The 144,179-nt window shown below is 42.3% G+C and overlaps 2 protein-coding genes and 1 long non-coding RNA gene across 5 annotated transcripts; 2 read left to right on the forward strand and 1 right to left on the reverse strand.

Annotated features, from left to right (window-relative positions):
- Nucleotides 1-9,466: 9,466 nt before the first annotated feature.
- On the forward strand, nt 9,467-36,078 carry LOC311102676 (uncharacterized protein). 2 transcript variants are annotated; one of them, XM_084144038.1, is made up of 16 exons: nt 9,467-9,562; nt 9,984-10,140; nt 13,959-14,104; nt 14,308-14,401; nt 15,302-15,347; nt 15,437-15,479; nt 15,576-17,096; nt 19,039-19,100; nt 19,421-19,525; nt 19,980-20,152; nt 21,238-21,343; nt 30,664-30,825; nt 31,454-31,532; nt 32,443-32,542; nt 35,131-35,336; nt 35,551-36,078. In XM_084144038.1, the coding sequence occupies exons 2-16, from the start codon at nt 10,010-10,012 to the stop codon at nt 35,688-35,690; spliced, it is 3,114 nt and encodes a 1,037-aa protein (XP_084000164.1). In that variant the 5' UTR covers nt 9,467-9,562; nt 9,984-10,009; the 3' UTR covers nt 35,691-36,078. The 2 variants fall into 2 exon arrangements, with proteins under 2 accessions (XP_084000164.1, XP_084000163.1); XM_084144037.1 differs by lacking the exon at nt 9,467-9,562 and adding an exon at nt 9,779-9,837 and having other exon boundaries at nt 9,943-10,140.
- Nucleotides 36,079-41,212: 5,134 nt separating this feature from the next.
- On the reverse strand, nt 41,213-84,659 carry mocs1 (molybdenum cofactor synthesis 1). 2 transcript variants are annotated; one of them, XM_084144614.1, is made up of 4 exons: nt 84,273-84,659; nt 73,869-74,019; nt 54,472-54,645; nt 41,213-45,080 (listed from the first exon to the last, which is right to left on the reverse strand). In XM_084144614.1, exons 1-4 carry the CDS (start codon nt 84,489-84,491, stop codon nt 43,942-43,944), a joined length of 1,683 nt encoding a protein of 560 aa, XP_084000740.1. In that variant the 5' UTR covers nt 84,492-84,659; the 3' UTR covers nt 41,213-43,941. The 2 variants fall into 2 exon arrangements, with proteins under 2 accessions (XP_084000740.1, XP_084000741.1); XM_084144615.1 differs by having other exon boundaries at nt 73,884-74,019; nt 84,273-84,658.
- Nucleotides 84,660-97,586: 12,927 nt separating this feature from the next.
- LOC311103081 lies at nt 97,587-99,976 on the forward strand. Its single transcript, XR_014610059.1, has 3 exons — nt 97,587-97,661; nt 99,632-99,696; nt 99,912-99,976. It is a non-coding gene; the product is annotated as an uncharacterized lncRNA (long non-coding RNA).
- Nucleotides 99,977-144,179: the final 44,203 nt, after the last annotated feature.

A 144,179-nucleotide genomic window follows, 5' to 3' on the forward strand; every position in this document is an offset into this window, starting at 1 on the left:
TCCACTTCTGCAATCAATGAGTCCAACTCAAAACAATTCAGTTGAGTCATTATCAGGAGCTCTTTGATCAATTTACCAGAAAGTGCATTCAATCAAAGTAGTTGAGACAACTACATATTACGAGCAATGCAAGTAAAACTCTTCAAACTAGCTGCTATAATCTGCAGAATCAGTGTGACAAAGGAAAAATGGAAAGGAGTGTCGAAACAAACAGAAAGTGGTGTGACAGGGCAGGGATGACACACACAAAATACACTTTTCACCCATATGACAGTAATTTTGCGATATTGCTTGTATAGTCCAGTTTGATTTAGATACATGCTCAGGTCTGGTTGTCCTATATACAGCAGATTGCATGAATCTTCCCAGTACCCACAGCCTCCAGTGCCTAGAACAGAACACACCAGGTGATCCAATGTCTCATTCATTCTATTTTAGTTGTCTTCCATCTCTTTCCACTAATCATTCATTAATTATGAAAATATCTATTGTGCATCCTCTAGCTTGGTCACATATCTGTTTGTACTGTCTTAACAAATCCTATGGTCAGGAGTTGACAAGACAGCCAAACACAGATCTGGGACCAGGCTATACATCCGCAGGATCAGCAGCAGAGATAATGTAAGATAATTAATATTCCTCCACAACAGTGTTGGGCTGACAGCTGCTAGTGAAACATTGGTGTGTAGAGATGTTACCTTTGCCTATAGACTGAGGGTCCGGGACCATTGCCAGAAGGACAGTTCTGTCTGCTCTGCCTCTCTTCTACTGGGAGAAAAACACGCTCGGTATGGAAAATAATTCACTGCGACACTTAAATCTACATCATATTGCTGATACGTTTAATGGCTGACATGATTTTTCTGAAAAGAGGACACCACTTTACCAATAATCGGTTCGGTTATGTCTGGGTTCCGGAGGTACTCATACACGGTAAAGGATGGGATGTGGGCTATACCAACGGCAAAGAAAGGGGGAAGAAGAGTGTTGTCAGGGAGATTTTTGTGGCCAGTAGAACTAGACGGTGAGATGAAACATATCAACGTCTGGAGTCAGAATAACTCCCCTCCTTTACGAGAGAGAGAGAGAGAGAGAGAGAGAGAGAGAGAGAGAGAGAGAGAGAGAGAGAGAGAGAGAGATCATCTGCGGAGTCACTCTTCTTATGGTTTATAAACAAATACACAATGTAACTCTCAAAGACGATCGTGCAAAGATGGTGGACAACATCACTAGTACCTGTTCCGAAGAGCTCTCCTAGCATCTTCTTGGGTTTCTAGTGAGGCACATGTAACTTGTAGTGTGACACAACCACACAAAGCACATTACAATTCTGCAGAGGATACACACACACTCAATGGGCCTCAGAGTGCATAAGATAGTTATTTCCAGATGTAAAGTAAACCTGTTGAATAACCCAGGCAGCCACTGTTCCACTATTACAACATTACAAAGAGAACCAGGCATGTCCACAGTACCGGAGCAGGACCTATACCTGGGGTTAAGTACTGAAGGACAATGTAGTGAAGAATAAATTGTTGCTACGGTGTGGTGTGAGGGACAGAATGCATCCTCACTTGGCAGCGAAGTCAGCAGATCCCGCTCTGGCCATTGGCTGTGGTAACAACTAGAGCATTACTTGCTGTAGCTACAGTAGTAACAGCTGTAGAAGTTGTAGCTACAGTCTCCTCCTCAGCATCTGTAGGTGTGACAGATCGATAGACTGTCACCGTAGGAACAGCCTCAGCAACAGCCTTGGCGACGGTAGTCGTGGTAACGTCTTTGGTAACCTTTGCCCTGTCTGAGAAAGGAACTGAAGAAGACCTAGACAGAGAACATCAGAGAGAGTTCCGGAGTCCCTGACTGGCACAACTCCAAAAAGAGAGGATGAGGGGACATTGAGTACACGTGGTCAAACACCAATCACAGCAGGAGAAGGAGAGGAATATAGAGAAAACTATAGAGAGAGGAACATAAGTCCTGCAACTTTTTAGTCCATTTTGGGACTATAATTGATGTATATTACTACTACCGATGCCACATAGGCCGTTTTCAACTGGAAAAGTTTCTTTATTTACTCTAAGTCTCAATCAGCTAGTCAGGTAAGGTAGCTTAGTGGGTAAGAGCGTTGTGCCAGTAACCGAAAGGTCGCTGGTTCTAATCCCCGAGCCGACTAGGTGAAAAATGTGCCCTTAAGCAAGGCACTTAACCCTAATTGCTCCTGTAAGTCGCTCTGGATAAGAGCGTCTGCTAAATGACGTAAATGTAGGTAGTGTATACGTCCAGAGCCACATACCCTGACCCAGCTCACAAGAGCTCGTCTGGTTTTGGTCTCTTCAGATAGAGTTAAAACCTAAAGCATTTTTCATGTCTCATAGTCCTTTCAGTGGCCACGTAAACGGTTGAACAGACACAGTTTATTAGGTACACCACCCCGTTAATGAAAATGGTTCGCTCCTACAGACAGTGAGTCATGTGTCAAGCTGACAGGCATCAAGGCATTCAGCAAATGTTCGATTGAACTAGTGACCTAAGCGACTTTAAGCGTGGTTCCAGTATCTCAGAAATGGCCGGCCTCCTGGGCTTTTCAGCACGACAGTGTCTAGGCTTTACCAAGAATGGTGAGACAAACAAAAAACATCCAGTCAGCGGCAGTCCTGTGTGCGAAAACAGCTCGTTTATGAGAGGTCGAAGGAGAATGGCAAGAATCTTGCAAGCTAACAGGTGGACCACAAACAGGCAAATAACGTTGTGGTGTGCAGAAGGCCATCTAGGAACGCAAAACTTGTCGGTCCTTGTCACGGATGGGCTATTGCAGCAGACGACCACACCGGGTCCACTCCTATCAGCTAAAAATATGAAGAAGCGGCTCCAGTGGCTATGTGATCACCAACACTGGACAATTGAGGAGTGGAAAACATTGCCTTGTCTGACGAATCCCGGTTCCTGTTGTGTCATGCTGATGGCAGAGTCAGGATTTGGGTTAAGCAGCATGAGTCAATGGCCGCAGCCTGCATGGTGTCAACGGTACAGGTTGGTGGGGGTGTAATGGTGTGGGGAATGTTTTCCTGGCACACGTTAGGTCCCTTGATACCAATTGAGCAATGTTTCCATGCCCCGAAGAATTCAGGCTGTTCTGGAGATAAAGGGGGGTGCGACCCTGTACTTGGGGGAATTGGAGGGAGCATGCCTAAGATCACACAGGATACCAGATAAGACAGGAGAGTTACACCAGAAATGACACTTTCATAATATCCTTAACATCACAGGATTAAAATCTACCATAGCACAGAGATGACTCAAATCCAAAGGAGTATCTATCTACCGCTCTAATAATGTGGAAGTTGTGTAAATTGAGATCGTCTAGCATGAACAGCTAATAAATAAAACATATAGCTGGCTAGCTAGCTCTCATATTGTTTACAATGGATAGCATTAAGCCTAGCATCAAGGCCACAGTGATTATTGCAACTTTGCCCAGCGCATTCAAGTAAAACTTTCAACGTGTTAGCGTAACGTTTTCTACAGACAATTCATGCAAACACAGCCACTGAAATGTCTTCGCATCGATTAACTAGCAGAGCATCCAATCAAATAAAACGTACGTCCAAAGTCCAGTCACACTGTATCTCTTCAGGAAAGAACAAATATGCGCCATTTTAAAACCCTGCAGCTGCCAAAAGTGTAGTACCGGCACATCCCGTGGCGCTATTGAGTGACTGGCAGCTCCCGCTGCACCTGCAAACCAACCTGCTAACCAGACAGCCAGCCAGGCCTTACTGTTTTTATGACTACTACCTATGCCTCATAAGCCATTTTCAACCAGATATTTGCTTTTTTTGGTTCAGTTCCTCTTTAAGCTTACACGTTGTTTTAGCAATGCATCGTTTATATAAACGGCCGAAGATGTCATATGCGTTTCCCAAAAGACCTCGTAGCGAGAACATTCACTTAATGTGTCGTTGGAGCATGTGCCGATACTGATAGGATCGGAAGAAAGTCAGCACTGCTCACGGATCAGCCTTCTCCATTTAAATCTTACCTTTAATATTATAATTATTCCACAATACTGATGACTGATCAGCTCCTAGAGAGATACAGTAGTATTACCTATAGGGCTGGAAAGATTGAGTCAGCTTATTGTAATGCTAACCCTATAATAATGCATTAAATCACAGATTTGGCACATTATTGCACATCATGAAATATATTGCGCAAAAGATTAAAGACCTTAGCCTCGGGTGTGAGGGATGAGGTGGGTTTCATACAGCGTTAATCTTTTATTTTAATGGTGGAATTAGTTAGCATAGCATCTAATGTTGCTTGCTAGGTCTGTGCATGTATTATGAATGTACCTGATATTTTGTTGATACAAAATTATTTGTCAAATTATTTATTCTGCCTAATGCTTGAGCATATAATAAGTTAATTAATTTTATTATTTTTTATGACAGCCTACAATTAGCAAAATATAATTGATTGAACATGAAATTGATTGAAATATATATGCCTATGTAGCAGGGTTGGGGTCAGTTCTGTTTCAATTCCAGTCAAATCAGAAAGTAAACCATATTCCAATTCCAAATGTTCCTAATTGAAAAGCACTAAAGAGAATTGGAATTGGAATTAAATTGTCCTTCCTGAATTGACTGGAATTGAAATGGAATTGACCCCAACCCTGCTATGTAGCCTAGGACTATGCTGTATTTATATTTTTATGCATTCATCTCCGTTTTAATTTGAATCATCTTTTTATGGTTATTTTGTCTGTAACAATTGCAAAGAGATTGATAACTTTGTATTTGTAGTCAACTTCATTCTGAAGTTATTGCCTGTCACAGAGACAGATAAACATGTTGATTCTATGTTTAGCAGAGATCTTGTGAATGAAGTGACCCAGAAGGGGAAAACAAGCATCTAACGATGCACTTGGCAGTTCTACTAGTGGTGTGAGGCAGTCGGTACATAACGGGCATTTCAAGTGCAATTTTAGTAAGAATGCTTTTGGGAAACAGCTTGGAGATTTAACAATGCTTGTTTGAAGGTTCTAACATTAATATTTTAGTCATTTAGCAGACGCTCTCATCCAGAGCGACTTACAGTTAGTGAGTGCATACATTTTTCATACTGGCCCCCCATGGGAATCGAACCCACAACCCTGGCGTTGCAAGCGCCATGCTCTACCAACTGAGCTACACGGGACTAACGATGAACTTAGCCTTATAGCATCAAAAAAGGGTTCCGCTATCTTTACGAGCCTAATATGTACTACCACATACAGACATTCATACAGTTGAAGTCGGAAGATTACATACACCTTAGCCAAATACATTTAAACTCAGTTGTTCACAATTCCTGACATTTAATCCTAGTGAAAATTCCCTGTTTTAGGTCAGTTAGGATCACCACTTTATTTTAAGAATGTGAAATGTCAGAATAATAGTAGAGAAATGATTTATTTCAGCTTTTATTTCGTTCAAGTGGGTCAGAAGTTTACATACACTCAATTAGTATTTGGTAGCATTAACAAGCTTCCCACAATTAGTTGGGTGAATTTTGGGTCATTCCTCCTGACAGAGCTGGTGTAACTGAGTCAGGTTTGTAGGCCTCTTTGCTCGCACATGCTTTTTCAGTTCTGCCCACAAATATTCTATAGGATTGAGGTCAGGGCATTGTGATGGCCACTCCAATACCTTGACTTTGTTGTCCTTAAGCCATTTTGCCACAACTTTGGAAGTATGCTTGGGGTCATAGTCCATTTGCGACCAAGCTTTAACTTCCTGACTGATGTCTTGAGGTGTTGTTTCAATATATCCACATAATTTCCTTTCCTCATGATGCCATCTATCTTGTGAAGTGCACGAGTCCCTCCTGCAGCAAAGCACCTCCACAGCATGATGCTGCCACCCCCGTGCTTCACGGTTGTGATGGTGTTCATAGGCTTGTAAGCCTTCCCCTTTTTCCTCCAAACATAACGATGGTCATTATGGCCAAACAGTTCTATTTTTGTTTAATCAGACCAGAGGACATTTCTTCAAAAAATACAATCTTTGTCCCCATGTGCAGTTGCAAACCATAGTTTATACTTGCATACTATTTTTGTAAAGATGAACGTGGTACCTTCAGGTGTTTGGAAATTGCTCCCAAGAATGAACCAGACTTGTCGAGGTCTACCATTTTTTTTTCTGAGGTCTTGGCTGATTTCTTTTGATTTTCCCATGATGTCAAACAAAGAGGCACTGAGTTTGAAGGTAGGCCATGAAATACATCCACAGGTACACCTCCAATTGACTCAAAGGATGTCAATTAGCCTATCAGAAGCTTCTAAAGCCATGACATCATTTTCTGGAATTTTCCAAGCTGTTTAAAGGCACAGTCAACTTACTGTATGTAAACTTCTGACCCACTGGAATTGCGATACAGTGAATTATAAGTGAAATAATTTGTCTGTAAACAATTGTTGGAAAAATTACTTGTGTCATGCACAACGTAAATGTCCTAACCGATTTGCCAAAACTATAGTTTGTAAACAAGAAATGTGTGGAGTGGTTGAAAAACTAGTTTTAATGACTCCAACCTAAGTGTATGTAAATTTCAGACTTCAACTGTACAAACTTACATACACTACCAGTCAAAAGTTTGGACACACCTACTCATTCAAGGGTTTTTATTTATTTGTACTATTTTTTACATTGTAGAATAATAGTGAAGAAATCAAAACGATGAAATAACACATATGGAATCATGTAGTAAAGAAAAAAGTGTTAAACAAATCAAACTAGTGTCACGGTTTCGGCCGAGACTGCTCCTCCTCCAGGTTCGGGCAGGCTTCGGCGTTCGCCGTCCCCGGAGTACTAGCTGCCACCGTTGAATGTTTCGTGGTGTGATCGCTTTGGTCTGTCTTGTACACCTGTGTCTGTTTGTGTTCTGATTACGTGTCCTATAAGTTCCCTGTTTTGTATAGGTTAGATTGTGTGTTGTTGTCTGCCTGTATTTCGGAGCTGCGTGTTGACGCTCTGTTTGTTTGTTTAGTGTTTACGCATGGTTTACGTATTCACTCGCCTCTGTTTGTTTTCGAGGCCGCGTATTGTATTTTTGCACTTTTGACTAGTAAAGTCTGTTGGACGAAGCCTCTGTGTCCTGCGCCTGACTCCTCCACCACATCCACATCGGTTCATCTGACAACTAGATTTTATATTTGAGATTCTTCAAATAACCACCCTTTGCCTCGATGACGTCTTTGCACACTCTTGGCATTCTCTCAACCAGCTTCACCTGGAATGCTTTTCCAACAGTCTTGAAGGAGTTCCTACATATGCTGAGCACTTGTTGGCTACCTTTCCTTCACTCTGCCGTCCGACTCATCCCAAACCATCTCAATTGGGATGAGGTCAGGGAATTGTGGAAGCCAGGTCATCTGATGCAGCACTCATCACTCTCCTTCTTGGTAAAATAGCCCTTACACAGCCTGGAGGTGTGTTGGGTCATTGTCCTGTTAAAAAACAAATGATAGTCCCACTAAGCCCAAACCAGATGGGATGGCGTTTCGCTGCAGAATGCTGTGGTAGCCATGCCAGTTAAATCACAGACAGTGTCACCAGCAAAGCACCCCCACACCATAACACCTCCTCCCCCATACTTTACGGTGGGAACTACATATGCAGAGATCATCCGTTCTCCCACACCACGTCTCACAAAGACACAGCGGTTGGAACCAAAAATCTCAAATTTACACCGCTCTAATGTCCATTGCTCGTGTTTCCTGGCCCAAGCAGGTCTCTTCTTATTATTGTTGTCCTTCAGTAGTGGTTTCTTTGCAGCAATTCGACCATGAAGGCCTGATTCACACAGTACCCTCTGAACAGTTGATGTTGAGATGTGTCTGTTACTTGAACTCTGTGAAGCATTTATTTGGGCTGCAATTTCTGAGGCTGGTAACTCTAATGAACTTATCCTCTGCAGCAGAGGTAACTCTGGGTCTTCCATTCCTGTGTCGGTCCTCATGAGAGCCAGTTTCATCATAGCGCTTGATTAATTTTGCGACTGCACTTGAAGAAACGTTCAAAGTCCTTTCAACGTCCTTGAAATTGTCCGTATTGACTGACCTTCATGTCTTAAAGTAATGATGGACTGTCGTTTCTCTTTGCTTATTTGAGCTGTTCTTGCCATAATATGGACTTGGTCTTTTACCAAATAGGGCTATCTTCTGTATTCCTTGTCACAGCACAACTTATTGGCTCAAACGCATTTAGAAGGAAATCAATTCCACAAATTAACTTTTAAGAAGGGACAGCTTTTAATTGAAATGCATTCCAGGTGAAGCTGGTTGAGAGAACGCCAAGAGTGTACAAAGCTGTCATCAAGGCAAAGGGTGGCTATTTGAAGAATCTCAAATATAAAATATATTTTGATTTGTCTATCACTTTTTTGGTTACTATATGATTCCATATGTGTTATTTCATAGTTTTGATGTGTTCACTATTATTCTACCATGTAGAAAATAGTAAAATTAAAGAAACCCCTGGAATGAGTAGGTGTGTCCAAACTTTTGACTAGTACTGTACAGCCATACATACATACATACATACATACATACATACATACATACATACATACATGTATCATTGTGTCTCAATGTCTAATTGCTAGATAAGAAAATAAGAAAATACAATTTATTGTCTTGAAACCATCTAGGCCTATATATACACTGAGTGTACAAAACAGTCGGAACACCTTCTTTATATTGATTTGCACCCCCTTTTGCCCTCAGAACAGCCTCAATTCGTCAGGCCATGGACTACAAGGTGTTGAAAGCATTGGCCCACGTTAACTCCAACGCTTCCCACAGTTGTGTCAAGTTGGCTGGATGTCCTTTGGGTGGTGGACCATTCTTGAAACACACAGGAAACTGTTGATCATAAAAAAGCCAGCAGCTTTGCAGTTTTTGAAACACTCAAACTGGTGCGCTTGGCACGTACTACAACAGTCCGTTCAAAGGCACTTAAATCTTTTGTCTTGCCCTTTCACCCTCTGAATGACACACCTACACGATCCATGTCTCAGTTGTCTCAAGGCTTAAACATCCTTCTTTAACCTGTCTCCTCCTCTTTATCTACACTGATTGAAATGGATTTCACAGGTGACATCAATAAGGGATCATAGCTTTCACCTGGATTCACCTGGTCAGTCTATGGCATGGAAAGAGCAGGTGTTCTTAACGTTTGTATTCTCAGTGTATGGGATGATCATAAATAAATAATTTGTTCCACCTTCTTAGAAAAAGTCAATATATCAAGTTTCAGTATGTGAGGGTGTGTCAGAACACATGACTTGCATGTTTCCACAAGAATGAGGTGTGTCTGTCTGTACACAATTCCATTCTGCCTTGAGGTTGGGTTTTCATAAAGCAATGACAATGATTTACCCAAGCATTAAGGTGTTCACTCTGCAACAAGGCTAATCCTTTCTCAGTGTTAATGGAGAGGTTTGCTGAAATAGTTCATTAGTGAAGCCTTGATACAGAGTTGCCCATAGCTTTCATTCTGCTGGGAAACAGACTGGATAAGTAATTCATTTTCTACTTCTCCTTAGATTCTAAAATCTTGACATTATTGACAAAACATCTGTGCCCATAGTGCCCACAGCATTTTCCCCTGGACAATGGCGTTGCACTGTAAATCATTAACGGCACTCTTATTGACAAAGGACCTTTCACTGTTTACATAATTACATCATTCATTGCCAGTTCAGTCAAACATTTTGGTATATGTGTTGGAACTCAGCGGCTGCGTGCCCCCTCAATGGATTAGCTGTTTTACATTGAGATCATTTTTTGGACATGTAATGAATATATGGCATACTTTAACCTTTCATCAGTCAATGTGTTTTTCCTCTTTCCTCAAACTAGGTTAACCGGTTTGGCACCCTTTTTATTTACGTTCACAGGTGTGTGAAGACGGAAAACTAAACTTATTTTTCTCCTCAAGTGTTAAACTGACATAAACTTCATGTCATGATGAAGTCCACAAAGGATTCATTGGAGTTTCTGGACCTGAGTCATCTGTCCACAGATGAGGAATTGGCAATCCGACAGGTGCTTCAGCGAGTTGACGACCTCAGGAAGCGAGAGACTGGACGCATACGGTAATTAATTTATGGCCTTGGTGGCAGTAAATATCTTGATGTTGTTGGGTCGAATACATTCTGAGAATGAACATTCCCTATTTAATGGTAGTTAATGTTGTGCTTGTACAACAAATTGTACAATTTGCAATGACATCGCATGAGCTTTAGACATATGCTACATGACCAAAAGTATGTGGACACCTGCTTGTCGAACATCTCATTCCAAAATCATGGGCATTAATATGGAGTTGGTCCCCCCTTTGCGGTTATAACAACCTCCACTCTTCTGGAAGGCTTTCCACTGGAACATTGTTGCGGGGACTTACTTCCATTCAGCCGCAAGAGCATTAGTGAGATCGTACACTGATGTTGGGCGATTAGGCCTTGCTCGCAGTCGGCGTTCCAATTAATACCAAAGATGTTCAATGTGGTTGAAGTCAGGGCTCTGTACAGGCCAGTCAAGTTCTTCCACACCGATCTCGACAAACCATTTCTGTATGGACCTCGCTTTGTGCACGGGGGAATTGTCATGCTGACACAGGAAAGGGCTTTCGCTAAACTGTTGCCACAAAGTTGGAAGCACAGAATGGTCTAGAATGTCATTGTATGCTGTAGTGTTAAGATTTCCCTTCACTGGAACTAAGGGGCCTTGCCCGAACCATGAAAAACAGCGTCAGACTGCCAGATGTTGAAGCGTGATTCATCACTCCAGAGAACGTTTTTCCACTGCTCCAGAGTCCAATGGCGGCGAGCTTTACACCACTCCAGTCGACGCTTGCATTGCGCATGTGGATCTTAGGATGCTCGTCCATGGAAACCCATTTAAGGAAGCTCCCGACGAACAGTTCTTGTGTTGATGTTGCTTCCAGAGAAAGTTTGGAACTTGGTAGTGAGTGTTGCAATTGAGGACAGATGATTTTTGCGCAGCACGCGCTTCAGCACTCGGCCGTCCCGTTCTGTCAGCTTGTGTGGCCTACCACTTCGTGGCGGAGCCGTTGTTGCTCCTAGACGTTTCCACTTCACAATAACAGCACTTACAGTTGACCGGGGCAGCTCTAGCAGGGCAGAAATTTGACGAACTGACTTGTTGGAAAGGTGGCATCCTATGACGGTGCCACGTTGAAAGTCACTCAGCTCTTCAGTACGAGCCATTCTACTACCAATGTTTGTCTATGGAGATTGCATGGCTGTGTGTTCAGTTTTATACACCTGTCAGCAACGGGTGTGGCTGAAATAGCCGAATCCACTAATTTGAAGGGGTGTCCACATACTTTTTTATATACAGTGCATTGGGAAAGTATTCATACCACTTGACTTTTTCCACATTTTGTTACATTACAGCCTTATTCTAAAATGTATTACATAATTTTTTTCCCTCCTCAATCTACACACAATACCCCATGATGACAAAGAAAAAACAGTTTAGACATTTTTGCAAATGTTTTAAAAATAAAAAAAACTGAAATATCACATTTACATAAGTATTCAGACCCTTTACTCAGTACTTTGTTGAAGCACCTTTCGCAGCAATTACAGCCTCGAGTCTTCTTGTGTATGACGCTACAAGCATGGCACACCTGTATTTGGGGAGTTTCTCCCATTCTTCTCTGCAGATCCTCTCAAGATCAGTCAGGTTGGATGGAGAGCGTCGCTGCACAGCTATTTCATGGTCTCTCCGGAGATGTTAGATCGGGTTCAAGTCCAGGCTCTGGCTTGGCCACTCAAGGACATTCAGAGACTTGTCCTGAAGCCACTCCTGTGTTGTGTGCTTAGGGTCGTTATCCTGTTGGAAGGTGAACCTTCGCCCCAGTCTGAGGTCCTGAGCGCTCTGGAGCAGGTTTTCAGCAAGGATCTCTCTGTACTTTGCTCCGTTCATCTTTCCCTCGATCCTGACTTGTCTCCCCATCCCTGCCAATGAAAAACATCCCCACAGCATGATGCTGCCACCACCATGCTTCACCGTAGGGATAGTGGCAGGTTTCCTCCAGACGTGGCGCTTGGCATTCAGGCCAAAGGGTTCAATCTTGGTTTCATCAAACCAGAGAATCTTGTTCCTTTAGGTGCCTTTTGGCAAACTCCAAGCGGGCTGTCATGTGGCTTCCGTCTGGCCACTCTACAATAAAGGCCTGATTTAGTGGAGTGTTGCAGAGATGGTTGTCCTTCTGGAAGGTTCTCGCATCTCCAAAGAGTAACTCTGACAGAGTGACCATCAGGTTCTTGTTCACCTCCCTGACCAAGACCCTTCTCCACCAAATGCTCAGTTTGGCCGGGTGGCCAGCTCTAGGAAGAGTCTTGATGGTTCCAAACTTCATCCAGTTAAGAATGATGGAGGCCACTGTGTTCTTGGGGACCTTCAATGCTGCAGATATTTTTTGGTACCCTTCGCAAAATCTGTGCCTCGACACAATGCTGTCTCGGAGCTCTAAGGACAATTCCTTCGACCTCATGGCTTGGTTTTTGTGCTGACATGCACTGTCAACTGTGGGACCTTATACAGACAGGTGTTTGCCTTTCCAAATCATGTTCAAACAATTGAATTTACCACAGGTGGACAGCAATCAAGTTGTAGAAACATCTCAAGGATGATCAATGGAAACAGGATGCACCTGAGCTCAATTTCGAGTCTCATAGCAAAGGGTCTGAATACTTATGTAAATAAAGTATTTCTGTTTATTTATTTTGTTTAATTTGCAAAGATTTCTAAAAAGCTGTTTTTGCTTTGTCATTATGGGGTATTGATGAGTTTTTTTTAAAATATATATATATAAATAAGGCTGTAACGTAACAAAATGTGTAAAAAGTCAAGGTGTCTGAATACTTTCCGAATGCACTTTATAGTGTATCTCAATGCAGTTAAATACATTTGTGGAATTATACGCAACATATAAAGTGTTGGTCCCATGTTTCATGTGCTGAAATTAAAAGTCCCAGAAATGTTCCATACTCACACATTTGTTTACCTCCCTGTTACTGAGCATTTATCCTTTGCCAATATAATATATCCACCTGACAGGTGTGGCATATCAAGAAGCTGATTAAACAGCATGATCATTACACAGCATGATCATTGTGCTGAGGACAAGAAAAGGCGAGTTTTGTCACACAACACAATGCCACAGATGTCTCAAGTTTTGAGGGAGTGTGCAATTGGCATGCTGACTGCAGGAATGTCCACCAGAGTTGTTGCCAGAGCCTTTAATGTTAATTTATCTACCATAAGCCGCCTCCAACGTCATTTTAGAGAATTTGGCAGTACGTCCAACCGGCCTCACAACCGCAGACCATGTGTAACCCGCCAGCCCAGGACCTCCACATCCGGCTTCCTCACCTGCGAAATCATCTGAGACCAGCCACCCAGACAGCTGATGAAACCGAGGAGTATTTCTGTCTGTACTGAAGCCCTTTCGTGGGGAAAAACTCATTCTGATTGGCTGGGCCTGGCTCCCAACTGGGTGGGCCTATTCCCTCCCAGGCCCACCCATGGCTGCGCCCTGACCAGTCATGTGAAATCCATAGATTAGGACCTAATTTCTTTCTTTCAATTGACTGATTTCCTTATATGAACTGTAACTCAGTAAAATGGTTAATTGTTGCATGTTGTGTTTTATATTTTTGTTCAGTATAGATTACTTGAAATTAGTTCTCTTCATCTGTTATATTTAGCCCTTCAGACCAAATTTAAGAAGTGGTTTGAACATATAAAACATCTACAGAAGATTTACAATGCAGTATATTCATGTTAGGAGAGACCAACATTTTAGTTGGAATAGTTTACTAAAATAATCAGGCTTTTCATTTACCACTTTTCCATCTGCATTATTCTCTATTGGTGCCAGTCGTCTGCAAATCTCCATTCCTGACCCTAAAAAGCTCAAAGTCATGACCGGGGAGTGGTTCGAAGAGCTCCGGACTCGTCGCTATGGACGACAGTCGGATGTGACAGAAGTTCTCAGGTCTTCAATGAGGAGGAAGAAGACAACAGGTATAGATTTTGTACTGATTACCATTAATCAGTTAAATGATTACTCTCAATCAATTAAAGATTAATGAAAATGTTCTATATTCTGACTTCATCCCCATTGTCAGTCATCTTCCACAAGGATAAATACTGTAGTTACATTATTCATACAGACGGATGGGCTGACCGAAGATAAATATTCTGAGTGATCATTGTCTGCTTCTTAGCCTTTAGGACTAGTCCTTTCAGCGATGTCGGACAAAGAGAAAACAAAGGAGGAGAAAAGGAGAATAAGGATCCTCAAACCAAGACGTCTGAGTTGTAAGATTATTCTAAGAGTAGCCTTCAATAGATTTCTCACACATGGAATACAAACACACTTTGCAGAGGCTTAAGCATTGAACAGTGAATTGCTATCTCCTAATAGAAGAGAAAAGTGTAATGAGAGCAAACTCTTTTCCTTGCGATAAAAGCTTCCGAAGACTTCTGTGTTGGTATTACATAATTATGCTTCATGGCCTGGTTTTTCTATGCCAGAGAATAACTTTTACTGTTGCAAGGTGTTTTCAAATCAAATCAAATCCAATTGTATTTGTCACGTGCCGAAAGCAACAGGTGTAGACCTTACCGTGAAATGCTTACTTACAAGCCCTTAACCAACAATGAAGTTCAAGAAATAGAGTTAAGAAAATATTTTCTAAATAAACTAAAGTAAAAAATAAAATAAAAAGTAACACAATAAAATAACAATAACGAGGCTATATACAGGGGGTACCGGTACCGAGTCAATGTGCGGGGGTACAGGTTAGTCGAGGTAATTTGTACATGTAGGTAGGGGTAAAGTGACTATGCATAGATAATAAACAGCGAGTAGCTGTCCGGATGGCCATTAGATTTTTTAAAACTCTAAATTATTAGTTTTAGCATAGAAAGCAAGGAATTACTGTATCGGTGCACGGAACTCTATTACTGTATTGATGCATGCAACTCACTAATTCGAACACTTGACTTATCAACAATTGCATGAAGCTTTTGATGCTATTGAAGAAATACCTATTTTTCATTCATGCATTTTAATTTAGAAAAAGATACACTTTTTTTTAAAGAGTTCTGCATCTTTCATTCTTGCACTGACATATGAAGTACTGTATATGCACATTAAGTACTTATTTTCTTATTGTTTGAGTACAAATCCTTTCAATCTCTCTTTTCCATTCATAGCCAGACACCGGACACAAGTTTCCTAAACCCAGCTTTTCGTGAAAAGGTTTGTTTTATTGCATTATTATTTGAGGCAAAACTTTCTTTCACTTTAACCAAAGAGTTGATACATAATACCGCAATTGTGATCCTCAGGCTAACCAGGAACTTAACAATGAGGAAAGCACTGTGGATATTGGTGAGTATGAAACATTTAGCAGCTGTGGAAGGATCCACCTAACCCTATCCTGACAGGCCAAGCGTAAACTAAACCTGAACTGATCCTTTATTACAGACAACACCGTTGTTGATGTTCCTGAATGGAAACATCCACTCTACAGATCTCATGAGGGGCCTGCTAGTGAGGAAAAATGTACCAACCCATTTACATCTCCAAACCAAGAGATGCCATACTTTAGCACAACTGACACTGTCCACCAATCACCAGACAGGAAACCTGGACCAGAAAAGAAGACAGAATCTGCTCATATTGCCAATACCCTTCTTGAGTCTCAGCTCGGTCCTACCAACGAATTTAGTCCCGACCCTCAAACCAAACCAACAACCAAATCCCTGGACACTATTGCGGATCAGAAGTCTAGCAGAAAGCTGGTGTTTCCCCCTGAAATATACGATGAACCAGAGAAGAACAGCTCTGTTATGTATGTAGACCCCTATGTATGGACACAACCAGAGTTGAAAAGTAGCCTCATAGAGGCCGAGCCAAAAGACGTAGAGATGGCCATAGGAACGACTAAAACAATAGTGATATTGCCTAGTGTTGACACACATAATAGGTCAGAGGATAGCACCAGTGGTTTTGATGTTGAACATTCAGGGCATGAGTCTCTCACTACTCCATCTTTTGAGATCTGGGCACAGAGCAGCCGCATAAGGCCAAAGCCAAAAGAGGTTAACTTTACCTCTGGAAAGACAAATACCACAGAGACTCCACCTAGTGGTGACAGTCTGACCCGATCAGAAGATAACTTCAACAACAGGAGACCTGATGATGAAGTTTCAGAACATGAGGAGCCTCCTAGCATGCCATCTTCAGAGGTCAAGTATCAGAAGGTGCAATTTCAGCTTGAATATGAAGATATGTTGGGGCTGGAATCTGTTAGGCTAAACCAAGATGTTTCAACAGAGAGCCAAGAACTTCTAACAGACCAAAACCACAGTGAACCGCTATCATTTGAGGACACAAACTCTCTTCAGAGAAATTACCCTTTGCCTACCATTGAGGCATTCAAATGTATAGAGAAACCTCAGTACTTGCTCCAAGAGGGACCTCAGGATATACTCACCATAGACAAACATGTTCCTTTGGATGAATCATCTGTCATAAAAGAGGCCAGACCCAAGAAGGACCTAGTTTCTTCAGAAGAATATCCTCCATTTGCTGTTCATTTTCTAGATGAAGTCATCATTTCTAGCAATCTCCATACATCAAAGGAGGACACTGGTGAGGACAAAGTGAAGTTTAGAAATGATTATCTCTCAGAGACTGAAATGGTTGGGGGCATGAAACATGTAACAAAGATGGACCATAGGGTTTCTCCAAGAGATTTTGATGAAGAAAAGAAACAAGAACAGATTAATTTCCCAGAACAGATGGATGTAAAGAAGTCTACTGAATCACTAAGTAAAGCAGCAGATGGAGATGAGGTAGAGATATTTAAGGAAAGGGATACTTTAGAGTCCAAGCTGTCTCCAAATAGAGACTTTCAAAAAGTGAATCAGAAGACTGGAAAATCTCTAATTCCCACAATAGTGGTCAATTCCTCTGAATCCCCAGTGACAGATGACACTGAAGGTAAGGGGTCTCGCTATTTTGCAGTTTAAACTTTAACATGGAGCTCTCTATTATTTTTCAGTTTCACATGCCACAACATCTTGCAATGCCATTGTTAGCTGAACTAACAAGACTAAATTAAATCCTGATCTCGTGATTTCAAATCCTTTGCCTTCACAAATGTTTGTGCTTGCTATTGAAAGTAAACTCTAAGTGACTAAAATGTTAGAGAGGAGGTTCAGAATGAAAGTACTTTACAGTGTTTTCCTCGTATGCAACACAGCTTCAAGCTATGACATTTGAGGAGTATCATTACACACCTTTGTAGCCCTTCGGTAAGTATTCAGACCCCTTCCTTTTCCCCACATTTTGTTACGTTACAGCCTTATTCTAAAATTGACTAAATAAAACAATTTCCTCATCAATCTACACACAATACCCCATAATGACAAAGCGAAAACAGGTTTTGGAAATGTTTGCAAATGTATTAAAAATAAAAACAGAAATACCTTATTTACATAAGTATTCAGACCCATTGCTTTGAGACTTGAAATTGAGGTCATGTGCATCCCGTTTCCATTGATCATCCTTGAGATGTTTCTACAACTTGATTGGAGTTCACCTGTGGTAAATTCAATTGATTGGACATTATTTGGAAAGGCACACACCTGTCTGTATAAGGTCCCACAGTTGACAGTGCATGTCAGAGCAAAAACCAAGCCATGAGGTCGAAGGAATTGTCCGTAGAGCTCCGAGACAGGATTGTTTCGAGGCACAGATCTTGGGAAGGGTACCAAAAAATTTCTGCAGCATTGAAGGTCCCCCAGAACACAGTGGCCTCCATCATTCTTAACTGGAAGAAGTTTGGAACCACCAAGACTATTCCTAGAGCTGGCCGCCCGGCCAAACTGAGCAATCGGGGGAGAAGGGCCTTGGACAGGGAGGTCACCAAGAACACGATGGTCACTCTGACAGATCTCCAGAGTTCCTCTTTGGAGATGGGAGAACCTTCCAGAAGGACAACCATCTCTCTAGCACTCCACCAATCAGGCCTTTATGGTAGAGTGGCCAGACGGAATCCACTCCTCAGTAAAAGGCACATGAGAGCCCTCTTGGAGTTTGCCAAGAGGAACAGGCGTCACGTCTGGAGCGTCCCGTCTGGAGGAAACCTGGCACAACATCCCTACGTTGAAGCATGGTGGTGGCAGCATCATGCTGTGGGGATGTTTTTCAGCGGCAGAGACTGGGAGACTTATCAGGATCGAGGGAAAGATGAACGGAGCAAAGTACAGAGAGATCCTTGATGAAAACCTGCTCCAGAGCGCTCAGGACCTCAGACTGGGGCGAAGGTTCACCTTCCAGCAGGACAATGACCCTAAACACACAGCCAAGACAATACAGGAGTGGCTTGGTGACAAGTCTCTGAATGTCCTTGAGTGGCCCAGCCAGAGCCTGACTTGAACCCGATCAAACATCTCTCGAGAGACCTGAAAATAGCTGTGCAGTGATGCTCCCCATCCAACCTCACAGAGCTTGAGAGGATCTGCAGAGAAGAATCTGAGAAACTCCCCAAATACAGGTGTGCCAATCTTGTAGCGTCATACCCAAGAAGACTCGAGGCTGTAATCACTGCCAAAGGTGCTTCAACAAAGTACTGAGTAAATGGTCTGAATGCTTATGTAAATGTGATATTTCAGTTTTTTATTTGTAATAAATGTGCAAACATTTCTATAACTCTTTTGCTTTGTCATTATGGGGTATTTAATCAATGTTAGAATAAGGCTGTAACGTAACAAAATGTGGAAAAGGTCATGTGGTCTGAATATTTTCGAATGCGCTGTATCTGACACTTAGCATGTTTTCAATCAAGGAAGTTCACATGGCAATTTTGGAAGCATGGATATCACACCAAATGACAAAAGGTTGTTTTTGTCTTATGTGGGTTTTTTTCACTCTGGTTTAGAACAATCATCTGTGTCTCAGGAACCCCCTTCAGTGGTTGTTTCACCTGTGGACACCTGGGAGGTTAGATGTTAAAATACATTTCCAACAAAACAGATTAATAAATGCATTCTTAAACGGTTTATGCACATATTCTGAATAATGGCTTTCACTTGTGGGAGTTTAGTAGTCTTGATATAAACAACCAGAAAGATGGATGTTTTCACTCTTTAAAAGATGTACACGCACACACACTAACTGATGCCTTTCATTCATGGGAGGTAAGTTGTCTAAATACATAGAATGTTGCACTCTTGAAAGAATATGAACACATATATGCCCACACTGGCTGATGGCTTTCATATGTCTTCCTTGGCTTCTACTCTAACTCTAACCCTCTTCAGGATGAGGGTCTGGACTCAGACGATGACCACAGCTCTGTCTCCAGCTATGGGTCTGACTTCTCTGCTAGAAGAGGTTATGACTCCAATGCTTTGGACCTCACTGGGGTAGGACCGTTTTATGGACAGTTACCATAAAGCTACCATTTACAACAACATACTGTAGTTGCTTTGGAAGATATGGCTTGAATAGCAAGATATTTGCTGTCCCGGGAAATATATATATTTGTATTAATCTTTCTTTTTCCTTTCTCTGAACATCAAAGGTGTTATTTGTGCAAAAATACAATCATACTGTATGACATTTCAAATACTTGACACAGCTCTTGAGTTTGCAGTTCATAATTGCATCACATTTTAAATTAATGCAATGATTACTTAAAACCCATAAAAATGATTTATTTAGGCCGCCTTTTCCCCAAAAAGTTGTGAAATACTGATAGTGAGGCATAATATGGTTGTGTTTGGTAATCCTTCCATTTCCAAAATGACGCCTACAGAGTTTGCTTTGTCTCTAAATGAGTACCTTTGAAAATATCCCTCTCCTGTCCTCTTTTGTCAGCGCACTGGCAGTCTTCTGAGTGTGTACAGTGAGGCGGGGGACTTTGGGAGTGTGACTGTCCAGGGGGCAGTGGAGTTCTCGCTGAGGTACAGAAATGCAGAGGAGCTGATTGTCACAGTGGAGCAGTGTCAGGACCTGGCCTACGCCAACCCTCGCAAGCAGCGCACTAACCCGTAAGCTCAACACACCACGCACGCGTGCAAACACACACACACACACCAATTCAGACCAATATTATAGTAGTTAAATCAGGTGTTAAAGATGCACTATGCAGAAATCGCTCCGCCATTTCCTAGTTGATAAAATTCTAATTGTTCGCCTAATTTCAGTTTATGTGACAAAACAAGCAAGTATAGTGTATAATTATTGTACCATCTAATCCGCTGTGAAATATATTTTCCATAACCCAATATATTGTATTTTCAGCTGTTTGAAGCTGGTGTACAAAACCTCAAGTAAAAGACACAAAAACGAGAAATGGTGCACATGGAACAAATCTACCGCTTCTTAGACTTGCTTTCAATGAGAATTACAGATCTATAACTCACATTTTTACGTGAATTTGGATGGGTCGCCTAAAAATATTTAATTGGGCTTTCCAGAACCTACACCAGGTTTTTTAAATTATTTTTTTAATGAGCCCAATAATAAGTATTTAGTAGAGTATTGGATCAGCTTATTTTAAATATTAAGGTGTTAGAATGGGTAAGGTCCTTTAAGCTATGGTCATTACCGTGTAGAATACCAGATGACTTGTCTCCCATGGCATCAATACTATAAGTAGTTCACTATTTTACAACTTGATGTTAGATGGTTCCTCACCCTGAAAGTAGTCTATGGGCCAGGATAAACTGTAATCCATGGTTTTTTTAAACAGCCGCTACAAACTTCAGCTAACTTTAGCCACTACAACCTAACAATCAATGGAAGTGATGTGGGCATGTGAGCCTGTTATTATTTTTTTTAAATAGCCAAATCACCTTTAAGTAACATCAAACCAAATATGGAGTTGATTTTGAATTGATTTCAGGTGATTTTGACGTTATTTTTTAAAAACATGCTCACATGCCCCCATCACATCCATTGATTGTTAGCTTGTTGTGGCTGAAGTTTGTAGTGGCTGTTTTAAAGAAAACTGAACTGTGGAGTACAGTTTATTTTAGCCGATAGACTAATTTCAGGGTGAGGAACCATCTAACATGAAAATGTAAAATAGTGAACTACTCCTTTAACAGCATAACTCCTATCTCCTGTGCAGATATGTGAAGACCTACCTCCACCCTGACAAATCCCGCCATAGCAAGAAGAAGACATCCATCAAGAAACACACCATTAACCCAGTGTTTGGTGGAGAGACACTGAAAGTAGGTTTTACCATGTTGTGAGACTGATATCCACATTTGTGATGCCACACTTTTACTTTGCTACCTCGTCACAAGTTAGAAGGATATTTTTGTTTTAAATGTCTGATGTCATTGGAAAGCAAACACTCAGGATTTTTCGGTAAGACCAGACTGAACAGATACAAATGCTGATGTAACATTTTAGATACTGTTGACAGGAGTTGAAGCCAGAAAAAATCCCATGACTGAAATTTACGTTGATCTCAGACTGATTGACTTGGGCCTAGTTAACCTCCCATTTAATGAAAAATAGCCATGACCATTATGTTTTTAGGGGAAGAACATATTATATTGCAAGTTTGACCATTTCAAGTCCCCTTTTCTATTTTAAATGTAAAATAATTAATCTATCATGCTTTTACAGTAACAGTGCTTTCTGTATATTTTATTAATGACTCTTGCATGAACATGTACTTGGCAAAGGTATGCATCTCTTGGCCTATGCTTAAGTCTTTGTTTATTTTCCATTCAAATACAATTACTTTATTTACAACCAAATCTGAGTTTCCCACCCAAAGTGTGCAACTGGCACAATGGTGTGGGCTTGGGAGACTGGAATACGCTTGCTCATTTGGTGCAGAACCAGATGTTATGCGTGTGTACAGTGATATGGCCCTCCTGTAGCTCAGTTGGTAGAGCATGGCACTTGCAACACCAGGGTTGTGGGTTCGATTCCCACGGGTGGCCAGTATGAAAAATGTATGCGCTCACTAACTGTAAGTCGCTCTGGATAAGAGTGTCTGCTAAATGACTAAAATGTAAAAAGAATATGAGAATATCCCCCATAGTTAGGGTCCTGCATTTCTTTTCTACCCCACATTTCGATCATACCACCTCAAGGGGCCAATATAGCACCTTCTCACGTTATGTGTGAATTAATTGTCACGCGTGCATACCATAATCATCTGGTATTATCAAATTAGTCCAAAATAAGTTCCATTATTAAGTTAATTCACTTCAAATTAAATGTCTGCTGACACTCACAGCTCGGTTGTCATCAGCAGCCTATGCTTTAATACACCAACATATAAGGCTCAGGACATTATCAACATAAATATTTAATTACTTATTCATTGTGTGTTTTAGAAAACAATAATTGCTAGGGAAGAATAACTTTTTTTTGTTTCGTTTGACTCTACTTGTTCAAGTCCGACTTCTTTCTAAATGAGTTGGGTAGCACATCTAGCCAGGTTTTTAATCACTAAAATACTGTTTAACTAAATGTTTCACCATGACCCTTCATCTAGTCCTCTAAGTAGGGGTAATAACATTGTAAAACAACAAAACAAAAAAACACTACTCTATACTTGACCTTTGTGCTAGAGTCAAATGGTATTCTGTGAAGGAAAGGTCTAACCATGAATCTCACAATGATATAAGTATGTTTTCCCTGTGATGTTCAGAGGCAGAGTGACAGTGATCTGAAGTTTGGCTAACAATGAGATATAAAAGTAATTTAATGCAATCATTTGATTGATTTTATAACTTTGGTACATGTATCAAACATTTGGCTCTAAAATGTAACAGTTGGATCTATCAACTCAGCAAAAATAATAATAGGACATCCTCAGCTAATGGAAATACATTTTGATGTACTTACTGTACTTACTGTACAGGGACAAATTGACACAGAATATCATCAGTGTATAGCCTTTAGGAATGTAAGGGTAGGACTCAGCAACTTTTATACCCGTTGAGATGCTGTGTGCGAGCAGCGTCTTCGAGCATCACTTTGTCCCGTGCATTAATAAATACGTGACAATAGACTAAACTTAATCCATTAATTTGTCTTCTATTATTTCACAGGCAAATTAACACAAAATATAGCATACAGTGCTTGGTGGTTGAAAAAGTAGCCAAAACAGTTGCTTAAATCATTCATTCAAAACATATTTTATTTTGCATCGTGTGTGTATTGGTCCAGTTCTGCATTACATTGTTTGATGAAACCATCCCACTGGGCACATATTGGTTGAATCAACAATGTTTCCATGCCATTTCAATTAAATTACGTTTAACCAACAAGGAATAGATGTTGAATTGACGTCTGTGCCCAGTGGGAGGCCAGGGATAGAAGATAACGGCAGGGTGCTTTTGGGGTGTTCACATGCTATCGGTTATCAGAAGTTTGGAGTTCCGACTGAGAAGTTTCACTTGAACCACCCCCCAAATCATAATTAGAAGTGGGAAACTCAGAGAAAATGTTGTTACCTGAATTTCCGAGTTGTGACGTTTTACCTTTTCAACCAAAAGATGATGACAAATCCAATGTAAGCTACAGTGAGGGAAAAAAAGTATTTGATCCCCTGCTGATTTTGTACGTTTTCCCACCGAAAAAGAAATGATCAGTCTATAATTGTAATGGTAGGTTTATTTGAACTGTGAGAGACAGAATAACAACAACAAAATACAGAAAAACGCATGTCAAAAATATTATAAATTGATTTGTATTTTAATGAGGGAAATAAGTATTTTACCCCCTCTCAATCAGAAAGATTTCTGGCTCCCAGGTGTCTTTTATACAGGGAATGAGCTGTGATTACCTGTATAAAAGACACCTGTCCACAGAAGCAATCAATCAATCAAATTCCAAACTCTCCACCATGGCCAAGACCAAAGAGTTCTCCAAGGATGTCAGGGACAAGATTGTAGACCTACACAAGCCTGGAATGGGCTACAAGACCATCGCCAAACAGCTTGGTGAGAAGGTGACAACAGTTGGTGCGATTATTCGCAAATGGAAGAAATACAAAATAACTGTCAATCTCCCTCGGCCTGGGGCTCCATGCAAGATCTCACCTCGTGGAGTTGCATTGATCATGAGAACGGTGAGGAATCAGCCCAGAACTACACAGGAGGATCTTGTCAATGATCTCAAGGCAGCTGGGACCATAGTCACCAAGAAAACAATTGGTAACACACTATGCTGTGAAGGACTGAAATCCTGCTGCGCCCGTAAGGTCCCCCTGCTCAAGAAAGCACATATACAGAACCGTCTGAAGTTTGCCAATGAACATCTGAATGATTCAGAGGAGACCTGGGTGAAAGTGTTGTGGTCAGATGAGACCAAAATTGAGCTCTTTGGCATCAACTCAACTCGCCGTGTTTGGAGGAGGAGGAATGCTGCCTATGACCCCAAGAACACCATCCCCACCGTCAAACATGGAGGTGGAAACATTATGCTTTGGGGGTGTTTTTCTGCTAAGGGGACAGGACAACTTCACCGCATCAAAGGGACGATGGACGGGGCCATGTACCATCAAATCTTGGGTGAGAACCTCCTTCCCTCAGCCAGGGCATTGAAATTGGGTCGTGGATGGGTATTCCAGCATGACAATGACCTAAAACACACGGCCAAGGCAACAAAGGAGTGGCTCAAGAAGAAGCACATTAAGGTCCTGGAGTGGCCTAGCCAGTCTCCAGACCTTAATCCCATAGAAATCTGTGGAGGGAGCTGAAGGTTCGAGTTGCCAAATGTCAGCCTCGAAACCTTAATGACTTGGAGAAGATCTTTAAAGAGTAGTGGAACAAAATCCCTCCTGAGATGTGTGCAAACCTGGTGGCCAACTACAAGAAACGTCTGACCTCTGTGATTGCCAACAAGGGTTTTGCCACCAAGTACTAAGTCATGTTTTGCAGAGGGGTCAAATACTTATTTCCCTCATTCAAATGCAAATCAATTCATAAAATTTTTGACATGCTTTTTTTCTGAATTTTGTTGTTGTTATTCTGTCTCTCACTGTTCAAATAAACCTACCATTAAAATTATAGACTGATCATGTCTTTGTCAGTGGGCAAACGTACAAAATCAGCATGGGATCAAATACTTTTTTCCCTCACTGTATATCTACAACACAAAATGTAAAGTACCACCATATAACAACATTACAATGTACATTTGTGAGCATATGCATGTGTCTGTACCGTATGCATGTGTGTGTGTGTGTGTGTGTGTGTGTCTCTTCACAGTCCCTGCTGTTCCATGAGGTAGATTTTGATCTGTTTTTTAAAATCTGGTTCTACTGCTTGCATCAGTTACCTGATGTGGAATAGAGTTGTGGTCCTCTGTAGCTCAATTGGTAGAGCATGGCGCTTGTAACGCCAGGGTAGTGGGTTCGATCCCCAGGACCACCCATACGTAAAAATGTATGCACACATGACTGTAAGTCGCTTTGGATAAAAGCGTCTGCTAAATGGCATATTATTATTATTATTATTATTATTATTATTATTATTATTATTTATAGAGTTCCATGTAGTCATGGCTCTATGTAGTACTGTGCGCCTCCCATAGTCTGTTCTGGACTTGGGGATTATGAAGAGACCTCTGGTGGCATGTCTTGTGGGATATGCATGGGTGTCCGAGCTGTGTGCTAGTGACAGCTCAGTGCATTCAGCTTGTCAACACCTCTTACAAAAACAAGTAGTGGTGAAGTCAATCTCTCTTCCACTTTGAGCCATGAGATATTGACATAAAGATCATTCATGTTAGCTCCCCATGTGCATTTAAGGGCCAGCCGTGCTGCCCTGTTCTGAGCCAATTGTTATTTTCCTAAGTGCCTCTTTGTGGCACCTGAACACATGACTGAACAGTAGTCCAGGTGACAAAACCAATGCCTGTAGGACCTGCCTTGTTGATAGTGTTGTTAAGAAGGCAGAGCAGCCCTTTATTATGGACATACTTCCCCCCATCTAGGTACTGTTGTAATATGTTTTGACCATGACAGTTTACAATCCAGGGTTACTCCAAGCCATTTAGTCACCTCAACTTGCTCAATTTCCACACAATGTACCACAAGATTCAGGGTTTAGTGAATGATTTGTCCCAAATTAGCTTTTTAAATAGTTAAGACTAACTTATTCCTTGCCACCCATTCTGAAATGAACTGCAGCTCTTTGTTAAATGTTGCAGTAATTTCAGTGGCTGTAGTAGCTGACGTGTATAGTGTTGAGTCATCCGTTTACATAGACACACTGGCTTTACACAAAGGCATGTTGTTAATAAAGATTGAAAAAAGTAAGGGGCCTAGACAGCTGCCCTGGGGAATTCCTGATTCTACCTGGATTATGTTGGAGAGGCATCCATTAAAGAACCCACGCTGTGTTCTGTTAGACAGGTAACTCTTTATCCACAACATAGCAGGGGGTGTAAAGCCATAACACATACGTTTTACCAGCAGCAGACCACCCTCTGTAGCACCTTGCGGTCGAATGCAGAGCAGTTGCCATACCAGGCGGTGATGCAACTAGTCAGGATGCTCTCAATGGTGCAGCTGTAGAATTTTTTAGGATCTGAGGACCCATGCCAAATCTTTGATCTATCAGTCTCCTGATAGGGTATAGGCGTTGTCGTGCCCTCTTCACGACTGTCTTGGTTTGTTTGGACCATGATAGCTCCACTACAACCCCGTCGATGAGAATGAGGGTGTGCTCGGCTCTCCTTTTCCTGTTGTTTGCGATCATCTCTTTGTCTTTATCACGTTGAGGGAGAGGTTGTTGTCCTGTTACCACACTGCCAGGTCTCTGACCTCCTCCCTATAGGCTGTCTCATCATTGTCGGTGATCAGGCCTACCACCATTGAGTCGGAAAACTTAATGATGGTGTTGGAGTTGTGTTTGGCCATGCAGTCGTGGGTGAACAGGGAGTACAGGAGGGGACTAAGCACACGCTCCTGAGGGGCCACCGTGTTAAGGATCAGCGTGACAGATGTGTTGTTGCCTACCCTTACCACCTGGGGGCGGCCCGTCAGGAAGTCCAGGATCCAGTTGCAGAGGGAGGTGTTTGGTCCCAGGGTCCTTAGCTTAGTGATGAGCTTTGAGGGCACAATGGTGTTGAATGCTGAAATGTAGTCAATGAACAGCATTCTCACGTAGGTGTTCCTATGTCCAGGTGGGAAAGGGCAGTGTGGCGCGCAATACAGATTGTGTCATCTGTGGATCTGTTGGGGCGGTATGCGAATTGGAGTGGGTCTAGGGTTTCTGGGATGATGGTGTTAATGTGAGCCATGACCAGCCATTCAAAGCACTTCATGGCTACAGATGTGAGTGCTACGGGTCGGTAGTCATTTAGGCAGGTCAACTTGGTGTTCTTGGGCACAGGGACTATAATGGTCTGCTTGAAACATGTAGGTATTACAGACTCGGTCAGGGACAGGTTGAAAATGTCACTGAAGATTCTTGACAGTTGGTCAACGCATGCTCTGAGCACACGTCCTGGTAACCGTCTGGCCCTGCGGCCTTGTGAATGTTGACCTGTTTAAAGGTCTTACTCACATTGGCTATGGAGAGCGTGATCACGCAGTCGTCCAGAACAGCTGGTGCTCTCATGCATGCTTCAGTGTTGCTTGCCTCGAAACGCTCATAGAAGTCATTTAGCTTGTCTGGTAGGCTCGTGTCACTGGACAGCTCACAGCTGGACTTCCCTTTGTCGTCCGTAATAATTTGCAAGCCCTGTCACAACCGACGAGCGTAAATCTTAGTCCTGTATTGATGCTTTGCCTGTTTGATTTATCGTCGGAGTGCATAGGGGGATTTCTTATAAGCATCCGGGTTAGAGTCCTGCTCCTTGAAAGCGGCAGCTCTACCTTTTAGCTCAGTGCGAATGTTGCCTGTAATCCATGGCTTCTGGTTGGGGTATGTACGTACAGTCACTGTGGGGACGACGTCATCGATGCACTTATTGATGAAGCGGTGACTGATGTGGTATACTCCTCAATGCCATCGGATGAATCCCAGAACATATTTCAGTCTGTGCTAGCAAAACGGTCCTGTAGATTAGCATCTGCATCATCTGACCACTTCCGTATTGAGCGAGTCACTGGTGCTTCCTGCTTTAGTTTTTGCTTGTAAGCAGGAATCAGGAGGATATAATTATGGTCAGATTTGCCAAATGGAGGGCGAGGGAAAGCTTTGTACGTGTCTCTGTGTGTGGAGTAAACATGGTCCAGAGTTATTTTTTCCTTTGGTTGCACATGTGACATGCTGGTAGAAATGAGGTAAAACGGATGTAAGTTTTCCTGCATTAAAGTCCCCGGCGAGTAGGAGTGCCGCCTCTGGATAAGCATTTTCTTGTTTTCTTATGGCCTTATACAGCTCATTGAGTGTGGTCTTAGTGCCAGCATCGTTTTGTGGTGGTAAATAGACAGCCACGAAAAACATAGATTAAAACTCTCTTGGTAAATAGTGTTGTGTACAGCTTGTCATGAGATACTCTACCTCAGGCGAGCAAAACCTTGAGACTTCTTTAATATCAGATTTCACGCACCAGCTGTTATTGACAAATAGACACAGACCACCACCCCTTGTCTTACCAGAGCTAGCTGTTCTGTCTTGCCGACGCACGGAAAGCCCAGCCAACTGTATATTATCCATGTTGTTCAACCACGACTCGGTGAAACATAATATATTACAGTTTCTAATGTCCCGTTGGTAGGATAGTCTCGAACAGAGCTCATCCATTTTATTCTCAAATGATTGCATGTTGGCCAATAGGACAGATGGTAGAGGTGGGTTACCCACTCGCCGATGAATTCTCACAAGGCACGAGAATCTGCGTCCCCTGTATCCACAACTCATCTACATGCGAATGACGGGGATTTGGGCCTGGTCCGGTGTCAGCAGTAAATCCTTTGCGTCCGACTCACACAACCAGTTCACATACCAGAAAGGGTTTTAAATAATCAACAGCCTCTGCATATTTTGGCTCATGGCCACTTTTTTAACCAACAGAGATGCTAAGAGAGCATGATGCCATAAGTGAAGATCTTACATAAATAGCCACTCCTCCCCCCTTTTTTGGCTATCACATCTGAAAATGTTGAAGTCCGCAATAGCAATGTCCTTATCCATAATCAAATTATTCAGCCAGGTCTCTGAGATAACCAGAACGTCAATAGCTAATCAAAACCACTAGATGGAAGTAGATTACTTTAATATAGTGTGACCAGTGTATTCCTATCATTGCTGTTGCCATCTAGTGGGATTGATTCGGTATTGACACCTGTTTGGTCACCGACACTAACCAGGTTTCCATCCAATGCTTTTGTGCGAGTAAAGTACTGTACATATCGGATAAAAGATGTCATGACAGTTCTGATGGAAACAGGACATTTGTCTGTAAACTTTCCCAATGTCAACAAAGCAAAATACGCTGGGATCTTTTGTGTCTGTAAAATTAATTATGCAAGAAATGTCGGTGGAAACGCTTTTATGCGCAAATATTTATATAGTAACCATCATATCTAAATAAAATTGGAATCACTCTATAACATGTTGTGTCGTCCTCCCACCACGACTAGTTGGGAAAACATGCTGTTTATCAGGCTTCAGATTAAGTAAGTTATGATGAACTTCATAGGGTGGTGAAAGTGCAAGGTGATGAGCTCAATTGATGCTCCTTTCCAATACATACAGAGGGTCTTATTCTGGTGACATGATCATCGATGCTTGGCTGCTGATTGACAAATAGAAATAATCTTGCTCTTTTGTCCATAACAATCTCATCATGTAGGCTGGCCGACCCGCACTCTATTTGCAAGCTGTTGGCTAGAGTGCACTTGCCAATACTAGAGTGGGTACACTCGCCATATAACACAATTTTTTTGGTGAGAAAACCGTCAGTAGAGTTAAAAATTCGATAGAAACCCATTTAACTTGCATTTTTTATTTGGTACATTTCACCGCAAAAAGTATTCACATGAAAATCTGTAGCCAATTGGATGGAAACCTAGCTAGTAACAGATCATTTTTATTGTACTCTAATGCTGCATTCATAACTAGTGGGAAACTCTGAAAATACTACTTGTAAACTGGGAGCAACGAGTTTTGTGCATTTACATGCTTTGAGCTAATTGAGAACGCAGATTGGCTAATGGCAAACAAGCTGCGTCAACCATAAACTAAAAGCACAGCTATTAGGCTCGTGAACAAATTATAGTGTTCAAAAACCATGCAATAGATTGATTTTGATAATGTTTGTTGTTGCATTTAAGTGCCGAAAATGCTGTTACCAAGTTTATTTCCTTAGTAGTTGAGTTCATCATGTGCTAGAAGTCGGATCTCAGGGATGACGAGTTTCCCACTAGTAATTACGAGTTGGACGGGCGTTCAAGTTGATTTTTTCCCTATCATATCCTCGTATTTACGAATTTACAAGATGTTATGAATGCATCTTATCCTCTTAACACTGGAACTCTCCCCTAAAAAGCAAACATGATTAACAATTAACAATATTTTCTTTCATTTTTTTGTGTAATACTGTTTTTTTGTATTCCCCTTGCCAGTACAAGATGAAGATGGATGATCTGAAAGGCAGGACACTGAACCTTTCTGTGTGGCACAATGACTCCAGAGGAAGAAATGTCTTTCTGGGGCAGGTAGACATTGACCTGAAGACCTGGGACTGGGGGCATGAGACCCTTACCTGGTACAACCTACAGCCCAAGGTAAATAGCATTTACTGTATACAAGTTGTGGAAATTATCCAGAAAGAAACACCACAAGGTAGCTTGGTACATTGCCTACCAGGCGTTGAAGTCAATCCCATTTTTAATGCCATCTTTTCAGGTGGATTTTAAATTAAATGAATGACAAAATGCACCATTATTTTCAAAGATGATTATTTTCAGTTAAATCTCAATTCACTTTCTGAATTGCTTGAACAGCCTGCTTAGTTGACCCAACACTGACTTGAGCAGATCTTTGGTAAGGAGGAGTTTCTTGGAAATAAACCACAACACAAATATTATTGCAGATCATGTGTTAAAACCCAGCTGGACACAACCTCTCCCTCCCTTCCCAACATCGGCCCTGATATAGAGATGAAATGCTATGTGCAATAAGAGATGAGCTCATACTTTATTGATCCCCAAGGATAGATTAGTTTGTCGACCTGACACACCCACAATACAAACATAAAATTGTCACAAAACATTAAGAACAACTATTTGATATAATGTATGTTTTGGAAATGCTTTGGAAACAAAAAGCAGTAAAAGCAACACTCCTTTAAAACTTTTGCAAATTATAAATGCCTGTGTGTTGAGTCATCAAGCCACTTGTTTTTATTTGCAGAATCGTGGCGTTCAGGAGTCTCCTGAATATCATGGACTGTTGACAGTAGCACTGAAATATATTCCCCCTGGCTCAACAGGTACTAATATGATATGCCTGTCTCTTTTGTACATGCGATAGTATTATGTTATGATAGAAATATAGTGACAACTAATACATGTTAAACTCACTTTACTGACTCAAAACATAATATATATATTACCTACCTCCGAGGGGCAGGTAGCCTAAACACGCATAGGCAAAGATTTTCAGATTGCAGGAATAAGTTGATGAGTGACAGTGAGGGCTTTGCATAGGCGCTTTGTTGCGTTTTGTTTGCATGTGCGCTTTGTTGCGTTTTATTTGCGGGACTAGAAAAAAATACAGAGGATGGGGAGAGAGATTTTTAATTAGGTTGAGAATAATTTATTAACTTTTTCAATGCTAAGGATTCTATAGGCCTAGTTATCATGTTTCACATTGGATTTATTAGCTACAAAAAGGTAAGAGGTGTTTTGAATTCTGGTGCCACTCTGCACACAAGCTTGTTAGCTTGCTAGCTCAAAGGACATTCAAAGTTCCTCCATAGAAGCTGCTCCTCCTAGGTGTAATTCTGTGGACCTAATTCATATAATGCATTTCATAACACAATGCCCAGCACTTCAAGCGTCCTCCTCAACCCTCTCTTGCTCTCTCCCCACCTGCAAAAATGTAGTCGCATCTTGCACCATAGGATACACATCAATAAATGTTGATTTCACAGGTTAAAAAATAAACAGAAAGGAACAACATAAACCAGTACTTTTTTGGGGTTCAAACCGGTCGAAACAGTGGAACGAAACAAAAAAAAGTGTTTCTGTTCAGAACAAACCGATTGAAAATACTTTAGGTTCCAACCACTGAAAAATACTAGATTAGTCAATAGTCATGTAGTGCATATTGAAAGACGTGGGACACTGAATTAGCTCTCTGATCATCAATATTGGATATTGTGCCTCCTCTTACTGCAGGTGGTGCCAGGCTTAACTCAGGGGAGGTCCATGTGTGGCTGAAGGAGGCCAGAGAGCTGCGTAAGCTAAAGCCTCAGGGTGTCGACTCCTTTGTGAAGTGGTGAGCAGAAGACAGGTTTAATAGAATGACCTTTGAGGCATAACATCCCGAATGTCAGCTTGTGTGCGTTTGTGTTTGTTTGTGTGGCTCTTCATATTTTGTCTCAATTCATACTTTAAATGTAATTTAAAATGTATTTAACCTTTATTTTGACAGGGAGACATGCTGAGACCAATGGCTCTTTTGCAGATTAGCCCTGTAATTACAAAAATATACACATCAATACAATGTGAAAAGCAATAGAGATACAAAACACAATCATAGAAAACAAATACATTCTTCAGGAAAATGTTTCTCAATCAGCCGTCTGAATTGTCCTAGAGGCACCAAATCATCACATTTTAGAGAGTTTTGGAGATTATTCCACATGTAAGGTGCAAAAAAACTAAAATCTGATTGACCTAATAGTAGAAAGCAGATCATTCAATCGACATTCCTACCGGTCCTAGACTATGGCGACATCATCCATATGAATGCAGCTGCCACTTCACTAAAGCCATTAGATGCGGTTAACCATAGTGCACTACGTTTTATTATGGGTGACAGGTTTAGTACACATCACTGCATTCTCTACCAGAAAGTAGGCTGGCCCTCTTTGATGTCACGTAGCTCCATACATTGCTAACTTTTTATTTATAAAGCTATTTTTCAAAAACTCCCACTGTACTCAACATCATTGTTAATCTTTAGACGTACAGTGGGGAAAAAAATTATTTAGTCAGACACCAATTGTGCAAGTTCTCCCACTTAAAAAGATGAGAGGCCTGTAATTTTCATCATAGGTACACGTCAACTATGACAGACAAATTGAGGAAAAAAACTCCAGAAAATCACATTGTAGGATTTTTAATGAATTTATTTGCAAATTATGGTGGAAAATAAGTATTTTGTCAATAACAAAAGTTTCTCAATACTTTATTATTTACCCTTTGTTGGCAATGCCACAGGTCAAACGTTTTCTGTAAGTCTTTCACAAGGTTTTCACACACTGTTGCTAGTATTTTGGCCCATTCCTCCATGCAGATCTCCTCTAGAGCAGTGATGTTTTGGGGCTGTCGCTGGGCAACACAGACTTTCAACTCCCTCCAAAGATTTTCTTTGGGGTTGAGATCTGGAGACTGGCTAGGCCAGTCCAGGACCTTGAAATGCTTCTTACGAAGCCACTCCGGGCGGTGTGTTTGGGATCATTGTCATGCTGAAAGACCCAGCCACGTTAAATCTTCAATGCCCTTGCTGATGGAAGGAGGAATTCACTCAAAATCTTACGATACATGGCCCCATTCATTCTTTCCTTTACACGGATCAGTCGTCCTGGTCCCTTTGCAGAAAAACAGCCCCAAAGCATTATGTTTCCACCCCCATGCTTCACAGTAGGTATAGTGTTCTTTGGATGCAACTCAGCATTCTTTGTCCTCCAAACACGACGAGTTGAGTTTTTACCAAAAAGTCATATTTTGGTTTCATCTGACCATATGACATTCTCCCAATCCTCTTCTGGATCATCTAAATGCACTCTAGCAAACTTCAGACGGGCCTGGACATGTACTGGCTTAAGCAGGGGGACACGTCTGGCACTGCAGGATTTGAGTCCCTGGCGGCGTAGTGTGTTACTGATGGTAGGCTTTGTTACTTTGGTCCCAGCTCTCTGCAGGTCATTCACTAGGTCCCCCCGTGTGGTTCTGGGATTTTTGCTCACCGTTCTTGTGATCATTTTGACCCCACGGGGTGAGATCTTGCGTGGAGCCCCAGATCGAGGGAGATTATCAGTGGTCTTGTATGTCTTCCATTTCCTAATAATTGCTCCCACAGTTGATTACTTCAAACCAAGCTGCTTACCTATTGCAGATTCAGTCTTCCCAGCCTGGTGCAGGTCTACAATTTTGTTTCTGGTGTCCTTTGACAGCTCTTTGGTCTTGGCCATAGTGGAGTTTGGAGTGTGACTGTTTGAGGTTGTGGACAGGTGTCTTTTATACTGATAACAAGTTCAAACAGGTGCCATTAATACAGGTAACGAGTGGAGGACAGAGGAGCCTCTTAAAGTAGAAGTTACAGGTCTGTGAGAGCCAGAAATCTTGCTTGTTTGTAGGTGACCAAATACTTATTTTCCACCATAATTTGCAAATAAATTCATAAAAAATCCTACAATGTGATTTTCTGGAAAAAAAATGCTCAATTTGTCTGTCATAGTTGACATGTACCTATGATGAAAATTACAGGCCTCTCTCATCTTTTTAAGTGGGAGAACTTGCACAATTGGTGGCTGACTAAATACTTTTTTCCCCCACTGTATGAGGGATGGCTAACCCTGGAAATTCCTTCGTTCCCTACAGTTAGTAAGCGAGAGTCATTTTTTTCTCAGCTTCTTAACGAACTCATCAATATGTTCTTCTTTTTATGATATCTTATCTATCCAGATGCACAGATATTTGCAAGCAGGGACACGTTCAAGTGGGCACCATTCAAAGAACATATGCTTAAGTCATTAGCGTCATTTTTATGCGCTATAGAAAACAACACATACTTAGTTTATAATATATAAAAAAACTTGTTTAAGGTCAATAAAGGTTTGATAGCATTTTCTCTGTCAGTTACATGTTGCCTGACACAAGCAAGAAGAGTCGTCAGAAGACGCGGGTGGTGAAGAAGAGCCAAGAGCCTGTGTATAACCACGCCATGGTGTACGACGGATTCCGTGCCGGCGAGGTCAGAGAGGCTTGCTGCGAGCTGACTGTGTGGGACCACAACAAACTCTCCAATCAGTTCCTGGGAGGGGTACGCCTCAGTCTGGGCACAGGTGATTGTTAAACACCATTTTGTCATGATGTGTGCTTTACTCATGCTTGACAAATGTCTGTGATAGTAGTTTTGGCAATTAGTTATAAAATGTAATCAATTTCCTTGGCTGCAGCACTGAACACATAGTTAAAAACTGAAAACATAAAGAATGAGATGCTACCTTAGTTCATCCTTGTTTTCATGCAATGCCTTACTTTTCTGTTTGATTCCAGGACAAAGCTATGGCAAAAAGGTGGACTGGATGGAATCTGTCAATGAGGAAATTCAACTTTGGGAAAAGATGCTATCAAGTCCAGATGGTTGGGTGGAGGGTGAGATCCCTCTTCGTTCTTCTATGACCCCCAGGAAATAGAGTGAATCAGTGCGGGAGCGCAGTGGTATTGCTGCAGTCTAACATGCACATATTTCCATGAGCGACACTTTCCAACTTTCTCCCCTCTTCAACTGTACCCCATAATTTGAAATTCTAACGTTTCTGAATAAAGGAAAACAAATATATAAGGAGGATGAGGTTCGATAAAATGTAATTACTGCTCAGAACCTTTTTCTTGTGATAGAGATTTTTTCTTGGGGTGTAAAGTGTAAAATTAATCAAATTATAAAGAATTAGAATTGCAATGCATGATTTTTCTGTGTATTTTTTAGTCACCAATGCTTTACTTATATCTTGTCATTTCCCAGGGAGTTTGTCTGTATTAAAATTGTCTAAGTACAAAAATAAAGTTATGTTTGTAAAATGGTCACAAGCTTTATTTGTACTGCGTAATACATTATGGTTAAAATCTAGTGCTGACTGACCTAATGTGGGACAAGGACAGAATTGTGCTGAGCTTACACAGAACATTGTGAAACAGAATCTGGGACTAGGATGAATATTTTTGGATGACAGAAAGGATAAAATATCAACTGGATAACAAAGCACAATACCACAAGGATGACGCAAGTGAAGTTTAGTCTAGTGCTGTAGGTTGGTTATCTTTGAATGCAGCAGGTAATCATTATTAAAGTAATTACTTAATGTATTGAGTTTATTTACCAATTCTGGTGTCCATTTGACTAATGGTTTATGTTAAGCACTTAACGCCAAGGTAGTGGTTTCGATCCCCGGGGCCACCAATACACAAAAATGTATGCACGCATGACTGTAAGTCGCTTTGGATAAAAGCGTCTGCTAAATGGCATATTATTATTTATATTATTAACGACCCTTTATGTGCAATCAGTTAAAGCATTACCATGTTTCTCTCACAATACCACAAGGATGACGCAAGTGAAGTTTAGTCTAGTGCTGTAGGTTGGTTATCTTTGAATGCAGCAGGTAATCATTATTAAAGTAATTACTTAATGTATTGAGTTAATTTACCAATTCTGGTGTCCATTTGACTAATGGTTTATGTTAAGATTTGATAAATATTTTCAGCGTTAGTGTATTGGTATATGGCAGTCATCTTTGATTCTTGAACTTTATTTTGTGAATCTGTTTGTGTAAATGAGTTAAATCTCAGTTGGTACACTCAACATTGGCATTCCAAAATACTTCAAAACACATTCACAGGACTTCCGGTTTCTAATTTTCCCAAATAATATATCCACTTTTCACAATGATCAGACCACATAATAGGGCAACATTATGTGATTATACAGATCTATACTAATCATGATATTTCACATTGTTCGTCTGCATAATTTCAATCTAACATGATCAATATGATCGATAGTTATTGCTCTAGTGTCATCTGGTGCCAATGACATACAGTGCATTCGGAAAGTATTCAGACCCCTAAGACTTTATCCACATTTTGCTACGTTACAGCCTTATTCTAAAATGGTTTGGGATGGCAGGTAGCTTAGTGGGTAAGAGCGTTGTGCCAGTAACCGAAAGGTCGCTGGTTCTTATCCCCGAGCCGACTAGGTAAAAAATCTGTCGATGTGCCCTTGAGCAAGGCACTTAACCCTAATTGCTCCTGTAAGTTGCTCTGGATAAGAGCGTCTGCTAAATTACGTAAATGTTTAAATAGTTTATTTTGCTCATCAATCTAAACACAATACCCCATTATGACAAAGCAAAAACATGTTTTTAGAGATTTGAGCAAATGTATTAAAAATAAAAAACTGAAATAGACATTTACATAAGTATTCATAACCTTTACTCAGTACTTTGTTGAAGCACATTTGGCAGCGATTACAGCCTCGAGTCTTCTTGGGTATGATGCTACATGCTTGGCACACCTGTATTTGGGGAGTTTCTCCATTCTCCTCTGCAGATCTTCTCAAGCTCTGTCAGGTTGGATGGGGAGTGTCGCTGCACAGCAATTTTCAGGTCTCTCCAGAGATGTTCGATTGGGTTCAAGTCCGGGCTCTGGCTGGGCCACTCAAGGACATTCAGAGACTTGTCCCGAAGCCACTCCTTTGTCTTGGCTGTGTGCTTAGGGTCGTTGTCCTGTTGGAAGGTGAACCTTCGCCCCAGTCTGAGGTCCTGAGTGCTCTGGAGCAGGTTTTCATCAAGGATCTCTCTGTACTTTGCTCCGTTCATCTTTCCCTAGATCCTGACTAGTCTCCCAGTCCCTGCCGCTGAAAGACATCCCCACAACATGATGCTGCCACCACCATACTTCACCGTAGGGATGGTGCCGGGTTACCTCCAGACGTGACACTTGGCATTCAGGCCAGAGTTCAATCTTGATTTAATCAGACCAGAGAATCTTGTTTCTCATGGTCTGAGTCCTTTAGGTGCCTTTTACTGAGGAGTGGCTTCCGTCTGGCCACTCTACCATAAAGGCCTGATTGGCGGAGTGATGCAGTAAAATAATATATGTATATTATGCATTTTATGTGTTGTGTTGTTTCCTGTTTGGACCCCAGGAAGAGTAGCCACTGCCTCGGCAGCAGCTAATTGGGGATCCTAATAAATACCAAATACTAAATATAGCACATATTCTCAAAATGCATGATGCCACTTTGGAACCAGGAATTAAAAGGTATTGTCATTAAATGCTGGAGGTAATGTCGGGTTGTTCCAAATAGGGGTGCTTGGCAATATGGGTTCTTCCATTTCATGAATTAATGTACGTTTTCCCAAATAGGAATTGAATTGAAAATCATTGATTTGTCTGTATTTTTTCGTTAAAGCCTCGCCCCCAAAATAGTGAATATATTTTAATTACATTTATGGCTTCAATACTCCTCCAAGCACAAGCATAGTCTGCTGCCCATTGCTTAAGAGAACGCTGTTTTGTGGCCCAGTAATACATTTTCATATGAGGTAGTTGAACACCTCCAGCTTTATAAGTGTAAAACATTAAAACTTGACTCTTGAGATCTTTACATTCCAAATAAAATTGGAGAGTAGGGCATTTATTTTCTTAAATACATTGGATGGAATTGAAACTGGTAAGGCTTGGAATAAATACATCAACCTTGGTAATATATTAATTTTGATTATGTTGACCTTACCTAACATAGAAATAGGGAGAGTTCTCCATCTCTGAACATCAGATACAATCTTATCTAGTAAATGAGAGATTTTATAGGCCTCCTCTAAATTGCATGATACCAATACACCCAGGTATTTCATATGTGTCTTTGTCCATTTCCACTGAAATCATAATTAGAAATGTTCTCCCAATTCTCTTTGGATCCTGATACAGCACCATGTGTCCAACAGTTGCAAAATAAATTACAGAGAATGTTTTGGTTCAGATAAATACAGTAAAATGTAATCTGCATACAATGATAGCACATGTTGTTCTCCGCCAATATCTATTCCCCGGATTGAGCCATGGGGTCTGGTTATTGATGCTAGGGATTCCGTGGCTAAAGCAAACAAATAACTGGACAGAGGGCATCCCTGTTTTGTCTCTTTTGATAACTTAAATGGATCAGACATTTTTCATTTGTTCTTATAGCTGCTTTGGGGGATTTATACAATAGCTCAATCCAGGAAATAAATACCAGACCAAAACCTTTTTTTTTTTTAAGACTGCCACCAAATATGGCCAAATATGCCCATTGATTTTATAATCCACATTCAAAAGTGATGTTGGGTGGAAGGATACAAATAACAATGGATCTTTCTTTTTAAGTAGGGTGATTGTAGCCAAACATAGGGAAGTTCAATTTTCTCCAGAACTGCTGTGAGCATAAAAAACATAGCAATTTGGGACGAAAGTGTCTGTAAAATTCCACTGGGAATCCATTATTACCAGGAGATCTAGGGAAATGTTTCTATCCATATGAATTTTCTCTGGTTCACTTATAAATTGGTCAATTGACCATATATAGGAAATTGTCTATCTTTCTTTGAACTTTTGTTTTCGGATTGTGTACAGTTTGTGAGAAAATGTTTTAAAGACTGAGTTAATTTCAGAAGAATCCATTGTTATGCTACCATCTGGAGTTTTAATGCTGTGGATGGTACGTTCCTCCTCCTCTTTCTTAATTTGCTAAGCAAGCATTTTCCCTGCACTTTCATCTTGCTCAACATATTGTAGCCTGGATTTCAGGACAGCAATCTCTGCAGAGCGGGTGTTTATGTTATATTCAAGCTTCAGTGTTCAAGTGTTGAAGGGTGTCAACATTTCTATATAAGCTGTGTTTTCTTTCTAAATCGTGTTTTTCCTGTTCTAATTCTTTATTGTCTTCTTTTTCTTATGTGACGGGTAAGACAGTATACAACCTCTCATATACTGTATACTTTAAGAGCTTCCCTGACAACAGTTAGGCATACTTCATTATCTACATTCATTTCCAAAAACATGTCTACCTGTGTGCTGAGATATGAGGTAAACTCCTTATCTCCAAGTAATATTGTGTTGAATTGCCATGTCTTTGTTATTGGCATAGGAGGTTTAAGTTTAAATGTGAAGGACAATGGGCTATGGTCTGTAATTATTCTAGGAAGGTACATTAAGAAACACAGTCAAATAAAGAAAAGTTTACAATAAAGTCCATTCTTGAATAGAAGTTGTGGACATGAGAGTAATAGGAGTGTTATCTTTCAGTTGGGTGTTTATATCTCCAAAGTTCACATAGACCCATCTCTTCGATGTTCGGATTTAATACCTTACATGCTGACTAGACCGGGCACGCACGTGCATGTTGATTTTGTCCATCCACACCAGAAGCGATCAGGACACGTAAGTTGAAATATCAAAACGAACTCTGAACCAACTATATTAATTTGGGGACAGGTCGAAACGCATGAAACATGCATGGCAATTTAGCTAGCTAGCTTGCTGTTGCTAGCTAATTTGTTCTGGGATATAAACATTGGGTTGTTATTTTACCTGAAATGCACAATGTCCTCTACTCTGACAATTAATCCACATATAAAAGGGTAAACCAAGTTAGTTTCTAGTGATCTCTCCTCCTTCAGTCTTCTTCTTTGGATTTTATGTGGCGGTTGGCAACCAATTTTAAGGTACATTCCCACCACCAACTGGACTGGAGTGTGGACCTCAGTTAATCTTTCAATCCCCCATGTGGGCATATAGTATGCTCCTAAAACCTAATGAGGAGATGGGAGAGGTGGGACTTGCAGCATGTCAAAGCATCAAAAATAGAACCTTGTTACCACGAGCGAGCAGTTCGGATGAAATGATTGAATAACATGTATGTGTAAATTTATTTTGCAACACTCAGCATGTTAGAAAGAGGATATAGTTTAGTTGATGACTCGTCTAAAGTTGTATCCCGCACACAGTTAAAATCCCCCCCGCCCCCCATATACAGTGGGGGAAAAAAGTATTTAGTCAGCCATCAATTGTGCAAGTTATCCCACTTAAAAAGATGAGAGAGGCCTGTAATTTTCATCATAGGTACACGTCAACTATGACAGACAAATTGAGAAAAGAAATCCAGAAAATCACATTGTAGGATTTTTAATGAATTTATTTGCAAATTATGGTGGAAAACAAGTATTTGGTCAATAACAAAAGTTTCTCAATACTTTGTTATATACCCTTTGTTGGCAAGTATAAAGTCATTAATTAACTTTTGGTCGTCTTCATTTGGGCAATAGCAATTCAGTAGAGTGACTTTTTCTTGTGCCAGGTTTCCTTTTACCATTATAAAATGTCAATTTCGGTCTGTAGTCATTTCTGTAGACAAAGGGACATTTCACCCTGGCTCTGCCACGGCATATAGTCATTACTATATTAACACCATCACATTTTTGTCATCATCAACATTTTCAAAAACAGAAGCTAGAACATGCACATTTTCATTTCACTGGTAGAATCGGGAAGTTTCGACTTCCTGTGTATTCGTCTGCTCACAGGGAACCACAAAGTCCAGCATTCTTAGAGAATGCAGATACCACCAGCTAGGTAGCGTACCCACACACTTGGTTGATGGTGTTATTTACTTCGAACGACCAACACAGTAATCTCAGAACTTCTCTAGGCATAAAAAAACAACAACAAAAAAACTTGTTTTTCACTAAGGTTTGTCATCATGCCTACATGGTGTTCTGTCTGGCTGTGCTAATTACAAACATGCGCAAAAATGAGTTATCTTTCATCGTTCTGAAAAAGAAAAGGAGAGCTGCACACTCTAGGAGCTCAGATGCAATAATTTAATAACCGAATAACCAACGTTTCGACAGACAAGCTGTCTTCATCAGGGTATAGTGACAAACACTGCGGGTCACAAATTGATGTAGTGTCAAAGGACACACACAGGTGTCTGTAATCATGGCCGGGTGTGGCCTGATATCATTGGTAAATTCACAGATAAACAGAACAGGTTGAGAACAGGTTGGAACAGGTTGAGAGCTTCAAGTTCCTTGGTGTCCACATCACCAACAAACTATTATGGTCCAAACACACCAAGACAGTCGTGAAGAGGGCACGAAAAAGCCTATTCCCCCTTAGGAGACTGAAAAGATTTGGCATGGGTCCTCAGATCCTCAAAAAGATCTACAGCTGCACCATCGAGAGCATCCTGACTGGTTGCATCACCACCTGGTACGGCAACTGCTCGGCCTCCGACCGCAAGGCACTACAGAGGGTAGCGCATAGGGCCCAGTACATCACTGGGGCCAAGCTTCCTGCCACCCAGGACCTCTATACCAGGCGGTGTCAGAGGAAGGCCCTAAAAATTGTCAAAGACTCCAGCCACCGTAGTCATAGACTGTTCTCTCTGCTACCGCACGGCAAGCGGTACCAGAGCGCCAAGTCTAGGTCCAAAAGGCTTCTTAACAGCTTCTACCCCCAAGCCATAAGACTCCTGAACAGCTAATCATGGCTACCCGGACTATTTGCATTGTCCCCGTCACCCCACCCCCTCTTTTACGCTGCTGCTACTATGTTTATTATCTATGCATAGTCACTTTAACTCTATCCACATGTATATATTACCTCAATTAACTCGACTAACCGGTGCGGGTACCCCCTGTATATAGCCTCCCTACTGTAATTTTATTTTACTGCTGCTCTTTAATTATTTGCTATTTTTATTTTTTACTTATCACTTTTTTTCTTTCTTAAAACTGCATTGTTTGTTAAGGGCTTGTAAGTAAGCATTACACTGTAAGGTCTACACCTGTTGTATTCGGCGCATGTGGCAAATACAATTTTATCTCTGAAGAGACCTGGAAATAGCTGTGCATAAACGCTCCCCATCCAACCTGACAGAGCTTGAGAGGATCTGCAGAGAAGAATGGGAGAAACTCCACAAATACAGGTGTGCCTAGCTTGTAGCATCATACCCAAGAAGACTTGAGGCTATAATCGATGCCAAAGTTGCTTCAACAAAGTACTGAGTAAAGTGTCTGAATACTTATGTAAATGTGATATTTCCGTTTAGTATTTTTAATAAATTAGGAAACATTTCTAAAAATCTGTTTCTGCTTTGCCATAATGGGATATTGTGTGTAGATTTAATCAATTTCAGATGATGGCTGTAACCTAACAAAATTTGGAAAAAAGTCAAGGGGTCTGAATACTTTTTGAAGGCACTGTATTTACCATGTACTTACCTGATATTGTTGTCATTTCCACCTGGTATTCACTAACAAACTAGTTATTTCTGGTACAACTAATACAGTACAATTCATATTGGATCAGTTGTTACTTGGTCATTATTACGTAATTACCATTTTAACACTATTTCTTAGTACATACAAGGGGTCTCATTTATAAAGTTAGCTAAGTTTTGTACTACATTTCAGCACACAATCATCAAAAAATGTAAGGATTGACAATTTATCAAATGTATAAGCATTGTTAAAGGTGTGGGAATCACACAAACATGTTTCATTAATAAATCACAATTTTATACAAAATCCAAATGAATCACTTTTTCACATCAAGTTCGAGGTTAATTAATCAATGTCATGGATTTCAACGTACGCACAATTCCCAATCTAAATCTGTGGGTAAGAACATTTCATAAATGAAGCCCCAGATAAAAAACACACTATAAAGCAAAAGCAAAGCTGCAATTTCACATTTCCTACAATTGATATGTTAAGGGAGAGTGTGCACCTGATATTTAACAGATGTACAATACAGATAGCCAGAGTAAGCATTTCTGATCATACCCCTGTTATCTGGTAAATGGAAGAACCAATACTATCAGCAAGTCCGGGCAGGGGTTAGAGGTCACGGTTCACGGTGGAAGTCCCTCTTCCCGCCTGTCTTGCTGACCAGCTTGACGTCCTTGATGGTGATGTCGTGACTCACCGCCTTGCACATGTCGTAAAGCGTCAAAGCCGCCACCGTGACCGCCGTCAGTGCCTCCATCTCCACGCCGGTGCGGCCCGTGGTGCGGGCAGTCGCCATGACAATGGCTGCAAGTCGGCTGGCGTCGAGGTCGAAGGTGACGGAGATGTGGTCTAAGGGCAGCGGGTGGCAGAGCGGGATGAGGGCGCTGGTCTGCTTGGCAGCCATGATTCCCGCTAGCTGCGCTACAGCTAGCGCGTCGCCCTTAGCTAACTGGTTGTCCCGGAGCAGGCAGAAGGTGGTGAGGCCCAGATGTACGGTAGCTATGGCTGTGGCACTTCGCCGTGTGGGAGACTTGCTGCCCACATCCACCATGGAGGCCCGGCCTTGGGCGTCTGTGTGTGTCAGTTGGGCGGTGGTGGGGTTGTCTGGCTTAGGGTAGTGAGAGGAATTTGTGTCCGCCCCCAAGTGCTCCTGTGTGGGTTGTTTGAGTTTGGCTTGGGGGTCATCTCTGGAGGTTTGTCTGTGGCATGTCCTTTTGCTATGCTGGCCTAGGAGGGGCCCTGTTTTAGTGCTTCTCAGTAGTGTGCAAAGGGAAGGAATCCCGGAGGTCTTTGTAGAGGCATTCTTTATTAAGTTTGGACCCCTGGTAAGTGTGTACCTGAGGCAGTCTGTGTCATTGTGACTCAATGCATTTGTGCGCATGTTAGAATCAGTAGCCTTGGTTTGATAACTGGGGGTTGCCAGTAAGTCATCGATCCCATATTTGCTGAGGGGGGCTACACTAGAGGCAGTGGCACCCCCGTAAAGGCTTATTTTGACAATATGGGACCACTGAGGGATCCTTCCACACTGGTGGGTTCCCGAGCAGCTGACATCAGGCTGCACTGTTGAAACAGTGTAGCCTGAAAGGCACGATACATCCTTACTGGGTTGGGCAACCCCGCTTCTGGAGTGGTACTGTTGGAGGGCCATAGCTGAGGTGAGGACTGAAGGATGTGGGATATAGGAGAGGGGGGGAGAGGACCCCTGGCTGATTCTGGACTTGGGCAGCGACAGAGGCCTTTGAGGTGTGGTGCCTGAGAGACAGGGAGGAAATGAAGATGAAGGTTTAGGAAGGCAACTCTAAAATACAGTCAAACAGCATTGTAATATGGTAATGCATTGTCATTATTATAATTCAATCAGTGTTAGTGATTTTATTTGAAAAGTTACCACTTTATTTAGAGGTCAAAAAGTCCTCTATCCAAGCAGAGGATCAATGTTTCCCATTTTGCATGCCAGAAGAATACGATGTAGCTGAAAACACTACTCATAGAGATGCACATCTCAATGTCCACTTCTTTGACAACATGGGCAGCGCCATTGAGGGCTTTCACCATTTTTAAGTAGTCAATTGGGTGGGACATGCTAATGAGTTAAGTAAGGATAACAGAATTCTATCCAGGTCAGCAGGATGGTTTAGCCAATTAATTATACTCCTGAACATTCCATAACTGCAGGTGGCAGTAAATCACCTACCTTGGCTTTATACCTTTTCAGACATTACACACTCCAGCACAATAGGTTGTGGTATGCAGCTTTTTAGTTAATTTACAAACTTCCAATTTACTCATAGAAGTAAAATAAATGATATTAGTGCTCTAGTACATTTTTATGGGTTCACTTTATCAAATTCAAATCAAAATGGACTGAGGGTACGAGATTAGGAGAGAGAAGGACAAAGACTGGGAGGGAAAGCGAGTGTGTGAATGTTATCTACAACCACACCACCCACTGATGAGGATCATGGTTCTGGAGATATTTTTTAAAGGAAGGAGAGATGAGTCAGGGGATGTCCAACAGAGAGAGAGAAAATGAAAGAGGTAACAATTTCATCTTGTTTGAAATCTAAAAGTGTGCGATCAAAACGTAACGTTATGACTATCTACTGTTCCCTGAAGGAGGGAAACGAGGTATAGGTGTTGTACCTATTTTCCCTCCTCCAGGGAACAGTAGTTATAGTCATAACATTACATTCACTTTCAGTCAGTCAACTTCGGTACAACATAATATGGGGGAATAAAATCACACCCCAAGCCGATCCCAACGGATATTAAATGAAACGGCCCACGGCAGACTACCCAGACTTGACCCCGACAAATGCTGGAGTCCGGGAATTGTGCACATGGCATGCTGCCTAGTGGCTTTCCCCTGTCCCAGTCATAAACACATTGTGGGCTACACTGGGAGCAGTGACATCCAAGCGATAAAACCTCAGAAAGCTACTCAGTGTCCACATCACTAATGAATTAACATGGTCCACACACACCAACACAACCATGAAGAAAGCATGACAACACCTCTTCTCCCTCAAGAGATTGAAGAGATTTGGCATGGGCCCTCAGATCCTCAACAAGTTTTACAGCTGCACCATTTAGAGCATCTCGACTGGCTGCATCACCACTTAGCATGGCAACTGCTTGGCAAGGTGCTAGAGGGTGGTGCGGACGACCCAGTATATCACTGGGGACAATCTCCCTGCCATCCAGGACCTCTAACAGGTGGTGTCAGAGGAAGGCCTGGAAAATTGTAAAAGACCCCAGCCACACAAGACTGTTCAGTCTGCTACCGCATGGCAAGCGGTACTGGAGCGCCAAGTCTGGGACCAAAAGTATCCTGAGCAGCTTCTACCCCCAAGCCATAAGACTGCTGAACAGTTAATTAAATGGCTACCCGGACTATTTGCATATACCCTTTTTTGCACTGAATCTCTTGCAATGGACTCTACCCACACACTCACACATCCAGTGCATTCGGAAAGTATTCAGAGCCCTTGACATTTTCAAATTTTGCTACAGCCTTATTATAAAATGGATGAAGTTATTTTTTTCCCCCTCATCAATCTACACACAGTACCCCATAATGACAAAGCGATAAACAGGTTTAAAAATTTTATTTCATAAAATAAAATAATAAATACCTTATTTACATAAGTATTCAGACACTTTGCTATGAGACTTGAAATTGAGCTCAGGTGAATCCTGTTTCTGTTGATCATCCTTGAGATGTTTCTACAACTTAATTGGAGTCCACCTGTGGTAAATTCAATTGATTGGACATGATTTGGAAAGGCACACACCTGTCTATATAAGGTCCCCCAGTTCACAGAGCAAAAACCAAGCCATGAGGTCGAAGGAATCGGGGGAGAAGGCCCTTGGTCAGGGAGGTGACCAAGAACCCTATGGGTCACTCCGACAGAGCTCAAGAGTTCCTCTGTGGAGATGGGAGAACCTTCCAGAAGGACAACCATCTATGCAGCACTCCACCAATCAGGCCTTTATGGTAGAGTGGCCAGACGGAAGCCACTCCTCAGGAAAAAGGCACACGACAGACTGCTTGGAGCCAAAAGGATCCTAAAGGACTCTCAGATCATGAGAAACAAGATTCTCTGGTCTGATGAAACCAAGACTGAGCTCTTTGGCCTGAATCCCAAGCGTCACGTCTGGAGGAAACCTGGCACAATCCCTACGGTGAAGCATGGTGGTGGGGATGTTTTTCAGCGGCAGGGACTGGGAGACTAGTCAGGATCGAGGGAAAGATGAATGGAGCAAAGTACAGATAGATCATTGATGAAAACCTGCTCCAGAGCGCTCAGGACCTCAGACTGTGGTGAGGTTCACCTTCCAAGTGGACAACGACCCTAAGCACACAGCCAAGACAACGCAGGAGTGTCTTCGGGACAAGTCTCTGAATGTCCTTGAGTTGCCTAGCCAGAGCCCGGACTTGAACATCTCTCGAGAGACCTGAAAATAACTGTGCAGTGACGCTCCCCATCCAACCTGTCAGAGCTTGAGAGGATCTGCCGAGAATGGGAGAAACTCCCTAAATACAGGTGTGCCAAGTTTGTAGCATCATACCAAAGAACACTCAAGGCTGTACTCGCTGCAAAAGGTGCTTCAACAAAGTACTGAGTAAAGGGTCTGAATTCAGGTTCCTGGATACTTTCACAGGATTATAAAACTGCATTGAGACAATGACTTATCAATGACCCAAGTACAGCTCATTAAATCCCTACCATTGTATCACTGAGTTGTCATAATGCTTCAGCAAATGTACATTATCCTAGGGACATTGGAAGACACAATGTAAATAACCTAATTTATGTCCCTCTTACTGCCCGGAATACCTCTGCTGATCCTACAGCTATTAAATGCAGTAATCATATGTCTCTGAACCAGAGTAATAACGTTAGCACTGAGGTGGTGTGCCCTAGTAGGAAGTCCACTGTGTGCAGCTCATCCTGCACTAATAGAAATAACCCAAGTATGTATACCTCTGCTAAGCTCCCAGTAAAGCAAGAAAAATAACCAAGCAAAATAACCAAGCATCCCAGATGATAAAAATAGCAGACGTTAACATATGTAGCTTAAGAAACAAGGTTCATGAAATCAATAATTTGCTAGTAACAAATGACATTGATATTCTGACAATATCTTAAACCAACTTAGATAATACCTTTGATGATACAGTAGTAGCAATACAAGGTTATAACATTTACAGAAAAGACAGAAATGCCAACAGGGGTGGTGTTGAGGTCTATATTCAGAACCACATTCCTGTAAAGTTTATAGAGGATCTCATGTTAAATACTGTTGAAGTAATAGGGCTACAGGTTCACCTGCCTCACCTAAAGCCCATTCTGGTGGGAAGCTGCTATAGACCACCAAGTGCTAACAGTCAGTATCTGGATAACATGTGTGAAATGCTTGATAATGTATGTGATATCAATAGAGAGGTATACTTCCTGGGTGATTTAAATATTGACTTTATTTCATTAGGCTGCCCACTCAAGAGAAAGCTTCAAACTGTAACTAGTGCCTGCAACATGGTTCGGGTTATCATTCAACCTACCAGGGTAGTTACAAACAGTACAGGAATGAAATCAATCAACATGTATTGATCATATCTTTAGTCATGCTGCAGAAATGTATTTGAAAGCAGTATCCAAATCCATCAGATGTAGTGATCACAATATAGGAGCCATATCTAGGAAAACCAAAGGCTAGGCCTAATATGGTGTATAAGAGGTCATACAATACGTTTTGTAGTGATTCCTATGTTGTTGATGGGAATAATATTTGTTGGTCTGTGGTGCGTAATAACGAGCAACAATACGCTGCACTTGACACATTTATGAAATTGCTTATCAAAGTTACTAGTAAGCATGCACCCATTAAGAAAATGACTGTAAAAACAGTTAAATCCCTGTGGATTGATGAGGAATTGAAAAATGGTATGGTTGAGAGGGATGAGGCAAAAGAGATGGCAAATAGATCTGGCTGTACAACTGATTAGCAAACGAACTGCAAATTGAGAAATCATGTGACTAAAATTAATAAAAAGAAGAAGAAACTACACTATGAAACAAAGATAAATGACAAAGAATGATAGTAAAAAGCTTTGGAGCATCTTAAATGAAATATTGGGCAAAAAGGAAAACTCTGCTCCATCATTCATTGAATCAGATGGCTCATTCATCACAAAACCCACTGCTATTGCCAGCTACTTTAATATTTTTTTCATTGGCAAGATTAGCAAACTTAGGCATGACATGCCAGCAACAAACACTGACACTACACATCCAAGTATGTCTGACCAAATTATTAAAGCCAAGCATTGTAATTTTGAATTCCGTAAAGTAAGCGTGGATGAGGTAAAAAAAATATTGTTGTCTATCAACAATGACAAGCCACCCCGGGGGTCTGACAATGCAGATGGAAAATTACTGAGGATAATAGCGGACGATATTGCCACTCCTAATTGCCATATCTTCAATTTAAGCCTACTAGAAAGTGTGTGCCCTCAGGCCTGAAGGGAAGCATAAGTTATTCCCCTACATAAGAATAGTAAAGCCCCCTTAACTGGCTAAAAACAGCCTGTTACCAACCCTTAGTAAACTTTTGGAAAAAACTATTTGGCCAGATACAATGCTATTTTACAGTAAACAAATTGACAACAGACTTTCAGCACGCTTATAGGGAAGGATATTCAACAAGCACAGCACTTACACAAATGATTGATGATTGGCTGAGTGAAATTGATGATAAAAATATTGTGGGGGCTGTTTTGTTAGACTTCAGTGCGGCTTTTGACATTATTGATCATAGTCTGTTGCTGGAAAAACGTATGTGTTATGGCTTTACACCCCCTGCTATATTGTGAATAAAGAGCTACCTGTCTAACAGAACACAGAGGGTGTTCTTTAATGGAAGCCTCTCCAACAAAATCCAGGTAGAATCAGGAATTCCCCAGGGCAGCTGTGTAGGCCCCTTACTTTTTTCAATCTTTACCAATGACATGCCACTGGCTTTGAGTAAAGCCAGTGTGTCTATGTATGCGGATGACTCAACACTATACACGTCAGCTACCACAGCGACTGAAATGACTGCTACACTTAACAAAGAGCTGCAGTTAGTTTCAAAATGGGTGGCAAGGAATAAGTTAGTCCTAAATATGTCTAAAACGTTCACTAAACCCTAAACCTCAACTAAATCTTGTAATGAATAATGTGGAAATTGAGCAAGTAGAGGAGACTAAACTGCTTGGTGTAACCCTGGATTGTAAACTGTCATGGTCAAAACATATTGATACAACAGTAGCTAGGATGGGGAGAAGTCTGTCTGCACTGTACAGTGAGTGAAAAAAGTATTTGATCCCCTGCTGATTTTGTACGTTTGCCCACTTACAAAGAAATTATCAGTCTATAATTTTAATGGTATGTTTATTTGAACAGTGAGAGACAGAATAACAACAAAAAAATCCAGAAAAACGCATGTCAAAAATGTTATAAATTGATTTGCATTTTAATGAGGGAAATAAGTATTTGACCCCCTTTCAATCAGAAAGATTTCTGTCTCCAAGGTGTCTTTTATACAGGTAATGAGCTGAGATTAGGAGCACACTCTTAAAGGGAGTGCTCCTAATCTCAGTTTGATACCTGTAGAAAAGACACCTGTCCACAGAAGCAATCAATCAATCAGATTCCAAACTCTCCACCGTGGCCAAGACCAAAGAGCTCTCCAAGGATGTCAGGGACAAGATTGTAGACCTACACAAGGCTGGAATGGGCTACAAGACCATCGCCAAGCAGCTTGGTGAGAAGGTGTCAACAGTTGGTGCGATTATTCGCAAATGGAAGAAACACAAAATAACTGTCAATCTCCCTCGGCCTGGGGCTCCATGCAAGATCTCACCTCGTGGAATTGCAATGATCATGAGAACGGTGACGAATCAGCCCAGAACTACACGGGAGAATCTTGTCAATGATCTCAAGGCAGCTGCGACCATAGTCTCCAAGAAAACAATTGGTAACACACTACGCCGTGAAGGACTGAAATCCTGCAGCGCCCACAAGGTCCCCCTGCTAAAGAAAGCACATATACAGGCCGGTCTGATGTTTGCCAATGAACATCTGAATGATTCAGAGGAGAACTGGGTGAAAGTGCTGTGGTCAGATGAGACCAAAATCGAGCTATTTGGCATCAACTCAACTCGCTGTGTTTGGAGGAGGAGGAATGCTGCCTATGACCCCAAGAACACCATCCCCACCGTCAAACATGGAGGTGGAAACATTATGCTTTGGGGGTGTTTTTCTGCTAAGGGGACAGGACAACTTCACCGCATCAAAGGGACGATGGACAGGGGCATGTACGGTCAAATCTTGGGTGAGAACATCCTTCCCTCAGTCAAGGCATTGAAAATGGGTCGTGGATGGGTATTCCAGCATTACAATGACCCAAAACACACGGCCAAGGCAACAAAGGAGTGGCTCAAGAAGAAGCACATTAAGGTCCTGGAGTGGCCTAGCCAGTCTCCAGACCTTAATCCCATAGAAAATCTGTGGAGGGAGCTGAAGGTTCGAGTTGCCAAACGTCAGCCTCGAAACCTTAATGACTTGGACAAGATCTGCAAAGAGGAGTGGGACAAAATCCCTCTTGAGATGTGTGCAAACCTGGTGGCCAACTACAAGAAACGTCTGACCTCTGTGATTGCCAACAAAGGTTTTGCCACCAAGTACTAAGTCATGTTTTGCAGAGGGGTCAAATACTTATTTCCCTCATTAAAATGCAAATCAATGAATAACATTTTTGACATGCGTTTTTCTGGATTTTGTTATTCTGTCTCTCACTGTTCAAATAAACCTACCATTCAAATTATAGACTGATCATGTCTTTGTCAGTGGGCAAACGTACAAAATCAGCAGGGGATCAAATACTTTTTTCCCTCACTGTATAAATTGACAATTTTTGGATTGCGTAAACAAGAAAAGTAATTGTGTGATGACGGGGATGCATGGTTGTGTTCCAAACAAAACAACTACAAGGGTATTTGCTTTAGTTCCTCAATGGCACAGCTAGGAGTGCTCAAAAAAGCACCTTATAGTTGAAGACTCTTCTTTGAGTCATAAAAGTACATTGAAATTACTTAGGAACTGTAAAAAATAAGTAAAGAGCTGAGAGATAACAAAGTTAGTCTTAAAAATAACTGTGAGGAATGATGTTGATGAGTGAATTACAAGTGATAATGGTGTCTCTGAGTGTGGCCACTTGGAGACACCAGTTAGTCCTCTCACTGAAACCACTGTAATGGTTTTGTCTTATGTTGCACCTACCCCACATTTGAGGAATATTGTTATGTTACTGAATGCATCCAGAGTATTTTCAGATTTTGTTATCAACAAATGTGGCAAAAAGTACAGTAAATGTAAAATGTACATATAATCAACAGTGTTTGGATTCAGCCTTGTGTCAGGTGAACTGTTGTGTCCTCACCTTTGGGCTAATAATTTCCCCATAATTTCCAAACTGTTCCCTTTCAATTGCTACCATGGTTATGCACATGCATATGCAATGTAAACTACTAAGGTCAGCGCTACCAGAGATGTCTCTTCCTGTGTTGATTCAGACAACCCCTCAGAGGGAATGTGAAGGCTAGATAGTCTCCATTCCATGGATTCACATTGGAAGGGCCGTCGCTTCTACCTACTAGCTCTATGTTACACATTTTAATTGGTGTCAAACAGAGGAGGATTCAAGTGAAAGGGCACATTTGGCCCGAAAGCCTCAGTTTTATCCAAGTTGTGTTTTGAAAGGAAATTTTGAAAGGCACTGACTACAAAGGGAGGGCTTTTACTGACTTGCAGTAGGAGGTTTTTGCTCTTCGAAATAGGAACCTAATCAACATCAATAAATAGTATTTTGGATTTCAAGTTGCGGAAAGCTTCTACAGTACACTGATGGTGCATGAACATATTTGGGTGACGTAGTAAAATCGTACAATTCAATCCAATTATGTCACAAACATTTCTGTTATACAGATGGTTAAAACATTTATTGGGACTAATTAAATAATGCAAGTGCTGTTATTATGACTCATGAGTCATTTGATCAGGATGTTAAATATTTTGTGTATTACTTGAGGGTTAGACAAATCTTTTATGCATGTTGGCTTTTAGGCTCATTGTGTCTTACATGAGGTGAATAAGGCTAATCCGTTTAATACAGCTCAAAATGTGCATGAAATATTTAATGTTATTTTGTTGTGGACTTTCTTTAATATCTTATCAATAAACCCTACATTGTCCATGGCAAATGTGTTTTGTGTCCCTCACCTCATACTTGATCAATATAAGTATGCGTAGCGCTAATAGTAATTTCACAAAAAGGATTCCAATTCAAGAAAGCTTAAATGAAAGCCAGTCCACAAAAGTAAATCAACTCTATCCCAACACTGAACTTGATGTTGAGTTTTGAATACAGTTGTCAATTACAACAACATACATTTACCTCATCTGGAGATTGAGACATACAGGTAGAACAACTCTCCCACATTATCTATGTCCCCCAGGACAATGATACCAATCAGCCCAACAGGTGAAAGCCCAGTGTACTGTAAGAGGTTTGGCTACGACTTCCTTTTTCTGTGTGCTCTCCTTCTTAAGGCTGTCTAGACCATCTGTCCCTTCCTCCCAGGCAAATACACCACGCCACGCCCACGGACGTTAGTTTCTTCTCTGCAATGAGTCTGGATCGGAGTACCTCCCTGATGATTGGATCGGAGTACCTCTAGACCGCCTGATTGGTCCCAGAAACCAATGGGATGGTCCGGAGCCAAGAAACACGTGGGTAAAGCGCTGTTTAAAAAATGTGTCATTGGCTTTGATACTCTGATTGATTTGAGATTATCCAAACGCTGATTACTTTGCTTTGTACAACACCCCTTATTTTTATGTCACCACAAACGACTAAAATGGTCTCAGACGGAAGTATTATGTAGCGAACGATAGAGCAGCGGAAGAATTCATGTAATTCAGTTTGAGTCGTCAGGCAACTGCATACATGACCAAAGCTAAGCTGTGTACGATTACCGGCAGCTACTATTTATGTAACCCACAGGTCCAACGTTTCCTAACCCACAGGTTCTACCTACCATTCCGCCGGACGATGAACTCAAACTTGGCCGGCACCAGGGAGTCCAGGCTGATGTTGAGCAGGTCCAAACCGACCTCCTTTAGTTCGGGCTGCAGCCTCGCCAGGTTCATACCATTGGTTGTCACAGCGATGGTCTTCAGGCCCTCCAACTTCCTCAGCTCCGCTGGACAGACTGACATAGACAGACAGACAATAGACAAAGTGTTACTACACCGTGACAAACAGCATACAATTCCTGGTTGAATTGAACTCTGCTGACTACAAAGTAAGTGTGTGTGAATGGCACAGCATGCATCTCACAAGACAGGCTTTGGGGGTCATTTGCAAGATCATTAACCACAAAGCCCATTTGTGGTTTTTGGATCCACTACGGAGACTTTAGACAATCCAGGATAAAGTTTCTAGGATCAGCTTCCCCTCCCCCTAGCCTTACCATAAACATTAGTGGGGAAATGCAAAACTGACCCTAGATCAGCACCTACAGGCAACTTCACCCTACACCACTTCAGACACCCTGGGATGACGCAGTAGGCATGAGTGGTCACATCACGGTGCCAATTGGAAAGGTCACACGTCTGATCAGCACATGACCACACTGGTCAGAGGGGCCAGCTCTACCCTGCCCCAACAGGAACCATCCAGAGAGGCCAGCTCGACCCTACAGCACCAGGCCCCATCCAGAGGCCAGCTCGACCCTACAGAACCAGGCCCAATCCAGAGGCCAGCTCGACCCTACAGCACCAGGCCCCATCCAGAGGCCAGCTCGACCCTACAGCACCAGGCCCCATCTAGAGAGGCCAGCTCCACCCTGCACCATCGGACCCCTTCCAGAGTGATAGCACCCCCCCACCCCACTACCTCCCATGCTAACAGGACAGCAAGACAGCTACGCAGAAGTGGCACGAAGAATAGGACACCCTGTTGCAGCCGAGCTAAACCAGATAAGGCATCTGCTGAACATAATTTGCTAAAGAATCCATTAATTCCTCCTTTGTTATTGTCAGAAATAGAATTATTAAGCCTCCCGAGTGTAGCAGCGGACTAAGGCACTGCATCGCAGTGCTAGAGGCGTCACTACAGATCCGTCAGCCGGCCTGCGACCGGGAGACCCATGAGGTGGTGCACAATTGGACCAGCGTCGTCCGGGTTAGGGGAGGGTTTGGCCGGCTGGGATGTCCTTGTCAACATCGCGCTCTAGCAACTTGTGGCGGCCGGGCGCATGCACGCTGACTTCAGGTCGCCAGCTGTACGGTGTTTCCTCCGACACATTGGTGCGGCTGGCTTCCGGGTTAAGCGAGCAGTGTGTCAAGAAGCATCCCATCTGGTTTGCGCTTAGTGGGACTATCATTTGTTTTTCAACAGGACAATGACCCAACACACCTCCAGGCTGTTTAATGGCTATTTGACCAAGAAGGAGAGTGATGGAGTGCAGCATCAGATGACCTGGCTTCCACAATCACCCGATCTCAACCCAATTGAGATGGTTTGGGAAGAGTTGGACCGCGGAGTGAAGGAAAAGCAGCCAACAAGTGCTCAGCATAAGTGGGACCTCCTTCAAGACTGTTGGAAAAGCATTCCAGGTGAAGCTGGTTGAGAGAATGCCAAGAGTGTGCAAAGCTGTCATCTACAATGTAGAAAATAGTAAAAATAAAGGAAAACCCTTGAATGAGTAGGTGTGTCCGAACTTTTGACTGGTAGTAAACACAGGACTGATGGTTGCTGATAATGGGCCTCTGTACGCTTATGTAGATATTCCATTAGAAATCAGCCGTTTCCAGCTACAATAGCCATTTACAACATTAACAATGTCTACACTGTATTTCTGATCAATTTGATGTTATTTTAAATGGACAAAAAAAATTGCTTTTCTTTCGAAAACAAGGACATTTCTAAGGACCCCAAACCTTTGAACGATAGTGGTTATTTTGATTTGTTTAACACTTTTTTGGTTACTACATGATTCCATATGTGTTATTTCATAGTTTTGATGTCTTCACTATTATTATACAATGTAAAAAAATAGTACAAATAAAGAAAAACCCTTGAATGAGTAGGTGTGTCCAAACTTTTGACTGGTACTGTATATAAACAAGATAAATTAGATAAAAAAACAATGGGAAAAGACTTTGGAACATATTATGGGCAGAAAACCCAATTCATCTCCACCGTTCATTGATGTTGATGGGTCATTTATAACAGAACCTTTTGATATAGCCAATCATTTCAAAGACTATTTCACCTGTAAAGTGGGCAAACTGAGAAGTGAAATGACAACATTGAACAGTGAACCATTATTTTTGTGTATTGAAGATCTAATGAAAGAGAGGCTAAAATAAACAGATAATAAGATGATAGTTGGAGCTGTATTGTTAGATTTCAGTGCAGCCTTTGATGCTATTGATCATAATTTGTTATTGAAATAAACTCTTGTTATGGCTTTACATCACATGGTTGGAGAGTTACTTATCCAATAGAACTCCAAAAGTATTATTCAATGGAAGCTTCTCTAACATCAGATATGTACAGTGCGGTATCCCTCAGGGCAGTTGCCTTGGGTGGTTACTCTTCTCTATTTTTACAAATGATTTTCCACGTGTCTTACAAGAAGCTAAAATGACTATGTATGCTGATGATTGCACACTCTACACATCAGCATATACAGCAAGTGTGCTCACAGACTCTTAGCAAGGAGTTATACAGTTAAAATACATCTAACATCAAAAGCATTGTATTTGGTTCAAAGCATTCTCTTAGACCTAAACCTCAACTGGAGTAGTGCATAAAGGTTGTGACCATTGAACAAGTTGAAGAAGCTGAACTCCTTGGAGCAACATTAGATGGTCAGTTATCACGGTCAAGTCATATTGATAAAGTTGTTGTGAAGATGGGGAGAGGTATATCTGTTATAAAAATTATGTTTTGCGTTTTTTACACAAAGATCAACTGTACTAGTTGTTCAGGCTTTGAGTTTGTCAAATATTGATTACTGTCCGGTAATATGGTCAGATGCAGTAAAGAAAGACCTAGCAAAGCTGCAGCTGGCGCAAAGCAGCACGCCTTTCCCTTAACTGCACACACAGAACTAGCATCACCAACATGCATGATAGTCTTTCATGGTTGAGAGTTGAGGTGAAAATGACTACTTCTCTTCTAGTCTTTTTAAGAAACATTTGTGTTGGAAATGCCTAACCACTTTGCATTCACTTCAAAACAGACATACATACCCCACCAGACACGCCACTATAGGTTTCTTCATGGTACCCAAAACAAAAACTATTTGAATGCGGCGCTCAGTTATGTATAGAGCCATGTAATTGTGGAATGCTCTGCTGCTAGAGGTTACTCAGACAAAAAGCAAGTTCAACTTTAAAAAACAGATTTAAAAGAAATAGATTGTATCACTGCGCCTCTCCTCTTTCTAAATATAAAATGTAACTGTACTGTATATAAGAATAGGAATATGTATATACACTGCTCAAAAAAATAAAGGGAACACTAAAATAACACATCCTAGATCTGAATGAATGAAATAATCTTATGAAATACTTTTTTCTTTACATAGTTGAATGTGCTGACAACAAAATCACACAAAAATGATCAATGGAAATCAAATCTATCAATCCATGGAGGTCTGGATTTGGAGTCACCCTCAAAATTAAAGTGGAAAACCACACTACAGGCTGATCCAACTTTGATGTAATGTCCTTAAAACAAGTCAAAATGAGGCTCAGTAGTGTGTGTGGCCTCCACGTGCCTGTATGGCCTCTCTACAACGCCTGGGCATGCTCCTGATGAGTTGAGGGATGGTCTCCTGAGCCAACTCCTGGACAGTCTGTGGTGCAACGTGGCGTTGGTGGATGGAGCGAGACATGATGTCCCAGATGTGCTCAATTGGATTCCGGTCTGGGGAACGGGCGGGCCAGTCCATAGCATCAATGCCTTCCTCTTGCAGGAACTGCTGACACACTCCAGCCACATGAGGTCTAGCATTATCTTGCATTAGGAGGAACCCAGGGCCAACCGCACCAGCATATGGTCTCACAAGGGGTCTGAGGATCTCATCTCGGTACCTAATGGCAGTCAGGCTACCTCTGGCGAGCACATGGAGGGCTGTGCGGTCCCCCAAAGAAATGCCACCCCACACCATGACTGACCCACCGCCAAACCGGTCATGCTGGAGGATGTTGCAGGCAGCAGAACATTCTCCACGGCGTCTCCAGACTCTGTCACGTCTGTCACATGTGATCAGTGTGAACCTGCTTTAATCTGTGAAGAGCACAGGGCGCCAGTGGCGAATTTGCCAATCTTGGAGTTCTCTGGCAAATGCCAAACGTCCTGCACGGTGTTGGGCTGTAAGCACAACCCCCACCTGTGGACGTCGGGCCCTCATACCACCCTCATGGAATCTGTTTCTGACCGTTTGAGCAGACACATGCACATTTGTGGCCTGCTGGAGGTCATTTTGCAGGGCTCTGGCAGTGCTCCTCCTGCTCCTCCTTGCACAAAGGCGGAGGTAGCAGTCCTGCTGCTGGGTTGTTGCCCTCCTACGGCCTCCTCCACGTCTCCTGATGTACTGGCCTGTCTCCTGGTAGCGCCTCCATGCTCTGGACACTACGCTGACAGACACAGCAAACCTTCTTGCCACAGCTCGCATTGATGTGCCATCCTGGATGAGCTGCACTACCTGAGCCACTTGTGTGGATTGTAGACTCCGTCTCATGCTACCACTAGAGTGAAAGCACCGCCAGCATTCAAAAGTGACCAAAACATCAGCCAGGAAGCATAGGAACTAGGAACTGAGAAGTGGTCTGTGGTCACCACCTGCAGAACCACTCCTTTATTGGGGGTGTCTTGCTAATTGCCTATAATTTCCACCTGTTGTCTATTCCATTTGCACAACAGCATGTGAAATGTATTGTCAATCAGTGTTGCTTCCTAAGTGGACAGTTTGATTTCACAGAAGTGTGATTGACTTGTAGTTACATTGTGTTGTTTAAGTGTTCCCTTTATTTTTTTGAGCAGTGTATGAAGTGTGTAAATAGTATTTTTGTTGTCCCTTGCTGTCTTTACTATACATAGATAAACATCTTTTAAATTTTAAATTTAATGTAATATCTTATGTTGTTCTTGTCTATTACTGTTCTGTACTTTGTCATGTATTTGTACATTTTATGTGGACCCCAGGATGAGTAGCTGCTGCATGTGCAGTAGCTAATGGGTATCCTCATAAACTAAACTGGTGAGCTGTGTCTACATGGACGCCATCCCAACCAGAACACTTAGAAATAGAAGGAATAGAACCGATGTCCCCTTTCAAGTCAATGATGTTAGAATGGGTGGACTGGTAGCCATTTTGATTGTATCTATGCCAGGAAGTAAAATAAGGAAGTATATGTGCTGTGGTTTGTTGAGTCAACTGAACAGACACGACAAAAAATACATTCCATTGGTTGAGTTAGCATCATCTGAATGAACATTCTAAATGACCATGGCAATCCAGCATCAGTTGATAGAACATTCCAAATTACAATGGAAATTATTGCATCACAATACCAGGCAGCCATTGCGAGTGTACCCATGAGTTTACCAGTCAAATTGACATGGTTAGAGCTTCCAAGACGTTCTATTCATTCCATTTCTATGCCAGAACATCCAGTTTAGACTAAATTAATTTAACTTTCTCGCCATCAGGTGGTTCAGCTTTGGTTGTGCAATTTCCCCTTTCGCCACACTCAGACCTTTTGCTATGAGACTCCGGTGCATCCTGTTTCCATTGATCATCCTTGAGATTATTCAACAACTTGATTGGAGTCCACCTGTGGTAAATTCAATTGATTGGACATGATTTGGCAAGGCACACACCTGTCTATATAAAGGTCCCACAGTTGACAGTGCATGTCAGAGCAAAAACCAAACCATGAGGTCGAAGGAATTGTCCGTAGAGCTCCGAGACAGGATTGTGTCGAGGCACAAATCTGGGGAAGGGTACCAAAACATTTCTGCAGCATTGAAGGTCCCCAAGAACACAGAGGCCTCCATCATTCTTAAATGGAAGAAGTTTGGAACCAGCAAGACTCTTCCTAGAGCTGGCCACCTGGCCAAACTGAGCAATCGGGGGAGAAGGGCCTTGGTCAGGGAGGTGACCAAGAACCTGATGGTCACTCTGACAGAGCTCCAGAGTTCCTCTGTGGAGATGGGAGAACCTTCCAGAAGGACAACCATGTCTGCAGCACTACACCAATCAGTCATTTATGGTAGAGTGGCCAGACGGAAGCCACTCCTCAGTAAAAGGCACATGACAGCCCACTTCAAGTTTGCCAAAAGGCACATAAAGGCTCTCAGACCATGAAAAAACAGATTCTCTGGTCTGATGAAACCAAGATTGAACTCTTTGGCCTGAATGCCAAGCGTCACGTCTGGAGGAAACCTGGCTCCATCCCTACAGAGAAGCACGGTGGTGGCAGCATCATGCTGTGGGGATGTTTTTCAGCAGCAGGGACTGGGAGACTAGTCAGGATCAAAGAGAAGATGAACGGAGCAAAGTACAGTGAGATCCTTGATGAAAACCTGCTCCAGAGCGCTCAGGACCTCAGACTGGGGCGAACGTACACCTTCCAACAGGACAACAACCCTAAGCACACAACCAAGACAACACAGGAGTGGTTTCGGGACAAGTCTCTGAATGTCCTTGAGTGGCCCAGCCAGAGCCTGGACTTGAACATGATCGAACATCTCTGGAGAGACCTTAAAATAGCAGTGCAGCGACACTCCCCATCCAACCTGACAGAGCTTGAGAGGATCTGCAGAGAAGAATAGGAGAAGCTCCCCATATACAGGTGTGCCAAGCTTATAGCGTCATACCCAAGAAGACTCAAGGCTGTAATCGCTGCCAAAGGTGCTTCAACAAAGTACTGAGTAAAGGGTCTGAATACTTATGTAAATGTGATCTAAAAAAAATAATGATGATATAAATGTACAAAAAATAATAAAAGTTTTTGCTTTGTCATTATGTGTGTACATTGATGAGGGAAAAAAACGATTTAATCTATTTTAGAATAAGGCTGTAACGTAACAAAATGTGGAAAAAGTCAAGGGGTCTGAATACTTTCCGAAGGCACTGTACTTCAGATGCACTGTACTAACCCCACAAACCTCCAATACCTATGTGGTTATATTGGCATCTACAATCTAGCAGCTCTAACAACTCAACTCAAAATGAGCAACCATTGGTGAAATTCTAATTTGGGGTACACAGGCATGCTTTGAATTATTGTGTAAATCCTGTATTAACATGAATGGGAATGTTGGATGATGAGTTTCTAAAGATTATGCCCAATGTGAACATCTCAATGGAGTGATGATGGGTCGGTAACAGCAATGGTAGGATATCACATCACATGCTACAACACACAGTCATGGCGTAGTGAATCCATTCCCCCTCACACATGCTGCATTAAGTTGAAGCATGCGTGTAGAGGGAGACAGTCGTGAGCCTCGTCTCTGCAAAGCACTTACAAGCCACTCTCGCCAGTAAGGGGAATTGCCTTATGAATCATAGATAACTGAAGTTAATACAAAATCTCAGATTTTGGGATGTGACAAATGGGGAAAAAATTATAATGTTTAAACTGCTTTTTTTTTTAACGGTTTTTCATTAAAACGATAAGAAGAATTCCAACAAATCTACAGGAATTCACAATGCAGCTGCACTGCTGCCAGCAACAGTTTGGGTCTCACTGTGCATCCCTTTCAGGTGGTTAAGCATTGCACCTGTAATACCATTGCTGTACCTCAATTCCACCTCGCAAAGTTAGCATTTCTTTCTCATTTAACTTCTCAAAGTATTGCCATACAGGACTTCGCTTGCTTTTCTCTAGCATTTTTCCAACTGTTAACGACGATGACATAGTGGTGGAGAGTCCTCGACTCCTTGCATGTCGAATCCCAGTGTCGACTCCTATTTCTGAGTGTCATGATTCAATTCCATTAGGAATCCGCTTCTAAGATGCAGTATTTTTTAGAACGGAGGACTGACTGATTAGTTGCCGTTCTTCCAAAAAGTAGAGGGGGGGGGGGGTGAGCATGTTTTTCGTTTGGGGATTTTCAGATCACTGCAGAGCCCAATGTCACTAGATCTGCTTTAAGAAACAATCTGTGCAAAGCTATTTGTTCCTCTCTGACTGCACTGTTATTTAAGTCATTCCCCCTAGTGTTGTACAATATACCGGTACCACAGTAATATCACGGTACCAAAACGTCATGATACTTATGACACCAACATTTTTTGAATACCGTAATACCGTTTCATACGATACTACCAAATGTCAGCCCTACCGATCTAAATATCCTTCTGGCGCCTGTTACAAAATGTTTATTAATTCAGTTGAATTTAAGCAACAGCCAGTCTCTTGTATGCACAGGTCCAATAACATCCACTTCACTTTCATGCGCATATCACGTGTGGCAGCTGTAAATCAGCCAGCCACATCCCCTACCAGCCCTCACTCACCTGCTGCTCTCTATCCGGTCTTCATGCACATTTATTCATCAATTAAAATATAATTTAGCAGTTATGGCGAGCGGGGATGCAGACCCTGATGAGTCTGTTGTTAGATTTGTACATTTGTTACATTGAGCAGCGTGCAGAGCGAGGTACTTCGTGGCACTGGTGGAAGATCAGACCTCACCACCATTTGACTAATGTTGGGGGCCCGTCTGAAGACTACACGCGGGGGTCCTTTAAACGTATTTTCCAGTTGTGGATCAGTGCTCATGAAGTAGATAAAGGGCCTCATTGCCAAAATCCTGAAGTATCCCTTTAATAAAAAAGTATCTGACACATTGGAAAATCTGTTTTTCTACCCAAATAAATGGATGCATTAGTTTTAGCCCTCCGGGGTCACCGGGTGGGCAGAGTTTGCACATTTGAGACCAAAAGTTAAATCTCTGCCGACCCGGGGCACTGGGGGAGCCAAAATGAATCCACCCCATAATAATAATAAAAATATATAAAGTGGGGGAAAAAAGTATTTAGTCAGCCACCAATTGTGCAAGTTCTCCCACTTAAAAAGATGAGAGGCCTGTAATTTTCATCATAGGTACACGTCAACTATGACAGACAAATTGAGAAAAGAAAATCCAGAAAATCACATTGTAGGATTTTTTATGAATTTATTTGCAAATTATGGTGGAAAATAAGTATTTGGTCACCTACAAACAAGCAAGATCTCTGGCTCTCACAGACCTGTAACTTCTTATTTAAGAGGCTCCTCTGTCCTCCACTCGTTACCTGTATTAATGGCACCTGTTTGAACTTGTTATCAGTATAAAAGACACCTGTCCACAACCTCAAACAGTCACACTCCAAACTCCACTATGGCCAAGACCAAAGAGCTGTCAAAGGACACCAGAAACAAAATTGTAGCCCTGCACCAGGCTGGGAAGACTGAATCTGCAATAGGTAAGCAGCTTGGTTTGAAGAAATAAACTGTGGGAGCAATTATTAGGAAATGGAAGACATATAAGACCACTGATAATCTCCCTCGATCTGGGGCTCCACACAAGATCTCACCCCGTGGGGTCAAAATGATCACAAGAACGGTGAGCAAAAATCCCAGAACCACACGGGGGGACCTAGTGAATGACCTGCAGAGAGCTGGGACCAAAGTAACAAAGCCTACCATCAGTAACACACTACGCCGCCAGGGACTCAAATCCTGCATTGCCAGACGTGTCCCCCTGCTTAAGCCAGTACATGTCCAGGCCCGTCTGAAGTTTGCTAGAGTGCATATGGATGATCCAGAAGAGGATTGGGAGAATGTCATATGGTCAGATGAAACCAAAATATAACTCTTTGGTAAAAACTCAACTTGTCGTGTTTGGAGGACAAAGAATGCTGAGTTGCATCCAAAGAACACCATACCTACTGTGAAGCATGGGGGTGGAAACATCATGCTTTGGGGCTGTTTTTCTGCAAAGGGACCAGGACGACTGATCCGTGTAAAGGAAAGAATGAATGGGGCCATGTATCGTGAGATTTTGAGTGAAAACCTCCTTCCATCAGCAAGGGCATTGAAGATGAAACGTGGCTGGGTCTTTCAGCATGACAATGATCCCAAACACACCGCCCGGGCAACGAAGGAGTGGCTTCGTAAGAAGCATTTCAAGGTCCTGGAGTGGCCTAGCCAGTCTCCAGATCTCAACCCCATAGAAAATCTTTGGAGGGAGTTGAAAGTCCGTGTTGCCCAGCGACAGCCCCAAAACATCACTGCTCTAGAGGAGATCTGCATGGAGGAATGGGCCAAAAATACCAGCAACAGTGTATGAAAACCTTGTGAAGACTTACAGAAAACGTTTGACCTGTGTCATTGCCAACAAAGGGTATATAACAAAGTATTGAGAAACGTTTGTTATTGATCAAATACTTATTTTCCACCATAATTTGCAAATAAATTCATTAAAAATCCTACAATGTGATTTTCTGGAATTCTTTTCCTCATTTTGTCTGTCATAGTTGACGTGTACCTATGATGAAAATTACAGGCCTCTCTAAAAATTTTAAGTGGGAGAACTTGCACAATTGGTGGCTGACTAAATACTTTTTTTCCCCACTGTATATATGATTTGACAGTATGAATGTTGTTATGACATTTAATCTACCATGCTATCACACCTGACAAAGGGACGTTGCTGTCCAGTGGTGTTATGTCAGTACACCACCTCTGTCATGACACCGGTCATCTAAGCCGAGCGGTCAAGAATGGACATGACACCTAATGACAGGTGAATTTAACGCAGGAAAACGGAAACCAATTTTACTTCATTTCTACCAGCATGTCACCTTTGCAAATAGAGGGACACAAACTCTAGATCACCTTTACTACACACACAGAGACGCATACAAAGCTGTCCCCTGCCCTCCATTTGGAAAATCGGATCATAAATCTATCCTCCGGATTCCTGCTTACAAGCAAAAACTAAAACAGGAAGTACCAGTGACACATTCACAAGGCCATAGGGCCAGACTGATTACCATGACGCATACTCAGAGCATGCTAGCAAGTGTCTTCACTGACATTATCAAACTCTCTCTGACCCAGTCTGTAATACCTATATATTTCAAGCAAACCACTATAGTCCCTGTGCCTAACATGCTGAGCACACCGCTAGCGTCGCGTGCGCGAGCATTGCAAAATAAATGTACTCATACATATTATTCAATCATTGCGCATCAACGAGCGTCTGCGTAGCCAGGTGCTAAAATAGAACTTGGTTCTATTTGTGACGCTTGACGCACTGCAAGTCCCGCCTCTCCCATCTCCTCATTGGTTTTTAGGAGCATATACCCACGTGGGTGATTGAAAGATGATTGAGGTCCACATTACAGTCCAGTTGGTGGACATTGTGACCACTGGTGGAGAACCAGAGCCTTACACCCATCAACACCTTCCCTATAGGAGTGATTGAGTTCAACAGAGAGAAGAACAAAGACAAACAAGTAAATGCATTCATGAATTCTTCTCTGAATAGTCGGTGGTTGGGGTGCTAAGTATTCTGATTACTGTGAGCGTAGTTTCCAAATGTATATACGATATGTTTGACTCTCTTTGTCCCTTTCTCCCTCCTTATCTACCCCTCCCTTTCCTTTGATAACCAACCAGTCATGCTGTTGTTAGTGCGCTAAGGCCCTTTTCTCAGGTATTAAGCGTGTATGTATTCTGTGTTATTATTTAGTTAAACATTTTTTTTTAAACTAATTTGTGTAGTGCTGAATCGTAAGTAAAGCCAGGGTTCTTGCGGATCAAAGGAGTATGCGACGTTCAGAATGAGACTGATATGAGGTAATGATTAATAAGTGACTGTTATCGATATATAACATATAGATCTGTTAGAGTTAAATTCGGGAGATGGTAGCTCTATAAACAACTTATTCTGTGGTCCCCCAAATTCCTAATGAGTTAATTGTTACATGAATTGTAACAATGAAACATAGTTGATTCGATAAATAACAGTCATCACATGAATGAAAGTCACATCACGACAATTGCCATAAATGTTTTTCGACCTATCCCCAAATGAATATAGTTGGTTCAGAGTTCGTTTTGATATTTCAACCTGCGTGTCCTGATCGCGTCTGGTGTGGGTGGACAAAATCAACATGCGCGCGAGCGGTCTGGTCAGCATGTAAGAACACCAAGGTAACCTGTCTAAATGACTACTGCCCCGTAGCCATGAAATGCATTGAAAAGCTGGTCATGGCTCATATCAACACCATTATCCTAGAGCCCCTAGACCCACTCCAATTCGCATACCGCCCCAACAGATTCACAGATGACACAATCTCTATTGCACACCACACTGCCTTTTCCCACCTGGACAAAAGGAACACCAACGTGAGAATGCTGTTCATTGACTATAGCTCAGCATTCAATACCATAGTGCTCTCAAAGCTCATCACTAAGCTAAAGACCCTGGGACTGAACACCTCCCTCTGCAACTGGATCCTGGATTTCCTGACGGGCCACCCCAACGTGGTGAGTGAAGGCAACAACACATCCACCATGCTGACGCTCAACACGGGGGGCCCCTCAGGGATGCGTGCTCAGTCCCCTCCTGTACACCCACGACTGCGTGGCCGCGCACGACTCCAATACCATCATTAAGTTTGTCGACGACCCGACGGTGGTAGGCCTGATCACTGACGATGATGAGACAGCCTATAGGGCAGAGGTCAGAGGCCTGGCAGTGTGGTGCCAATTAGTGGATTCGGCTATGTCAGCCACACCCGTTGCTGCCAGGTGTATAAAATTGAGCACACAGCCATGCAATCTCCATAGACAAACAGTAGAATGTCCTTACTGAAAAGCTAAGTGACTTTCAACGTGGCACCATCATAGGATGCCACCTTTCCAACAAGTCAGTTTGTCAAATTTCTGCCCTGCTAGAGCTGCCCTGGTTAACTGTAAGTGCTGTTATTGTGAAGTGGAAATGTTTAGGAGCAACAACATCTCAGCAGCGAAGTGGTAGGCCACACAAGCTCACAGAACGGGACCGCTGAGTGCTGAAGCGTGTAAACATTGTCTGTCCTCTGTTGCAACACTCACTACTGAGTTCCAAACTGCCTCTGGAAGTAACGTCAGCACAATAACTGTTCGTCAGGAGCTTCACAAAATGGGTATCTATGGCCGAGCAGTCACACACAAGTCTAAGATCACCATGTGCAATGCAAAGCGTAGGCTGGAGTGGTGTAAATCTTGCTGCCTTCGGTAAATCACGCAGATAATAATAATAATAATAATAATAATAAATAATAATATGCCATTTAGCAGACGCTTTTATCCAAAGCGACTTACAGTCATGCGTGCATATTTTTTTTTGTGTATGGGTGGTCCCGGGGATCGAACCCACTACCTTGGCGTTACAAGCGCCGTGCTCTACCAGCTGAGCTACAGAGGACCACAGATGCCAGGAGAACACTACCTGCCCCAATGCATATTGTCAATTGTAAAGTTTGGTGGAGGAGGAATAATGGTCTGGGGCTGTTTTTCATGGTTCAGGCTAGGCCCCTTAGTTCCAGTGAAGGGAAATCCTAACGCTACAGCATTAAATGACATTCTAGACAATTCTGTGCTTCCAACTTTGTGGCAACAGTTTGGGGAAGGCCCTTTCCTGTTTCAGCATGACAATGCCCCCGTGCACAAAGAGAGGTCCATACAGAAACGGTTTGTCGAGATCGGTGTCGAAGAACTTGACTGGCCTGCACAGAGCCCTGACCTCAACCCCATCGAACACCTCTGGGATGAATTGGAACGCCGACTGCAAGCCAGGCCTAATTGCCCAACATTAGTGCCCGACTTCACTAATGCTCGTGGCTGAATGGAAGCAAGTCCCCGCAGCAATGTTCCATAATCTAGTGGAAAGCCTTCCCAGAAGAGTGGAGCAGCAAAGGGGGGACCAACTCCATATTAATGCCCATGATTTTGGAATGAGATGTTCGACAAGCACTTTTGGTCATGTAGTGTATCATGGTCCAAACACACCAACACAGTCATGAAGAGGGCACGACAATGCCTCTTCCCCCTCAGGAGGCTGAAAAGATTTAGCATGGGCTCTCAGATCCTCAAAAGGTTCTACAGCTGCACCATTGAGAGCATCTTGACTGGCTACATCACCGGTTGGTATGGCAAATGCTCTGCATCCGACCACAAGGCGCTACAGAGGATAGTGTGTGCGGCCCAGTACATCACTGCGGATGAACTCCCTGCCATCCAGGACCTCAATATCAGGCGGTGTCAGATGAAGGCCCTAAAAATTGTCAAAGTCTCCAGCCACCCAAGACTGTTCTCTCAGCTACTGCACGGCAAGTGGTACCAGAGCGCCAAGTCTGGGACCAAAAGGCAAAGCTTCTAACCCCAAGCCATAAAACTGCTGAACAGTTAATCAAATGGCTACAAGAACAATTTATAATGACCCACTTTAATATTTATTTATTTATCTATCTTAAATTGTTTTGTACTGACTCCTTTGCACTGGCTCTATGCACACTCACTAGACTCTACCCACACACATACTACATATGCTCACACACACACACACACACACACACACACACACACACACACACACACACGTATATTGACGCCACACACACTTCACATACGCTGCTGCCACTCTATTATATGTGACTAGTTTCAGGAAACTAGGCGTATGTCTCGCGTCACTACTTCAAAGGAGTGGCATTTGAACATAATTATATATTTTTTTATCAAAATGCATTTTTGGACATAAATGCCTTCTGGAACATGTGAATTTTCGTGTGCCTTAATAATAAACTTGTATGTCATCTGAAAATACGAATGAAATTGTTAAAAATACAAGCCTAGTTGGTTTAGCCACGGAAAAAATACAGGAACCTTCCCGCTGGCCATGATTGGCTGAGATAATGGATGGGCTGGACATGCCGAGAGATGAGTTCGGATTGGTCCACCATGTAGCACGCTTCTGTCTATAACATGAGCTGCTCAGTATGTGTCCGTAATCCTTTCTAAGACGGCTTTTTTGAAAGATATCATGAAGAACTGCAAAAGTGTTGCTCTCCATTTTCTGGAGGACCGAGTTTTGAAATCAGTGGAATGCCCGGTGGAAGCAGAGTATGGTAGCTAAGTAGATGGAGAGAATTCTGGTGTTTGATTGCAAATATGCGGAGGGAGTTGACAAGAGAACACAGAAGGCTGTTGTATAAAACACCTGTCTTTGGATTACATCTTCAAAACTAAGGGCAACCATGGCATCTGTGACAGAGGGAGAAGCGTTCATCCATGTATATGGGTAAGAGAGACTAGCTAGCTACATTTTCAGATATTATACGTTTCTAATTTGGTCAGAAATAATGTTGGCTGGCTCGCTAGCTAACGTTGTGTATGATCTGTGTAATAATTGTATTCCTATCTCAGAGCCATTTGCATTGCTAGTTATATCCTAATGTTAGCTAGCTAGCTAACATTGAACCTAGTTGGTTAGTTACCTGTAGATTCATGCAGGGTAGTAACATTATGAGTTGGGATTATGGTTAATTGTTTAGCTAGCTAGCTACAAACAAAAGACTCCACTATGCAAGTAAGCATTTCACTGTACAGTTTACACCTTCTGTATCCTGTGCCTGTGACTAATAAACTTTGGTTTGATATAGTGTGTGTTTACCAGAGATGGTAATGTGAAGAACAAGTCAAATTAGGATATAATGTTAGGCCAACGAGTGTTTAAGTTAAAAAATTCTCAGGTAGAATGCCCTGCTTTTATTTTGTCTCACAACCGTAAGCTATTTTCATGTAATTAGCTCGCCATTAACTTATAAATAATGATGTTGTTGTGAGTTTATTTTCCTGTAAAGACGTTGTCAGCTGTATGATATGGTCATTATTTGAACTGGCTAGCCAGCTAACTTAACAAGCTAGAAACTAACCAAAACATTGTTTAGAAAGTTGCTTTTAGTTGCCTGGTTTGCTAGATTGACATACTGTATACTAAATTAATTTATAAACGGATGGGTTTATTGGTGTTAAAATACACCAGTTATGCTATTCTGGACCACCAGGCTGCTGATGTCATGCAGCCTGTAATTTTTGTGTTTATACTTTTTCATAACAACAACGACAATTTTGATGTCTGACGACAATAGAATGTTCATGATGTCACTGCGACAACTGTATACAGACATGTCGATAGACGTAGTATAAACCAGCCTTTAGTCTTAATCTTTGGTTGTTTACTACACTACCGTACTCTCTGTTTAGCCTCACGTGAATCCTTAAAGAGATGGGTGGGGCTAAGGCTTAAGAGGGTGTGAACGATGCTGAATGAGAGTAGACAAAGAAGAGCTCTCCAGTAGGTGTACCAAAACATTCAAGGGCCATTTTCTCAAAAGTGGGGTTACAAGTTTATCAACTTTTAAAGCAGAATTACTTTCCCATTGTTCCTCAACTGTAGTGTATGATATACAATTTTCTAGCTCGGAGTCTCTACTTTTACCCAATGTAAAAAAACAAAATTTAAAAATTTGCTACATAAGACCGAATCGAGCCGGTCGGTCACATATTCCAAGTGCAAAGGAAAACTCATACTGCCACTACCTCACAGTGCAACCAATTTCAAACATATCCCTACACCTTAGCCCTTAGCCTAGGCACTTGCATAGATCTGAAAGGATACAGTGGATAGGTCAACCTAGGCCAGGGATGGGCAACTGGCGGCCCGTTCCCTTTTGAAGGCCCTCGGATGAATTTCCACAAAATGTCACCAAAAAAATACAAGTAATTTGGAACTCAGTCGGGGTCTCAACTTACTGTTGCGAGATAGAATAGTAGACTATACAAGGTGCAATTTCAAAATGTGGTTGTGCGTAGGGCTGTTGTGGTGACCGTATTACCGCCACACCGGCGGTCACAAGTCATGAAGGCAGTCAAATTCCATGTGACCGTTTAGTCTCTGTAATTAGGCTTCTCCAAGCTCTGTTGCTGCTGATGGTCATTAGTAGCCTACCAAACTTGCAAACTGCCTGGTACTCAGCACTCATGTCCCTCTAATCACTCTGACATCAATGGAAATGTATTTGAAAATCTAATCAAACACTTAATGAGAGCCCATGAGGTCACGTTGCACAACATTTCAATAGGCTATGCAATTGTGCGAGAAAACAAGTACTAAAAAGAGGAGGATCAGCTTTCTATAGGCTAGGCCTACTATATTTATTTCTCAACTTTCCTAATATTAAGCACATTGCTTATATTTACAACAGGAGTATAGCCTACCTTGCTGGCATGAAAATAAACCAGAGGGAAAAGAGTCCTCCATTCGCTATTTAAGTATTTTTTCCCGCTGCCCCTGTTTCGATACAGGTGCATGATAATGGTCCATTTTAAATCAAAACAAATTTCACACATATATTATTTAGTATATGTAAAGACAAGATTAAATCAAGAATAGTCTGATTGGTGACAATATTAGCGTATCACTTGTGAATTATATATTATCACTTGCGAATCATGCCCAGCATAAGAAACAATGCTTTTTTTTGCGACTTTTTCTAATCGTAGTCGCACACCTCATGTAGCCTAGCACATAGGCCTATATGTTTTAATAAGATTTGTATCACACCTAAAGTAGCCAAATAACTTCTGAAATTAAGCACATTAATCCGCTTTACAAGGGGTGTGGAGCCTAACTGGCATACATAAGCAGCGAGTGACTTTCAAGTTTGGGGAAGATAATTCTCACCATAAAGATGCACCTCTATAATAAAAGCATTACATGCATAACTGCATTTACGGTCACCTTTAATAATGGTGTTTTCCACTAATGGAACATTTGCGCTTATAGCCTACTACCATGTGCGCATTGCTGCGCTTATGATGTGAAGAAATAGCCTAATAGTTTATCAACATTTTAAGCTAAACATTCTGATCTGTTGCATCAACCACATTGCGTAACAAATGTTTTTTTGATGCTAGTGGTTGTATTAATTTGGGATCTATCGCATCCCACAACTGTCCCAGACTATGTTTGGAATATTTATTTATCGCACAGAATAGAATACGTCAACCTTTGTACTATGGGGGATAGTAGATTGACATAGGCTAGTGCTTTTGCTGTTCGTCAGGCCTACTCAAGTTGTTGGCTGACGAAAAGTAAATGTGAGCAGTTCTTTCAATATCTTCAATATGCACCTGGGAATTGGATAAGGATGCGCGCAGTTGCGTCCCCGATGTGTCTTCACTTGTAGCCTGTGAGAAAGACCCGATCACGTGATAGAGCGCGCAGCACTTGGGGAGAAGGGCACAATGGCCACAAAAGGCATGGATTTTTTTTTTTTTTTTTTAAATTGTGAATGAGTGACTGATGTGTGTACAGCCTACACAAAAAACAAAGCAGAGCTCATGCCTTTCAAGCTACTTTAAAAAAAAATCATCATTAGAGTTGCATCATGCAGCCTTACCATGAATTAAAAATCAAAACATGTAGAACAAGTTACATTAATAACTCTAAATTAAGCATATAGGAATACCTATTTCTTTGTTAACCGCTCAACACAGAATAGCCGCATGTGCGCACTCTCTCAAATTGTTTGGAGAAAATATCCTTAATATTTTATTCAGCTTTGTTCAATTGTATTCTTCATACCATAAAATAATGCCACGGAATTCTAAGCAAATCTTGTCTGCTAAATTAACTAGTGTAGCCCACATCCATTTGGCATAGCCAGATCAGGACCTAACATAAGTACAACTCAGAGTATGCTATTCTGTTCTTCCAAAATAGACTACATTTTCTTCATATCATGCTTCTTTAGACCTGTCTAAAATAAATAATGGATTTATTGTGAAGGTGTAAGCTATATTACATGGATTTCTTAGACTTTTTTAAATGAAGATGTTCCTAAGGTCAGCATCAGTGGCTTGTAGGCTATGTGTGGAAGCCAGGAGATGCTAAATGTGTTTATGTGTTTACAGTCAATTACCGTGAGAACGACAGTTATTTGCTTGACAATCACCGGCTGACAAAATTTGGTGACCGCCACAGCCCTAGTTGTGCTTCAGCAGAGCAATTGCGGCACCTCACGATGAGTTCAGATTTTTTGTGTCCCCCACCCCTATCAAATATGCCCATCCCTGACCTAGGCTATTGGAAGGCAAGACAGAGCTATTAGGCTAGCATTTTGTTTATCTGATCCTTTCAGGGGGTAAGGGGTGAATTTCAAACGCAGGACAGTTTTCATGAATGAAAGACCAAATTTAATGTGACAGAGAGATGAATCACCCACTATTGTCGAGAAATTGAATAATTTCAGTAAAACAGTTTTTCTATATTGTTCAAAAAACAATTATGTTGCCTTAAAGCCACCTTCGTCATGCTTACAGCGAAGATTGAATTTCTCCGTCACGGAGAAGTGCAGGTAGCACTTCCTTCGGCCAAAGTCTTCTGTTAGGAAGGCAGCAAAGGGTAGAACGTCCTTGTTTAACCTTCGCCTCCAGCCCCCTGGGACAGCCACCTCCTGGACAATAACAACAAAAGAAACCCTGAGCAAGCGCTTATTTAGCCAGCATTTTCTGTGCTTCATGTCCAAATCATCTTAAAGTAGGCTCACGTTATTGAGCTAGGCAATCCATTTTCAAAACCTTAGGATGATTTGGGCATGAAACACAAAAAATGCTAATATCAAGGCTATTGACTAGAAGTTTTGGGCCACAAATGCTAAAAAATTCAGCATTTGGAGACAGTGGCCAGGTAAACAAAACCAAAACATGGTTGCATTGTGACCGCGTACAGGGTAAGGAAACCAATATGTAATTTTGTAATTTGGGTGAACTATCACTTTACTCAGTTCTGTTTATTTTACCTTTAGTAAACCTGGCAGGTCAATTAAAAGCAACATCTTATTTACAATGACAACCTGTCAAGTTGATGATAGTATTTTTTTAATAGGGGAGAAAATAAGCGAAAATGCAGAGGTGTGTATGGAACAACAGGGTCAAGGCACTCTGGTAGACTTAGGTAAAATATATACAGTGGGGAGAACAAGTACCTTGATAAGAATTGGTCAGCAAGACATATCTCAACATTATAACATTGTCTCATCATATGGTCTTTATATGGTGTCCCTTCCATGAATTAATTGATGGTATTCTAAGAGAAAGGCCCTTGTATATACAGTGGGGAGAACAAGTATTTGATACACTGCCGATTTTGCAGGTTTTCCTACATACAAAGCATGTAGAGGTCTGTAATTTTTGTCATAGGTACACTTCAACTGTGAGAGACAGAATCTAAAACTAAAATCCAGAAAATCACATTGTATGATTTTTAAGTAATTAATTTGCATTTTATTGCATGACATAAGTATTTGATCACCTACCAACCAGTAAGAATTCCGGCTCTCACAGACCTGTTAGTTTTTCTTTAAGAAGCCCTCCTGTTCTCCACTCATTACCTGTATTAACTGCACCTGTTTGAACTCGTTATCTGTATAAAAGACACCTGTCCACACACCCAATCAAACAGACTCCAACCTCTCCACAATGGCCAAGACCAGAGAGCTGTGTAAGGACATCAGGGATAAAATTGTAGACCTGCACAAGGCTGGGATGGGCTACAGGACAATAGGCAAGCAGCTTGGTGAGAAGGCAACAACTGTTGGCGCAATTATTAGAAAATGGAAGAAGTTTAAGATGACGGTCAATCACCCTCAGTCTGGGGCTCCATGCAAGATCTCACCTTGTGGGGCATCAATGATCATGAGGAAGGTGAGGGATCAGCCCAGAACTACACAGCAGGACCTGGTCAATGACCTGAAGAGAGCTGGGACCACAGTCTCAAAGAAAACCATTAGTAACACACTACGCCGTCATGGATTAAAATCCTGCAGCGCACGCAAAGTCCCCTTGCTCAAGCCAGCGCATGTCCAGGCCCGTCTGAAGTTTGCCAATGACCATCTGGATGATCCAGAGGAGGAATGGGAGAAGGTCATGTGGTCTGATGAGACAAAAATAGAGCTTTTTGGTCTAATCTCCACTCACCATGTTTGGAGGAAGAAGAAGGATGAGTACAACCCCAAGAATACCATCCCAACCGTGAAGCATGGAGGTGGAAACATCATTCTTTGGGGATGCTTTTCTGCAAAGGGGACAGGACGACTGCACCGTATTGAGGGGAGGATGGATGGGGCCATGTATCGCGAGATCTTGGCCAACAACCTCCTTCCCTCAGTAAGAGCATTGAAGATGGGTCGTGGCTGGGTCTTCCAGCATGACAACGACCCGAAACACACAGCCAGGGCAACTAAGGAGTGGCTCCGTAAGAAGCATCTCAAGGTCCTGGAGTGGCCTAGCCAGTCTCCAGACCTGAACCCAATAGAAAATCTTTGGAGGGAGCTGAATGTCCGTATTGCCCAGCGACAGCCCCGAAACCTGAAGGATCTGGAGAAGGTCTGTATGGAGTAGTGGGCCAAAATCCCTGCTGCAGTGTGTGCAAACCTGGTCAACACCTACAGGAAACATACGATCTCTGTAACTGCAAACATAGGTTCTGTACCAAATGTGGTCCTCTGTAGCTCAGCTGGTAGAGCACGGCGCTTGTAACGCCAAGGTAGTGGGTTCGATCCCCGGGACCACCCATACACAAAAATGTATGCACGCATGACTGTAAGTCGCTTTGGATAAAAGCGTCTGCTAAATGGCATATTATTATTATTATTATAAATATTAAGTTCTGCTTTTCTGAGGTATCAAATACTTATGTCATGCAATAAAATGCAAATTAATTACTTAAAAATCATACAATGTGATTTTCTGGATTTTTGTTTTAGATTCCGTCTCTCACAGTTCAAGTGTACCTATGATAAAAATGACAGACCTCTACATGCTTTGTAAGTAGGAAAACCTGCAAAATCGGCAGTGTATCAAATACTTGTTCTCCCCACTGTATATATATATATATATATATATATAGATTTTTCTTACCTGATTATTATTATTTTTTTTACGTTGGTTAAAAGTAGAGACTCAGAGCTAGAAACTGCAGTTGAGGAACAATGGGAAAGTAATTATGCTTTGAAAGTTGATCAACTTGTAACCCCACTTTTGAGAAAATGGCCCTTGAATGTTTTGGTACACTTACTGGAGAGCTCTTCTTTGTCTACACGCATTCAGCATCATTCACACCCTCTTAAGACTTAGCCCCACCCATCTCTTTAAGGATTTACGTGAGGCCATGTGCTAAATAGAGTGAGTAGTTTAGTAAACAACCCAAGATTTCAAGACTAAAAGTGGTAAAAGTAGTAGCCTACAACAAGGAAAAACTCCAGGTAAAAATAAACTTTATCTAGTCCTTAGCCTATATCCTAATCTTACTTTGGAACAGGTCATGTTGTTCTTCACATTACCGTCTCTGATAAACACACACACACTATATCAAATAAAAGCTATGTTTATTTGTCACATGCACAGGATATAGAAGATGTAAACGGTACAGTGAAATGGTTACTTGTAGCAATATCAAAAACAGAAAGGGTCCAGTTAAAAATATGACGCTTACCCGACACACTTGTTTAAATTGATGGGTCATGTGAAATACATGCTATAACCACATCCCAGACAACTAAGTGGATGGGTCACTATTGTCTAGAAACATACAAATGTTCATGACATACAATAGATGTCCGTAATCACCCCCAGACACATCTAGCTAACTTGATGGGTCATGTAATTATCTGGCGAAGTGGAGTCTTTTGTTTAGACATCTAGCTAGCTAAACAATGAACCAGCATAATCCCAAATCACACAACTACCAATACAAACATTGTCATAGCTGTAGTATGAATCTGCAGGTAGCAAAAGCTAACAAACTAGGTTCAATGTTAGCTTGCTAACATTAGGCTATAACTAGCAATGCAAATGGTTCAGTTTCAAACAATATTACTACACAGATCATACACGAAATTTCAGCTAGCGAGCCAGCAAGCTAACGTTCGCTAGTTAGCTAACAGTACACTTTAAATTGTAATGAAAACGATTTTCACACAAAATTTGAAACGTATAATATCTGAAAATGTAGCTAGACTCCAACCCGTATACAGTACAGTCGGAAAAAGTATTCAGACCCCTTGACTTTTTCGACATTTTGTTACGTTACAGACATATTCTAAAATTGATTAAATACGTTATTTTCCCTCAATCTACACACAATACCAAATAATGACAAAGCACAGAAATACCACATTTACATAAGTATTCAGACCCTTTACTCAGTACTTTGTTGAAGCGCCTTTGGCAACGATTACAGCCTTGAATCTTCTTGGGTATGACGCTACAAGCTTGGCACACCTGTATTTGTGGAGTTTCTCCCATTCTTCTCTGCAGATCCTCAAGCTCTGTCAGGTTGGATGGGGAGCGTCGCTGCACAGTCATTTTCAGGTCTCTCCAGAGATGTTCAATAGGGTTCAAGTCCAGGCTCTGGCTGGGCCACTAAAGGACACTCAGAGACTTGTCCTGAAGCCACTCCTGCGTTGTATTGGCTGTGTGCTTAGGGTCGTCGTCCTGTTGGAAGGTGAACCTTCGCCCCAGTCTCAGGTCCTGAGCGCTCTGGAGCAGGTTTTCATCAAGGATCTCTTTGTACTTTGCTCAATTCATTTTCCACCAGGTTTCCTCCAGACATGACGCTCGGAGTTCAATCTTGGTTTAATCAGACCAGAGAATCTTGATTCTCATGGTCTGAGAGTCCTTACCTGCCTTTTGGCAAACTCAAAGCGGGTTGTCATGTGCCTTTTACTGAGGAGAGGCTTCCGTCTGACCACGCTACCATAAAGGACTGATTGGTGGAGTGCCGCAGAGATGGTTGTCCTTCTGGAAGGTTCTCCCATCTCCACAGAGGAACTCTGGAGCTCCGTCAGTGACCATTGGGTTCTTGGTCACCTCCCTGACCAAGGCCCTTCTCCCACGATTGCGCAGTTTGGCCGGGCGGCCAGCTCTAGGAAGAGTCTTGGTGGTTCCAAACTTCTTCCATTTTAGAATGATGGAGGCCACTGTGCTCTTGGGGACCTTCAATGCTGCAGATATTTTTTTTGGTACCTTTCCCCGGATCTGTGCCTCAACACAATCTTCTCTCAGCGCTCTACGGACAAATCCTTCGACCTCATGGCTTGGTTTTTCCTCTGACATGCATTGTCAACTGTGGGGCCTTATATAGACAGGTGTGTGCCTTTCCAAATCATGTCCAATCAATTGAATTAACCAAGGTGGACTCCAATCAAGTTGTAGAAACATCTCCAGGATGATCAATGGAAACAGGATACACCAGAGCTCAATTTCCAGTCTCATAGCAAAGGGTCTGAATGCTTATGTAAATAATTTTTTTATAAATTTGCAAACATTTCTAAAAACCTGTTTCCACTTTGTCATTATGCGGTATTGTGTGTAGATTGATGAGGGAATTAATTAATTTAATCAATTTGAGAATAAGGCTAACATAAAAAAAAGTTGGAAAAAGTCAAAGGGTCTGAATTATTTTCGAATGCACTGTATCCTGAGGACGCATTTATTGTACCTGGGGATTTTAACAAAGCAAATTTGAGGAAAACGCTACTGAAGTTTTATCAACACATTGCCTGTAGTACTTGCGCATAAAAAACTCTCTACCATTGTTACTCCCCCTTCTGGAAAGGCTACAAGGCCCTCCCCCGCCCTCCCTTCGGCAAATCAGATCATGATCACCCTGCTCCTCCCTTCCTATAGGCCGAAACTCAAACAGGAAGTACCTGTGCTAAGGTCTACACAACGCTGGTCTGACCAATTGGAATCCATGCTTTAAGATTGTTTTGATCACGCGGACTGCGACATGATCTGCCTTTGAGAATAACATTGATGTATACACGGACACGGTGAATGAGTTAATCAGGAAGTGTAGAGGGGATGTTGTTCTCACATTGACTTAAAACCTACCCAAACCAAAAACCGTGGATAGATGGCAGCATTCGCGCAAATCTGAAACCGCGAACCACCGCATTTAACCACGGCAAGGTGACTGGGAATATGGTAGAATACAAACAGTGTAGTTATTCCCTCCGTAAGGCAATCAAACACACAAAACGTCAGTTCAGAGACAAAGTGGAGTTGCAATTCAACGGCTCAGACACGAGATGTATGTGGCAGGGTCTACAGACAATCACGGATTACAAAGGGAAAACCAGCCACGTTGCGGACACTGACGTCTTGCTCCCGGACAAGCTAAACACCTTCTTCGCCCGCTTTGAGGATAACACAGTGCCACCGACGCGGCCCGCTCCCAAGGACTGTGGGCTCTTGTTCTCCGTGGCCGACATGATTAAGACATTTAAGCGTGTTAACCCTGGCAAGGCTGCCGGCCCAGATGGCATCCCTAGCCATGTCCTCAGAGCATGCGCAGACCAGCTGGCTGGAGTTTTTAAGGACATATTCAATCTCTGTATTTTTGTCAATGCCATACCGACATTGTTCATCCTAATATTTATGTATTTCTTAATTCCATACTTTAACTTTTAGATTTGTGTGTATTGTTGTGAATTGATAGATACTACTGCACTGTTGGAGCTAGGAACACAAGAAGTTCACTACCCCTGCAATAACATCTTCTAAATATGTGTATGTGACCAATAACATTTGATTGGACCTGAATCGTGAGAACTGCAGTGGCCGAAACAAAAACAGGTTTGTGCTCTGGTATTGTGCCTGGCAGACCAAGCACAAGCTCCACCACAGTCTGGACCATCCCCTCCTGATCACAAGCCACACCAAGTTTGCAGCCGACTGGTGCGTCGGCCTCAGCAAGCAGAGGTTCAGAAAGACCAGAGTGAACACTTTGTCAAAGATTGCTAGTGTGGTGAAGGACAGCACTGTGACAGGGGTCAACATCCCACAGCTGGTTGGACTGGAGGATGGTATGGTGCTAGTGGAAAGCTATGGCTGGCATCAACACCTGACTCCTTACTTCAGGCTGCTGCCACAGATCAAGCAATACCAGCACTTCAGTTGAATATCCATTTCATTGCATTGTATGAGGTTATTCTTATTATCTAAACTTGGGAGGTCAATTGATGTTATGCAAGGTTGTAATGTCTTCTTTTTTTGTATATTGTCCTGTTTTACAGCTTCGATGCTCTGGAGCCTGGTGTAGTTATCGCCAAGGAGACTTTTGGACTCAGTCGGGACCAGGTTTCAGCTGCTGCGCAACGCTGACGTCCTTCCTCCCATAGATGGTCTGCCTGTACAAGTACCACCTGGACTGGACACAACTAGACAAAGTTATATGTTTGAGAAGATCAGGGAGTTTTGCGACGAAGACGCCATGGACATCACATGGCCTACACCAAAGTCATGAGCAGGACAGAAACAAGCTCTCCAAAAATAGATTATCTTGTACATGCGTGGTGCGGACGGACCAGTTGATCACTTGGGGCAAGTTCCCAGTCATCCGGACTATCTTTTTTTTATCCTGCTGTTCAGCCACTTTATCCCTTATTGTATGCATATAACTACCTTGTCTATCATCAGTATCACTGATATCGTTATGGATATTGTTCTTGTGCATACTGTATATTATTTTGTTCTTTCTTTAATGGCATTGACACTTTTTGTTATTTTTAGATTTTATTTGATATAGTGTGTGTTTACCAGAGATGGTAATGTGAAGAATAACATGACCTGCACCAAAATCAGATTAGGATATAGACCAAGGACTAGATAGTGTATTTTTACCTGGAGTTTTTCCTTATTGTAGGCTAATACTTTTACTCTTGAAATCTATGGTTGTTTACTACACCCTCTTAAGCATCGTTCACACCCTCTCTTGTGGTCCTCTGTGGCTCAGCTGGTAGAGCACGGCGCTTGTAACGCCAAGGTAGTGGGTTCGATCCCCGGGACCACCCATACACCAAAAAAAATGTATGCACGCATGACTGTAAGTCGCTTTGGATAAAAGCGTCTGCTAAATGGCATATTATTATTTTATTATTACACTACTCATGCTGTTTAGCACATGGCCTCACGTGAATCCTTAAAGAGATGGGTGGGGCTAAGGCTTAATAATAATAATAATATAATATGCCATTTAGCAGACGCTTTTATCCAAAGCGACTTACAGTCATGCGTGCATAATAATTTTTTTGTGTATGGGTGGTCCCGGGGATCGAACCCAATACCTTGGCGTTACAAGCACCGTGCTCTACCAGCTGAGCTACAGAGGACCACAAGAGAGGGTGTAAACGATGCTTAAGAGGGTGTGAACGATGCTGAATGGGTGTAGACAAAGAAGAGCTATCCAGTAGGTGTACCAAAACATTCAAGGGCCATTTTCTCAAAAGTGGGGTTACAAATTGATCAACTTTCAAAGCATAATTATTTTCCCATTGTTCCTCAACTGCAGTTTATGATATACCAGTTTCTAGCTCTAAGTCTATACTTTTATCCAATTTAAAAAACACAATTTTAAATGTTGCAACATAAGACCGAATCGAGGCAGTGAGTCACATATAACTTTTGGTAAACAGAATTGCTTGGGGTAGTGACAGATTGACATATGTGACGCTAGCCACAATAGCAATTAGCCACAATAGTGGAATATGCGGTTTGCCTTCAAGCTAAAAGTCCCTAATTGAAAGTGATGCAAATGTAACAGTAAGAAATATAGCCTGTTTTATTTGTGAAGTTAACCAACATTTGTTTCATAAGCATTGAATTCATGTTCTTGAGTACATGTTTGAATATGTAATAGTTTCAATTATTCGTATTGATAGGTTTCATTCATGGTCACTTGACGGCATCGTGTGGTTGGTTGACGGTATTGCACCCTGGCTGCTGTTTTATATTTGTGCACCATTTTCCTACTGATGGAATTAATGGTTGGTAGGACATGTTTCTCCACTCCTTTCCCAGTAAAAGGCACTTTCTTTTGATATAATTACATTCCAAATTGTCACAGAGTATGTATGAACTAACATACAATGTAATGACATGTAGTTTGTCATAATGTGAAGTGTATTTTGGTTGTTTTAACCAAGTTTCCATGCTAACTTGTTAGCTATGCTAGCTCTCGTCCTGTTACCCATTTACACTGTTAGCTAGCTTGTTTTCAACATGTGCGCGCGCCCCATCCAAACCTAGAAGGGTCAACATTATTTTGTATTTATTTGTAATCCTTTTATGTTGTAGGAGAGTGAGAGAAGCAATAAGTAAACTAACACTGCGGTGTATGTTATTGTCTGCCCAGGTATGTGAATGAATGTGTTGTCTATGGGGTATTTGTTCTATGTAATTGTTATTGTAAATTTGTATTTAAGAATTTTATATGGAGATCATATGCATTAAGAAAAAATACTATACGATCAAAACAATAATAATATAACAGACTGTTTCATGCTGATGGAATTAATGGGGGTGAGAGAAGCCATAAGTGAACTAACACTGCGGTGTATTATTGTCTGTCCCATGGGGCGGCGCACAATTGGCCCAGTGTCGTCCAGGGTAGGGGAGGGAATGGCCAGCAGAGATGTAGCTCAGTTGGTAGAGCATGGCGTTTGCAACGCCAGGGTTGTGGGTTCGATTCCCACGGGGGGCCAGTATGAAAAAAAATGTATGCACTCACTAACTGTAAGTCGCTCTGGATAAGAGCGTCTGCTAAATGACTAAAATGTCAAATGTAAATGTATATGGTCCAGTACCATCGTGTCCATGGTTACCTCGGAAAGCAGTTAGAACCGGAAGGTTACACAAACACATACAAATAGTGGAATCAAGCCATATTTGGACTAGATAATGCTAAACCAGGTTGGAATGTTGTTACATAATTTTGAATTCAATTAAATAATTAGACAAACAGAAAAACGGTTTAAATCCCACTGTGGATCTATTAGACAGCATAATTGTATGGTTACAATTGCATGCTTATATGCACTATACAGCCTTACCTCTGGATTGTGCACCCATGAAATGGGGTATCGGCCTACTGAGTGACACCCACAGAACATAACTATGTAGAGTTTACAGAAATATTAACATCTTAACTCTTATTGCTGAACTTTGACTGTTGGAAATCACCTTCCCAGTCAGTCTATTGTGCATGTTGGACATTCATATTGCACTGTACAGCCTAACCTATGGCCATGAAATGGGGTATCAGCCTACTCAGTGTCAACTTTTGAGAATGTTGTGCTGTGGGTGTCACTGAGTATGCTGATACCTATGGATTGTGCACCCATGAAACTGGGTAAGGCTGCACCGTTCGAATGCCCCCAATGCAACTAAACCTTCTAATACAGGGTTTTCCAAACTCAGTCCTGGGGCCCCCCCTGGGTGCACGTTTTGGTTCTTGCCCTAGCACTACACAGCTGACTGAAATAACTCATCAAGCTTAGAATATTTTAATCAGCTGTGTAGTGCTAGGTGAAAAACATGCCCTGGGGGGTAGGACCGAGTTTAGGAAACCCTGGTCTAATACATCCACAGTGGGATTTAAGTTTTTTTGTAAAATTAAATAATTATTGTATTTAATTATGTAACAACATTCCAAACTTTTTTTTTAGCATTATCTAGCAATCCAAATATGGAATGATTCCACTATTTGTATGCATTTGCGTCACATAGGTCGAAGTTTGAAGGGAAACCGCTAATCGTTATTGTGGCTAGCTCACATAGGTGTACGTTTGACAGCTAGCTAGCAAGAACGTGCGTTATAATAACCTATGTAGTGTTTGAAATTATAGGTATAGCCTTTCTTTCTTACCTGTGTCGTCCCAGTTTTCGTTACGGGGAAAGCTGCACTTGAGTGTGCAAGAGATACGAGTTCAAGTTCACTTTCCTCTTGCCTATCACTAGAATACCACCGCAGCATTTTGGCTGTTGAGCTTGGCGCAAATAGTTTCGTGTGCTGCGTTGACAGGGCCTTGACAACGTAAGGTCTGCCCAGTACAAGGCGGCTGCACTTGCTGCCATGAAAAGCCATCGCATAAATTAAATGTAGCTGTTGAAATCGATGTTTATTGTCCTAAAAGTGTAAAAGGAAGACACTTCGCAGCCAAGTGAAATCGGAGGATCGCATTACGTCTTCAGAGTTACTGTAGCCATATTCTCGGGGGAGTGGGCAGCTTCAGCCAATCATCTGAAACTGCGATTTTGTTGCCCTCTGGTAAGTGTAGTTTTATCATAGACATGCGTTTTACCTTTCGATTTCTAATTAAAGTAGACAGGTTTCCTTCCATTGACCCAGGTTTATTCGACAAAAGTAAAGTCGCAAAAAACAACAACATTGCGAGATGTGTAGGTAATGGAAACGGCAACTATAGGAGAAATGTTCTAAAGATATACAAAATGTTTATCCATTCAACAGAGGTGGATTTTTATTTTGTCTGACTTTCTTTACTGCAACAAATGATGATGGAAACTGTGTTTTTCGAATAAATTATGATTGTCGAATAAAGGTATTCATGGCATGTTACGTCATCACGTAGCCTAACTATAATGCTAGTTCATAACCAAGTGGGCAGTGTTGCCAACTCCTCAGTAAGGAAAGTAGCTATTGGCTGTCCTAAAGGTTGCTAGAAGTCGCTAGATGACCTCATCACCTAATTTCCATAATTGGCCATGTGCATGTCATTGTGATGGACACTGTAGGAGAGAGGAATACCGTCGTGGGAGAGACAAAAAGTGAGTAAAAAACACCCTAAATATGTTTAGAACTACAAATGAACTTTCTTCTGTCTATTCTTTTTTTTTTTTTTTATGTCACAATTCCAACCCTCCTCCTTTATCCGGGCTTGGGACTGGCAAAAGTGACCCAAAAGAGACACTCTGGCGGAGTTACTTCGTTTATTTTTCTTTTTTTATTTAATTTTTCTTAAGTTTGGTTTGGTTTTTAACCTTATGGTCCACTTAGGAGCCTACAACAACTCACAGTAAAACATGAACATTTTTAACCATAACATTTTAACAATTTTTTTGTATACAATCTACATTAACAATCTAAATGGACCAAAAAGAGACAATAGAAAAAACTGCCAATGGCGATGTGAGAAAATGATGGTAACTAGTCTGGCCCTAATTCAGGTTAATTGTTTGTTTTTTCCAGACCCCCCTTCCCCCCGTGGGAATCGAACCCACAACCCTGGTGTTGCAAGCGCCATGCTCTACCAACTGAGCTACCGGAGGCCTTGGCATTTGGGTGTGGCAAGGACAACACAGACACAGCAGCCATGGTAAGTTCTTGAAACGGGTTGATATCAGCTGCGTCCCTGAACTTCCAAATCTCACTCCAGAAGCCCAGTGTGTTTTTTTGTCTCATTCCATTTACTAAGATGGATGACACGCCATTGCTGGACAATCTTGTTTATCTCTGAAGGGGAGTAGCCAAGGAGCTTGGCAATTTTTTCTATTTCTCCAGGGCTCTTATTGTGCTTTAGAGTTTCTTCCACATTGAAAACTGACATGTACTGCAATGCTTCGATGTTGTCCGGCAGTCTCACTCTCAACTCATTAGTGAGGGAGATGGTGAAGGCTACACATCGCTTTTGGACATTGTTTTCATCCTCAGGCGCAAGATGGAGCTCAGCTGCCTTTGACTCAAAAAGGTAACCAAGGTACGGTTTGGGACTGATGTATCCATCTATTGGCCCTTTGAGTACATCAACATTTGCCAGTGGATTCAGCACCCTGCTGCTTACAGACTTGATCAGGCTAACCAAGCTGTCAAGTAGCTTAAGAGGATCTACTTGCTCTCCCTCAAAAGCCTTGATGGCCAACTCTACCTCACCCAGCACTGACTTCAAAAAAGTCAGATACAATATGTTTTGAGGATCACTGTACATGGACTATAAAACCTCAGCCATGTAGCAGTGTTCACTGGACTTGGTGACTGCGAAATGCAGCCTAAGCTCCTCCCACTGGTCCAAAATGCGTGAAACCGCGGGTTCAATGGAGAGCCAACGTGTGGCACACACCTTGGTTATCTGTAAAGGTTTCACCCCACAGTTGATGGTCTCATATATGGCCTTGTAGGCCTCCCTGCGCTTTGGAGACACTGAAAACCAGTTATAAGTCTCTCGTACCAAGTACTCCACACTACGGGGGATGGTGTCATTGGAAGCATGACTTACAGCAAGCTGCAGAGAGTGGCACACACAGCTAATAAGAACCCGATCTTTGAGGCCATACTCCTCCTTCAGCACTTTATGGGCCCCATTGTTAATCCCCGTCATAACAGAGGCATTGTCAGTCCCTATCCCCAGGAGTTTCTCTGTTTTAAGACAACACTTCTTGAGGAAAGCCACAACAGCACAGGCTATAGATTTGGCATCTCCTCTCTCCAACTCAACCAGCGCCAGAAATGTTGATACAATTGTCTGCTTGGTGTCACTAAAGTACCTTATCACAACCCCCAGGTAATTATAAACACTTACATCCGTGGACTCATCGAGGAGGAGGCTGAAACGCTGGTCACCCACATCTGTTATGACGGGGATTAACAATGGGGCCCACGGCGGCAGGTAGCTTAGTGGGTAAGAGCGTTGTGCCAGTAACCGAAAGGTCGCTGGTTCTAATCCCCGAGCCGACTAGGTGAAAAATCTGTCGATGTGCCCTTGAGCAAGGCACTTAACCCTAATTGCTCCTGTAAGTCGCTCTGGATAAGAGCGTCTGCTAAATGACGTAAATGTAAAATGTAAATGTAAATCTGCGACCAACCTTTTCAGAAAGTATGGTGCTAGAACACCATTAATCATTTCTGTGCACTTTGTCCTGTGCATTGAAGTGGGTAGCAGCAGTGGAGTCTGAGAAAGCAGCTCTACATGCTTCTCCAATGTGATCACATGCCAGCATGGAACAGTGTTCAGCGATAGCTAATGCCATGGTGGCATCAGCCTTTTTTGCAGGGTCAATTTTTTTAACCATAATGGCAGCTTGTTTTGGGTGGAACTGTTATAAGGCTTTGCCTTTTGAGTATGTTTTTGAGTTGTCATGTGTTTTTTTACATCACTAAGTTTGGCGTAGAAATCAGCCTTACAATACAGGCAGTATGCCCGTGTATCATCTCCAATAAACGGCTTCAACCAGCCTTTGAATTCAGGGTTTGATTCCCACTCCTTTCTGTATTTTTGAGTGTACAGTTTAGACTGAGACATGATGAGCTAGCCAGCTAGATGTTTAGCTTATGTCACAGAGAGGCACACACACAGTGGACGAGGTGAGTAAGTGACTGAGGCTGTGTGAGTCAAATGCAGTGATTTATTTTTGTGAAGTGATTTATTTTAGACAAAGAACATTTTACATTTACATTCCTCCCTGAATGTAAGCCAGGGCGGGATCATCCAGCGGCGGCTTCCCGCATGCGCGATTCATTTGCAGTTTGGACGTGGAGGGGTGAACATCTCTTGCTCTGACTGCAGCTGGGAGGGACTGCTGCGCGAGGACTGGGCCGCCTGTGAGTGCTTTGGGACGGGGCTGGGGGCCCACGGCAGCACCCGCTGCTCGTTGAGAAGAGTAAGAACGATATGTGCTTTCACGTCAGAGTCTCCAAAAGTCTCCAATAACACCAGAAAAAGTCGCTAGATTTGTCGCTAGTCGATTTTTTGAAAATGTGTCGCTAGAGGAGTCTGAATACTCGCTAAATATAGCGACTAAGTCGCTAAGTTGGCAACACTGCAAGTGGGAGGTGTCCTAAATACCAGATGGATGCCTTCACGTGCTTTGAACTCCTTGAGAAACGACCATTGGCTAATGACCAACAAACTGTGTAAACCATAAACTAAAGTAAAGCTATCATGCTTGTAGACAAATTATAGTAATAAAAAACCACATGAATATATTGCTTTTCATGAATAATGTTTTGTTGTTGCATTTAACTGCCGAAAATGCTGTTATCGAGGTAATTTCCTTAGTAGGTGATGTCAGAGGTCAGCATGTATGAGAAGTGGGAGCTCATGCTGTGTTCACCTGCTATCGGAGTTATCGGAAGTTCTGACTGGGAAGTTTCACTTGAACGACCCTCCAAGTCAGAATTACAAGTGAGAAACTCTGAGAAAATGTTGTTGCCCGAGTTGTCGAGTAGTGACGTTTCACCCCTGACCTTTACCTTTTCAACCAAAAGATGATAACAAATCCGTTTTTTGACACTACAATTGGCTACGGTTAATGTTGCAAATTTGACCATATTGTCAATGTTAAGCAAGTTAGCTAACTTTATTACAAGCAACCTCACTAGCTAAAATCGTATTGTTTGAAGAATTGTTCTGACCAAAAAGCACATGAATGAAACAGTCGTATTTCTGACGTCACAACTAGTAAATAGGAAGCTCAGACGAGCACGTGAACGCAGCCTCAAGCTCCACTCCACCTTTAATTCTAAATGCATACTGCTTACTAAATCTATTTTTCAACTATACAAATAATGTTTCATTGCAGGACAAGGATTGTCTTGACTTTCAAGAACGCCTTAATTGCTTTGCCTTGCTTTCTGGTTGGCTGGATGCAAGTTTCACAATCCAATTATTTCAGATTAGCATAAATGGATAATGGAAAAATAGTTTTTTTATATGTGTGATGTCATTACATCCAGCTGTTTTTATCGACACGACAGTTCAGTGGAAACGCACCGTAGCAGGCAATTGTCACATCTATTTTCTATGCAAACTTTCTAAATGTCGACAAGAAATCACTGGACAAGTTATTGGAAACATAGCTAGTGACATTGGCGTTAATGGGCTTCTATAGAAGAACATAAAAGTAATTACAAACAGCCTGAAGTCTGATTAAGAGCAATTGTGTAATTCATGGGTAGCCTACATGGAAATGACAAGAGGAGCCTATAGCCTTCAAAAACAATTTGAGACAATAATTGACTGTGAATTGAAAGCATTTGGGACGGGACGTGAAAAACCGGTCTACCCCAAGAGAGCCACAATTTGTGATCTGAAAACTCATAACCTTGGAATCTGGTCTAAAGTACTCTATACAGTTGTCAACATCAACAAACCACTCCACTCTCAGGATCTTTCTAAGAAATTGAGTATTCATTTACACAAGAACATTGTACTCTTTAGTCAGTTAATGACATTGCTCAAAATGTCTGCAGGTGGAGATAATCTAACAATGGTGCAGGAAAAATGTAACTGATGCGCTAAACAAATGTTTTTTAATGCACTATGTGACAACAAGCCCTAACAAACAAGGGAAGGCAATAACTCTTGTTCTATCATACAGCTACTGTTCAGGGCTACATGTTTTGCTGAGTCATTCTGTAGCTTCAGTGATATAAAATAAGGATACAAGGGGTAAGCACAGGGCAGGGAAAACACCCGTTGGTGACATACTGCTATAAGTTTTGGGTTTGGACCTCCATGGGGGGAATGGGTCTGTTAAAGAAGCTGTAAAAAAAACAATCACCACCACCTACTATATCCCAGTAAGTACCTTGAGCCACCTCTCTCCGCATCAACTGTCATTCAAAGTCAGCTGACCAATCAGAGGGTTTTGTATTTGATTTGACAATTTAAAATACCTAAAGATGTTTCACCAGGCAACATATAGAAAACATTGCTAAGGATACTATACACAAAAAAGTTAGAAGGCTTGTTTCCATTGTGGTCCTCTTGTAGCCTATTATATAACCAATAATCACATTTAACGATGACCCGTGCTGACGTTTGTGTCACTTAAATCTCCATTAAACAACTCGAGAAATGCTATGCAAAGAGACACACCAAGTGGGTGAAGTAGGGACACTAAAGCATTAATTACTCACAATCCTCCATATGCTAACCTCACTGTGGTTACAAATGCAAAATAATCTATTGTGTTTCACATGCTGTAAACTTTGTCGACTTCTTCCATGTTATAATGTAAAATTGTCCTCAGTTCATCCGATAAGGTTTTCCTCCACCTATAGATGTATATTTTTTACTTATTGGCCTAATTTATCTGTGGCAAAGACCCTACAGGCGTAAAGAATACACAGCTATAGAATCTGCTACAAACTAGCCTCAGGATGTTGACAATGATTCATGAATGCAGACCGATGACGCTGCTAAAGGAGTTGTACTGTGAGTTTGGAGTTCAACTGTATATGGTGAAATTCTTCTCACCAATACACTACCACTCACTTGCTACAGCTAATGGCAAATTTCCACATGAGACTTACCCTGTTGTTTTACCAAAAAGGCTCAGACTTTTGTGTTTCCACCTCCACGGCCCGGCTCCTGTGTCTCACAGTGGACCTGCTCTGACTTGGGACCAAGGCCAGGCCACTGGTAATTTACATAGCAATGGATAACTGTGAACATGAGTTAACACCTTCCACGGTTAACATCTAACAAAGCAACTGTCTTGATGATGCAGAGGTTGTTGATTCTGCTCGCCCCAAGTCTTTAGTGTCACACTCCTGATGGAAACACAGTTCCAGAAAAATAACACTAGAGTGTCTCAAGTCTCAAGTTGAGGTAACACAACCAAATATGTATTCCTCTCACGCCTTAATTTCAATACTTTCTATTCATATAAATAATTAAAATATGTAAGGGGAATGTAAATTATGTTCTCGAAAAAGAACATGAGGTTAAAATGTAGGGTACGTGCTCAAATGCACATAGAGGAGCAGCCCACACAAAGTATACATCCCAAAGTATACAGCACAAAACAAAGTATACATCCCTTTATTGGCTAGGACTCATCTTCAGTGGAGATCCACAGACCAATTAAATAGGAACTGTTATTATTTGATTCTTACACATGATCTATTGTTGAAGCATTGGCAATAGGTGTGTCAGTAATACTGCCCCTCTATCTTCTGTGAGAATGATGTCATCTAGTGGAAACATCTGGTATTGCATACAACATGGTCAGGTTTTCAGTGTAGTAGATTGCAATTATCAAATAAAATAAAATAAAATTTTATTGGCCACATGCGCCGAATACAACAAGTGCAGACATTACAGTGAAATGCTTACTTACAGCCCTTAACCAACAGTGCATTTATTTTAAATAAAAAAGTAAAATAAAACAACAACAAAAAAGTGTTGAGAAAAAAAGAGCAGAAGTAAAATAAAATAACAGTAGGGAGGCTATATATACAGGGGGGTGCCAGTGCAGAGTCACTGTGCGGGGGCACCGGCTAGTTGAGGTAGTTGAAGTAATATGTACATGTGGGTAGAGTTAAAGTGACTATGCATAAATAATTAACAGAGTAGCAGCAGCGTAAAAAGATGGGGTGGGGGGTGGGGGGGCAGTGCAAATAGTCCGGGTAGCCATGATTAGCTGTTCAGGAGTCTTATGGCTTGGGGATAGAAGCTGTTGAGAAGTCTTTTGGACCTAGACTTGGCACTCGGGTACCGCTTGCCGTGCGGTAGCAGAGAGAACAGTCTATGACTAGGGTGGCTGGAGTCTTTGACAATTTTGAGGGCCTTCCTCTGACACCGCCTGGTATAGAGGTCCTGGATGGCAGGAAGCTTGGCCCCAGTGATGTACTGGGCCGTACGCACTACCCTCTGTAGTGCCTTGCGGTCGGAGGCCAAGCAGTTGCCATACATATTAGTCTGGCTGACACCAAACTCCTAGTCTTCCTGACTTCATAGTCTGGAAAGGCTCTTTGATGTTGTCAGCATGATGTGTCGATAATGAAGGGGGCTGTGCTTTTAATGGTTGATTAGCCTCTGTGTCTTTCTCACTCAAACACCCACATTTACAGCCACACACAGCATCTGAGTGCCGCCCCCTTCCATTACAACTGTTGGATTTTCAAATTCAAACAAAGAGAGGTTGCAACCTGCCAGAAAAAAAATACGTTTGAGAGAACCAATCAAAGCTCGATCAAGTTCTGGGTGAATATTGCACCAACAAACTGAATCTTGTCCGGACTGTACACACATTTTAATGCCAAAGACACACCAGAATGGCTTTCTAAGAGGTGATGAGTGTTCCTGAGGGGTCCATTCTCAGTCCTGACTTAAATCTGCTTCACTCCACATGGAAGGACCGACAATTGATAGATGTCCATGTTGTGGCCGATTATTCTGATTGCCAAGAACATATTTTCCGTAAGTAGGCCTCGGCTAGACTCCTTTTTTTAATATAGAAATGTATTGTTTCTACTAGTAACTATACTACTTATGCTAAGTGATTGATGTTGAGAAATACAGTCTAAAAAGGGAGTAAATTAGGTTTGTTTCCTCCTGATCTACACAACCTGCCTCACATTTTCAAAGTGAAAGAAAAAGTATAGGAAAAGTTCTAAATTTTTACAATGAAGATGTCTTGATTGTGTATGTCTTCACACCCCAAAGTTAATAGTTGGTGAAAACACCTTTGGCAGCAATTGCAGCTGTAATAATTTTGAATTAGGAACACCTGTTGAGTTGCACCTCCTTTTGCCCTCAGAACAGCCTTAATTAATCGGGGCATGGACTCTACAAGGTGTCAATAGCGTTCCACAGGGTTGCTGGCCCATGTTGACGCCAATGCTTCCCACAGTTGTGTCAAGTTGGCTGGATGTCCTTTGGGTGGTGGACCATTCTTGATACACACTGGAAACTGTTGAGCGTTCTTGACACACTCAAGGCGGTGTCTTGCCCATTCACCCTCTGAACGGCACACATACACAATCCATGTCTCAATTGTCTCAAGGCTTAAAAATCATTATTTGACCTGTCTCATCTCCTTCATCTACACTGATTGAAGTGGACATCAATAAGAGATCATAGCTTTCACTTGGATTCACCTGGTCAGTCTACAGTGAGGGAAAAAAGTATTTGATCCCCTGCTGATTTTGTACATTTGCCCACTGACAAAGACATGATCAGTCTATAATTTTAATGGTAGGTTTATTTGAACAGTGAGAGACAGAATAACAACAAAAAATCCAGAAAAACGCATGTCAAAAATGTTATAAATTGATTTTGTATTTTAATGAGGGAAATAAGTATTTGACCCCTCTGCAAAACATGACTTAGTACTTGGTGGCAAAACCCTTGTTGGCAATCACAGAGGTCAGACGTGTCTTGTAGTTGGCCACCAGGTTTGCACACATCTCAGGAGGGATTTTGTTCCACTCCTCTTTGCAGATCTTCTCCAAGTCATTAAGGTTTTGAGGCTGACGTTTGGCAACTCGAACCTTCAGCTCCCTCCACAGATTTTCTATGGGATTAAAGTCTGGAGACTGGCTAGGCCACTCCAGGACCTTAATGTGCTTCTTCTTGAGCCACTCCTTTGTTGCCTTGGCCGTGTGTTTTGGGTCATTGTCATGCTGGAATACCCATCCACGACCCATTTTCAATGCCCTGGCTGAGAGAAGGAGGTTCTCACCCAAGATTTGACGGTACATGGCCCCGTCCATCGTCCCTTTGATGTGGTGAAGTTGTCCTGTCGTCCCCTTAGCAGAAAAACACCCCCAAAGCATAATGTTTCCAACTCCATGTTTGACGGTGGGGATGGTGTTCTTCGGGTAATAGGCAGCATTCCTCATCCTCCAAACACGGCGAGTTGAGTTGATGCCAAAGAGCTCTATTTTGGTCTCATCTGACCACAACACTTTCACCCAGTTCTCCTCTGAATCATTCAGATGTTCATTGGCAAACTTCAGATCGGCCTGTATATGTGCTTTCTTGAGCAGGGGGACCTTGCGGGCCCTGCAGGATTTCAGTCCTTCACAGCGTAGGTTGTTACCAATTGTTTTCTTGGTGACTATGGTCCCAGCTGCCTTGAGATCATTGACAAGATCCTCCTGTGTAGTTCTGGGCTGATTCCTCACTGTTCTCATGGTCATTGCAACTCCACGAGGTGAGATATTTCATGGAGCCCCAGGCCGAGGAAAATTGACAGTTATTTTGTGTTTCTTCCATTTGCGAATTATCGCACCAACTGTTGTCACCTTCTCACCAAGCTACTTGGCGATGGTCTTGTAGACCAGTCCAGCCTTGTGTAGGTCTACAATCTTGTCCCTGACATCCTTGGAGAGCTCTTTGGTCTTGGCCATGGTGGAGAGTTTGGAATCTGATTGATTGATTGCTTCTGTGGACAGGTGTCTTTTATACAGGTAACAAGCTGAGATTAGGAGCACTCCCTCTAAGTGTGCTCCTAATCTCAGCTCGTTACCAGTATAAAAGACACCTGGGAGCCAGAAATCTTTCTGATTGAGAGGGGGTCAAATACTTATTTCCCTAATTAAAATGCAAATCAATTTATAACGTTTTTGACATGCTTTTTTCTGGACTTTGTTGTTGTTATTCTGTCTCTCACTGTTCAAATAAACCTACCATTTAAAATTATAGACTCATCATTTCTTTGTCAGTGGGCAAACGTACAAAATCAGCAGGGGATCAAATACTTTTTTCCCTCACTGTAGGTGGCCAGCTGTGGCAAAGTGGTTATTAAAAGCACCATAAATGTCCGTCTTAGCTGTTATGTGACCAGAGGCTGTCATAACCTGCTGGGGTAATGAGAGGATGGAGTTTTGTTTCAGAGATATGACTACCTTCCAGAAGGCAGCAGGAGTCCCACATTTCTGAGATACACAGTTCAATAAGTACTGTATGTCAATTTTTCTTTTCTAACCAGGGATAGACATCTATTTCTCAAGCATCTAAAGGATTGGATGTATACTTATGATGGGGCGTTTGTCAAAATAATATCTAAAATAGTAGATTTCTCAAGGTGTTTACAGTTTGGCGGGGTTGTTCAGTTATCAGCTGAGTTAAATTTAGCTCAATGCAGATATCTTTCAGCATATCAGAAATTGGCATCAACCAATCCAGATTAAGATCATTCAAAATGACTAATAGCACAGACAGAGGGCGATAAATTCCCACTATAGTGTAAATTGGGTATTATTACCAAGGCCCATATTTAGGACTACATTCAAATTGCTTAGAGAGAGAGGTAGTGAGAGATACAGAAACATTTAAGTTGTCCTTTGTACATATGGGGACACCTCCACATCTGCCAATTGTCAGATCTAAAAACATTAAAACCAGCCAGAGGCATTACCAGAATGTCCACATTGGTTTGATAGGCTAGAGTTATAATAAAATCAATTTTTGAGATCAAACTTCTGGCATTAACATGAATCAGTCCAATGTCGCAGCTGCCGTATTTCAGATCAGATGGAGTCTCTAATACAAGCATACTATGCTCAGTTGGTAACCCCTCAGTTAGTATTTGAAAATGCCATAGGACTAGCTTGAATTGGCATAGATACAAGATTTTCTAGAACTGTACCATTGGGCCTATGCTTTGAGCGAGGACGTGGGCTGAAACAAAGTCAATGATGGTTATCAGTTCCGGGCCTGCAGTATGATGATAATGCTGATAATTTATTATATTTTAATTTATATTGGGATTACCTGAGTGGAACTTGAGGAAGTAGTTTACAAAGGAAAATATACTGTATGCATAAAGGAGCTCAGTTGAGGCCGAAATTCAGCACTACTGGATGGACAGCACCGCCACATATACATAAATGGTTTAAACCATGACAGAGAGGTCATTGGAATATTTTCATTTTTACCATTGTAAAATATATTTACCACTGCATTTTAAACAAATAAGAGAATGGTTAAATTAGCATTATTTAGAGACCCCCCCCCCCAACCATAATTCGCACTATGCACACACACACACACACACACACACACACACACACACACACACACACATTCACACACCGTGGACACTAGATGGCAGGCAAGCATAACATCTTCCGGCCATCCTGCAGTTGAAGACCATCTTACCGTTTTTCTTGATCGCTTGAACACTGAATGAAATTGGGAATCTGATGGCCAAAACAATAACATTCCTAAACAATTGTTTACAATACAGTAAACAACTTTTTACCAAGACACTTTTTGCAAAAACAGTTGACAACTCTACACAAGACAGAACAATCTATTGTGTAAAGAAAATAAAAATTACTTTTTCCACAGTCAATAATAATTACTCCCATAATAGTAAATCTATGCCACCAACATGTAAACCCTCTTTGCATAATCAAAATCAGTCTATGAATACAGTGCATTCGGAAAGTATTCAGACCCTTTAAGCTGTCTGAATACTAATGTAAATGTGATATTCTTTATTTTTTATAAATGTGCAAACATTTCTAATAACCTATTTTTGCTTTGTCATTTTGGTGTGTAGATTTATGAGGGAAGAAAACAATTAAATACATTTTAGAATAAGGCTGTAACGTAACAAAATGTGAAAAAAGTCAAGGGGTCTGAATACTTTCCGAATGCACTGTACATATTAAATATTTCACTGGTGAGTTTTTTGGTTTTCCATATACAGTAGATCATATATTGATATTTTTCAAATTGCCAGCTTCGAGAGAGAATATGGCCAAACTGCTAGTTAAAACAAATGAGTTAATAACAGTGTTTGTGTTGTTTTCCAGATTTGAGTGAAAATAACCATTGGCGGTAACACAGTATAACAGTAAGAGCACATAAATTAATTCCTATAAGATAACTGAGTGACAATGCAAATATTATCGTTTACATCTCACCTTATGACCCTATGTTGATGTTTCATTGATATAGCATCTACAGCTTTTTAATAGAACTGCAGGCTGCATTGGAGCCTAGAAAATGGGTCATCCAAATATGAGGTGTAACTGGGGAAATGATCACCAACAACAGTCCTCTGATGGCAGAATGATAGTTGAGAAAGGTTCCTCTCTGTGCTCTGTTCACGCTCTCTCTATCCCTCTCACTCCCTCTCTTTCTGGTTATTATATGTTGAGGCTGCTGTGGCTAGGTGCATTACGACATTTCTGATTACAGACGGTAGGGGTGCAACTCTCACTGCGAACAGGGGGGACATGTCCCCCCAACATTCTGAAATTTTATTTTTGTTCCCCCCAGTTTTATCATTGGAATGTGATACAAAATGTGGCAACGGTGTGCTTTAAGACCATGCGAATGGGTAGGCTGTTTGGTGTGTTTATCCGACTGGATTTAGGACCGTGCGGACACCACAGAGCGGGCTGACAGGCTGTGTGAAGGCAAAGCTTCTGGAAGGCTGGCTGAACCAGCACTGGAGAGTTGAACATAGTGTGTACATGTTGCGCTCTTTCACCGAGTTGTAAAAGGAAGCAGAACAGAAACGGGCTACTCTTTGGTTGACTGGTGTAGCTGACAAGGTAACTGCTGTTTAACTTAACAGAAAAAAAACGAATGAGTGTTTATTCGCATTGCTGAGCTAGTATTGTAACTGACATGTAACATTAGCTAATGTTTCCTCCCCTCTCGACTGAGGTGAATGAATAAGCTACGCTAGTGAATAGCTACCAGCAGCTCTAGCTTCTAGTTATCTTTCAGATAGCAATATGAGGTGGCTATTATTACTATCTAACAGCAGTTGTTTGTATGGAAATGTTTTGTAGCCTTTGTTTTGTCACATTTCAGAACTAAATTAACTTGTCAAGCTTTCACCAGTTGATATACCGTTAGAGACAGAGAGAGCTGGCCAAAAGTTGGCTTACATTAGCTATTATTTTTGCCTCAATCAAACTAGACCTGAATCAAACAATGAAACCATCGGCCAACCAGTGCAATATGAGTTGTATTAGTCAGTATGTCAATGTAACATTATTGATCTGTCAGTTTTCTAGTTAATTCCCTACTTTTCACACTGACACAGTAATAAACAGTTACAGGCTTCACTGTCATGGTGCACAGTAGAGGTCTGCGCTGGACCAATTTCTTCATCCCGCCTGCACCCGCTGGCTTTCTGTCCAACTCCCTGTCACACCCTGGCTCTGGGACTCTATATGTTGAGCCAGGGTGTGTTCATTCTATGTGTTCTGTTTCTATGTTGGGTGTTCTAGGTTGTGTTTTTCTATGTTTGCCTGTGTGACTCCCAATCAGAGGCAACGAGTGTCAGCTGTAGGCTGGTTGTCTCTGATTGGGAGCCATATTTAATTGTCTGTGTTTCACTTTGGGTTTGTGGGTATTTGTTCCTTGTCGGTCTTTGTCACCGTGGACTTCACGTGTCGTTTATTGTTTTGTGTAGTGTGCTTATTATCACTGACGGTAATAAAGTCAATCATGTTCGCTCAACATGCTGCGTATTGGTCTACTTCTCGTCAAGACGATCGTGACACTCCCACCCACTTCCACAAGAACTGGTTTGAAGAGAGCAGAGTTAGAGATACTTAGACTTTCTCTTGAGCAATTTTTATAGCCTACCTTTTAGGAGTGGGAAGATCTTCAGACTGAGAAATATGGTTGTTCAATATTTAGGCCTATTACTAGGCAATGTAGTAAACTATAGCCTAATCATAGGCCTATTTAGAAAGTACGTTTCCCTGGAAAGATAACTGCCCCGTGCTTCTCCGCCATGTATACATAGGCTATAGCCTACTCTATTTAATTGAGACCACACGGAAGCAGCAAGAATGATGACAGCGACACTTGCTACGTTTTGCATAGTCCTATAGGATATAGCCTACCTTTTAGGAGGACGATTTGCAGGCAGAGACAAATAAATGGGTAATCCATACTTACTGAAAATGAAAAGGTGCAACGCTCGCTCACCATAGTAGCCTAACCTAATTTATCTGTGCGTTGTGCCTTTTCCTTTTCAATGATTACATTTTTTGATTGCACTTCGACTCACGTTGGTTGAGCGCCCTCCATTTCTTATCATTATCAATATTTATTTACAGACACTGTAGTCTAATCATATTTAAGTTAATTTAATATTCAAGTTAACTCCCATGTGATTCTCCGCTCATGTAGGCAGCCTACTCTATTTAAATGAGATCACACATACTAGGCACACTTGAACTCTCACGCCCAACTAGGAGAGATAGGCTACTGAAGTTGACGCAGTGAATTCTGAGTGTGTGAATATGCTAAAAATATGTGCTTTTAATAAATATGTAGGCTAACGCATAGAAATCAGAACGAGGACTGTTTCCAAATAATCTGTGGAACAACAAAAATGTTTTTATCCCAAAGTCGTCTGTCTGAATGCCCTGCAGCATGAACAATGCTAACCCCGCTGCAATGATCTCTGTCGGGACCCGCAGGTCCCGCAGGCATCCCGCGGGAATGCAGCCCTCTAGTGCAGTTAGTACACAACACTGTCTTCATCATGTCTTAGCAGGATCAGATGGTGACAGGGGTCCCAGAGGGTCAGACAGCCAGGGAAGACCAGTCTACGGAGCTCAGGTGAATTTTGCAGTATATTCAGTGAATGTTACAAAGTTCCATCTTGAATTGATGGGTAGACCTACAGTAGCTACAGGACAGCAGCTTAAGCTTAAAGCTACGGTCTGGGATCTGGGAATAATGGTCATTTCAATTATTGAACCATTAATTATATTCTTGGATAATATAACGTATAAATGTACACCAAGGTAATTCTTTGTCATGCCTCATTTTAGGAGGATCAGATGGTGACAGGGGTCTCAGCAGGGTCAGGCAGCCAGGAAAGACCAGTCTGTGACAGAGGTGAGGTGACTTTTTGCAGATACAACACTTTATTCTCTCTGTCCAGCAAACACTGGACAAGCCAGATGCTAATTTAAGGTAGTCTGACAAACCTCCAAAGTTGATTTCCAAACTGTATCAAGGTTTGATAGAGGCTTTTCCCGATGACACAAAACATGTAAAACAAAAATGTGAGGAAGACCTGGGAGATGCTATTGATGATGATGAATGGATACAGATATGTTAGAATGCCCAGTCATTTTCATATAATCTCATACATAAATTACTGCAGTTTTAAGACCATCCATAGAATATACTATATGCCAGTGAAACTGAATATCATGCACTCAGAAATTGTATTATTCTGCTGGAGGTGTAAAGCACAAAAGGGGACATATTTGCATATGTTGTGGTATGTTTGCATATGTTTGCTTGGACATGTTGATCCTGGAGACTGTTATCAGAAGAAACTGTGTAACCTAGCATTTATAGTGGCTAATAAATGTATTGCCATTAATTGGAAGGTTGGTTATCCTCCCACAATGTATGGAAGAAATGTCAAGTTATGTACAGTATCACTAGATTTGTTTTAAGATTAAGGGTATACAGTGCAACTTTCATAAGGTCTGGATGCCTTATATGGAATACTGTATGACAAAAGGAGTCTGAATTGAAAACATGTCCATGTCACGGGAGATACAGTGGTTGTTCCTTTAAAAGTTGCGTGTTACTGCAGCACACTTGAGGGGTGCCGCAGAATTCTATGGCACGTTATTTAACTGTCAGCCATTGTTGCATTAATGCATTAATCAGCCATGTTTTCAAAATGCCTCCAGCTGTCCATCACTACTGTAAACCGAGAACTCAATTCTAAAAATAAAAGCACTACTCTACTGTGGTACAAATATATTATTGAATTCTATTTTTTTAAACTGTTTTAAAATGTATATGTTTATTAGGCTACTGTGCAGTCTGGTAAAAACCAGCAGGATAATAAGATGTTTACTGTATCCTACATAGTAAACATAGTAAGTGCCTAATTCCTTACATAAGGGAGAGCAGGCCATGTCCAGACTTTCTCGGTGACCTCAAGTACTCATTAACTCTGTCTTTAACACTTTTTCGGGTTGCATCACTCATTGACAGAAACAGTCTTTTTTATCATTATTTTATTAATGAAAGCATAAAGATGTTGATGAACAAATACTGTATATGCGTCTATATGCGTGTTACATGGTCCAGTTACAACTTCTGACAAAGTCGAAAAAATACGTGTCTATTATTTTGTGTGAAATTTCTTTATCCGACATTTTGCGGTTGCATGAGGCTTCCCACAGAATTAGTAGGATATTAAAAAAACACTCAAATAGGCAACAGAAGCTGGAACAGCATAGGGCTGAGTGACTCACTCATTCCTGGCTTTTGTTCAAAATAAGTTATATTATTAAAACAGAGTCTGGTGCTCTCTAATGTGCATTCTGGTCAAAGAGTGATGACAGACACAGAAGCCCAGTCTAGGAGTTGAATGATGAACAAGAGTATCCATGTGGTCTGTGTACAGAGGGAAACAGGTTAAAAGAAATAGAAAACTACTACAATGTAAATTCAATAAACAATATTACATTAAACAGTAATGTCAACAATCTCTATACACAATTGACAATACGAGAAAAATAACACACCATAAGTCCTCTCAAGAGAATTAACATTACAGTTATACCAACTGGTAGGCTAATCACACCATTGTACAAAATTGTAAGAGAACTAGTGAAGAAAGTTACCCCTCTACATACACATGTCTTGTATTTACATATAACAATAGCAACAGGAATATTATAAAAGTGAAATAAGTTATGGGGATCCATAATACATTTTTGTTTTCTAGTATTTCCGGTTCTGACCTTTCTGCCTGTCCTGACCCTGAGCATGAGCCTGCCTGCCGTTCTGTCCCTGATTGACTCTGCCTTGGATCACGATCCTCTGTCTGCCCTCGACCTACCCTTTGCCTGCCCCTTTGTTATAATAAATATTCTGAGAATAGAACTATCCGCCTCCTGTGTCTGCATCTGGGTCATATCCTGAGTCGTGATGCTGGTTACAGTTTGAAGTTTTTTCTTGAGTGGGCGGCTTGATGAAAGCCAGTCAATATTTAAATTACCCAGAAAATATACCTCTCTGTTGATATCACATACATTATCAAGCTTTTCACACATGCTATTCAGATACTGACCGTTAGCACTTGGTGGTCTATAGCAGCTTCCCACCATAATGGGATTTCGGTGAGGCAGATGAACCTGTAGCCATATTACTTCAACAGTATTTAACATGAGATCTTCTCCAGTCTTTACCGGAATGTGGTTCTGAATATAAACAGTAACACCTCCACCATTGGCATTTGTATATTTTCTGTATCATCAAAGGTATTATCTAAGTGAGTTTCAGAGATAATCAGAATATGAATGTCATCTGTTACAAGCAAATTATTGATTTCATGAACATTGTTTCTTAAGCTACATATCTTAAAGTGGGCTATTTTGAGCACTTTTCTTCTGGGATGCTTACTTGTTTTCATTGCTTTACGTGGAAGCTTAGCAGAACTAGATATGCTCATGTTTTTTATGTTAGTGCAGGGTGAGCTGCACACAGTGGACTTCCTACAATGGCACACCGCCTAAGTGCTAACAGAATAAATCTGGTTCATAGGCACATTATTACTGCATACAATACATGTAGGATCAGCAGAGGCATTCAGGGCAGTTAGAGGGACATAAATTAGGTTACTTACATTCTGTCTACCAACGCCCCTGGTGCAATGTACATTTGCTGAAGCATTTTGACAACTCTGCGTCACAATGGTATGGATTAGCTGAGCTGTGCTTGGGTCATTGATAAGTAATTGTCTCAACCCAGCCTTATAATGCTGTGAAAGGATCCATGAACCCAAATGATTTGGGTGGATCCCATCCTCCTTATAAAACATGTTTTGTTTCCAAAAGGTATCGAAATTGTCAACAAAAGTTACACCCATTGAGCTGCAATAATCACGTAGCCAGTTGCGAAGAGAAAGAATCCTGCTAAAATGTTCAATGCCACGATTCAGAGAGGGCACAGGGCCAGATATGATGGGTCTTTTGTTAGTGTAACCACAATGTCACAAAGAATTGAACACACAACATGAGCAGATTAACTTGGTCAAAACATTTCTTTATTAAAGACTATCATAAAGAATGTTGGTACTTATTTATTTTGATCCAAAGCCACGAATGAGTGAGTCAGCTTTATGCTGACAAATATAGATGTACGCTGCAAAATAGTCTACTAAATAGGCCAAGCCTAAACAAATGTATTAAATTGCCTAAATTATAATGCAGGGTTAAAGACACATTCTTTCTGATTGTCTTTAGCAATTATTATGTGGATTATAATAAATCAATATATTTGCAGGGATTGATGCATTTTTCGTTAGGGCAAATCTGGCTGTGATATTGAGTTAGAAATGTAAAACCTTAGAGTACAAGCATCAAATACATTACACGTTTTCCCCCTCCCTATCCTCGCTGTACTCTTTCATTCCATTTCTTCTTCACATCTGTGTTTCAGAAACTCACTTTATATAGAGGGGCTATCACTCTTTCACACTGTGGTAAATAAAGCCACTTTGTTATTTATAATTATTTATTTCTGTTTTTAGAGGGAGAGAAACCAAAAGCCCACCGTGCATATTTTTGAAAATCGTCAGTCCACATGTCAGGTGTAATTGCGTCATTGTATTTACCCAAGTTCTCTCTCAACTCCAGGACCACCGCTAGCAATTTGTTTTTGTTGCCTGATGCAGGACTCTAGTGCCAGAGAAGAGAGACTCTCGGACTGAAACAGTCACACCTTCATAAATGTACAAAAAAGATAGTCAATTTGTGCCACAGTTTAGACTACCGATAGATCAGCATTCTAACTCTCAATTGTGGTAGTGTGGTGCAATGACAGAATGACGCAATTTACCACAATCTGCCACCATCTATAACAAACGGTCGCGGCATAAGCTCAAAACTTTTAAAGGAAGAACTACTGTACCTATTGAGGCAATCGCTAGCTGCTGGGCTGCTCAGTCCTGGCACTGAGGGTCTGCTGTACTGTTGTACCTTCGCCTAACACAGCTGAAACCAATAATAATGTTTTACTAAGATCCTAAAGCTGAGTGGGGTGTGTTGGGTTAGGGCGCTAAAGGGTCGTTGACCACTAGGGGAAGGACGGGATGACCCAGCTACATTATGTGCAAGTAAAAAGAGCTCTACAGTACTATTAGGCCTATGATATAAATGATATGGAGGGTGTACTTTTTCTGTGTGTTAATGTGTAGGTGTATGTGTGTTTTCATTCAACTTTTGTTTTCCAAAGCTTGCCCTTGAGACATAAAAAAAAAAGATGGGAAGGAAGTTGAGTTATTGACTAGACTGGTGGGGGTCGGGCGTGTAGGCGGCTCGGGTTGGCTGGGCGGTCTGGCTGAAATTTGATATAGAGGATGTCTTGCAGACAATCAAAAGTTGCCTTTGTACTATATTTGCAGGAGTTGTTAAGTTGTTAGGCTATTGGTTAAAGGTGCAACACAATATTGATTATTGAATTTGCATGGGTCTAGTTCAGTCTTAATAATCACTTAAACCTACTTAATAATAATATCATTAATAATCTCTTACCTAGCTTGATGACTCTGGGCATTTTTGCTTACTTTTTTTTGTGTTATAGAGATGGCTAGAAGGGCCATGGGTCATATTAGATTGTGTAGAAATGCAGGAAATGTGCTTCAGATGCCCCAAATTTTCAGTAGGACCCACATACCCCCTGCCAAGTTATGTCCCCCTCTGCAAATAGCACTGCTGGGTGATTTAAAAAGTAATAGTCAACTGATCAATAATATAATAATACTCTTAGCAACAATGTTTATTTTTAATTTACAATATGTAGAATCAATGAGAATGGAAAGGTTCAGAACTTTTTTTAAACATCACTGCGCAGTTGAAAAATATATGGCAAATATAAATCAAACTGGATGGTGTTCAGAGATAGATGGGAGGGGTTGAATGGAGCTGAAGGATGGGACTAAAAACAAACAAAAGATAATGTTTGTAAAATATACTGTGTTCGTAAAATGTATATAGTTTGTATAAGCTGGAAGTTGAAGCCTAAATGTTGTTGTCCATTAGTTTACTCCAATTAGGGCAGGGATGGTAGGGTTAGGGAATATAAAAATATACCAAATATATATTTACAAAAAAATATATGGGGGATTGGAAATGATGCAGACAATTACATTGATGGAAGCCACAATCTATCTGCAATATTAAAGCTTTACATTATGTCCCCCCCACTTCTAAAACCAAAGTTGCGCCCATGACAGATGGAACCCAATACAAATTAGATTTCCCCTGACTGTTAATTGGTAGAATGTAATAAAGAGATGCAATATGTGGGCCCCTAATTGTGTGTTAATTGCACTATTTATTGGAAAATGTCCTCCCAGGGTCGTTGTTGATTAGGGGAGCTGTGTTCTCAGTGGCCTGTGCTCCGGGAATATCATTAATACTGCTTTATAACAGCTTCCAACACAAGCGATGGCCGAGTTTGTCGCACAGGGCTGATGTACCTAGGTAGAGGCGTTGATATTATTGAGTTAAGCAGTTCCTAAGCAAGATGCAGGTATGCAAAAACAGGTAGAGGGCCCAACTTCCAGGCAGATTTTTCAAAAAGGAAAGCAATACAAATGGTGTGTGTATGTAGGCAATGCTATACCACTAGCATTCCACACAGTTGGTATTGTCTGTCCATTTCTAATGTGGGATACCAAGGCTATGTTTACACTCAGCTTTACATGTGGTCCTCATCAGATTTGCATATTCACACTGACATAGCCGCGGGAAGTAAAAATTTTTTTATTCTCACAGAAAAAATATCTTCTCACAGCCATGCTAATGTAGCCACTGAAATAGCACAGAAACGCAATGCTCATTTAATATTGCTGTTCCTTTAAGTGTTGGTTCATGTTTTTTTACTGTTTACACATTGGGATCAGATATGTATCAGATATGCCTATACATCGGAATTGGGGTGGATGTGTAAACAAAACTCAAGAGTCACTTGTTGAGACGGCATGGTGGTGGGTTTTACAATATCAGTCAGGTCTTTGAAGATCTTGTGAGTTGCCAAGGAGACGTCATCCTAACTACCGAACACTAACAGTCAACTAATTATACATCTGTAAGTATCGGTTGGTCAGAGTAGTTAGTTAGCAGACATCGCTTGAAATGCCGATAAACGAGGTGAAATGTATAAAGACTGTTGTTTACGGCAGTAAGGTTTTTGCTAAAACATTGTGGATCAACAATTTCAGATGGAAATGAGCATGTACAGTACTAGTCAAAAGTTTGGACACACCTACTCATTTAAGGGTCTTTCTTGATTTTTTACTATTTTCTACATTGTAGAATTGGGTCGAGGTCGGGGATTGTGGAGGCCAGGTCATCTGATGGAGCCCTCTATCACTCTCTTTCTTGGTAAAATAGCCCTTACACAGCCTGGAGGTGTGTTGGGTCAAAAATAAATGATAGTCCCTCTAAGCCCAAACCAGATGGGATGGCGTATCGCTGCAGAATGCTGTGGTAGCCATGCTGGTTAAGTGTGTCTTGAATTCTAAGTAAATCCCAGACAGTGTCACCAGCAAAACACCCCCACACCATAACACCTCCTCCTCCATGCGTTATGGTGGGAACTACACATGCAGAGATCATCCGTTCACCCACACTGCGTCTCACAAAGACACAGCAGTTGGAACCAAAAATCTCCAATTTGGAATCCAGACCAAAGGACAAATTTCCACCAGTCTAATGTCGATTGCTCGTGCTTCTTGGCCTAAGCAGGTCTCTTCTTATTATTGGTGTCCTTTAGTAGTGGTTTCTTTGCAGCAATTCGACCATGAAGGCCTGATTCACACAGTCCCCTCTGAACAGTTGATGTTGAGATGTGTCTGTGACTTGAACTCTGTGAAGCATTTATTTGGGCTGCAATTTCTAAAGCTGGTAACTAATTAACTTATCCTCTGCAGCAGAGGTAACTCTGGGTCTTCCATTCCTGTGGCGGTCCTCATGAGAGCCAGATTCATCATAGTGCTTGATGATTTTTGCCACTGCACTTGAAGAAACTTTCGAAGTTCTTGAAATGTTCCAAATTGACTGACCTTCATGTCTTAAAGTAATGATAGACTGTTGTTTCTCTTTGCTTATTTGAACTGCTCTTGCCATAATATGGACTTGGTCTTTTACCAAATAGGGCTATCTTATGTATACCCCCCTACCTTGTCACAACACAACTGATTGGCTCAAACACATTAAGAGGGAAAGAAATTCCACAAATTAACTTTTAAGAAGGCACACCTGTTAATTGAAATGCATTCCAGGTGACTACCTCATGAAGCTGGTTGAGAGAATGCCAAGAGTGTGCAAAGCTTTCATCAAGGCAAAGGGTGGCTACTTTGAAAAATCTCAAATATAAAATAACACTTTTTTGGTTACTACATGATTCCATATGTGTTATTTCATAGTTTTGATGTCTTCACTATTATTATACAAGGTAAAAAATAGGAAAAAAATAAAGAAAAACCCTTAAATGAGTAGGTGTGTCCAAACCTTTGACTGGTAGTGTATGTTTGTTGACTGTGGTAGGGCAGGGCCTGTAATGTCAGCTAAATTAACAAGTTGATTTCATTGGCATGGTGCAGCCATAGATTGCCTCCCCTCCTTGTTTGGGCAGGCTTCGGCATTCGTCGTCACCGGCCTTCTAGCCACTGCTGCTCCATATCTCATCATTCCATTTGTCTTTCAATCACACACACCTGGTTCATATTCCCCTCATTAGTATGTGTTTAGGTGTTCCCTCTGCCCCCCTTGTCCTTGTGGGTGATTGTTCTTAGTAGCTCGGTTTTCAGTATTTTGTATTGCCGGGGTATTTTCCCGTGTGCATGTTTGTTCCAGTGCGCCTGTTTTGTGCACTGGACTGGTTACGCTGGATTACGGAATATACTCTGTATACTGTGATTTACCTTCCTGTGCCTGACTCCTTCAAATCACGCATCTCAATTACACAAAACAAATGTACATGTTTAATTACTCTGTCATTTTTAAAGTCATGTCCCCCTTGTCCTTGACTTTTCCTAAATAAGTCTATATAACATACTGTCGTTGTTAGAATCTTAATATCACAAACAGAACTTGAGTTATACGACTGTGTGGCCAAGCACGACTCCAACAACATCATTACGTTTGCCGAAGATACAACGGTGAGTTGATGAGTGAAGGAATACGAACAATGCATAATTATGTAATCACCAATTGTGAATGAAGAACACGGCGGGCCATTCTATTGTATTAATCTATCCTAATTATAATCTCAAAACGGTGTCCACCGAATCCAAGCAGTTTTATTCGTCTACTCTAGGCCTGCTTGGAGTACACTACACAGTGAGAGCGTGCGTAATTTACAATGGTAAAAACTAAACAAATGGATGCACATGCTGCGTTAGCGTTGCTACAAAATCTGAATGAAAATTACTCAGATGGTGGGGAAAAAATGGATCATGACATCTCTGATGATGATTATTATGATTCATGCTGAACGGCTTTCCATATCTGGGAAAGGATCCATAACGGGCAGCAGGTGAGCGAGTGTTGGATAATATTTTGTCAGTCTATACTAGGTGAAAGGAGGAACTCGTTGCTGGCCTGTTGCTGTGTTCTACAACATGCTTGCCTTGGCTGCTATCAACGCAAACTTGTTGTTCAAGCAGTGCATGAACAACATCATGAGCAGGAGAGACTTCATCAAGAGTCTGGCATACGGGCTATTGTCTTGTTTTGTATGCTTTGTACAAAATAATAAAATGCAGGATGACAGGATCTTTATAAACGTAGCTCTTTATTAACTAGCTATAACTGGCATGTTCATGTGTCTCTGGCCATGATCATCTTTAGAATGACCTCACCACCTGGGTGGTCTTAACCAATCATAGCACAGTATGATATGATGGTAGAATGCATCCAATTACAATTCAGTATGCTGACACATATGAATATTACAGCTATGTGAGAGACATATGAGGGCCAAGGCAGCAGCAAAGATTCCATGCGAGCCATTTAACAAGCCAAATTGCGCACAGCTCCCCAGGAGGAGAAACTGCAAGGTGGAGATGCACTCGGAACAGATCCCAAGACACCTATTTAAGCTACAAGTGACTTGTTTGTGGGAAGTGTTGTACTCAAGTGAAAGTGACAAAGATTTGTGGTGACTGTTATGACAAGGGATAACAGCTAAATGAGATCCAACTGTTGCGTGAAGACGCACACCATACTGTAAGCACGGGCGAGGCAGCAAATAATGTGTGCAATAACTGACCATAATATACTTTTTTTGACCGCTGTCATGTCGACATATATTAATTATATGGCCGTTATTGCTTTTGTGCAGATTTTCCCTATTCATAAACACGCTTTGCGCTTATACTGATATTTTCTGATATTTTCTTAATTGACCGCATGACTTGTGGGTTAGGTATGAAATTCAGTTTTCAGTGGTTTTTCATTTTTACATATAGCCTACAATAACATAAACTAATGAAAATGTTATGTTATTTGAAATATTTACATTTCGTATTCTACTGTTACCTAAGACCTTCGTAAAAGCAACCAAATGACATTGGCATGAAGGGGGGTCCAATGGTCCAGGATTTTCTAGTTAAATGGATTGATTACACTGGTGTCTTTTGGTACTCCTCGAGGACAGCTATTCTACTGTAAAATATGCATATGGTCATTTTGACCGTCATGGCGCCTTGAGAATGAACTGCTTAGAAGGTTTTGATCTTTTATGATATTTATTTGAAAGTACTGCAAGTGTGTAAAATACATATATTTAGGAAAAGTCAGGGACAGGTGGGTTCAAGGTTTTTATTGAAATTAATTGAAAACGGTCAGATTGACTGTCTTGGCGGATCTAGTGTTAAGGTAAAACTAGGCTGTCAAAGTATGGCCTTATGATATATGTAATGTGTTGTCATAAAGAGTTTAATTTCAATGATAAACTATTAACTTAGGCACTCACTTGCTGAAGGCTACAGGACTGAAAGCCATTGAATGCAACAATGCTGTCTCTGTCACTAGCAAACACAGTCATGGGTGGTACTGGTAACCCTACAATTCACGTTAAAGGCACCCTGGGAAATATGCAAATAAGGTTTTACACCCTACAGTGTTTTTTAGAAGTACATTTTGCCACTTAAAAGAAACAAACAGCTGTGGTGGTACCCTAAAAAGGCATTTGTACCTTTTCTAATGGTACGCTTTTGTATGTGTACTATCTTGTCCCCTAAGGCAGGGTTTCCCAAATATAACATAACACAACAGAAAGTCTGCAATAAATTCCTGGATGCATATTCATTGGCTTGTGTTAGGAATAGAGTACACCGGATGAATGACAACGGAGACACAAAAAAACACACACATTGTATGCAACTCGTCCAAAAAAGTGGAGATGAGTTGTATGATGTACACTTATTTGTACCCACAAACACTGAGCTCTGACTATTTTACCTGAGATGTTTACAATCCTGTCAATATTTTTATTGGAGGTTACAGACAGGGAGGAGATAAAGCAAAAGGTAAACATGCTGTCCTTGAAAGATCGTCTCAAGAGGGGGGTCATGATGCGTTTTTCTATGTGAAATAAAAAAGTAAGTATTTGTAATCCTTTTTGTTTAGAGCATTTTCCATACGTGTTGGAGTTCCAAGATAGTTTGTTATCTAAGACTGTGCTTAAACAGCTGAAATAATATGCAATGTTCAAAGTTCAACGTCAATGTATTTTGTTTGAGAGAATATGAATCAATAAAAGGTGTCCAGATTCTGAAGTAAAAAATAACATCCTTAGTTTTTTTTGTATTCAAGGACAAAGTAATTCCTGCACCACTCTACAAGCTGGTCTATTCTTAATAAGTAGTGGTTCGGTTGGCTGTTCAGGACCAAGGTGAGATGGAATCGGGAGGGATCAGTGACCCTCAGACAGGATCTCTATGACCAGTGAAGAAGAACAAGTAAGCAAGAAGAATTGGATTGCCGTTTCGGTCAGGAAGCTGGCATTTAGCTCGACTAAACTAATGGTGTCTCGTCAGTTCAGTGGGAGACTGTTCAGCCGCTTGGCTCTACAATGACTCATCGGTTGATCTTCGGTTTTACATGGAATGAGCTATAGAAGGAGAGATATGTGACCGACCGCCTTAATTTGGTCTTATGAAGCAAAATTTGAAATTGTGTTTTTTACATTGGATAAAAGCAGAGACACCGAGCTACAAAATGGTATATCATACACTGCATTTAAGGGAACAATGGGAAAGTAATTCTGCTTTGAAAGTTGATAAACTTGTACTCTCACTTTTGAGAAAATGGCCTTTGAATGTTTTGGCACGAAGTGAAGAGCTCTTCTTTGTCTACACCCATTCAGCATCGCTCACACCCTCTTAAGCTTTAGCTCCACCCATCTAGTTTCGTTCTCTGAGCGTTCAGAGCGCACACTTGACACTCTTGCCGATGAGCAGGGTTGATCCGAGCGTTCTGACCTCACAATGGCAGTCAAGCACCCAAGCTAATTGGCTAGCTAATTGGTTACTTTTACACACAAAAATGGGATTATGGTTCATTGTTTACCTCTGGATAACAAGAAAACAGTCTAACCAGGTCTGCTGGCAACAATTTAATTATGTTTTTTTGCCAATGTTTACTGACACTGGCCATATTCAACGGGTGTTGTGCTTTCGTAAATTCATCAGTTATTCAGTGATCTGGCATACTCAGACTGAATTTACGAACGCACCCGAAATGGTTACTTGCATAGTGGAGTCTTTTATTACGACATGTAGCTAGCTAGCTAGCTAACATTAGGCTCTAACTAGCAAAACAAATGGCTCTGAGATACGAATAATAACATCATACACGTAACGTTCGCTAGCGAGCCAGCCAGCTAACGTTAGCTAGCTAGCTAACAGTACACTTTAACTTGAAATGAAACCACTTTCTGTAAAAATTAGAAACGTGTAATATCTGAAAATTTAGCTAGCTAGATTATCTTACCTGTATACATCATGCATGATGGACGCGTCTCCCTGTCACGGATGCCATGGTTGCCCTTAGTTTGAAGATGTAATCCGGAGACAGGTGTTTTCTCCATCTCTTTAGCTATCATACTCTAATTCCACTGATTTCAAAACTCGATCCTCCAGACAGTGGAGAGCAACAATTATGCAGCTCCACTACACGATACATAAAAAAAAGCTGCATTAGACCGCATTACCTACACATACTGACCAGCTCAAATAGACAGAATCCGAACTCCTCTCTCGGCATGTCCAGCCCACTCATAATCTCAGACAATCATGGCTAGTTGGAAGGTTGGTGTCTTTTTCTGTGGCTTAACCAACTAGGCTCGTAATTTAACAATTGTATTCGTATTTACAGATGGCATACAAGTTTGTTATTAAGGCACATGAAAGTTCACATGTTCCAGAAGGCATTTCTGCCCAAAAACGCATTTTGATAAAAAATAAAAGTTTCAGTTCAAATGGCTCTCCTGTGTAGTAGTGACCCGCGACATACGCCTAGTTTCCTGAAACGAGTCATGTGTGGAATTGAACCAGGGGTGACAGCAACTTTAGCACATAAAACAAAATCTATATTTTTACAATTATATGTATAATTTACGCAAACACATGTAGAATTAACACAAGCGACAACAGGATTACAATTCACAATACAGGACTTTCCCGTCCACCCACCCCTTTTTATGTAGCTGGGAAACTTAAGCACATCTGACAGGCAGACATTATGGGCCCTATTCAAGTAAACCTGTAAAATTAATTTCTGCGATGATGATAATAATAAGGTGGATTGGATCTCAATTGTATACTGAATCAAGTAGGAAAGCTGGAACTTGATACGACAACAACAGCACCAAGAGAGGAAGCCCTCTGTATAGAATATCCATCTCACTAAGAACTTTGATGGTTCTCTCTGGTTCCCATGTTAGCTTACATATCTTCCCACACACTTGGCATGGAAGCCAACGTACCAGCATCTCTTTCTGGCCCGTTCGCTCTCTATTGTGGAATAATCCCTCAATGGGGATTTATTTCAATGGACATCTATCCTTAGAAGTCCTCGTGTTCTCCTCCTTCTGCTCCTCTTCTGACCTCCTCACCCTCCTGTCCTGCCACTGCCCTTTCAGCCACCTCCTCTCTCTACTTCGCTCCTGGCCTGGCCTCTCCTCATCTCTCTGCTCTTCTCCTGCCCTCTCCTCCCCCTGCATAAAATGTTGAGTATTATTGTTCCTGTTTACACATATTGTTTTGTTGAGTGTATGAATCCACAACTTGGTGTATTCTTGTAGTGCAAAACTAATGACCTTTTTAAATGAAACTTGTTTGGAGTAATCGGGAAGCTAGTTAGGGGTTTTGATTGAATAGGAACTACACTGAGTATACCAAACATTAGGAACACCTTCCTAATATTGAGTTGCAACCCCCCCAGTATAATTAATATATTTCATATACGCTATCACAAAAATGATGATTTGGTTGTGTTTATGAAGGCCTCGGGTTACATTAAAATACGATTTTTATTTTATTTCAATTAACACAGTAGCATTTTCATTATTGTAGGTTACATGTAAAAACAAACAACAACAACAAATGCCACAATTCAAGTGTTCAGTCAATTTATTTGTGGAGTGCCTTTGTTACAACTATGAAACAAAAAGCATATGTGTTGGAACACGGTAACAGCTTATTTCTATCAACAAAATACAAATAAAAATTCCCCAACCACCAAGACGCATGGTCAAAAGTGTCACGCCCTGACTCAAGGGACTCTTAAATGTTGATTCAGGGTGTGTATATTCTATGTTGTATATATCTATGTGTATGATCTAGTATGTGTAGATCTATGTTGGCCGGTGTGGTTCCCAATCAGAGGCAGCTGTCGCTCGTTGTCTCTGATTGGGGATCATACTTAGGCAGCCTGTTGGCATTGGACTTCACGTTTCGTTGGTTTGTTATTTTGTTGTGTGTTTATCATTTAAATAAACATGTACGCATTTCACGCTGCGCCTTGTTCTGACCCGTCCTTAAACGAACGTGACAGAAGATCCCACCAAACACGGACCAAGCAGCGTGCCCAGGAGCAAACACCCTGGACACAGGTGGGGAAGATTTGGTCTTGGGAGGAGATATTTGCGGGAAAAGGACCCTGGGCGAAGAAGGAAGCCCAGGCAGGAGAGGAACAACGGCAACACAGAAGCCGGCCGAGGAGGAAGCCCGAGAAGCAGCCCCAATACATTTTTTTTGGGGGGGCTAAAGGGGTGGTCGGGGAGCGAGAGAGAAGAGCCCCGACCACTGCACCCGGTGGGTTTCCAGATTGAGTCCCTACGACCATGGGAAGAAGAGTGGGAACAGTATTATACTGAGGAGTCGGAGGATGACAACGACGATGAGTTTCTGTTCCCTAACTCGTGGGGGCTCCCGGAGGAGTCCTCACTGGAGGAGGAGTGCCGAGAGAGAGAGAAGGATCGGATCTGCATGGTAAGAGAGGAGGCCACCATATTACGGGGGCTGATAGATAGAATAGAGCGGGAGAGATCCATTCAAGAGGAGGCACTGCAGGAGGCTCGTAAGGAGAAGGAGGAAGTAGAGGCACGGAGAGAGGAGCTGGTTAGGCAATATAAGGAGCGGGGGTTAATAGAGGAACCCAGGTATGCGGAGAAACCGGAGAAACGCACTGTATCGCCAGTGCGCATGCACAGCCCAGTGCGTTCTGTGCCAGCGCCCTGCACGTGTCGTGCGAAAGTGGGCAGCCAGCCAGGACGGGTTGTGCCAGCTCTCTGCTCCAGACCTCCAGTCCGCCTTCACAGTCCGGTCCGGCCCGTCCTGCTCCTCGCACCAGACCTGTGGTGCGTGTTCCCAGTCCGGCCCGGCCCGTTCCTGCTCCTCGCACCAGACCTGTGGTGCGTGTTCCCAGTCCGGTACGCCCCGTACCTGCTCCCCGCACCAAGCCAGTGGTGCGTGTCGCCAGCCCGGTACGACCCGTACCTGCTCCCCGCACCAGGTTTGTGGTGCGTGTTCCCAGTCCGGCCTGTTCCTGCTCTTTGCACCAAGCCAGTGGTGCGTGTTGCCAGTCCGGCCCGGCCCGTTCCTGCTCCTCGCACCAAGCCAGTGGTGCGTGTTCCTAGTCCGGTCCAGCCCGTGCCTAATCCTCGCACCAGACCAGTGGTGCGTATGTCCTGTCCGGCACGGCCCGTGCCCGTTCCACCGGTGTAAGGTCCGGCACAGGTCAGCTGCTCCACTCCGGAGCCAGAGCTGACCGCTCCACTGGTGCCCAGTCCAGCTCCGGTCAGCGGCTCCAGTCCAGACCCAGACGTCTGCCCCTCTCCAGGTTCGGGGTCTCCCACACCAGGGTCCAGACAGGGCTTGGAGTATCGTGGGAGGAAGGAGAGGGGAAGCAGCGCACTGAGGACCAGACCAGGGGCACAACAGGGAGGCGGAGAGTATGTGGTCGTCACGCCCTGAGCCGGATCCGCATCCGAGGCGGAATGCCCACCCGGCCCCTACCCTGTTATGTAAAGGTTGTGCGGTCGGAGTCCGCACCTTTGGGGGGGTGGGTACTGTCACGCCCTGACTCAGGGGACTCTTATATGTTGAGTCAGGGTGTGTATATTCTATGTTGTGTATGATCTAGTATGTGTAGAGCTATGTTGGCCGGTGTGGTTCCCAATCAGAGGCAGCTGTCGCTCGTTGTCTCTGATTGGGAATCATACTTAGGCAGCCTGTTGGCATTCGTTAGTTGTGGGATCTTGTTCCGTGAGTAGGCTTGTTTTGTGTGTAGCCTTAGGACTTCACGTTTCGTTGGTTTGTTGTTTTGTCGTGTGTTTATCATTTAAATAAACATGTACGCATTTCACGCTGCTCCTTGGTCTGACCCGTCCTTAAACAAACGTGACAAAAAGACTCCAAGTGGCCATGATAAATAGTGAAACTTGGTACAAAAGCAATAATGCCATTATATTTAATATAAATGTCGATATGACAGGAGTAAAAAATGGTCAATTATTGTCGGGTGGTGTGTATCTTCACGCAACGTCATCAGTTAGATTTAATTTAGCTGTTATCCCTTGTCCTAACAGTTGACACAATTTTTGTAACGTTCACTTGCTTGACACACTTTGACATATGTTTGTTTGGTTGTAGTGCATAATTGTCTCCCTTTATTGTGTTCCTGTTGTCTTGTAATTCTTCAGCACCATTGTGAAGTACAACGGCTGTGCAGGTGCCTTATTTTGCGCGGAGGGAGGGAGCTCCCTTTTCACTTTGTTCATGGTGCCAGCCAGACTTGTTTTCTTTGCAAGCAACTTGTTCGCCAATGACAGTGAAGTGAAGAAATTGTCCATGGTGACATTTCACCGCTTGCCAGCGTAAGGTTCCACAACCCCAATCACCACATTCTCTGACACTCACTCACCTGCTGCCCGATGTGGATATTTAACCAGACATTGAAAGTCGTTCAGCATGTACAATTACGTACACTCTCACTGTGTAGCCTACTCAGTGGCGGCTCCTGAAAAAATTCTCAGGAGGGGCAATTTTTCTGATGATTTAGGTGACCTACACACATTTAAAAAAAGATATGTCCAGCAACAACATGAAGACAGGGGCAGCATATAAGTCAATACCAGAAGCATTTATTGACTGATCTCAAAAGTGTTGGCTTACCAGGGTTGGTGGAGCCCTCAGTTTCATCTTTGCCTCGCAAAGCTAACTCAAACACTCCGCAAAACTTCACACACTGGATTAGCCGGCTGAGGATGTGGCGGTTCTTGCTAATGTCGTAGTAAATATATTTGTTATAGTGAATATGGAATATGATATGTTGAGTAAAATGTTGTGCTAAGATCTATTTAGGTCAGGAGCTGGTTATAAGTTCTGTTCCTATCCAATAACAATGGACAAAAGGGTCCTATCTTGTCAGCCTTGTCAGCAGGTGGCCAAGGACAACACCCACGCCATAGGCCTCTCAGTTCTTCCAACTCACGAGTTCTTGCTCTGAGGACACACACACACACAAACACACACACACACACATCATCACTGTTAAACACACACACACACATCATCACTGTTAAACACACACACACACACACACACACAAAAATCCCCTCTCTTAGGCTGAACATTTGAAGACAGAGAACCCGACTCAGAGCCAATGCAACAGTGACAGTAGCCTGCAGGGGACCTCGCCCAACTCATCAGGACCAATCAGAAGATCAGAACTACTAGATTGAACCTACTTCATTTATTGCATAAAATGTCTGCACACAATGTTTCGGGGCTCTCTTCAGATAATAATAATAATAATAATAATAATAATAATAATAATAATAATAATAATATGCCATTTAGCAGACGCTTTTATCCAAAGCGACTTACAGTCATGCGTGCATACATTTTTGTGTATGGGTGGTCCCGGGGATCGAACCCACTACCTTGGCGTTACAAGCACCATGCTCTACCAGCTGAGCTACAGAAAGTGGATACTCATGGATGCGCATTGCAATTGTAAAATGTCAACACAATTGGAGACACCACGTCATTTTTGGAGACATGTTATTGACAGTAAACTATTGTAGATGCGACTGCTAACTAACTAAAACATTTTAGCTGGCTAGCTAATCATCTTAGCTAAATGTGGGGCAAACAATTCAGTTATTTACCGTTAATTTGAGGGATTGGGGTGAAAGAAATCGAGTTACATAGTGATACTTTACGATATACTGTATTGACAATATCGCAATATTTTAGCGCTAGTTGGCTGTACCTGCACCAAAACACCATTATTGTTCCTTCATAGCTTGTTCTCAATCTTTTCACATTGGGAGCCAATTTGTTTTCAGCACTTTTATTTCCATGACTGATCAAAACTCGTTCTCATGGCTTTCTGATCCCTCTGCAACAGACATATGGTGCGCAATAAAATCACAGTATCGAATCGCAATACGTATAGAATCATGAGACTCGCAATGCTGATGCATATATCTTATCGTGAGGTTCCTGGCAATTCCCAGCCCAAGTTCATTTTTAAGAGTTTGACGAACGGGTCCGTGAACGCGATTCCAGATATATTTACCTCTGAATAAACTGCCTTTATTACACCATATCCACATCCAGTAAACTTGTGATTATCAACACTAACCTCATCGTTGTGGCGGCGGACAGCTAGCCTGTATCCCTCGTCATCCAGTTGAGTGAGTGGCAATGTCTTTTTTCGTTCGTACCAATTTTTGGAAAATCCTCGGGTGTAGGACTTTCCGCCTTTAGTAGAAACCTGTTGAATTATTAAATTTGGTCTGGGAGGTCCTAATTGTTTCGTTGCCAATTTATCTTCATTTGTTCGCCGACAAAAAGGAACTTCTTTCAAACAATCCACTCTTTTCTCAGTTACGTTCATGGTTACGTAACGTATGACGAAAGCGCGTAAGTGCAAGCCCACAGACACCCATTGAGATTGTATTGAAGGCTCTGAAATTTGAAAAAAATAGATTTTACATGGGAGTCTATGACAGAAGTTCTGGGCGATTTTCAATCTGACTGAAATCGCCCCAAAAGGGGGTGGAGCCATTTGAAGCACGACTTTAGCCTGATTCGACATTTAGTGGCAGTGTGGCACTGTGGCAGATCAGACGTATAGATTACAACACTGATAACTACTGTTGCCGTGATATAATTGATTAGAAAAAAAATCCCTTCCTTTTCCCGTTTGGCAGTGCGTCGCCCATATCGCCCTATTGAACAGGCCGTCCCTGAGCCTACTCCAAGTAGGCCAGAGTAGACTGATAAGACTACTTTGATTCGTTGGGCTGATATAGGGTACATACCATTTTACGATTATAATTAGAATGGATCAATACAATAGAATGGCCACCCTGTTCGTTACTCACAATTGGTGATTACATAATTATACATTTTTCACTTCCCCTCGCTCATCAACTAACCCATTCTCCCCCTTTCTCCCCATCATACTTTACTTAATTTATTTAATATTTTGTTATATGTGTGAAGTTAGTTTTGGTATAGTTCTGGTATAGTTCAGCTGGGCACTGCACTTTCAACTGTCAGAAATAATAATAAATAATATGCCATTTAGCAGACGCTTTTATCCAAAGCGACTTACAGTCATGCGTGCATACATTTTTTTTTTGTGTATGGGTGGTCCCGGGGATCGAACCCACTACCTTGGCGTTACAAGCGCCGTGCTCTACCAGCTGAGCTACAGAGGACCACAGAAGAAGGAGAGCAGCAGGCCCTACTGTTAGGAGAAGGAGGGGCAATGGGGGAAAACCATTCAAAAAATGACATGCCCTCCTAACACTTGTTATATAGCCTTTTTTAGGAAAAGTCAAAGACAGAGGGGGGCATGACTTAAACAATTAAAGAGTAATAAGTACAAATTATTAATTAGCAGTCAAAATGACTGCTTTAGTAGTTCTATGGTTAACCGGTCTCCTCTCCTTCATCTACACTGATTGAAGTGGATTTAACAAGTGACATCAATAAGGGATAATAACTTTCACCTGGATTAACCTGGTCAGTGTATGTCATGGAAAGAGTGTTCTTAATGTTTTGTATACTCAGTGTATATATTTGTGATTCAGTCTACTCAAGCACCCCTTTTCAGACTATCCTCAAATGGTCGCTCCCCTCTTATCCCCCTCTTATCTCCATGGCATGAGATGGACCGATCCATAGCGTCCACGACAGAGCTGTAACCAACATGCAAGGCTGGTGCACAGTCAAGCTGTCAGAGGGGGGATCAAGATGCTGAGAGTAATTAACCAGCCGATGACAGGATGTCTCCTCTAGAGCTTTCAGCCTTCCAGTTTGACTGATGAGTCGCACTTCTGTAACTTCCATCTCTTTCATCCTCTCCCTTCAACTCTCATCTCTGGTGAAAAGAGAGCTGTGAGGGGACCCGGGAACAAGGCCGCTCGCTACAACTCAGATGTTCCTGGAGCTTGTCATTGTCTGCGTGGCTTGTTTTTGCATTTGAACTACAGTTTACCTCACCCCCATGGCCAGTTACTGTTTCACGTGGCGCCATCGCTTGCTACTCGCTCGGTAAGCGCTAACCATGAAGGGAATGTTGACTGAGCGGATCATTCAGACCAACCCGTCACATCCCAAAATTATTTCTCTTTTACTTCTGGTTCAAACAAAGTCCACTTTTGCTGTATCTTATCTACTCCCCCACAGGTATTGCTGCATTGTTTATGGTTGTAATTCTCCCTCTCGTAAAGCAAAATAAAGTAATTGATGGAAAAAGGCCAGTGAGTCCCCCCCCCCCCCCCCCCCCCCCCCGTTCCTGCTAGGAACAAGTGCCTGGGTAATGTTTTATCTTTCTGAAATGTTCCATGAATTATCATTATCAGATCAAATTATGGGCCACCAAAAGCAGAATGCAATATTGCTCGGCTGGCTCGGCTGGCTCTGAGCTAAAACAAATAAGTAAGGCCGCCGCAGATATGCTCTCCCCCTTTTCTTCCTCTCAATTAGTGCATAAATCACGTTCATAAAGGGGGTTTGGCTTTAATTATTATTACTGGCGGTGTGCAGTCCGAGCACAATAAAACGAGGGAACATGAGAACTTAATAAGAAGTGCTGCCATGTTTACGGCCGCCCACCTGTCCCGGTGTCACCTGAGATTTGCTTGATAGCGGCTAGATTGGAAAAGAAGAACATGAGAAATAGAGAAGCTTTGATCGGCAATTACTTGGCTGGCTTTCATTACGTCTGACTTTAATTTGACTGTTTATTTCTGCCGCCGCCGTCACCTTTGGGATACTTGAAATGTGGCTGGATGCTGAGAGAGACCACAGGGGGAGATACTGTTCTACCGCATGGGTAAATCACATTGGCTTTGTCTCTGCATCATCTATTCTAGTCTACGCTGACTCTAGGCTGGCAAGACACAGGTTACCCCAAGCTAAAGTAAGACTTGACCTGTTACTTTTACTAAAGTGGGTACCAGTTATCTGCATTGAGGGACAAGGTCAGAATATCTGTATACCCAAAAAACGGAGTTAACTGTACCAGCCTTCTGAACCCCATTATAAATAGTCAGAAACCTCTTTAATGGCCTATTGTCACCTTGGTCATCATTATCACTGACTAATGAAAGGGCTTCTTGCCACACTATGGATTTCACTCAAGTTCTTGCAGGTAAGTTATCACGAAAGAAAGGAGGTACGACTAGATTAATTTTAAAACAACATTTATTGGCATAATTCAACTTAAGGATTTTGTAGTTTTATATTGTAGATATGTGGTAGTGGTGGAGTAGGGGCCTGAGGGTACACAGTGTGTTGTGAAATCTGTGAATGTATTGTAATGTAAAAAAAATTGTATAACTGCCTTAATTGGCAGCAGCTAATGGGGATCCACAATAAATACAAATGTGGTGAGTCTAAGAGACATGTAGCCCAGTGTCAAAAAATAAAATAAGTCATTGTATGTTTCCGGTAATATCAGAGTTTGTTTGGAAGGAAAAAGGCCTAGTCATGTCAGGAGAGTGGATGGCACATTTATTTATTGTTTATTTACAAAATATTTTACCTTTATTTAACTAGGCAAGTCAGTTAAGAACAAATTCTTATTTACAATGACGGCCTACACCGGCCAAACCCGGATGACGCTGAGCCAATTGTGCGCCGCCCTATGGGACTCCCAATCACGGCCGGTTGTGATACAGCCTGGAATCGGACCAGGGGGTCTGTAGTGACGCCTCAAGTACTGAGATGCAGTGCCTTAGACCACTGCGCCACTCGGGAGCCCACGCTGTGCCACTCGGGAGCCTGGTCTCAGATCTGTTTGTGCTGTAGCCAACTACTATGGTTGAAGTCAGTGGTGTAATGGAGGATAAACACTTGTAGAGTTGTTGCATTTACGCACACAGTTTTTTATTTTCCGCAAGTGTTATAAAAAAGTCAATTTTATTCCTTTTAAATCCATAAGGGGGAATATACAAGTGCACACTTAGGAAAAAAGTATGGAATCAGAATGTTTCCAAATAGTTTTCATGATGGTGGCAACCACAGGGGGCACTTTCGTATCAAATAATTTACAACTGATTCATTGACTATGAAATAATTTACAAATAGAAGCACATGCATTCAGCGTCTTTCATCGTACCATGCCATTGGTACGTAACCATTGAATAATTTGTCAGAGGAATTTGATCTATGGAAAGCATATTTCACTTACAGTAACTGTGCCAGATAAGTCACATGCAACTGTGTGAATACAGCCTATCCAGGCAGGCCACTACCCTGAGTTCTCAACTTTCCCATGTTTTTATGATGGCCAATTTGGAATGGATTACACGTGTTTATGACTAACACAAAGTTAACAAATCTTGATTTCCTCCATGACTGAGTACAAAGCCGGCGCGGAATGAAGAGTTACGCCAACACATCGGCTGTATTTCATAGTGGCCGCTGAGGCACAACTACTCTGATTTAGTTCCCCCCTAAATCAGGGAAGGAATGCTGCCCCGCTAGATCACCTATCACGCCACATATCCGTCACCCTGTTAGCAAACAAGCTGCCGAATAAGCACAATAAGTGCTAAGTGGTGCTAAACTCAAAGAATCAGTGATTTGTTATTTTGGCAGCTCTGGCCGGTAAAAGTCTTAATGAATGAGGACAGTGGGAGAAGGAAGGCAGAGCAGGGGAAATGATCACAGCTATTATCATTAGCATCTATTTAATTAATTGTACCTTTATTTAAGCAGGGTCACTTTCACAAGGGAGCCCTGCATATACAGTTTCATAAAACAAATACAATATAAAACAAGTAAAATACAGCACAACACAAATATTCAAGAAGGTGGTCCCCAATCATTATTTTAAATAGCCCGAGCGGCACCAGAACATCCAATTGTAATGTATTTTGTAGTTGATTCCAGCATTGAGGTGCTTTTAAACTAAAAGTGGATATACAGTGGGGAAAAAAAGTATTTAGTCAGCCACCAATTGTGCAAGTTCTCCCACGTAAAAAGATGAGAGAGGCCTGTAATTTTCATCATAGGTACACGTCAACTATGACAGACAAAATGAGAATTTTTTTTCCAGAAAATCACATTGTAGGATTTTTTATGAATTTATTTGCAAATTATGGTGGAAAATAAGTATTTGGTCAATAACAAAAGTTACTAAATACTTTGTTATATACCCTTTGTTGGCAATGACACAGGTCAAACGTTTTCTGTAAGTCTTCACAAGGTTTTCACACACTGTTGCTGGTATTTTGGCCCATTCCTCCATGCAGATCTCCTCTAGAGCAGTGATGTTTTGGGGCTGTCGCTGGGCAACACGGACTTTCAACTCCCTCCAAAGATTTTCTATGGGGTTGAGATCTGGAGACTGGCTAGGCCACTCCAGGACCTTGAAATGCTTCTTACGAAGCCACTCCTTCGTTGCCCGGGCGGTGTGTTTGGGATCATTGTCATGCTGAAAGACCCAGCCACGTTTCATCTTCAATGCCCTTGCTGATGGAAGGAGGTTTTCACTCAAAATCTCACGATACATGGCCCCATTCATTCTTTCCTTTACACGGATCAGTCGTCCTGGTCCCTTTGCAGAAAAACAGCCCCAAAGCATGATGTTTCCACCCCCGTGCTTCACAGTAGGTATGGTGTTCTTTGGATGCAACTCAGCATTCTTTGTCCTCCAAACACGACGAGTTGAGTTTTTACCAAAAAGTTCTATTTTAGTTTCATCTGACCATATGACATTCTCCCAATCCTCTTCTGGATCATCCAAATGCACTCTAGCAATCTTCAGACGGGCCTGGACATGTACTGGCTTAAGCAGGGGGACACGTCTGGCACTGCAGGATTCGAGTCCCTGGCGGCGTAGTGTGTTACTGATGGTAGGCTTTGTTACTTTGGTCCCAGCTCTCTGCAGGTCATTCACTAGGTCCCCCCGTGTGGTTCTGGGATTTTTGCTCACCGTTCTTGTGATCATTTTGACCTCACGGGGTGAGATCTTGCGTGGAGCCCCAGATCGAGGGAGATTATCAGTGGTCTTGCATGTCTTCCATTTCCTAATAATTGCTCATACAGTTGATTTCTTCAAACCAAGCTGCTTACCTATTGCAGATTCAGTCTTCCCAGCCTGGTGCAGGTCTACAATTTTGTTTCTGGTGTCCTTTGACAGCTCTTTGGTCTTGGCCATAGTGGCGTTTGGAGTGTGACTGTTTGAGGTTGTGGACAGGTGTCTTTTATACTGATAACAAGTTCAAACAGGTGCCATTAATACAGGTAACGAGTGGAGGACAGAGGAGTCTCTTAAAGAAGAAGTTACAGGTCTGTGAGAGCCAGAAATCTTGCTTGTTTGTAGGTGACCAAATACTTATTTTCCACCATAATTTGCAAATAAATTCATTAGAAATCCTACAATGTGATTTTATGGAGAAAAAAAATCTCAATTTGTCTGTCATAGTTGACGTGTACCTATGATGAAAATTACAGGCCTCTCTCATCTTTTTAAGTGGGAGAACATGCACAATTGGTGGCTGACTAAATACTTTTTTCCCCCACTGTACCTAGTCTGGTGGAGACCCGAGGAACTTCAAGAGTTAATCAACCTTTTGAATGAGTTTGGTATCTCATGAGGCCATGTTATGTTTTGGATCACAGTGCCATGGCCCAGTAAGTGCAATACCTGTACTCTGTCTGCTTGGTAAGAATAGTGCGCCTCATCAGTGTTGTTCCTTTCATTTTGATCATTGCGGATGATGCTGGGAGTCATGGGGTGTGTGTGTGTGCGTTGGGATGGTGGGGGTGTTCGTTGATTAGAGGGCAGGGGCTTTCTCTGTATGAAGCAGGAACTGTAAAAGTTGGGAGTGCAGGTCTTGTACATACTGGGCCGTGGCACTGTGATCCAAAACATGGCTTCTACAACTAAATCTGGGCTAGGATGTTTTCAAACAATGACCTGTAGGACCTGTATGTCAAATTAGTAATTTATCACTGATGATATGAAGCCGTATGTGGAGAGACACTCAACAAACATGATGGCCTTACAGCCAACGTGTTTGTTGAGTTGTTGCCTCTCCTGCATTTGATAGTTTGTGTATACAACAAAGTAAGTAGATAAGTAGCCTTGAGCTGGAATGGTGAGTGCCAAGCAGAGATGCATGGGGTCCCATTTTTACAGTGTTTGGTATGATTCAGCCAGATATCGAACTTCCAATCTCAGGGCGGACACTAACCACAAGGCCACTAAGTTGGTGTACGTATATAAAATACCATATTGTAAAACGGAAGTTCACTAACAGTGGTTTGATGGTGTCATGATTCTATCCCAGATATATATAATATAGATAGATCTAATATTGCACCCACGTGTGGACGCTAGTGGAATGCTCTACATGGAGTGACAGCTGGATGGACAGCAACAGAGACGGCTCCTGTATTTCTCTAGTGTCTTCTCCTCCCTCCATATCAATCATCTTCAACCTGGGGTTTGGATCCTTACAGAGGCTCCTGACGAGGGTAATAAATCACACTAACGATGCTTTGAATTAACTTTCTTCATCTACGTCCCAAATTCACGAGGGGAGGAGGAGGTTAGAACAGCAAGATCTGGAATCGTCTATCTCAATTATCCAGATTTTACAGTGACATACCAAGACACATATACGGAACTGCATAGGAATACAATGGAACAAGACAAAAGGAAGTCAATGAATACAGTAGTTAGTCTGTATTTGACATACATGGTACTTTACAGACTGTCGACACACACTATAGAGTCGATGAGACTTCAAATCCCTATGGTAATAAGACTTTGGGCGCCTGTGTAGCCGATGTGGAATGGCTACCTATTTAGTTGTGTGCGCGCTAGCAGCGTCCATCCGTGATCACTGGTCTGTGACCTAAAAGTTGTTGTTTCCCTTGCTCTTCTTGTGGGAAAGAATAATGGTAAGAATAACAGAACATTGCTGGTTCAAGCCCAGTGAGGAATGGACAAAATCGACACTTAAACCTGTACATATCACGTCGAGACAAGTACAAGTCAAGACATGCCAAAAAAGAGCAGTGAAGAGTGTACGAGAGAGCAGGGTAAGACGTAGGCATGTGTGAGAGGAGAGCAATATACGGACAATGCGCAGATGCAAGTGGGCAAAGAGAGGGGAATGCACCTGAATGACAGGTAGGCATTGGGCGACCCCACAACAGAGTTAAGGCGCAGTGAGGTGAACTTATACTGCCACAATTACCTCTAATTAGGTCATCTGTCGCAAACACGCCTGGATGTTCACACACACACACAAACACCCACATTCATATGACTTGATTGGGAATGATTGGGCTGGAAGAGGGCAAGAGGACTTAGACTGCAGTACTGGCATTCGGGGGTGAGTTTGGAGTGATTAGAAAGCACCCCTCCCCCCCCTCAACTCGAGGTGAAGAGACCATCCGAGTGCATGAGACAATGAGAGAGTGCATGCCAATCAAACCAAAAGATGGAGATGGCACATGGTTGGCATAAAAATTTAAAGTCCCTATATTTGGGGACCCTATTAGATTTTTTTCTCTAATTCAGTCTGGTATGAGAACGGTAGCTCCTATCTGCAAAAGTAGGGTGTCTGCGGAAAGCTGAGTATCTTGGCTATTGATCGGTGCCTTCAAATCTTTGGTGTGACTTACTACCATATATGGGCATATGAATTTATAAGGGCAGGCTGAGCCAATGACCTCATTTCAAGATGGCTGCTACCTACATTCCGGTTAGCGTTGTGAAGCATAAACGAAATAAACACGGAATATGTTAATACACACCGAAAGACAGGACTACACAGATATTGAGGATATCTTATTTGTCTGCCTGTGACCTACCGTTATTGATCACCAGCCCCGAGAGTCAAAATGTTTATTTTACACAACGTACTGCGTCCCGAATGTCACCCTATTCCCTACAAAGTGCACTACTTTTGACGAGAGCCCTATGGGCTCTATGGGTTCTGGTCAAAAAGTAGTGCACTATTAAAGGAAATAAGGTGTCATTTGGGATGCAGTCGAAGTGTGAGTTCTCTACTCTAATCTAGACTGTTCTTCCAAAGGACACACCCCACCTACTCCCTCCTCCATAACACCAGTGGGGCCTGATGATAAAGCTTCCATCCTCTGCAGTTATCAAACTGCGTCCCCGGTACAAACAATAGACAGTCAGACTTCTCCATCACTCTCTGCCTTCCTTCCCTCTCTTGGAGACAGCCATAGACCTCCACGGTGCGAGCCACCACGCTCCCAGCTCCCTGTGCGAGCCGCCCAGCTCCCATCCATCACCCGCAGGGGTAGTCCTTGATGTCACTGCTGCTGCCCGCAGGAGTGGAATGCGCCATCCTGAGTTACTTTTTTTTTTTTTATGGTGGTGTGGGGGGTAGTAGAAGGATTGCTTCATACTATTCCAGGTATTCCTTAAAGAGATATGGTTTCAAGTGTCTCCGGAAGGTGGTCAGTGACTCCGCTGTCCTGGCGTCGTGGGGGAGCTTGTTCCACCATTGGGGTGCCAGAGCAGCAAATAGCTTTGACTGGGCTGAGCGGGAACTGTGCTTCTGTAGAGGTAGGGGAGCTAGCAGGCCAGGGGTGGATGAACGTAGTGCCCTCGTTTGGGTGTAGGGTCTGATCAGAGCCTGAAGGTAAGGAGGTGCCGTTCCCCTCACAGCTCCATAGGCAAGCATCATGGTCTTGTAGTAGATGCAAGCCTCAACTGGAGGCCAGTGGAGTGTGCGGAGGAGCGGGGTGACATGAGAGAACTTGGGAAGGTCGAACACCAGACGGGCTGCGGCGTTCTGGATAAGTTGTAGGGGTTTAATGGCACAGGCAGGGAGCCCAGCCAACAGCGAGTTGCAGTAATCCAGACGGGAGATGACAAGTGCCTGGATTAGGACCTGTGCCGCTTTCTGTGTAAGGTAGGGTCATACTCTGCGAATGTTGTAGAGCATGAACCTGCTGGATCGGGTCACCACTATAAACCACAGAAAGATCATTGGAATAATATTGTAGCATGTTTAATTTCTTCCCCCTGTATTTGTCATTCTATTTTTATTTTCATTCATTAAATGACCGATCAATCAGTCGGCTGAGAGAAAATAATACAATAAAAAAAAGGAGAATGTATAATGGCATAAGATATAAATAATCACATTCCGCGCTTGGCTCCAATTGCATTTCTTAAGTGAACAGTCGGGCGGGGCCCCTAAATTGCTTTAGTTGCTCAGCGCACGGCACCCATCACGTTCCTCGCTGCTATTATTATCTCGCTGAATGATTCTGAAATGCTCCGACGTGGATTTTTTTTATGTTCGACGGGCTCAAGGCAGGCCCCTCATTTTTCCACGACCGTATAGCCATCCCTTTGTCTCTGCAAGGCTCAATATCTGCTAATACTGTAGATGCTCTGCCTACACTGAATTACAGGCAATATCAGTATAATTGTGCAACTCAATATTAGGAAGGTGTTCCTAATGTTTGGTATATGCAGTGTACAGCATATAGCATTTGCAAAGTCATCAACAGCTATCGTTTCAATTATACCCAGGGTTCAACTAAAAATAGTCAATACATATAGGCCTAGGGTTTCAAGCTTTGGTTGATTTCAAATGTATTCTTCAAGTTAATCATTAATATGTTAGATTCACGTCTCCATCTCAACCAAAAATCAAAGTTAAAGAATAGGACTAAATCAAGATAAGATTAGATTAAGTCCTATTCTTTAAATTTGATTTTTGGTTGAGATGGAGACCTGAATCCAACATATCAATTATACATTTTGAATTGTGTTTGGTTGTCAACGCAACCAAATATCAACATTTGAAGGAGATGTATCTTCTGCTTGGATAGTTCCATCTGTGCCACTGACTTAGGTTGGCTTTAATTCCAGTTTGTCTACAAATTAATAATTGATATGTTGGATTCACGTATCCATCTCAACCAAAAATATCCTAGGGGGAAACTCGTCGATGCCTGGTGTCAGACGGAGTCTACATCACACGACAGTGGCTCTCTCTACTGGATGTGCCAGGTCTAGACGGGTCCTCCGAAATGGTAAGAAGGAGGCCATACCGAAGGAAGGCTGTGAAGCAGGAGGATATGCTGAGGATGTCTGTCCGGTAGTAACCTCTCACTACCTCCAACCCTCCCATGTTCTGCCCTCCTGGCAGCTTTATGGGCCCCGTATGGCTGGTGAGCAATCAGCCCCTTGATTACTCATCAGCCTCAATCAGACCCAATTTGTCCTGACCAGAAGACCCGTCGAGACCTAGCACGTCCAGCAGAGGGAGCCACCACCGCGAGATGTAGACTCTGTCTGTCACCAGGCCTCGACGAGTCTCCCCCTGGTGGCTTGTCCGCGGTATTCCTTTGGAATTTGGTTGTGCTTTTAGATGGTTGAAAGCATAGTGTTAACACATTGGGAATTCAACAACTCTGGCTGTCTTTTTGAGTGGGTGAATAAACGTCAAAATCTCATTGATCAGTGTCTCAACCAAATATTACCCACATTTCCATGTTGAAATTATGTGGTCTGGTCAGTGGGTAGGTACTGAAGTGCCCAAAGAGTTTTGTCATGTTATGTTGTGAAGATGGCTGTCTATCTAAGTGCACCGGGCCATGTAAAACGAACTGGCCTACTCACACGAATCTAGCATGGAGTTTGGGGATGGAATAAGCTTGCTAGCAAGCTACAACAACTCCATCAACAGAATACTGCATGTTTTGCAGAAATAAATGATCAAATACCAATCGGATTAATGTCATTGTTTATCTCAATGTAAAGATGTTGGATCTTAATATGACCCATTTTGTCACAGGAGGAAAATAATCCTGCATCACGAGGATTTGAATGAATATTGAATGTTAAGAATTGCCGCCAGGGGGCAGTTGGAAGCGGTGTTTCAAATCAAATTTTATTGGTCACATACACATATTTAGCAGATGTTATTGCGGATGTAGCGAAACGCTTGTGTTCCTAGCTTCAACAGTGCAGTAGTATCTAACAATTCACAACAATAAACAACAAATCTAAAAGTAAAAGAATGGAATTAAGAAATATATAAATATTAGGACTAGCAATGTCGGAGTGGCATTGACTAAAATAAAGTAGAATAGAATACAGTATATAAATATGAGATGAGTAAAGCCGTATGTAAACATTATTAAAGTGACTAGTGTACCATTAGTAAAGTGGCCAGTGATTCCATGTCTATGTATATAGAGCAGCAGCCTCTAAGATGCAGGGTTGAGTAACCGGGTGGGAGCCGGCTAGTGATGGCTATTTAACACTCTGATTGCCTTGAGATAGAAGCTGTTTTTCAGTCTCTCGGTCCCAGCTTTGATGCACCTGTACTGACCTCACCTTCTGGACGGTAGCGGGGTTAACAGGCCATGGCTCGGGTTGTTGATGTCCTTGATTATCTTTTTGGCCTTCCTGTGAAATCGGGTGCTGTAGGTGTTCTCGAAGGCAGGCAGTGTGCCCCCGGTGATGTGTTGGGCAGAGCACGCACCCTTGTGGGGCGCCTGTGTTGAGGATCAGCGAAGTGGAAGTGTTAACCTACCTTCACCACCTGGGGGCGGCCCATCAGGAAGTCCAGGACCCAGTTGCACAGGGCGGGGTTCAGACACAGGGCCCCAAGCTTAATGATGAGCTTGCAGGGCACTATGGTGTTGAAGGCTGAGCTACAGTCAATGAACAGCATTCTTACATAGGTATTCCTCTTGTCCAGATGGGATAAGGCAGTGTGCAGTGTGATGCATCGTCTGTGGATCTATTGCGGCGGTAAGCAGATTGAAGTCGGTCTAGGGTGTCAGGTAAGGTAGAGGTGATATGATACTTAACTAGCCTCTCAAAGCACTTCATGCTACGGGGCGATAGTCATTTAGTTCAGTTACCTTTGTTCCTGTACCCAAGAAAGCAATGGTGGAAATATTGAAGCAAGTGGGGACAGCAGACTGGGAAAGGGAGAGATTGAATCAAATCAAATCACATTTTATTTGCCACATGCGGCGAATACAACAGGTGTAGACATTACCGTGAAATGCTTACTTACAGCCCTTAACAACAATGCATTTATTTTTTTATAAAAAAATAAAATCAAACAACAACAACAAAAACGTGTTGAGAAAAAAAGAGCAGAAATAAAATAAAATAACAGTAGGGAGGCTATATACGGAGGGGTACCGGTGCAGAGTCAATGTGCGGGGGCACCGGCTAGTTGAGGTAGTTGAGGTAAAATGTACATGTGGGTAGAGTTAAAGTGACTATGCATAAATAATGAACAGAGTAGCAGCAGCGGGGGTGGGGGGGCAGTGCAAATAGTCCGGGTAGCCATGATTAGCTGTTCAGGAGTCTTATAGCTTGGGGGTAGAAGCTGTTGAGAAGCCTTTTGGACCTAGACTTGGCGCTCCGGTACCGCTTGCCGTGCGGTAGCAGAGAGAACAGTCTATGACTAGGGTGGCTGGAGTCTTTGACAATTTTGAGGGCCTTCCTCTTACACCTCCTGGTATAGAGGACCTGGATGGCAGGAAGCTTGGCCCCAGTGATGTACTGGGCCGTACGCACATAACCTCTGTAGTGCCTTGCGGTCGGAGGCCGAGCAGTTGCCATACCAGGCAGTGATGCAACCAGTCAGAATGCTCACGATGGTGCAGCTGTAGAACCTTTTGAGGATCTGAGGACACATGCCAAATCTTTTCAGACTCCTGAGGGGGAATAGGCTTTGTCGTGCCCTCTTCACAACTGTCTTGGTGTGTTTGGACCATGATTGTTCGTTGGTGATGTGGACACCAAGGAACTTGAAGCTCTCAACCTGTTCCACTACAGCCCATCGATGAGAATGGGGGCGTACAGAGTCCTCTTTTTTTTCCTGTAGTCCACAATCATCTCCTTTGTCTTGGTCACGTTGAGGGAGAGGTAGTTTTTTTCCTGGCACCACACGGGCAGGTCTCTGACATCCTCTCTATAGGTTGTCCCATCGTTGTCGATGATCAGGCCTACCACGGTTGTGTCGTCGGCAAACTTAATGATGGTGTTGGAGTCGTGCCTGGCCATGCAGTCATGGGCGAACAGGGAGTACAGGAGGGGACTGAGCACGCACCCCTGAGGGGCCCCCGTGTTGTGGATAAGCGTGGCAGATGTGTTGTTACCTACCCTTCCCACCTGGGGGTGAACCGTCAGGAGGTCCAGGATCCAGTTGCAGAGGGAAGTGTTTAGTCCCAGGAACCTTGGCTTAGTGATGAGCTTTGAGGGCACTATGGTGTTGAACGCTGAACTGTAGTCAATGAATAGCATTCTCATGTAGATGTTCCTCTTGTCCAAATGGGAAAGGGCAGTGTGGAGTGCAATAGAGATTGCATCATCTGTGGATCTGTTGGGGCGGTATGCAAATTTGAATGGGTCTAGGGTTTCTGGGATAATGGTGTTGATGTGAGCCATGACCAGCCTTTCAAAGCACTTCATGGCTACAGACGTCAGTGCTACAGGTCGGTAGTCATTTAGGCAGGTTATCTTAGTGTGCTTGGGCACGGGGACTATGGTGATCTGCTTGAAACATGTTGGTATTACAGACTCAGTCTGGGACATGTTGAAAATGTCGGTGAAGACACTTGCCAGTTGGTCAGCACATGCTCGGAGTACATATCCTGGTAATCCGTCTGGCCCTGCGGCCTTGTGAATGTTGACCTGCTTAGAAGTCTTACTCACATAGGCTACGGAGAGCGTGATCACATAGTCATCCGGAACAGCTGGTGCTCTCATGCATGCTTCAGTGTTGCTTGCCTCGAAGCGAGCATAGAAGTGGTTTAGCTCGTCTGGTAGGCTAATGTCACTAGGCAGCTCGCAGCTGTGCTTCCCTTTGTAGTCTGTAATAGTTTTCAAGCCATGCCACATCCGACGAGCGTCAAAGCCAGTGTAGTACAATTCAATCTTAGTCCTGTATTGACTCTTTGCCTGTTTGATGGTTCGTCGGAGGGCATAGCGGGATTTCTTATAAGCGTCCGGGTTAGAGTCCCGCTCCTTGAAAGCGGCAGCTCTACCCTTTAGCTCAGTGCGGATGTTGCCTGTAAGCCATGGCTTCTCTTTGGGGTATGTACGTACGGTCACTGTGGGGACGACGTCATCGATTAACTTATTGATGAAGCCAGTGACTGATGTGGTGTACTCCTCAATGCTATCTGAAGAATCCCGGAACATGTTCCAGTCTGTGCTAGCAAAACAGTCCTGTAGCTTAGCATCTGCATCATCTGACCACTTTTTTATTAACCGAGTCACTGATGCTTCCTGCTTTAGTTTTTGCTTATAAGCAGGAATCAGGAGGATAGAGTTATGGTCAGATTTGCCAAATGGAGGGCAAGAGAGGGCTTTGTATGCGTATCTGTGTGTGGAGTAAAGGTGGTATAGAGTTCTTTTCCCTCTGGTTGCACATTTAACATGCTGGTAGAAATTAGGCAGAACGGATTTAAGTTTCCCTACATTAAAGTCCCCGGCCACTAGGGGCGCTGCTTCTGGATGAGCGTTTTCCTGTTTAGTTATGGCCTTATACAGCTCATTGAGTGCAATCTTAATGCTAGCATTGGTTTGTGGTGGTAAATAGACGGCTATGAAAAATATAGATGAAAACTCTCTTGGTAAATAGTGTGGTCTACAGCTTATCATAAGATACTCTACCTCAGGCGAGCAAAACCTTGAGACTTCCTTAGTATTTGATTTTGTGCACCAGCTATTGTTTATAAATATACACAGACCGCCACCCCTTGTCTTACAGGAGTCAGCTGTTCTATCCTGCCGATGTAGTGTATAGCCCACTAGCTGTATGTTGACCATGTCATCGTTCAGCCACGACTCGGTGAAACATAAGATATTACAGTTTTTAATGTCCCGTTGGTAGGATAACCGTAATCTTAGATCATCTAATTTATTTTCAAATGATTGAAGATTGGCTAATAGGATTGATGGAAGAGACAGTTTACTTGCTCGCCGTCGGATTCTTACAAGGCACCTCGACCTACGTCCACGATATCTGTCTCTTTCTCCTGCGAATGACGGGGAATTGGGCCTTGTCGGGTGTCTGTAGGATATCCTTCACGTCCGACTCATTGAAAAAAATCTTCGTCCAATACGAGGTGAGTAATCACTGTCCTGATATCCAGAAGCTATTTTTGGTTATAAGAGACGATGGCAGAAACATTATGTACAGAATAAATTACAAATCAATTACAAATTGGTTAGAGGGCTGTAAAACGGCAGCCATCTTCTCCGGCGCCATCATGGCCAGCTGGTCTGCGCATGTCTGAGGACGTGGATCAGGATGCCGTCGTGGCCGGCAGCCTTGCGAGGGTTAACAAGCTCAAATGTCTCACGTCAGCCACGGAGAACGAGAGCCCACAGTCCTTGGGAGCGGGCTGCGTAGGTGGCACTGTGTTATCCTCAAAGCGGGCAAAGGTGTTTAGCTTGTCCGAGAGTAAGACGTCGGTGTCCACGACGTGGCTGGTTTTCCCTTTGTAATCCGTGATTGTCTGTAGACCCTGCCACATACAGTGGGGAGAACAAGTTTTTGATACACTGCCGATTTTGCAGGTTTTCCTACTTACAAAGCATGTAGAGGTCTGTATTTTTTTTAATCATAGGTACACTTCAACTGTGAGAGACGGAATCTAAAACAAAAATCCAGAAAATCACATTGTATGATTTTTAAGTAATTAATTTGCATTTTATTGCATGACATAAGTATTTGATCACCTACCAACCAGTAAGAATTCCGGCTCTCACAGACCTGTTCGTTTTTCTTTAAGAAGCCCTCCTGTTCTCCACTCATTACCTGTATTAACTGCACCTGTTTGAACTCGTTACCTGTATAAAATACACCTGTCCACACACTCAATCAAACAGACTCCAAACTCTCCACAATGGCCAAGACCAGAGAGCTGTGTAAGGACATAAGGGATAAAATTGTAGACCTGCAAAAGGCTGGGATGGGCTACAGGACAATAGGCAAGCAGCTTGGTGAGAAGACAACAACTGTTGGCGCAATTATTAGAAAATGGAGAAGTTCAAGATGACGGTCAATCACCCTCGGTCTGGGGCTCCATGCAAGATCTCACCTTGTGGGGAATCAATGATCATGAGGAAGGTGAGGGATCAGCCCAGAACTACACGGCAGGACCTGGTCAATGACCTGAAGAGAGCTGGGACAACAGTCTCAAAGAAAACCATTAGTAACACACGACGCCGTCATGGATTAAAATCCTGCAGTGCACGCAAGGTCCCCTTGCTCAAGCCAGCGCATGTCCAGGCCCGTCTGAAGTTTGCCAATGACCATCTGGATGATCCTCAGGAGGAATGGAATAAGGTCATGTGGTCTGATGAGACAAAAATAGAGTTTTTTGGTCTAAACTCCACTCGCCGTGTTTAGAGGAAGAAGAAGGATGAGTACAACCCCAAGAACACCATCCCAACCGTGAAGCATGGAGGTGGAAACATCATTCTTTGGGGATGCTTTTCTACAAAGGGGACAGGACGACTGCACCGTATTGAGGGGAGGATGGATGGGGCCATGTATCGTGAGATCTTGGCCAACAACCTCCTTCCCTCAGTAAGAGCATTGAAGATGGGTCGTGGCTGGGTCTTCCAGCATTACAACGACCCGAAAACACACAGCCAGGGCAAATAAGGAGTGGCTCCGTAAGAAGCATCTCAAGGTCCTGGAGTGGCCTAGCCATTCTCCAGACCTGAACCCAATAGAAATTCTTTGGAGGGAGCTGAAAGTCCGTATTGCCCAGTGACAGCCCCGAAACCTGAAGGATCTGGAGAAGGTCTGTATGGAGGAGTGGGCCAAAATCCCTGCTGCAGTGTGTGCAAACCTGGTCAAGACCTACAGGAAACGTATGATCTCTGTAATTGCAAACAAAGGTTTCTGTACCAAATATTAAGTTCTGCTTTTCTGATGTATCAAATACTTATGTCATGCAGTAAAATGGAAATTAATTATTTAAAAATCATACAATATGATTTTCTGGATCTCTCACAGTTGAAGTGTATCTATGATAAAAATTACAGACCTATACATGCTTTGTTATTAGGAAAACCTGCAAAATCGGCAGTTTATCAAATACTTGTTCTCCCCACTGTATGTCTCATGTCTGAGCCGTTGAATTGCGACTCCACTTTGTCTCTGTACGGACGTTTGCCTGTTTGATTGCCTTACGGCGGGAATAACTACACAGTTTGTATTCAACGATATTCCCAGTCACCTTGACATGGTTAAATGCGGTGGTTCGCACTTTCAGTTTTGTGTGAATGCTGCCATCTATCCACAGTTTCTGGTTTGGGTAGGTTTTAATAATCACAGTGGGAACAACATCCCCTAAACACTTCCTGATGAACTCAGTCACTGTGTCTGTGTATACGTCAATGTTATTCTCAGAGGCTACCCGGAACATATCGTGATCAAAACAATCTTGAAGCATGGATTCCGATTGGTCAGACCAGCGTTGAATATAACTTAACACGGGTACTTCCTGTTTAAGTTCCTCCCTATCGGAAGGGAGGAGCAAAATGGAGTCGTGATCTGATTTGCCGAAGGGCATGGGAGGGCCTTGTAGGCATCCCGGAAGGGGGAGTAGCAGTGGTCGAATGTTTTACCAGAGCGAGTACAGTCAATGTGTTGATAGAACTTCGGTAGCGTTTTCCTCAAATTTGCATTGTTAAAATCCCCAGCTACAATAAATGCAGCGTCAGGATATGTGGTTTACAGTTTGCATAAAGTCTAGTGTAGTTCTTTGAGGGCTATCGTGGTATCGACTTGAGGTGGAATATACACGGCTGTGACTATAACCAAAGAGAATTATCTTGGGTAGTAATACGGTTGGCATTTGATTGTGAGGTATTCTAGGTCGGGTGAACAAGAGGACTTGAGTTTCTGTATGTTATCACAATCACACCATGAGTAGGTAATCATGAAACATACACCACCGCCTTTCTTCTTCCCGGAGAGTTCTTTATTCCTGTCTGCGCGATGAACTGAGAACCCAGCTGGCTGTATGGACGGGGACAGTATATCCGGAGAGAGCCATGATTCCGTGAAACAGAGTATGTTAGAGTCCCTGATGTCTCTCTGGAAGGAGATCCTCGTCCCCTGAACTTGTCTTTATTGTCCAGAGACTGAACATTAGCGAGTAATATACTCGGAAGCGGTGGATGGTGTGCACACCTCCTGAGTCAGACTAACAGTCCACTCTGAATACCTCTTCTCCACCGGTGGCATCTTGGAGCAGCCTCTGGGATAAGTTCAATTGCCCTGGGGGGTACGAATAAAGGATCCAGTTCAGGAAAGTCGTATTCCTGGTCGTAATGCTGGTGAGTTACCGCCGCTCTGCTATCCAAAAGTTATTTCTGGCTGTATGTAATAACACAAAAAACATTCTGGTATAATAATGTAAGAAATAACACACAAAAAAAAAATACTGCAAAGTTGCTAAGGAGCTAGAAGCAGAGCTGCCATGTCTGTCTGTGCCATCTTAAATGAGGCTATACAATGCAGTGCCGTATCTAGGGGGCTATGATTTGGGGAATGCTCTACAAAACCAACCGACCTCATACCATCAAGTATCATCAAGTATTCTCACGGCTTGCTAGAGCATTGTGAGCTAACGTAGCTGAGTGGTCTGAGCTTCTGCCCCGCACATCACGAGTTCTCAGCCAGTGCTGGGCACGTGTACATGAAGAGGAAGCCATAGGTGGAGTTGACTCCATACGTCTCTTTGTTGAACATCTCACTGGCATCCCAGCCATTAGACTAACAGAGAGAGATAAAGGGCATTTTGGTTAGTGTGTGAGGTTTACAGTGTCTGTCACAGTGTCTGTCACTAGAGTGGTATACTACGAAGCAAGCTAGATCTACTCAGGCTTTTATAAAGCTAGCCAGCTCCAGTTAGCTTCATATTCCAGGTCTGGCTTCATCAGTACTACGACGGCGGATATTGCTCGCCCACTTACCGCTAACTCTAGCAGGCTTGTAACTGCGTGTGCATGTTGCACTCTTCATTGAGACAATGCTGAAACATCAATCCATGGGCAAGTCAGTGCCACATTTTAATTTGTGATGAAATCAAAATGAAAGAAAATGCATCTTGCAAATTCAGCAGGCTATGGTGTGAAATAGGTTTTTAGAAGTGCAGACTTTATCTTATTATTGTTAATGCCATCTTTGGTGTGCTTTGGTGTGCTTTTCCCCCACTCCTATCACTCCTTCTTTTTATGGACTCTTAACCAACCATGCTATTTCGTGTGTTTTTTCAGTGGAAAGAAAAGGAGATATCGCGGAAGGAGATCGGGGTGCTTGGTAAGGAGCCGGCGACGAGTGGCTAATCTGCCTTCGATACTATTGGCCAATTTACAATCGCTTCATAATAAAGTGGACGAACTACAGGCACGGATATCCTACCAACAGGACATTAAAACTGTAATATCTTATGTTTCACCAAGTTGTGGCTGAATGAAGACATGAATAACACACAGCTGGCGAGTTAAACACTGTATCGGCAGGATAGAACAGCAGCCTCTGGTAAGACAAGGGGTGGTAGTCTATGTATATTTCTCAACAATAGCTGGTGCACGATATCCAAGGTTTTGCTCGCCTGAGGTAGAGTATTTCATGATAAGCTGTAGACCACACTATCTACCAAGAGAGTTTTCATCTATATTCTTCGTAGCTGTCTATTTACCACCACAAACCAATGCTGGCACGAAGTCCGCTCTCAGTGAACTGTATACAGCCATAAGCAAACAGGAATACGCTCATCCAGAGGTGGCGCTCCTAGTGGCCAAGGACTTTAATGCAGGGAAACTTAAATCCGTTTTACCTTATTTCTACCAGCATGTTAAATGTGCAACCAGAGGGAAAAAACTCTAGACCACCTTTACTCAACACACAGAGATGCGTACAAAGCACTCCCTCGCCCTCCATTTGGCAAATGACTGAGTGATCACGCTCTCCGTAGCCGATGTGAGTAAGACCTTTAAACAGGTCAACATTCACAAGGCCGCAGGGCCAGACGGATTACCTTGACATGTACTCCAAGCATGCGCTGACCATCTGGCAAGTATCTTCACTGACATTTTCAACCTCTCCCTGTCTGAGTCTGTTTCAAGCATACCACCATAGTCCCTGTGCCCAAGAACACTAAGGTAACCTGCAAAAATGACTACCGACCCGTAGCACTTACGTCTGTAGCCATGAAGTGCTTTGAAAGGCTGGTCATGGCTCACATCAACACCATTATCCCAGAAACCCTAGACCCACTCCAATTTGTATACCGCCCCAACAGATCCACATACGATGCAATCTCTATTGCACTCCACACTGCCCTTTCACACCTGGACAAAAGGGACATGTATGTGAGAATGCTATTCACTACAGCTCAGCATTCAACACCATAGTGCCCTCAAAGCTCATCACTAAGCTAAGGACCCTGGGACTAAACACCTCCCTCAGCAACTGGATCCTGGACTTCCTGACGGGCCGCCCCCAGGCGTAAGGGTAGGTAACAACACATCCTCCACGCTGATCCTCAACACGGGGGCCCCTCAGGGGTGCGTGCTCAACCACTCCTGTGCTCCCTGTTCATTCATGACTGCATGGCCAGGCACAACTACAACACCATCATTAATTTTGCCGATGACACAACAGTGGTAGGCCTGATCACCGACAACGACGAGACAGCCTATAGGGAGGAGGTCAGAGACCTGGCAGTGTGGGGCCAGGACAACAACCTCACCCTCAACATGATCAAGACAAAAGAGATGATTGTGGACTACAGGAAAAAGAAGAGGACCGAGCACGCCCCCATTCTCATCGACAGGGCTGTAGTGGAGCAGGTTGAGAGCTTCAAGTTCCTTGGTGTCCACATCACCAACAAACTAACATAGTCTAAGCACACCAAGACATTCGTGAAGAGGGCACGACAAAACCTATTCCCCCTGAGGAGACTGAAAATATTTGGCATTGGTCCTCAGATCGTCAAAAGGTTCTACAGCTGCACTATCGAGAGCATCCTGGCTGGCTGCATCACTGCCTGGTATGGCAACTGCTCGGCCTCCGACCGCAACGCACTACAGAGGGTAGTGCGCATGGCCCAGTACATCACTTCAGTACATTCTCTCTGCTACTGCACGGCAAGCGATACCAGAGTGCCAAGTCTAGGTCCAAGAGGCTTCTAAACAGCTTCTACCCCCAGGCCATAAGACTCCTGAACATCTAATCAAATGGCTACCCGACTATTTTAATTGCCCCCCCTCTTTTATGCTGCTGCTACTCTCTGTTTATTATCTATGCATATTAACTTTAATAATTCCACCTACATGTACATATTACCTCCATTACCTTGACTAACCGGTGCCCCTGCACATTGACTCAGTACCGGTACCCCCTGTATATAGCCTCGCTATATTTTTATTTTTACTTCTGCTCTTTAATTATTTGTTACTTTTATTCGTATTATTTTATATGGTATTTTTTTGTGAGATTTTTAGGGTGTTCTATGTTAAAACTGCATTGTTGGTTAAGGGCTTGTAAGTAAGCATTTCACTATAAAGTCTACACCTGTTGTATTCTTCGCAAGTGACAAATCTGTGGAACAGCTTGTTGCTTTGTGGCTGTAGACATATAATCCATAATAGGGTTTTGGAACCTCTAATCCTGGCAATTTGGTTGTTAAACTCATGGGTACACTCATGGGTTGCGGTTGTCAGTTTGCCTTTCACAAATTTCCAAATACAATTGCACGACAAACGTAACATTTGGAAAGCAAATGCTGTCCTTACTAAATGTGTAATGTGATAGGTATTTTTACACACAAAAACATTTGATTAACCTCTACTGGATGGGTGTCCCGTGTAATGTTTAGAGAAAAGGAGGAGACTCCGCCTAAAGTGGGGTATAAATACTTGTGCTGGTGGGAACATGTCTTTGTCTTTTCAGCTGATTGACCCATTGGGTGAATAAACTTGGTTTGAGCTTTTCCTAGTCCGTTAGTATTTACTCTGTTTAGTCAGAACCTAACTATCTCAATTGTCAGTAGAAACCACATCTGTTTAAGCAAGTCACATATGTTTTTTAAAAAGGCAGTAAATGAGGCTGAATTTACTGTTTCGCTGCCAGACAAGGCTCCACCGATAGCCAGGTGTAGCGGTGGTAAGGATTCACTCCATGGTGCTGAAAAGAAAGCTCTGCTGTTGGGACAGCTTTTTGTAGGCCCTAACAGTTTGTGGATAACGTTTGTCACCGTTATAGAGCAATTAATGTATTGTTTAGTGTTGTGTTGTGGCTTTGCTGGCATGCATCCCAAAAAACATTGGGGAGTTTGCCCCACTAAGATTTACATGCTAAAATCGCCACTGGTTGTGCCAAGGGGGTTCAACTCAATATTAGGAAGGTGTTCCTAATGTTTTGTGCACTCAGTATATATGAGTAAGCTTGTTTTACTCAATTGTTTGCAAACAATGTAATTGTAAACAAACATTGTATGGCTTCAAAACATGGTTAACTATCATTTTGATCTCATGGATGGTCAGTCTTTGCATCCATAGCTCTGTCGATGAATTTCAGAGTGGTGACATTTCTGCAGCCCCATCCATTAGCTGTTTACCCAAAAAGTGGTGAGGTGAGTATTTTCTTTTTCTTCTTTTTTATCCCAGATTGCCCCTTTAACTGCCCTGGTTTCCTTGATTGAAAAGTGACATTGCAATCCTAGGACAATTTGACTCAAGACAAACGGACACAACACACTCACCTGTATGGAGGGTCAGTAAATATGGGTACTCAGATCTGAGATTTATTATTAATCTTTGTACTTATTCTGACATTCAGCTAGTCATCTGGTAATCTGTCACGGTTGTCTAGTTCCTTGTTTTTGAAGAATTTGGTTGGTTTCATGTTGTTTGAATTGCTAACTTATTCCACACATGCAATTTGTGTCCAATGACATGTATCCATACTGTACCTACTAATTGAGATGACTGCTCATTTTTGCACAATGCAAAGCACTCACTAAACTTTGTTATGTAACACTCCAAAATAGTCAGGATAAGGCATTGGCAGTCTAGACAGGCCTAATTCACCAGCACATTCATTCACAACTCTGTCCAACGCATAGACTGTGGTCAAACGCAATGACTGGTTTAACTGCAAACTCTACCCACGGCACAGGCCGAGACGTGAAACAAACTACCTCAGCCCAGACCAATGCTGGCAAGTGGCAGAGAGTGGCCTTGCGAGATCCCGGACATAAGGCACTTTTTTTTTTACGTCCCTCAACTCCTGCTGTATCAACAGACATCCCCCAAACATAAAACCCCCGACTCTCAGAGAATGAGTGTACAACTGGTAAATAGTCGCTGATATTTCAGTCAGATGGCTAGCTAGCTAGCTCAAGGTCTCTGGCTACTGTTAGCTAGATAGCTAGCTATAACTAGCTGGCTAGAAGGATGAAGTTAGAAGCTAATGTTAAACGGAGCCTGACCTCAGCAAGAGCAGTTGACTGAAATTAAGATCACTGTAATTTTAACAAAGAAAGGCTACTATGAGTTCTCATAAAAGACAGTGGTGAGTGGCATGTTGCAAATCAGGAGGCATAGGAGACACACAGAGCGAGGAAGCAAGCAGAGGGAGGTTAGTATTACAGTGGTTCCTAAACTGAAATTGAAATAGGCTCCCCCTGAGAGAATCTGTAATCTTATCAAACACAACAATGCAGTTTAAAGAAAATTACAGAATAAAATATCAATAACGAGGCTATATGAAGGGGGTACTGGTACCGAGTCAACGTGCGGGGGTACAGGTTAGTCGAGGAAATTGAGGTGATATGTACATGTAGGTAGAGGTAAAAAGTGATTATGCATAGATAATAAACAGCGAGTAGCAGCAGCCAAATATTCCAGGTAGCCATTTGATTAATTGTTCTGCAGTCTTATGGCTTGGGGGTAGAAGCTGTTAAGGAGCCTTTTGGACCTAGACTTGGCGGTCCGGTACTGCTTGCCGTGCGATAGCAGAGAGAACAGTCTATGACTTGGGTGGCTGGAGTCTTTGACAATTTTTAGGGACTTTTTCTGACACCACCTGATATAGAGGTCCTGGATTGCAGGAATCTTGGCCCCAGTGATGTACTGGGCCTCACGGTCGAATGCCGAGCAGTTGCCGTACTAGGCGGTGATGCAACCAGTCAGGATGCTCTCGATAGTGCAGCACACTGCAAGGTCTCTGACTTCCTCCCTATAGGCTGTCTCATCGTTGTCGGTGATCAGGCCTACCACCGTTGTGTCGTCAGCAAACTTCATGATGGTGTTGGAGTCGTGCAACAGGGAGTACAGTAGGGGATTAAGCACTAAGGGGACCCCTTGTTGAGGATCAGCATGGCAGATGTGTTGTTGCCTACCCTTACTACCTGGGGGCAGCCAGTTAGGGATTCCAGGGTCCAGATGAAGAGGGAGGTGTTTAGTCTGAGGGTCCATAACTTAGTTATGAGTTTTGAGGGCACTGTGGTGTTGAATGCTTAGCTGCAGTCAATGAACAGCATTCTCACATAGGTGTTCCTTTTGTCCAGGCGGGAAAGGGCAGTGTGGAGTGCGATTGAGATTGCGTCATCTGTGGATCTGTTGGGGCGGTATGCAAATTGGAGTGGGTCTAGGGTTTCCGGGATGATGCTGTTGATGTGATCCATGACCAGCCTTTCAAAGCACTTCATGGCTACCGTTATGAGTGCTACGGGGCGGTAGTCATTTAGGCAGGCTACCTTTGCTTTCTTGGCCATAGGGACTATGGTGGTCTGCTTCAAACATGTAGGTATTACAGACACGGTCAGGGAGAGGTTGAAAATGTCAGTGAAGACATTATGGGGTGTTGTGTGTAGATTGATGAGGGGGATAAAAAAAAAATCAATTTTAGAATAAGGCTGTAACGTAACAATGTGGAGAAAGTCAAGGGATCTGAATACTTTCCGAAGGCATTGTATAAATCTGTTGGGGCGGTAAAGAAAT

This window comes from Coregonus lavaretus (genome assembly GCF_964263955.1).
Source record: "Coregonus lavaretus genome assembly, chromosome: 27".
In the NCBI taxonomy this organism is placed as follows: Eukaryota; Metazoa; Chordata; class Actinopteri; order Salmoniformes; family Salmonidae; genus Coregonus; species Coregonus lavaretus.

Excerpts from the sequence above, each read along its gene's own strand:
- mocs1 (XM_084144614.1), bottom strand. The coding sequence starts at position 84,491 with ATGGCTTTTCATGGCAGCAAGTGCAGCCGCCTTGTACTGGGCAGACCT. Across the intron at positions 54,646-73,868 it reads TCGCTGTAAGCATGACGAAG|TCTGTCCAGCGGAGCTGAGG; the intron begins GTGGCTTTAAGG and ends TGTCTATGTCAG. Across the intron at positions 45,081-54,471 it reads GTTCATCGTCCGGCGGAATG|GCACCACACCTCAAAGGCCT; the intron begins GTAGGTAGAACC and ends CCTGTCTCTCAG.
- LOC311102676 (XM_084144038.1), top strand. The coding sequence starts at position 10,010 with ATGATGAAGTCCACAAAGGATTCATTGGAGTTTCTGGACCTGAGTCAT. Across the intron at positions 14,105-14,307 it reads GAGGAGGAAGAAGACAACAG|CCTTTAGGACTAGTCCTTTC; the intron begins GTATAGATTTTG and ends TCTGCTTCTTAG. Across the intron at positions 19,101-19,420 it reads CACCTGTGGACACCTGGGAG|GATGAGGGTCTGGACTCAGA; the intron begins GTTAGATGTTAA and ends AACCCTCTTCAG.